The 144179-nt window shown below is 41.0% G+C and overlaps 1 long non-coding RNA gene across 1 annotated transcript; it reads right to left on the bottom strand.

The window, feature by feature from the left end:
- Window positions 1–37465: 37465 nt before the first annotated feature.
- Window positions 37466–106524, bottom strand: LOC139179427 (uncharacterized). Its single transcript, XR_011563795.1, has 3 exons — window positions 106445–106524; window positions 59380–59596; window positions 37466–39126 (listed from the first exon to the last, which is right to left on the bottom strand). It is a non-coding gene; the product is annotated as an uncharacterized lncRNA (long non-coding RNA).
- Window positions 106525–144179: the final 37655 nt, after the last annotated feature.

Here is a 144179-nt window from a genome sequence, read left to right as displayed (position 1 = left end):
TGGGAAAGCCCCAAGATGATTATCTTAGTTTATCTTTTTTTAACCCTTTTTGATTACTTTGGAATATCTGCTTCTCTTAAAAAGATAGAAACATATTTAAGACTCTCCTCACATGTTATTACTGGGCTTCCCTGGTGGCTCAGATGGTATAACGTCTGCCTGCAATGCAGGAGACCCGGGTTCGATCCCTGGGTCGGGAAGATCCCCTGGAGAAGGAAATGGCAACCCACTCCAGTGTTCTTGCTTAGAAAATTCCATAGACTGAGAAGACTGTAGGCTACAGTCCATGGGGTCGCAAAGAGTTGGACACGACTGAGCGATTTCACTTTCACTTTAAATATTACCATATTGCTTTCCAGAAAGCTTTTATCCACTGTTACCTGTCCCTCCCCAAAGGATTTGAGTATGCCTGGATAACTGGGGTTCTCAACATCTCCTCATCCTCTGGGTCCTGGTTTAAATGTCACCTTTAGGGGACACGTCATGGTCATCTACACTGGTTCTCTCCCTTGTCATGCTTCTATATCGCATCTCTCCTAAGACTGCTTAGTTATCTGGATCCTCCTTCAGAGGAACAAAAAAATCTCTATTTGAAAAGGCCACCATTTGTGAAACCAGAAGCTCTGTGAAACTGATTGATGGCTTTTTGTATTATGCTGATTTTCATGAGATTTTAGCACAAAATTTCTGGTTCTTTTAATTTTTGCCAACAGGATACACATTAAGATAAACTATTACCATATGTACATTAAATATTGCCATTACTATAAAACAAGTGAAAATTTACCCAGAAGTGAATATTTTGAAAATTCTTATTTTGAAATAAAATAACCCAAATAATCAATATTAGGTGAGTGGTTAAGTAAGTGAGGCAAATCTAAATAATAGTACAGTCTGTAGATGTTAAAAATAATATTCACAAAGACTTAAAACAACATGGGGAAAATACTTGTTAAATATGGATATTTAATTGTTATGGGTAAAATAACCATTAGAAAATCCAAATGCTGAATGTAGCACAAAAAGACCAGTAAGATATAGTTAATGATGCAGCTATGGGTGATCAAAATTTATTTTCTTAAAAATTTTCTTTATTTCTGACCACAACACAACAATGAAAGAAGGAGCTTTGGAAAAAACATTATTTAAGCATCTATCATTCCTATTTACCAAAGCTTTAAAGAGGAAGGGAGTTTTCAATCATGGTAACTTCTAAACTTTCCCATCTAAATTTTGCAGCATGAATTTAATGTTAATACTACTTCCATATCTAAAGAATCTAGCAAAAAGAAGTCAATCAGCTAACCAACAAATAAATATTTGGGATTCTCCATTTCTTTCTGAAGATTTTCAGCCATATTCTATTACAACAGTATTTATAATTATTCCATATTTTTAAAACCTGTAGTCTCTTTGACTAAAGTTATCAACACCTCCACTCAAACTGATGAAATGTGCCTCAGTAGGCAAATACATAATAAATGCCAGGTTATTTCATTGTCTTCATCTTGAGCAGTAATTAAAGAGCATTTGCTAAGCATTACTTGAAGCTATTATACTTGGTGTTATATAAAGAGGCTTACACGGTAGACTTGGCCTTGAGTTCTAGAACCTTAAAGCTAATGATCTGTGTTGAATTCCATGACAACCCCCCTGGACCTAAAGCCAAAGGAATTTACAGCTTTCCAGGGGAACGTGATATTTTCTTTGACAGTTTCACATAGCTTTATCCTGGAGCCAGACAAAGAGCTGAGGTTTCATCTTCACTCGCCTTTCCAGGGATCAAGCTCTTTGATGGGAGGAGATCACTGGGAATCCACCCCTAGGCCTGGAGGTGTTAGAGGCAGAAACCAGACATACAAATCCTGCTCACTTTGGGCCGCTGGGAAAATACCTACCCATCATTACCCTGATCTACCAATCTCATGTTGCCCGTCCGGCTCCAGTGGCAGCACAAATGCTGACTCCTCACCCTCTGTGTGTCTGGGAGATGCAAGGAGAGGAATGGGAAGATGAGAGGTATGGAGAAAAGCCAGCTAGCCAGTGACGCCTGCCCAGCACGCTAGCAGACCTTGTTAGGCTCTGGACTGGTTTTCAAAGGTTCTATTGCTGCTCCTGCCTGGCATCCAGACACCTACCATTTGTAAGCATTCCCCTCTTAGCCTCAATTTTACAAGGTAGAATCTTTGTTTTTCTTACAGCTCCAACATCAATGCTCCTTTGAGCAAAACTTTCACAAGCCATAGACAGTCCTAGCGCCAATGTATCATGGCTAGTTTCTATAGTCAAAGGGAAACAAAGGAAACTTTATAAAAATTGGTGCTGTGGAAAGGAAACAGACACAATAAATGATAGTCAGTGTGCAGGTTAAGTGACCTAAAGGCTTAGCACCCTAAAAGATTTCTTGAGGTGTCATGTGTAGATTTTTGAGAAGAGGGGGCATTTTCTAATTGGGAGTCCAGAACAGAGGGACTCTCTGAAATAGAGTCAAATAGAGCAGTCAGGTTGGCACATGGCAAAACAGGATGAAATTTCTAGCCATGTATGTAAAATACCTTCTCAGAACGGAGACATGACTTGTAGAATATACATGAATATGAAGCAACCAGGCACAGCCCACATGTGTTGGAGCTCCTCCATCAGGGAATACGGTGCGTTGTTGTTTCTGTTAAGTCACTCAGTCTTTGCGACGCCATGGACTGCAGCTTGCCACGCTCCTCCGTCCGTGGGATTTCCCAGGCAATGATACTGGACCAGGTTGCCATTTCCTACTGTAGGAGATCGTCTCAACCCAGAGATCAAACTCGTCTCCCGCAATGCTCCTGTATTGCAGGCAGATTCTTTACCACTGAGCCACTTGGGAAGCCAAAGAACTGAAAGATGTTCAGGGTGGCTAGAATGGGGAGGTGGAGGTGGTAAAGGTTATTCAGTTCAGTTCAGTTCAGTTGCTCAGTCGTGTCTAACTCTTTGCGACCCCATGAAACGCAGCACGCCAGGCCTCTCTGTCCATCGCCAACTCCCGGAGTTCACTCAGACTCACGTCCATTGAGTCAGTGATGCCATCCAGCCATCTCATCCTCTGTCGTCCCCTTCTCCTCCTGCCCCCAATCCCTCCCAGCATCAGAGTCTTTTCCAATAAGTCGACTCTTTGCATGAGGTGGCCAAAGTACTGGAGTTTCAGCTTTAGCATCATTCCTTCCAAAGAACACCCAGGGCTGATCTCCTTCAGAATGGACTGGTTGGATCTCCTTGCAGTCCAAGGGACTCTCAAGAGTCTTTTCCAACACCACAGTTCAAAAGCATCAATTCTTCGGCACTCAGCTTTCTTCACAGTCCAACTCTCACATCCATACGTGACCAGCATATTAATAAAAGACATATGCCAGCAAATTTGGAAAACTGCAGTGGCCACAGGATTGGAAAAGGTCAGTTTTCATTCCAATCCCAAAGAAAGGCAATGCCAAAGAATGTTCAAACTACTAGACAATTGCACTCATTTCACACGCTAGTAAAGTAATGCTCAAAATTCTCCAAGCCAGGCTTCAGCAATACGTGAACCGTGAACTTTGAGATATTCAAGCTGGATTTAGAAAAGGCAGAGGAACCAGAGATCAAATTGCCAACATCCTTTGGATCATCAAAAAAACAAGACAGTTCCAGAAAAACATCTACTTCTGCTTTATTGACTACACCAAAGCCTTTGACTGTGGGGATCACAACAAACTGTGGAAAATTCTTCAAGAGATGGGAGTACCAGACCACCTGACTTGCCTCTTAAGAAATCTATATGCAGGTCAGGAAGCAACAGTTAGAACTGGACATGGAACAACAGACCAGTTTCAAATAGGGAAAGGAGTACGTCAAGACTGCATATTGTCACTCTGCTTATTTAACTTATATGCAGAGTACATCATGAGAAATGCTGGGCGGGATGAAGCACAAGCTGAAATCAAGATTGCTGGGAGAAATATCAATAACCTCAGATATGTCAATGACACCACCCTTATGGCAGAAAGTGAAGAGGAACTAAAGAGCCTCTTGATGAAAGAGGGTGAGTGAAAAAATTGGCTTAAAACTCAACATTCAGAAAACTAAGATCATGGTATCTGGTCCCATCACTTAATGGCAAATAGATGGGGAAACAATGGAAACAGTGACAGACTTTATTTTTTGGTGGGGGGCGGGGCTCCAAAATCACTGCAGATGGTGACTACAGTCATGAGATTAAAATATACTTACTCCTTGGAAGAAAAGCTATGACCAACCTAGACAGCTTATTAAAAAGCAGAGACATTACTTTGCCAACAAAGGTCCATCTAGTCAAACTATGGTTTTTCTAGTAGTCATGTATGGATGTGAGAGTTGGACTATAAAGAAAGCTGAGCACTGAAGAATTGATGCTTTTGAACTGTGGTGTTGGAGAAGACTCTAAGAGTCCCTTGGACTGCCAGGAGATCCAACCAGTCCATCCTAAAGGAAATCAGTCCTGAATATTCATTGGGAGGACTGATGCTGAAGCTGAAACTCCAATACTCTGGCCACCTGATGCAAAAAACTGACTCATTTGAAAAGACCCTGATGCTAGGAAAGATTCAAGGTGGGAGGAGAAGGGGACAACAGAGGATGAGATTGTTGGATGGCATCACCGACTCACTGGACATGAGCTTGAGTAAACTCCGGGAGTTGGTGATGGACAGGAAGGCCTGGCATGCTGCAATCCGTGGGGTTGAAAAGAGTTGGACGCGACTGAGCGACTGAACTAAACTGAACTGAAAAAGAGGTAAGCAGGACAAGTTTGTGAAGGGCCTCATAGGTCCATTTGACAAGTTCAAAGTCGTTTAAGGGTTTAAGCAGAGCTATTGGACAATCAGGGGTCTTCCCTGGTAGCCCAGATGGTTAAAAGAAAAATCTGCCTGTAATGCAAGAGACCCAGGTTTGATCCCCGGATCAGGAAGATCCCCTGGAGAAGGACATGGCAATCCACTCCAGTATTCTTGCCTGGAGAATTCCATGGACAGAGGAGCCTGGTGGGCTACAGTCCATGGGGTCACAAAGAGTCGGACACTACTGAGCAACTAATACTTCACTTTATTGAACAATCAGATTCACCTCTAGGAAAATCATTCTCATTGAAATGCTGAAAATGGATTAAAAGCAGACAAAAGTAGAGGCAGAAAGACCAGTTACAGTATCCAAGTGAAGGATGACGGTGGCCTTGAAGACTCGGAGACATATATGGATTGGGGAGCTATTTAGGAGGGAAAATCGGTAGGTCTTGGTGACTGACTAAGGATCTGGGGTGAGGGGAACGATGGAGAGAGAAAAGCTTAGGATGGCTGTCAGATTTTTGGCTGAGGCATCAGGCATGAATGGATGACAGCACCACGCCAACAGGAGAGCCCAGGAGAGTCACTTTAGGGATGATAATAACGAATTCAGGTCTTGGTGGGTTGAGTTAAAAATGTGTTTGGAAAATCTCAGTCAATCCTTTCCTAGGTAGTTGGATATACAGCTCTGAAGATCTGTGTTTTACTTACAGAGTTGGGAGTGATTCATACATGAATGATAAATGAAGCTGTAGGTACACCAGGGGTGAGGGAATGTTGTCTAGTAAGGAGAGACAGGAGGGCGCATGCATCTTTGAATACTCTGGTCATTTTTGGCAGCTTAGCATAAATTCATTTAACAACCTTTCCCTAAGAGCTGGAGGGAAGCAGTACGTCACATGGGGCTTAAGGATGACAGAGGGGCAATTGCTGAAGTGGGGAAGAGAAATAACCCTCAGAGTGGCCTTCATTACGAAGCACTTTCCATGTACCGGGCCCTGTGCTGAGAGCTTTATACACATTGCTCTTCCGAATTTAATTCTTACAAAAATCTTACGTTAGAATAATCTCCATTTCATGATAATAACAGAAGCAAAACTTGGAGAGGTTAAGTAACTATATCTGGTGTTGAATATGGTAACTGCTAACTGCACTGGCTATTAAGAACTTGAAATGTGTGATTGAGAGTTTTAAAGTTAATTTAAATTCAATTTTATTTAATTCAAATTAATTTAAAGTCAAAAATCTAATACTGAATTCAGTTATTGGGAAACATTTTAGTATGTTAGAAACAACTTGAGTATGTGAATCCACTTTTCCCACTGCAAGTTTTATGAACTCTGAATACAGATCAAGTATTTCCAATGGAAAACTAGTGTCTAAACTGAGATGTGCTGTTAGCATAAAGCACAAACTGGATTTCAAAGACTTAGGGTAACCAAAAGAACATAAAATACCTCATTAATAATTTTTTATATTGGTTATGTGTGGAAAGCATATTTTGGATATACTGAGTTAAATAATAGTATTAAAGTTAATTCCCCGGGTTTCTATCTTTTTACTTTTTCTTGCCTTCCCTATTCCAAAGCCGTAAATCACCTAAGAGGCTCGCACGAGATTTCCCCTAAAAGTGACATGGGTTATATGCCCGGGAAGCAAGGTCACAAGGACTTGATGTTTTAAGGAGCTGAGCTGCAACAGAAGTGGACGCGCACGTGCGTCCCGCCTCAGTTGCACCGAACCTCACCCTGTGCCTGCGACCAGCCGGCTTTCCTGTTTGCCTTTCTGCACTATTTTCTCTTAGCCTCGAAGCGCCAGGGGCTGTGATGTCACTGAATAAACACAGGGAAGGGTGGGGGCGCAAGTTGCCCTGGAGAGGACCGGGCCGAGGAGGAGGATGGGGGCGGGGATGGGAGGCTTTCAAAGGTGGCCGGGGATCTGGAGCGCGTGGGAGCCGCAGGGGGACCGCAGGGAAGATAAAGAAACCCAATGGGACCGCCAGTCGCTAAACCCAGGCGAGGACGAGGGGACGGGGCTGCGAGACAAGGGGGGCTGGGAAAAATATGGGACGCCTCGAGCTAATTCCCCTGATTAAAAATGCATTCGTTTGGAGGTGTCAGGGACACGCAGCTGTTTTCAAGGAAAAGTCTGGCTCCGAAAGGTCCTCCCCGGCCGGGCCGCCTGGCGGCTCCATCTCTCGGAGTGGATGTCAGCAACCCCCGCCCCCCGCCCCCCGCCCGGGCCCCGCCGCCGACGCTTGTCCTCTGCCTGACAGGGCCCTGGCCAGTGTCCTGCTGCCGAGGGTCGTGGTAATTTACATCCTCTCTGTGTACATTAACTTATCTGCAGCCGCACTGGCTGCGCTCCTTCAGTCAGCCTGTCTCCTGTGCAGCCTGGGAGACTTCCCCCACCGACGGCTCGGGGCTGCCTGTCCTGGGGCGGGGGGTGGGGAGCCGGGCCCGCCGGGTTCCTGCGCCCTCCGGAGCAACAACAAACGCCTCTGGAGGGGGCGCCCCCGCCGCCTGGTCCCCGACCTGGAACGCCGGGGCGCGAGGGGCCGGGGTGGAAGCGCAACACTTCGTGGCTAATTCAGGCCTCATGACTCACGCGCAGGCTCCTCTTCAGTGACAGCCGGGACAGTTCCTGGTTATTTGTAGCCCCCCACCCCCACCCCGCGGCTTTCCTTTGGATGTAATTAAGCAGTCATTTGAGGGTCATTTCATACCCGTTATAGGTTTCCCTGTTTTAATAATGTTTTCAATTCCAGGAGAGAGGGGGGAGGGGGCGCAACAGGGAGTGGAAAGGGAGGTTGGGAAGGAGGCGCGGAGGCCAAGAGGGTAATCGTCTCTGAGAACGTGTGCACTTTCCATAACTCTTTCCATGACAGGCCCCAGTGTGGAGGTTCCTCTCATGCCGCCCCCAGAGTTCTGTTTCGCGGCGGCGCGGCCAGATCCTCCTTCCTCCAGGACACGAATGGTCTGCCCCCGAGAAGAGGTCTGGCCGGGCTGGAGTCAGATGTTGGATTTTCTCCTTTCCCCTCTGGCACCACACTAATCATTCTCTTTAATCACTGTAGCTTTTTAATGAGGCCAAGTAGGTATTTATGGAGCCGTCTACTCTAAACGCTAATGCTTGATAAGTCATTTATAACTTATCGGTGGGCTTTGCATGGGCCAAACCCAGAAGAGAGGAAGTGAGAGTGAAATAGAGTCTCCAGTTCACTAGGAAAAAATTGCAACAGTATCTTCAGGTCCTAGATGGTACCAAGCCCTTGGGGGGAAATGTTCAATCCATCAGGCTGTAGGAATAAGGAACAACCAGTCTGTCCCAATTTGGGGGAAACTTCCCTGGCTGTCATTCTTGATTTTCTTCACTTTCTCCTTTGGCTGGTTCGTGTATATTATTTTGAAGCTTCCATTCTAAGGCCAATTCTACAAAGTTCTTCAGAGGATCCTGACGCCATTACATTTGGAGGGTGCACAGATGCAAAATGAGAGGACTGGGAAGAAATAAAGGACAGAAACCAGATTTCCTGTCATTGCAAAAGTAGGTGCCACATGCTCCAAATTTCCGTACATGTTAAAGTTAAAGCTGGAATATGTAGCAGCAGCAGGAATGTAGTCGCCTTCAAAAGAGATTAGGAGAGAAAGCCCTTTCTAGGGCGGGGGAGAGGAGTGTGAGGGAGAAAGCAAGACAGGACCCTGTAGATGCGGAGAAAAAACTGCATCAGTCCATCTACTTATTAGTATTTAATATGCATTAAGGAGGCTTTGTAAAAGTTCTCAGCCATAAAAAAAGGACTAAGTACTGATATATGCTACAACGTGGATGAACCTTGGAAACGTTATGCTAAGTGATAGAAGCCAGCTACAAAACAAACACACATTGTATGATTCCATTTATGTAAAATGTCCAGAATAAGAAAATCGATAGAGATGGGAAATAAATTCAGTTCAGTTCAGTTCAGTTGCTCAGTCGTGTCCGACTCTTTGTGACCCCATGAATTGCAGCACGCCAGGCCTCACTGTCCATCACCAACTCCCGGAGTTCACTCAAACTCACGTCCATCGAGTCAGTGATGCCATCCAGCCATCTCATCCTCTGTCATCCCCTTTTCCTCCTGCCCCCAATCCCTCCCAGCATCAGAGTCTTTTCCAATGAGTCAACTCTTTGCATGAGGTGGCCAAAGTACTGGAGTTTCAGCTTCAGCATCATTCCTTCCAAAGAAATCCCAGGGCTGATCTCCTTTAGAATTAATGGTTGCCTTAAAGGGGGGTGGGGTAGAAAGAAGGGAGGAATAAGTATTGATACTTAAAAGAGTATAGAGTTTCTCTTTGGGGTGCTGAAAATGTTGTAGAATTGATTGTAGTGGTGGATGAACAACTCTGACTATATTAAAAATCATTGAATTATAAGCTTTAAATAGGTGAATTATATCCCAATAAAGCTATTCTTTTTTTTTTTAAAAAAAGGTGCAATTAAAAATTCTCTTTCTGGAGCTTCCCTAGTGGCTCAGTGACAAAGAATCTGCTTGCCAATGCAGGAGACATGGGTTCGATCCCTGATCCAGGATGATCTCATATGCTGCAGAGCAACTAAGTCCGTGTGCCACAACTATTGAGCCTGTGCTGTAGAGCCCAGGAGCCGCAACTGTTCGATCCATGTGCCACTCACTGAAGCCTGCACTCCCTAGTGCCTGTGCTGCAGAACAAGAGAAGCCACTGCAATGAGAAGCCCACACCCTGCAACTGAAGGTAGCCTCTGCTTAACCGCAACTAGATAAAAAGCCCACGCAGCAGTGAAGACTCAGCACAACCAAAAAAAAAAAAAAGATTATTTTACTAAGTGCACTGCTGGTCTCTCGATAACAATGAAGCCAGCAGGTAATGTCCATCAGAGCAGGAACTTTGTCTTATTTTCCACTCGGCCCCTAATGCCTGAAACAGTGCTCCTTATTGAAAGTACTGGACAAATATTTGCTGAAAGAGAATTTGCAAAATAACCAGACTGGCCTAACTCAGATGTGTGCCACGCTTATCCTACCATCTTGTCTCTGCATCTTCTATGTAGCTTTCCAATATACCTATTATTATTATCATTCTAATACAGCTAGAAACAATAGCAAATACACAAAATTTATCTGTCTGTGCCAGGCACTATACATATATTTGTCTTTAATCTTTATAAAACCCAGCAATGTAAACCCACTGAACCTAGGTCTGTCTGGCTGTAGTCTACGATAAACACTGCTTCCTAAAAACACTAACCACAAAGGCAAGGAGGAGCATTGATGAACAGGCATAGATACTCCACCAAAGTCCCAGATAATAGGAAACCAATTTGGTTTCTGTTTAAACTGAAGGAAGTGTCAAGGAGCATCATAAACACATCATTTAATTGATGATGGATTTTCTTGTTTAAAATTATTGTGGATTATGTAACCAACATATGTACTTATCATGTACATAGCCCTGAGTGAAGCACTGGGAAGAGCTATAAAAGCAGTTAACACAGGAGCTTATACTCAGGCCTGCTATAAAGGCCACCGTTCTTTCTCCTTTTTTAAAGAGTACTCAGTCGTTTGTCTGAGTAGTATACAGAAGACTTAGACACACATAATCTGAAAAGTCCTAGAAACATTTTTGTGGGATGTGAAGGACAAGGCCCTGAGCTCTGTGAAGAACTGCTTAAATGCTCCCTGAGCATGGCTAGAGAGGAAGACAAGTAAGAATATATCTGAACACAAGTATTCGAAAGTGTCTGTGGTATCTGCCATGGGCTTGAGACTGCTGCCTGGGTGTCCATTGAATGGTTACTGTTTCTCAAATCGGTAATCCAGAATTCCACTCCCACATACCACTAAGACTCCGACTGGCTAACTTATCTCACACATTGTAGTATAGTATGATACCAGCTAGAAAAGGACAAAACCTTCTAATCAAAGAAGGTTTTACTTTAAGAATTTTTAGGCAAAATACTCTCCGACATACATCTCAGCAGGATCCTCTATGACCCACCTCCCAGAATATTGGAAATAAAAGCAAAAATAAACAAATGGGACCTAATTAAACTTAAAAGCTTCTGTACAACGAAACTATAAGCAAGGTGAAAAGACAGCCTTCAGAATGGGATAAAATAATAGCAAATGAAGCAACTGACAAACAACTAATCTCAAAAATACACAAGCAACTCCTACAGCTCAATTCCAGAAAAATAAATGACCCAATCAAAAAATGGGCCAAAGAACTAAATAGACATTTCTCCAAAGAAGACATACAGATGGCTAACAAACACATGAAAAGATGCTCAACATCACTCATTATCAGAGAAATGCAAATCTAAACCACTATGAGGTACCATTTCATGCCAGTCAGAATGGCTGCGATCCAAAAGTCTACAAGCAATAAATGCTGGAGAGGGTGTGGAGAAAAGGGAACCCTCTTACACTGTTGGTGGGAATGCAAACTAGTACAGCCACTATGGAGAACAGTGTGGAGATTCCTTACTGGAAATAGAACTGCCTTATGACCCAGCAATCTCACTGCTGGCATACACACCGAGGAAACCAGAATTGAAAGAGACACGTGTACCCCAATGTTCATCGCAGCACTGTTTATAATAGCCAGGACATGGAAGCAACCTAGATGTTCATCAGCAGATGAATGGATAAGAAAACTGTGGTACATATACACAATGGAATATCACTCAGCCGTTAAAAAGAATACATTTGAATCAGTTCTAATGAGGTGGATGAAACTGGAGCCTATTATACAGAGTGAAAGCCAGAAAGAAAAACACCAATACAGTATACTAACACACATATATGGAATTTAGAAAGATGGTAACAATAACCCTGTATACGAGACAGCAAAAGAGACACTGATGTATAGAACAGCCTTTTGGACTCTGTGGGAGAGGGAGAGGGTGGGGAGATTTGAGAGAATGGCATTGAAACATATATAATATCATATATGGAATGAGTCGCCAGTCCAGGTTCGATGCACGATACTGGATGCTTGGGGCTGGTGCACTGGGACAACCCAGAGGGATGGTATGGGGAGGGAGGAGGGAGGACGGTTCAGGATGGGGAACACATGTATACCTGTGGCAGATTCATTTTGATATATGGCAAAACCAATACAATATTGTAAATTTAAAAAATAAAATAAAATAAAAAAATAAAAAAGCAACCCAATTTTAAAAACAAAACAAAACAAAAAAAGAATTTTTACTTTAAAGTTTATAGTATGTAGCCCACATTTTACAGTTGAAAAAACCAAATAACCTCTGAAACTACTTACTGAAACTGTCACAAAGATCCACAACACTATCCAGAGAAGATCACCAGTAATGGCCAGCAGGAGCTCCTCCCAACTGTTAGGGACCGCTCCCATCTAAGTTGATGAGAGGTGATCCTGCTTAAAAACAAACAAAACAAAAAACTATTCTTTTTTTTTTTAAGCTAAGTCTGAAAAAAAAAATCTATCAAATTTTCTTTGCTAAGTCCAACCCAGCTCATAAATGTGAGGGAAAAAACACAGTTTCTCTGCTCTCCTCCATTCTAGAGAGATGGAGGTTCTAGAAGTGAAAGTGCAACCACTTAGGCTGATGCCCTTCAAGACACTACTCAGGACTTTGGAATGTGCCTAGGTACCAGGTCGACGGAATAGCCGTCCATCCCTAAGCATATGTGGTTGTCACCCTCTAGTGGATGATCTATGATAACAGTTGGCAGCCTCCTGTGGGGCATGAGAGCAAATGTCATCCACGACCAGTCTATCTCCAAGAGGTAGATGACCCATAAGCTTGCAGCAGGACTATTCCATCTTGGATGTGTATCTCCCAGGAACCTGGATGGTCACGGACTGCTTGTTTAGTCTGAAGTTCCTTGCTTCTGAGTCCACTGTTTGTTTCCTACTGGTATTGTGGCATTTTTGAGAACAATACGTATTCCCTTAAGACAGACTTCTCCTACAATTGAGATAGTTTCAGGCAATTCATTCCTGGATGTTGTTTGCCTCCAGACTGGCCTTGAAAGCTCTCTTGGTGTGCAGGCCTACTGAGGATGCCCAACTATTTAGCTGGTAACATGGAGCTTGCCAATTAAATGCCGCTCCTGAGCTGAAATATCTGATCTGCTTAGGGAGCTGTGGACCAATAAATATTGCCTCGATATTTACTTTTGTATAAGGAGCCTAAATGTAGGGGTCTGGATATAACACTCTAAAAATGAAGTATGAGATGCAGACATAAAGAACAGACTTATGGACATGGGCCGGGGGAGGAAGGAGAGGGTGAGACGAATGGAGAGAGGAGCATGGACGCACATACACTAGTGTAAGTAAACTAGATAGCCAATGGAAATTTGCACTATGACTCTGGGGACTCTGAGGCTCTGTAACAACCCGGAAGGGTTGGAAAAGGGTGGGACATGGGAGGGAGGTTCAACAGGAAGGCGACGTGTGTATACGTATGGCTAATTCATGTTAATGTATGGCAGAAATGAAACCAATGTTGTAAAGCAATTATCCTTCAACTAAAATTTTAAAAAATGAAGTACAGCTTGGAATGTATTCATATAAAATATAATAGCATGATTTTCTTGCTTCCATCTTATCAGGTACCTGAAGAATTGCACTTTTAAATCTGGAGGGGAATTGGGTTTCTATGTCGTGGACAGTTTCTAGGAGGGAAGGGATGACGGGTACAGGAAATACTCTACATTCTCAAAACCCTCCATTGTTGGTACTTGCATTTGCTTGCAAAGGAGAGGAGTAGAATATTTCAAGTTGAGGATAACTTTGGTTCTCAATCTGAGGTCAAATAACAAGTATTGTAGAAATTATGCCCCTCCTCTCACCTTACTCACTTGATAGATGAGGAAACAGGTTTGGCCAGGCTAGGTAATGTTAGCTAATTACAAAGCTGATAGCCCACAAGAGAGCCCTCTGCACCATCCAGGCTCCTGCTCTTCCCCTTACATCACTGTCATCTCTCAGGTAGAATTTTCTTACTGCTTGTGAGGAAATCGGTTTCTTAGCCTTGTTCATAGTAGTATTGTTTGGTAAGAAAGTGTTTTTTATGGTAGCAAAATATACACAGTGCAAAATTTACCATTTTAACCATTTTTAAGCACACAGCTTAGTGGTATTAAATGCATTCACTGATTCAAATGTATTCTTTTTAATGGCTGAGTAATACTCCATTGTGTATATGTACCACAGCTTTCTTATCCATTCATCTGCTGATGGGCATCTAGGTTGCTTCCATAAGCCAGAAAGAAAAACACCAATACAGTATACTAACGCATATATATGGAATTTAGAAAGATGGTAACAATAACCCGGAGACAGCAAAAGAGACACTGATGTATAGATCAGTCTTATGGGCTCTGAGAGAGAAGGAGAGGGTGGGATGATTTGGGAGAATGGCATTGAAACATGTATAATATCATGTATGAAACGAGTCACCAGTCCAGGTTCAATGCACGATACTGGATGCTTGGGGCTGGTGCACTGGGACGACCCAGAAGGAGGGTATGGGGAGGGAGGAGGGAAGAGGGTTCAGGATGGGGAACATAGGTATACCTGTGGCAGATTCATTTCGATATTTGGCAAAACTAATACAATATTGTAAAGTTTAAAAATAAAATAAAATTTAATAAATAAATCTATTTGGAAATAAAAAAAATAAAAATAAAACAAAAAAAAACAAAAACAAAAAAAATAAATGCATTCACATCTTTGTGCAACCATCACGACCATCCATCTCCAGAACTTTTCTATCTTTGCAAACAGAAACTCTGCACCCATTAAACAATGGCTCCCCATTCCTCTCTCCCCTCGGCCCCTGGTAGCCACCATTTTGCTTTCTATCCCCACGAGTCTGACTGCTCCAGGTCTCTCACGTAAATGGAATCATGCAGTATTTGTCTTTTCTGACAGGCTTGTTTCACGTAGCATAATATATTCAAGGTTCATCCATGCTGGAGCATCTGTCAGAATTTCCCTCTTTCTCAAGGTGGAATAATATTCCATTGTAAGTATATAATACATTTTGCTTATCTGTCAGTGAGCATTCATGGGAAATATATTTCAAATGAACAAGAGAAACAAATACAAGTCTTCTTTAAGAAGTGAAAGCAAGAAGCTTCTTTTGCAAGAAGCTTGAAACTACATATTTTTTAAAGACTCCCGGAGATTGTTAGAGTAATTAAAAGCAGTTTAATAATTCCATGTACACTTGTTTTAAATTAGAAGTATAGGATTTGATTTTCTTATCCTTATAGTCTCTGACATCACCTCCCATGTTATTCCAATATTTCATAGGGTCACGTGTAAATACTCAATAATTGTGTTAAATTTCCAAGTCAAGAATGGGGAATATTGAACATGGTCTATGTTATCTTGGTTTTTCTTTAATGTTTCTGTTGCTAATACCACCGGAGGATGCAAAGTTTCCTGGCAGAAATCTAGTAAAACTTCTATTTCTATTATTCATATTTTGTTAATTGACTCCTTTTCCCTCAACCAAATATCACCAGATAAAACAGATATATGCCTGGAAGGAAGTCACTCCTGAAGGGCCGACAGTGCTGGCTCTGACCTACTGGAGACGCAAACACAAAGGCAGTCACATGTATCAGCACAGAAAAAAAGCTTGGAGTAAAATGTCAAAGAAGAATCTAGTTACATCTGACAGTGGGTTTTCTCCCCAAATTACCTCAAATGGGTCAGTCCCTAAGTATCACAACTTGTCATGATTTACCAAAAAAAAAACTTCTGTGAAATCCTATACATCTGAATACCTTCAAGTAACTCCCTTCATAATAAAGTTACACAGATCAAGGAAATCTACCCACTGAGAGACATGTGCTGCTGCTGCTGCTGCTGCTAAGTCGCTTCAGTCGTGTCCGACTCTGTGCGACCCCATGGACTGCAGCCCACCAGGCTCCGCCATCCCTGGGATTCTCCAGGCAAGAACACTGGAGTGGGTTGCCATGTCCTTCTCCAATGCATGAAAATGAAAAGTAAAAGTGAAGTTGCTCGGTCATGTCTGACTCTTTGCGACCCCACGGACTGCAGCCCACCAGGCTCCTCCGTCCATGGGATTTTCCAGGCAAGAGTACTGGAGTGGGGATGCCATTGCCTTCTCCTGAGAGACATGTGCAGTAACAATCATTTCCCCCTTAGTATTAGTCCTTGGATTCTTCAATAATGTATGATCTATGTCCACGAAAAATGGTTCATTAAGTATACGAAAGTTGATGGAGGAAAAAAAAGTTTAATCTATATTTCAAACACCCCTGGTGTAGTGTTACATAATTAACTACTTTGGTTCATTAAAATGTTATTTATATATAAATAAAGCAGAATTCTCCTTCCTTTAAATGGCTACAGGCACTCTATAAATTTTTGCCTTTAAAAAGATCTTATGTAACCTAATAAATGCACTATTTTTTATATATTTATTTTTTTAATTTTATTTTTTAACTTTACAATATGGTATTGGTTTTGCCATATATCAACATGAATCCGCCACAGGTATACATGTGTTCCCCATCCTAAACCCTCCTCCCTCCTCCCTCCCTGTACCATCCCTCTGGGTCATCCCAGTGCACCAGCCCCAAGCATCCAGTATTGTGCATCGAACCTGGACTGGCGACTCGTTCCATATATATTATACATGTTTCAATGCCATTCTCCCAAGTCATCCCACCCTCTCCCTCTCCCACAGAGTCCATAAGACTGATCTATACATCAGTGTCTCTTTTGCTGTCTCGTATACAAGGTTATTGTAACCATCTTTCTAAATTCATATACATGCGTTAGTATACTGTATTGATGTTTTTCTTTCTGGCTTACTTCACTCTGTATAATAGGCTCCAGTTTCATCCACCTAAATGCACTATTTTGCAAAGAAAAGCCCGGAGTCCAAAGTAGAAAATTAAAATCCTAAACTAGAATGAAATAATGTTAAATCTGAAATAAATTTTCCAGATTGTCTAAACTAGGGTTGACAAATATATGGGGGTAAGGATACACATTTTCTTAGTTTCTGTTCAAGGCAGGCATAACTAATCAAACTCAGCAATTTCTAGCTGAGCCCAGACATACCTAGTCTTATTATTCTTCTTCCAGAGCTCTCCAGCCTCTATAATTCACTCAAAGTTGGCTTATGTAAAGAAACTATTTGCCATCCTTGGTAGAATACCCAAGGAGCTCTTCAATTTACGTATAGTGCAGGCTGAAAAGCACAAAATGATCAAAGTCTTGACCAATGTCACCGAGCTGAGAAATGAAAGTCAGCATTATAAGACTGATGATCTGTGCATGACTTGGATCAGATTCATAGAGTACATAGCACTCACCTGATTGCAATCAAATCCTTGAATTCCCAAGTTTAGTAATTATGATGCTCTTGAAAGAGTTTATATTACCAACTTTATAATTTCCATTGTGAAAGAAGTGAAATTGGGGGAAAAAAAGGAATCTTGTGGCTTATGACTATGTATGCTGCTGCTGCTGCTGCTAAGTTGCTTCAGTCGTGTCCGACTCTGTGCGACCCCATGGACTGCAGCCCACCAGAAGTTCCTTTATTTTTCACAAAATGGAATTTTTTCCTTCTTTACTCATAATTTAAAGGATAATGTTAAAGCTTTTACTGCACATGAAATTATGATTAGGCTATGGCTGCAAAGTAAATTCAATGCCCTTATAAACAGAGCATAGACTCTACAGAGACTGTGACAAAAGAGTTCTTTTGAATGAAATTTTTTGCAACAACAAAATTCACAATATACCACAACACCTGCAGCTTAAACAGATATTTACCTTCATATTAAAATGATGATGATCAGCAGTGTCTTTCAGACATGATAGAAATGAACTTATTTACAAAGCAGAAACAGACCCACAGACTTAGAGAATGAACTTAGGGTTGTGGGGTGGTGGGGGAGGATGGGAGGAGGAGATAGTTAAGGGTTTCAGATGGACATGTACACACTGCTATATGTAAAATGGATAACCAACAAGGACCTACTGTATAGCACAGGGAGCTCTGTTCAATATCATGTGGAAGGCTGGATGGGAGGGGAGTTTGGGGGAGAATGGATACATGTATATGCAAGGCTGAGTCCCTTTGCTGTCCCCCGGAAACTATCACAACATTGTTAATTGGCTATACTTCAATACAAAATAAAAAATTTAATACAAAAAAATAAAGCCTGCATCTTAAAAAAAGAAGTGTCTTTTGGATTCAATAATGTCTTACCCTACCCTACCCATTAAGACAGCATGGTTATCGAGTGTTAAGTTTGATACAGAGTATCCATTACTCTGCTCAACTCCTGAGAGAAAACAAAACACAGAAATTATAAGCTTGGAAGTAAAAATCTCCAGAAAGAAGAAAAAAGAGAAATCAGTGTTTTTTGTTTGTTTGTTTACAGGGCAGTGGTAACTTTAATTGTTATTATTATTTTTTAAATTTATTTATTTTTAATTGGAGGATAATTGCTTTACAATGTTGTGTTGGTTTCTGCCACACATCAACATGAATCAGTCATAGGTATACATATGTCCCCTCCCTCTTGAACCTCCCTTCCGACTCCCACCCCAACCCATCACTCTAGGTCTTCACAGAGCAGCAGGTGAGCTCCCTGTGTGATACAGCTGCTTCCCACTAGCCAGCTATTTTACACACGATAATGTATATATCTCAACGCTACTCTCTCAGTTCATCCCACCCTCTCCTTTCCCTGGTGTGTCCATAATGTCTGTTCTCTCTGTCTGAGTCTCTATTCCTGCCCTGCAAACAGATTCATCAGTGCCATTTTTATAGATTCCGTATATATGTATTATAAAACACTCATGTTTGATAATCACTCACCTAAAATCAAAGTCTACATACTGACACATGTTCTTTCTAAATTTTTTTCCTCAAACATACTTTTGTTGTTTTCCTCTTTGGATACTTTTATTAATATAACATACACATATTCTTCTAAAAATCAAATTGTGCTTAAAAAAGAAAAAAAGTGAAACAGTTTTACATTGCTAACAGCAAACAAAATTCTAACAGCTCAGGAAAATTGGTAACTCAGTACTCCTAGGGTTCATAGAGGCTCTGAATTTGGCCCAATAAACTGCTTTGAAGCCATTTTTGTTATGGGATCAGGGACAGCTCAGGTTTTTTTCACAGTAATCATCTGTGCTCTTGTCAACAGTACAGGTTGGTCTTTAAATGATCCAGCAGTTGCTGGACTATGAGGGAGATAGGATCTTATTAAAAATACAAAAGTTGGAGCTAATATTCCAGAATATGGAGCTGTATTGACAAGGGGATGTGCATTATATATAAACAGTCCTTTCTCATTTGACCTCATAAGGAATAGACCCTGTTCAGTGAAAATCAATATAGATCAACGCTGATCTTCCTTAATTAGCTCTTACACAGAATATCCACAAACAGAAAAGGTAGAGAGTGAAAAGCAAATACAGACAGCCCCCACTGAAGTGTGTTCTGTGCCTTTGTCCAAAAACATCAACCCATTACTGAGGGTGCTTGGGTGAGTGCTTAGTCACGTCCAACTTTTCGAGACCCCATAAACTATATAGCCCACCAGGCTCCTCTGTCCACGGGACTTCCCAGAGAGAATATTGGAGTCAGTTGCCATTTCCTCCTTCAGGGGATCTTCCCAACCCAGGGACAGAACCCGTGTCTCCTACATCTTCTGCATTAGCAAGTGGATTCTTTACCACGGATCCACCCAGGAAGCCAACTAAGGGTATATCTTGGTTAAAAAATATGTTTCCCTTGAGAAGGTAAAAACTGTTGCATTCTTTTCTAATTATAAAATACATCCTCTTTTTACGAAAATTAGAAATCTATAACATATGGAAAACAAAAATCACCTATAATTCTCCCACCCTGAGATTTTTTAAACAACTGAGATTGTGCTGAATTTACTTTTATAACTTGCTTATTTTTATCAATTCAAAGCATTATATCATGAACCTTATCCTGTGTCACAAAAATGGTTCACAAACATGACATTCAGTGAATGTTTATTAGTCTATGATATGAATTAACCATATTTTACATACTATTTCCATATTAGGGAAGGATGTTTTTAATAGCCCTAATTTTTCAATATCATAAATAATGCAGTGATGAGCATCTTATAAATTTTTATTCATATTTCATATTATTTTATTAAAATACATTTAGTTCAGTTCAGTCGCTCAGCCATATCCAACTGTTTGCAACCCCAAGGACTGCAGCGCGCCAGGCTTTCCTGTCCATCACCAACACCTGGAGCCTGCTCAAACTCAAGTCCACTGTGTCAGTGATGCCATCCAATCGTCTCATCCTCTGTTGTCCCCTTCTCCTCCTGCCATCAATATTTCCCAACATCAGGGTCTTTTCCAATGAGTCAGTTCTTCTCATCAGGTGGGCAAAGTACTGGCATTTCAGCTTCAGCCTCAGTCCTCCCAATGAATATTCAGGACTGATTTCCTTTAGGATGGATGGGTTGGATCTCCTTGCAGTCCAAGGGACTCTGAAGAGTCTTCTCCAACACCACAGTTCAAAAACGTCAATTCTTCAGGGCTCAGCTTTCTTTATAGTGCAACTCTCACATCCATACATGACTACTGGAAAAACCATAGTTTTGACTAGATGGACCTTTGTTGGCAAAGTAAAGTCTTTGCTCTTTAATATGCTGTCTAGGTTGGTCATACCTTTTCTTCCAAGGAGCAAGCGTCTTTCAATTTCATGGCTGCAGTCACCATCTGCAGTGATTTTGGAGCCCCCCAAAATAAAGTCTCTCTCTGTTTCCATTGTTTCCCTATATATTTGCCATGAAGTGATGGGACCAGACGCCATGATCTTAGTTTTTTGAATGTTGAGTTTTAAGCCAACTTTTTCACTTTCATCAAGAGGCTCTTTAGTTCTTCTTCACTTTCTGCCATAAGGGTGGTGTCATCTGCGTATCTGAGGTTATTGATATTTCTCCCAGCAATCTTGCTTCCAGCCTGCGCTTCATCCAGTAATGAAATACATTACTAGAATTGAAATTATTAGGGAAAAGGTAATGAACATTTTTAAGGTGCTTCCACTTTAAACAGCTTCTTCAGAAGTTCTTTCTACTCTTACTTGTTTACATTCCCAGATGCGCTTTATTGAAATTTTTCACATTCTAGGAAAAAGCTCTTTAGAATTTTTATTGGGATAATGTTAAAACCATAAATTCAAATGGGAAGAATCAACATTTTTACAATTTTCAGAGAATTGTCCATTTACTCAAATCTTTTATATCTCAAAAACCTTTTATAGTTTTTTCATATTGTTTCCATGCATTTCTTGTACTTTAAAGTTTTGTTGCTGTTATAAATATAATTTTGTCATTGTGTTATTTAACTAGAGGTTACTGGGATACAAAATGTAGTTACTAACTTTAGAAATATTTATCTTCTAATCAGTTTATTTAACTCTTATTATTACAAGCCTACAGCTGGTGTGTGTATGTTAACATGTAGTCATTCCAACTGGAATGATTACATTTTGACTTTTTTTCTTACCAGTAGTTCTACCCTTTTTTGAGTTCTTATCTCTTCCATTGGCCACAAAAGTTAAGTAGTAATGGTGACGTGTGTGCTGTGACTAAAGCTCAGTTGCTTCAGTCGTGTCTGACTCTTTGAGACCCCGTGGACTGTAGGCTGCCAGGTTCCTCTGTCCATGGGATTCTCCAGGTAAGATGACATATTTCATGTATTCCTAAGAAGAATGACAATAACTTCGTAGATTATAATGCCAAGTGCGATTTTTGTTGTTAAGTTTAATGCTGGAATAGAGAGCTTTGTGGAAACCATGACAAACAGGAGAAGGCTCCTTCTGAATGGAACATTCAGGAGATGCTCAAGCTTAACAGTGAAAATGTGGACCTACCACTAACAGAGCTGCCATTTTTTTCACACTGAAAATCCTAACCTTGATCCTAAATTTTTTTTTCACATAAGGGAAAACATATGATTTTTATATGAAATCTCTCAATTATAAAATGCTTATAACTAAAATCATTTCCCCAAATTACAGCGGCCAAAACAAAAACATTTACAACAACGGCCCATATTCAGCTTATTTGCAAACTCAGGTTTCAGATAAATATTCTTAACCATATTAAGGAAGTATCAGTTTAATCCAGATCTTCCAGAGTTTTGGTTTTTAGAAGTAGATGTTATATTTCATCATATGTCACATTTTTACATTTGTATTTTACTCACTGAATCCATCATCTTCCTAATATTAATAAAGTTGCATGTTGGAGTGTAGTATACAATGGTATAGAGTTGAGTTTTGTTGGGGGATTTTTACGTTTATAATCAAATGCAATTCTTTTTAAACTTTTTTTTTTAGATTTGGTTTTGGCATATATAAGTTTCATAAAGTGATTTGAAGATTTATAATATTCTGAAATAAAATAGCACTGAAATTTTCTGTTCCTTGACAGTTTGAAGAAGCTTCACCAGAAAAACTGTCTAGCATAAAGCCTTCTGAATTATTTCTTTAATACATTTCTCATTTCCCCCACAGTTATTAGTCTGCTTATTACTGAGTTAATTTTGGCTGCTTTTACTTTCCTTGAAATGTGTGTTATTCAAATTTAATATCAAAGAATTTTACATAAAGCTCTGTTACAATTTTATCACCTTTTCTGTATTTGTTGTTATATATTCCATCTTTATTTTAGTGCCTTTCGGGTAGTTGTTCTTTGAATCAATTTTTTAGGGTTTTTTTCCCCCATAGTGCTATTTTCTTTACAGAATCATCTTCTATATTTATTCTATTGAGGTTTTTTTTTTTTTTTAAATTCAGTAGTTCCTGATCTCAGCATCATTGCTCTATACTTCCTTCTTTCTTAAGGTGAGAAAAGTGTTAGTCACTCAATTGCATCTGACTCTTTGTGACTCCATGGACTGTAGCCCCCCAGGCCCCTCTGTCCAGGGAATTCTCCAGGCAAGAATACTGGAGCGGGTAGCCATTCCCTTCTTCAGGGGATTAATCTCCAGAGATCAAACTTGGGTCTCTTTCTTTGCAGGCAGATTCTTTACCGTCTGAACCACCAGGGAAGCCCAAGATTTGGCTATACATTGCCAAATTGCCCTTCAGAGGTGCTGGAATAAGTTCCCATCAGCAAAACACAAGCTTGTTCATTCCTTCTCACCTTATTAACATTGAGTATTAATTTCTACCATTTCAGTGGGGAGAACATTTTCATTTACACTTCTTTGATTACAAGTAAAGTTGAAATAAGTATTTTTATATATTTAGGGGCTATATTTCTTCCTTTGTGAATTATTTACCTACATTTTTTGCCAGTTTTTCTGGTAAGCTGTACATCTTTTTTCTGATTTGTACTTTATTTTTGTTAAGGATATTATATCTGGTAGTCATATATGTTTCACATATTTATTTTCAGTTATTCTTTGCTTTTATCAATGTTAATTTATTTAATGTATAAATTCAACCTGTCATAAAGTTAAATGTTTTCCAGCATTTGGTTCTTTTCTCTTTGTGTTTAGGAAAGCCATTCTCTTTCCAATATCAGATAAGAAAGTGCCTTATGTATTTTCTGCTTCTTTTAAGATTTTTTAAAATTTAATAAGTCAGCTGAATATGTGTGATGGGATAAAAGTACTAGGTTGGCCAAAAAAGTTCATTTGGGGTTTTCCACATGCTGTTACAGAAAACCAAAAAGAACTTTTTTGCCAACCCAATAGGTATATAATTTTGATTTTGTTTTATTTTTCCCCAAGCATTTAACAGTTGTCCCAGATTCATTTTCACATACTATTGTCATTTCCTTCATACACATTTTGGAGGCATTTTTTAAAAAAGATATCAAATGCTAAGACTTGTAAATACTAGGATCTGTTTCAAGGCTTTTAAGACTCACTAGTTTCAATCCATCATGATATGATTCAAATGATTAGATCCATATAATGTGTTTTTATTTTGTAGAAATGTGAATCCTTGCTATTTAGCTTTGAACGTTTCCTGACCTATCAATAACTTGGTAAAGGCACAAATCAACTTTGTGTCTTGCTTTACTTGTAAAATAGTGTTCAGGCACTCAGATCAGATCAGATCAGTCGCTCAGTCGTGTCCGACTCTTGGCGACCCCATGAATCGCAGGCCTCCCTATCCATCACCAGCTCCTGGAGTTCACTCAGACTCATGTCCATCGAGTCAGTGATGCCATCCAGCCATCTCATCCTCTGTCGTCCCCTTCTCCTCTTTCCCCTAATCCCTCCCAGAATCAGAGTCTTTTCCAATGAGTCAACTCTTCACATGAGGTGGCCAAAGCACTGGAGTTTCAGCTTTAGCATCATTCCTTCCAAAGAAATCCCAGGGCTGATCTCCTTCAGAATGGACTGGATGGATCTCCTTGCAGTCCGAGGGACTCTCAAGAGTCTTCTCCAACATCACAGTTCAAAAGCATCAATTCTTCGGCGCTCAGCCTTCTTCACAGTCCAACTCTCACATCCATCCATGACCACAGGAAAAACCATAGCCTTGACTAGACGGACCTTTGTTGGCAAAGTAATGTCTCTGCTTTTGAATATGCTATCACTACTAAAGCCTATAGACATAGGCTTTAATTGGCAACAAAGTTAATTCCTCTGTACGGTGTACCCCCTCTTCCTAGACTTAATTATTTATTAGAAAAATTAACCATCTTAGGCAAGGGACACTGGTAATGCTCCGTTTTAACACCTGGTTGTTGGTGAACGAAACTGTATTCATTTATGAGCCAAAACCCCAAAGACTTGTGCACTTTGCTGCAGGTATTTTATTTTTCAAGATAAAGTTTATCCCTCTTTAAAAAAAAAAAAAGAGAGAGAGAACCCTCGAACCCCTGGTGCTCTGGATAAGACCACCCCTTTCCTCCTTGGTGCCTGTCCCCATACCACCACCACTACCACCACCAGAGGCGGCGGGCAAGAAGGTCCAGAACTGGCTGCTGGTGGCAAGGCTCTCAGCCCTCTCTGCCCACGCTCCCTACTACTCTAAGAGCCTTGCCAACACCATGTGACAAGGGACCAATAGGAATCATTTTATTATGCTTTCATCTGTTTTTGCATTCATCACAAGAGACACAGGACGCCTGAACCACCACTCATATGCCTTCCCCCCGCCACCCCCACCCTCCCCACCCCGATGGCTTAGACGGTAAAGCGTCTGCCCGCAATGAGGGAGACACGGGTTCGATTCCTGGGTCAGGAAGATCCCCTGGTGAAGGAAAGGGCAATCCACTCCAGCACTCTTGGCTGGAAAATCCAGTGGACGAAGGAGCCTGATAGGCTACAGTCCATGGGGTCACAAAGAGTTGGACACGACTGAGCAACGTCACTTTCATGCCTTTTTTGCACCCCCTCCCACCCCGATACCATATCTCATCCCTCTCCAGATTTTGAAACCTTTTCACTGTTGCCCTTTGGACTGAAATGGAAAGCCAGTTTTCCAGCAAAATCCTCAAGTTTGTAGCCTCATGTCCGAAAGTACTTGCAGCTTCTGGGTCTCACAGAACTGGCTCTTCTCCCGAGGACGCACTGTGCCTGCAGCCCCTTGGGAGGGCAGGCTTCCCCTGCCACCTTCTGCTGTGAGGCCTGTGGTGGGGGAAAAGGATTCCCCGGCTCTGAGCACCATTTCCTAAGCACCTTTCACCGGTCTTTCTTAAAACTCCCAGGCTCGACTTTCAGTTTTCAGGCTCAGACCCCCACCCTCCTCGCTGTTGCCTTCGCCTGCCACTCCCAGTTCGGTCCTCTCAGTTCCTGATGGTTTTGTTTTGCCCACTGTCACTTTCTCCAGTGCTCCTGTCGTAATTCTTAATGTTTCACGATCCACAAGGGTGATTCTTCTGGTATCTTGGCCAATTTGTTCTTCCACCTCTTCTCATCCAGGAAACACTTCCTCCTGTCCTTAGCCCCTCACCCTCAAGCCAACACCCCGGGCTTTACAATTGCCCCAATCACACCACCTCTCTGGCCACCACCCCCAAACTTTCTGGCTCGCTCTCTTCTTTTGATTTCAATACTTTTTCATTCTTTCCCACTGAGACCTGCACAATACTGTCAATGTCGTGACTGTTCATCTCTCTCATTTTTTCTTCCCAGCTTCAGTGAGATTTAGCTGACATATAGCATTGTCAGACACGACTGAGGGACTGGACTGAACTGAACTGAACGGAACTGAAGTTGAAGGTATACAATGTTGCAACATTTATATATTGCACAATGATTCCCACCATAGCATTAGCCAACACCTGCATCCCATCATCTCCCTCATCTTCCTTCCTGTGCTGTGCTGTGTTCAGTCGCTTCAGTCATGTCTGACTCTTTGCGACGCTGTGGATTGCACACCATCAAGCTCTGCTGTCCATGAAATTTTTCTGGCAAGAATACTGGAGTGGGTTGCCCTTTCCTCCTCCAGAGGATCGTCCCAACCCAGGGATAGAACTCACATCTTCTGAGTCTCCTGCAATGCAGGTGGATTCTTTCCCCCTGAGCCACCGGGGAAGACCTCTTCCTAACCTAGCTCAAATTCTGTGCAGTAATTATAAACACTCTTTTACATGCACCTAGACTCTTGTCCTTCTCTCGTTTTGTGGTATTAAGCTCCCTACTGAAATCAGAATATTTAGCAAGGAAGAAAGGAGATATAGATTTAATATCAGTGAGGTTGAGTATAAGCCCTGTAGACCTGAGTTTGAGCTGGAAGTACTTATATAAACTCATGATAAAGTTAATCTTTGAAACACCCACATGCACACATTTCCCAGCTCTATCTACCAAAAAGGGCTACAAATGATGGCCACACAATAGCAGTAAGCACCCTTAATGTCCAGACTGTAGTCTCTAAAAATAATTTCCCACTAAAAGTAACCAGAGATTCTTGGGAAAATGTCCATTTTTGGATCTGGGGCAGGAAATGCACAAGATAAGCCTGGAGCATCTTTTTGTACAAGAAAGTAAAAAGTTATCAGTGATTTTTATCATGTCTAAAGAGTGCAAGAGCCAAAGTCCATGGATTGCCAATGGCTAAAGATAGAATGATTTGAACCTCAATAAAGATAATAACTTCAATGGACTAAAGCACATCAAACATGTTTAAAAACCATGTATTCATCATGATACAAAATGAAACAGAACATTTCTCGCTGGTCGCCCTTGACAGATGCTAAGATATTAGTGTTTTGAAAACTAATAAATGGAGAGAATGACATATATATTCTGCCTTTCTCATAAGAATGCACCTCAAGTTATTGTACCTCAGTATACATACAAATAGTTGATGAGGGAAGTACCTCTGTTTAGAAGTCACCCAATCTAATAAATGGAGAAAACTGATCTAAGTAGAATATCACCATTTGCAAGCCTTAATGAAACAATAGACACAGAAGATAACTATCAGTGTCTTCTAAAACCACAAAAAGAAAACCAGATGTTATACAGTCTTCCTTCTCAAAAATCCAACTTGAATTTAATCACATCTCTAGCACTAATCACCAATCTATAGGAAATGCAGAGGAATAAAGGAATATGATAACTCCACCGGGAGCCAACCAGCAAAATCCAAATTATGGGAATCTCAACAAGAAAAATGGTTCAATTACTTCAACAAAAGATGTGCAAGGTAAAAAACAGCTAGAGGACAACCCTATACATTAAAATAAACTTGAAACATTTCAGACAATAGTGATATACAGATTTTATTTGGAATCTAACTCAAATGACCCAGAAAAGACTTTAAAGACAAAGAAATATCTTGACGATATTAAATTATTGTAAAATATTTGAGATACAAAATTTTTATGGTAGGATATTTTTTCAAGTTACTATCTTTTAGAGATACATACTTAAATATTTACAGGTGAAATGGCATGAAATCTGGATTTACTTCACAATAATCCGAGTAGGGGAGGATGGAAGGAGGGGGTTGGATGGAATAAAACTGGCCATAAGTTGAAAATTACTGAAATGAGGTGATGAGCACAAGGAGCGTCACAATCCTATTTTCTCTAATTTTGATGTGTTTGAAATTTTCTATCATAAAATGTCTTAAATAGTCATAATGGAAGAAAAGATTCTCTTTACAGTAGAAACAAAAATATAAAACATCTAGAAAAATAGGTAATAAGTATATGAGAATAAAACTTTAAAACATTACTGAAAGACAGAAGAAGAATTTAACAAATGAAAAAGTGTACCGTTGGGAGGTAAGCCTCATTACATATAGATGATTTTCCTAATCCTTCTCCAAAACATAGGCTGATAATAAAAGGTAATCCCAATAAAATACAGAAGTGTTCTTTTAAGCCAATAAGCTTCATACGGAAACAAGTAAATATACATGAGAATCCAAAAGAAATCAGGGAAGGAGGGATAATAGTGAGGGGATAAGCTTTAGTGGATATTAAATCATGTGATACTAGTGCAAGGACAGATCAGTGAAAGGAAAAACCAAAATTCAAAAATAAACATAAAAATCCAAGGTAAATCACATAACTTGGGTAGCAGGTTAAATCCGTAAAGAAAAGGTAGATTATTTAATAATGGCATTGAGTTACTGAGTAATCATCTGAAAAGAAAATTAAACTTGGACACATACCACTAAAATTCTAAAGCATGATACAAAACCCAAAAGCCATGAAAGAAAAGATTCATAAATTAGACATATAAAATAACAAACACAACAACAAAGCAAAAGCAAAATCTTTTTTAAAAATAATCCAAAGTCAAAATATCACATCTCCCCTCATAATTTCCTTGAAATTTAGAGAGCTCTTTTAATTAAAAAGAAAATAATAACAATTCAATAGGAACACAGTATAGGATACAGACACAAATGGTTAAGCTTCAGAAAAATTAATGCAAATGACACTTGAACATGTGAAAAGATGCCCGAACTCACCAACGCAAGTTCACAGCACACTGAGTTTTCACAGCATGAAGATATAAGTGCTTACATGTCGAGTGTGAGTGAAAGTCATTAAACCTTTTTTAAGGGAAGTTTAGAAATATTTCACCCCAATTTTCAAATGTACATATACTTTGACCCAGAAATGTTGGTATACTGTAGTTATATTCAATGGTGAAATGAGGCATGCACAAGTTTATTGACTACGATGTCATTAATACTTGTCATTAATACTTGTCATAGCCAAAGACTGAAAACACCCTGAATGCTCCTTAGTAGGACTAGTTATTAAAGCATTACAGATCCAGACCATGGAATACAGACACTGGAAACCACAGCTACAAAGAATAAGGCAAACCTTCCAAATTATACACAAGGATCTCTTTGTATAATAATATACTAAACACATTGTCAAAAAATCAAGTGCAGAATACAGCACTTAGTATATATCTCTTTAGTAAAAAGGAAAAGAAAAAGTTACAAGAAACTGGTAAATGTGGGTGCCTTTTGGGTTTTGTAGCTTCAGCATAAATTTTCAAAAATAAATGATATTATGGATGACAAACTCTAGACTTGTAGTTCTCTTCAAATGACCCAATTTAATTCCTTTTGGTGATTCGCTTCATTGCATAGCAGAGACTAACCCAACATTGTAATGCAACTATACGCCAAAAAAAATCATAAATAAATGAAATTAAACTACCTCCAGATGGATTTGTGGAGATTAATTTTTGTGAGATGATTTATGGGAAAATAAAGTCTAGGCAAATACAGTTTTCAAGAAGCAATTTGTTACTGGGTATCGGAACTTCAAGTCCTGTATTCAAGGATGAATTCTTTCACTTTCGTACAGTTCTCTGTATGTTACCCAATGTCTTATAGTCTTGGTAACTGTGTGTGGTTTCTTTACCTTTTCTCTGAAATGGTAACAAAAATTCATTCCATCCTCACAGGCACTGCTCTGAAGGCCACTGAAGACAGTATATTGAAAGTGTTTTGTAAACCAGTCTTCAAAACTGTAAGGCGTCATGTCTATAGAGTTAAAAGATGGGCTGAACCTGACTGACTAGACCTGCAGTCAAGCACAATGGCTACTTGCTATATGTGGCTATTAGCACTTGCAATGTGGTAAGGCCAAATTGAAATGTACTTTGTAAGTATAAAATAGACACTGGATTTTCAAGATTTAGTCAAAAAACCCACAGTGTAGAATATCTCATTGATCATAAGTTGAAATAGTATTTTTGATATATTGAATTATATAAAAAATCTCTGAAATCAATTATGCTCGATTTTTAGATATGCCTACCAGAAAGTTTAAAGTTATGTATGCAATTTGCAGTATAGGACAGCACTGGACAAAGTTCAGGAGTGACAAGGACTTAGAAAAATAGAGAAGAGGAGTGAGGCATTTCAGGCATTACCAGCAACAGATGCAAACACTCAGAAAGATCTCATGCAATGCTCACGTTCATGCGACAGAAAAGATTGCCTGCCTTGTTGAAAGGGATCCATGAGAAGAGACAGCACTGGATAAGCAGTGTGAGTCTAAATGATGGCAAACTCTGGGGCTCGACCTGAAGTTTGCCTCCCATTGGGAGTCTTTATAAGACAAGTTTGAGTGTAAAGCAAACTGAGGCAGAGTGTGATGCGCACTGAGAACCGATCTGGTCACAGCTGACTTACTGCTCAGTTGCAGGGTATGTGTTTACTGTGTTTGCTCTAATCTAAGATTGCCCGGATTTGAGACGCTTCACTACTGATGCAGAGGAAGTAAATGGAGAAGAGAAGGTGGGCTGGGAAGGAGCTCGTATTTATTGAAAGTCTAGAGCACTATGTTAGGCAAAAGACATATCCCCACCCACCTTGCTCTTGTTCAGTCTTATAAGAACCTGATTATCGTCCCCATTTTACATAAGGTAGGGTGATTCAGAAATATGTTGCCACAGATCATTCCAACCAGTCCATGCAGGACCAGCAGGGGAAGCCAGTACAGTTGACCAATTCTTACTATACAATGCTACCTATTAAGAAGAAAAAGAAACTGCAAACCATGCCTTCAAATCTGTTTGTTTTTTTTTTTTTTTTCACTTATGAGCATACACAGTAAAAAAAAAAAAAACTGAAGAGGAGAAAGATCCATGTATCTAACAAAATATTGGTGGATTTGAATAATGAACATTCTATTTGTTGCTCCATAACTATAAACAAGGAAGACTTATATGGACTCATGCATTACTACATCTGGGATGAAGGGCAAATTTCAAATACTGGCTTTTAACTAGAATGAAGGATTTGCTGTGTTTTTTAACTGGCCACACCTTTGGTGAGAAAGTTAGAGTGATATGACATCACAGAGGTTCAGATTTTGAATCTCTGCAGGAGAAATGGGGGAGGATGAGAGAAGATGACATCAAGAAACAGTAGGAGGCGGGGAAGTGGTTTCTCTCGAGTTCTTTGGGAGCCTGTAAGAAAGTGGGGGGTTTAATATGTAAAAAAGAAATAAAGTACAGATGAAGACTAGAGCCTGAGGTAGTGGAGGTGACATGAGGAACTCCATCTACCTGCTATTTCTTTCCCCTTTTTGGAGGGGGGGAAATTTACATCTTCATGAATTTTTAATCTGGAAGATATTCATACACAGAGATCATACGCTCATAAAACAATATAGTCTCTTCAAGGAAGGCATGTGTCTGGTCCAGCTGTCAGAAACCACCAAAAGTCTCTCAGCATGTGCCCCTTCGCTGTTCTGGAAGCTGTGTCAGTTCTTTGAAGCAAAATGTATTTTTCTGGGCACCACACCAAAGAGTGATGTAAACCTCAGAGCCTGACAAATTGGATCCCAGTTCTAGCTTTTTCTCAGAAAACTTTGTCTGTTAGAACAACTTTAAGAAGATGCAGAGGAAGAGACTTTTATTGGCTGGGATAATGATCAACAGCGTTAGGATGTTAGAGAAAAACCAAGTTGAGGAGAGTTAATTTGATGTTTGAAACGCTTTGATGACAAAAATTTTCCTCCATTTTTTTATGATTCTGAATCATAAATACCTAGAAATAGATCCTGCAGGACTGAAGTGCAAAGAATTTTGGGAAAAACAGATTTTATGGGAAATTGCTGGTGTTTTCAACTGCATCTGTACATGAAAATGGTGATTTTTCAAGTGTTTACTCTGTCCCTGGCACTAATGCTGGGGGTAGTGGTTTATAAAGAAAAATGAAACAAATCTCTGCTCGTAAAGAACATATAATGCTGTAAAATACATATAACCAAATAACACTACAAGATAATATAAAATACATGAATAGTGTAAATAAGTAGATTACCATAGTATGTAAATCCACGTGCCACTTGGAGCAAAGAGAGAAGAGAAACATGAGTCATTATGTCATTCCATGTAAAATTCTACCTTGAACCAATGGAAATTAGGGAGAGAGGGTCAGTTCTTGTTGCTTCTTCTGATGCCTTTGATGTTGGGAGCAAGATATATCATAGAAAACAGATTTCTATAGCTTTTCCAGAAATACTCTCCTAATAATATGGAAGATGTCACAGAATACAGTAAACTCAGAGGATAGGCCCCACATCAGAAAAATAAATCTATTAAAACTAATGAATGAATGATAGTTTCTTTTTCTTAAATTTACAAGAGAAAAAATAAATAAAATGAACTAAAACTTTGAGGATTAAAGACAGAAGGCCCAAATAGAGTCTTGTCTGCCTCTTTGCGACACCATAGACTGCAGCATGCCAGGCCTCCCTGTCCTTCACCATCTCCCAGAGTTCTCTCAAACTCATGTCCATTGAGTCGATGATGTCATCCAGCCATCTCATCCTCTATCACCCACTTCTCATCCTGCCCTTAATCTTTTCCAGCATCAGGGTCTCTTCCAGTTAGTCGGCTCTTTGTATCAGGTGGCTAAAGTATTGGAGCTTCAATTTCAGCATCAGTCCTTCCAGTGAATATTCAGGGTTGATTTCCTTTAGGACTGACTAGTTTGATCTCCTAGCAGCCTAAGGGACTCTCAAGAGTTCTCCAGCACCACAGTTTGAAAGCATCAATTCTTCAGTGCTCAGCCTTCTTTATGGTCCAACTCTCACTTGTGTACATGACTACTTTGACTATATGGACCTTTGTTGGCAAAGAGACGTCTTTGCGTTTTAATGTGCTGTCTAGGTTTGTCATACTTTCCTTCCAAGGAGCAAGCATTTTTTAATTTTATGGCTGCAGTCACCATCCGCAGTGATTTTGGAGCCCAAGAAAATAAAATCCTTCATCACTGGGTCCTTCAGAGCTCATTATAATCATCAATAAAGATCACTTCTTATTTTCTGAATAAATTATCTCTCCATCCTCACCAAATATTCAAGAAACCTTCTTTCTACTCTAAAATAATATAAAAATATTTTAATATTTTTGAAATATTAGATGTGTTCACTCAGATGAAAGGAAGAGTACAAGATTCTTCCATTTTCAGACATCTTTCAAATCCATCCACTTTTCGTCACCTTTGGGTTGTCTACTTATTGAATTTTAAGTTTTTTATGTAGTCTGGATACAATTCCTTTGGCAGCTAAATATACACATAGTGAATATTTTCTCACAGTCTTTAAACTTTTATATTCTTGACAATGTTTCCAAAAAGTAGAAGTTTTAATTTTCTCTAATGATTCATGCTTTTTGAAATCTTTGGCCACCTGAAGATTATAAAGATTTTAATCTATTTTTTTCCAAAAGTTTTCTAATTTTTATATGCAAAAACTATAGTTTTTATTAATTGGGACTGCATTAATCGGATCATATTGTGGAGAAGATATCCTAAAAATACCAAGCCTTCCTACTCACAAACATGGTTTATCTGTTAACTTATTTAGATTTTCTCTATTTTCTCCACCTGCAATGTGGGAGCCCTGAGTTCAGTCCCTGGGTTGGGAAGATCCCCTGGAGAAGGGAAAAGCTATCCATGGTCCAGTATTCTGTCCTGGAGAATTCCATGGACTACAGTCCGTGGGGTCGCAAAGAGTTGGACAGGACTGAGTAGCTTTCATTTTCACTTTCTATCTTCTCCCAGCAATGTTTTATGTTTTTCATTGTAAAGATTCTGTACTTATTTTGTAAAGTTTATTCCTAAGTATTTCATACTTTTTGATACTCTTTCACATGATACTTTGAATTTCTATTTACAGTTGTTCATTGCTGGTGTGTAAAAGTACAGTTGATTTTTGAATATTGACTTTGCATTCCACAAACTTGATAAATTCATTTATTGGTTCTGTAATTTTTTGTAGACTCTATTGTTTCCAACATAATCATATTATTTGCAAATAAAAAGAGAATTCTTTCTTTCTTTATGTGCCTTCTGTTTCTTTTTTTGCCTTTTTGCAGTGACTAGACTCTCTAGCATAATCTTGAGTATAAATAGTAAGAGTGGGCATCCTTGCCCAAAACTACCAAAAGATCATTTTGTTTTTCCAAATTAATCATGATGTCAGTTGTAGGTTCTTCGTAGATATTCTATCAGTTTCAGGCTAAGAGAGTTCCCTTCTATTCCTAGCTTGCTGAGATTTTTATGCCAAATGGGCATGGCATCATTTTATACGTTATTGGATTCTATATTGCTAATATATTTTAAGTATTTTTATAATCATGTCTGTGTGGTATATGGGTCTTTAGTTTTCCCATTTCTGTAATATCTTAATCTGATTTTGGTAGAAGAGTAAATCTGTTCTCAAAAATTATTTTCATAGTGTTTCCTTCTTTTTTCTGAATTAGTTTGTATAGAATTGGTGTTTCTTCTTTAAATTTGAATATAATACACTAGGAGAAACATTTGGGTTGAGATTGTGTGTGTTTGTTTGAAAGTTTTCTATTATTAATTCTGTTTTGTTAATACATATAGGGCTCTTCAAATTTCTATTTCTTCTTGAGTCAATTTTTATAAACTGTCTTTAAAGAATTTTTTATTTTCATCCAAGTTTTTCAGTTTATTGACAGATTTTTCAAAATATATACTTATTATTTTTAATACCTATAAGATCTGTAGAGATGTCTGTTTTTCTTTGTAGTCAGTCTACTTAGCATTTTAATTTTATTGGTTTTTCAAATTACCAGCTTTTAGCTTCATTCTTTTTTTCTCTACTATTTTCCTATTTTTTAATTCTATTGCTTCTATTTCCTTTCTTCTACTTACTTCATGTTTAATTGCTTTTGTTCTTCTAAGTTCTAAAGACAGAAGCATGTGCATTGGTATACTCTTTTTCATAATTTATAACATTTTATAACATTATATCTTATATTTTCCTTTATACTCTATACTTTATAAGTATTTATAATACTTATTTTAATATCTTTGCTAAATCTATTTTACTTGTTATTTCTATGTCTGTCTCTATTTACTTCTTTTTCCTGGCTATGGGTCACATTTTTCACTTCTTTATAAGTCTAGCAATTGCTGAATAGTTGCTGGACATTTTGAATATGTACTGAGTGCTAGATTTTGCATTGTTTTTAGGATTGTTTGACTTTTTCTGGTAGAGGGTTATTTATAATGTGGTTTAGTTTTTTGAGGCTTATTTTTAAATTCTTTTATGGTAGATGTAAGTAAAGTACTTTATCTGGAGTGAATTTAGCCCCACTTCCAAGGTACCACTATTCTGGGGTCTCCATTAAATGCTTCAAGAATTTAATACATTCTCTCCTCTTGGTTGAAGGGAATTAGAATAATTCATAACACTGTTTGAGCTGTAGAAATTACTTGTACCACAGTTCTCCAGTAATAATGCTTTCCTTGAGATTTACCCTGTCTTGACCTCATGGATTTTACCCCATATATGTGTGTTCTGATGTTCAGCCAAAGTTCAAGGAATTTCTATGCCTATTTCTGGGACTCTTCTGAATAACTCTGTCTTATTGCATACTCTGCCCTCAAAATTCTAAATGCTTCAGCTTGCTGGAATTTTGAAAGATTGCTGAGCTCTATTTGAGTTCATGCTTCCTACACCTAAGACTGGAAATTACCTCCAGACAGAATACTTTAATGATGACAGGCCTTACATCATCTGTTTTCCTTTTCTCAATGATTGCAATCCTGTGCTGCCTGTTGTGAAACATCTGAAAATAGTTGTTTCCTATATTTTTTCCATTTTTCTTATTGTTTACAGGGAAAGGATAAGTCTAGACTCTATTCATTCCTTATGGCTGAAACATAAGTCTTTTCCCTCCACTTTTGACATTTGCCTCTCATTCTTTACACTGTCACCAGAGTGATTCTCTCAACACAAATCTGATCATATTAGCCCCCAGATGCAATGAGGGCTGCTGGCTCTACACAGTCTTATCCTTCCCACTCCTCCAGCACCATTTCTCACTATTCCTCAATTTCCGCTTTATGTTCCAGCATTATTAAAATACTTTCAGTGTTCTTCAAACGTGCTGTGATCTCTCTCTCACACATGTGGACCATTGCAAATATTCTTCTCTCAATTTAGGATATTTGCCTTGCATTCACGTATTCATTAGGAGCTTCCCTGGTGGTTCAAATGGTAAAGAATTTGCCTGCAATATAGGAGACCCGGATTTGATACCTGGATTGGGAAGATTCCCTGGAGAAGGGAATGGCTACCCACTTCAGTATTCTTGCCTGGAGAAACCCATGGACAGAGGAGCCTGGCAAGCTACAGTCCATGGGGTTGCAAAGAGTCATACACGATTGAGTGACTGACACTTTCACATATTCATTATCCCTTCATAAATAATTTATATGTCCCTTTTCCAGAGAGATCTCCCATAAAACTTAAGAGTTTGTTTTATAGCTGCCTGACACTCTCATCATACCTTGTATTTGTCTTAAAAATAACCCTCATCATTATAATTATTTAATATCTGTCTTCTTCATTAGACTAAATCCAAATGAAAGCTCAGCATTGCTCTCATCAAACCTGCTAAAACTCCCGTGCCTTGCACAGCAGCTGGAAGAGTAGATCTCAACAAATACTTGATGAAGAAATTAATGAAAACTTAAGGTAATTAATCAAAGAACTGACAGAGGGAGGTAGAGAGGCAAAGGGAGGAAGGAAACAAACAAACAAACCCTAATGTTCAAAAAGGCAGAAGGATCTAACGGACAGCACGTTTCCATTTCGTTGACACCACAGGTCAAATTTTCCAGATGTCATTTAATTCCTCACTTTTGTTTTGCCTTTGTTGACAGAGGCACTAAAAATAAAAATGGTACATTTGATACCTTTCTTTTTGCAAACCAAGGAGACTCAGAGGAAATGTTTTTCCATAATGGAGTTTTCGGAAGCAATCATGATGAACAAAGTTTCACAATAATGAGTGCAGTGTCTGATGATTCTATTACTCTGTCTTGGGTAATTCCATGGTAGAAGAGATCCATTATGGCTCGACCTGTTCTTTGTCACCACTGTTGATTTAATGTCAAGGTAAAAGAATGTCTACAGACCTGATATGATATTTATCATCTTAATTAAGTGTCATGTGAACAAACAAAATTAGGCTGTGGCAATCAAAAATCTGGGAAAGAATGTTTAGAAGGATTGAAAGATTGTATGTTTCATACAAGGCAATGATGCAAAGGTTGTAACATTTTCATTCAAAAGTCGTGGATCTGTTGCCTAAAATGAAGAAGTGGCTTGCTAATTTGTCATCACTCAGTCTTTATTATTTATCACTTTTTCAAAAAATAAAAGGAAATAACATAAGATGTTTCCTCACAAAGTGATATGCTTTAGTGACCTGCTTAGAATCTTCAAAAAAGAGAGGCATTTCCAAACTAAAGCTTAGATCTCCTTGTGAAACTTTCTTTAGGTGGTAAGGAAGTCGTATATTCACCAAAAGTTCAGTGGCATCATAAAATATTAGGTAGAGATAGAAGAATTTGTACAGACCATTTGGTAAAATCTCCCATGTTAGAATCAGAAAGTGGTTTTTCAAGAGCATCCACTATTTCTTTGGATATCATTTCTCCTCTGCAGTTTGACCTCCTTTGACTTCCAGCCCATTCACACTTTTATTCTTTCTCCTTCCATCAATCCCTCTGTATCTCATTTGTTCTCACCGGGAACCCGAGCTCTCTGAGCAGGCATTTCAGCATAAGTTTAACCAGCAAACCGGGTCACCTTTATACTCCTGACTTGCCCACCATTCCAACACCCCAGCTTTGAGCTGGCCTCATGTCCTCAAAGTGCTTTTGGACTTTTCTCCAGCAATCATCTCCTCTCCAGCTAACTTCTTCATGTAGACCCTTTCACTGATTCACAGCAGCAAGTCACCCAACTCTGAGGACTCAGCGTGCTCTCTGCCTTCCGGGGGCTCCCAGTGCTGCTTCTTGATTCTTAAACTCATCTCATACTGATGCTCTGTTACACTCCACACTCACAGCATCTTCAAATCTTGGGGTTTTGTAAATACTTAGAACTCTAGGGTCCGGATAATCCAAATCCTTTATTTTACAAACAAGGAAAAGGAAAAAAGTCTAAGATAGGAAGTTTCACAGTTAATGATAAAGGTCTGACTGTAATTCATAAAAGGGGAAACCCAAATTCCTTACTCTGATTCGCCTGTGCCCTGACCTTTCAAGTCATGGGTTTTAATTTCAACACCTATTGCGCCAACAATAAAAAACCATCCAGTAAAAACTCCCTTAACTTTCCCAATCTCTACCCCAATATCATTGAGTGCAAAGACTATGGGCCTTGGTACCAGAAAGATCAGGAGTCAGTCTCAGCTCCCTCATTTGCTATCTGTGTGACAGCAGGAAAGTTACTAACCCCATTTTGGCCAGACTGTCTTCACAGCAACAACAGACTGGAAATCTACCCTTTAGGGTTTTTGTGATGGTTAGGCTTCCTGTGTGTAAAACTATAAGCCTAATGGCTGACAAGGAATTGGTCAACAATGACAGTTACTTTCACTTTGCTTTTTAGCATACTCTTCTCTCTGCTTCCAAAGCTGTCCTTATTTTCACCCACTTGCTTCCAATCTTCTCAGAAGATGCAGGTTTCATCTTCCTTTTCAAAATCAATCCCTCTTCCTTAGATTGTGAATCTGTTTTTGTCCCCTTGCTCTGGGCTCTGAGCCATTAGCTGGCTGTTCTCTCCAACATCTTATACTCCTCTTCCTCTGGGGACTCCCTTGCAGCTGGCTTTTCACCTGCACACAACTCCCCTGGCCTTGAACACACCTTCAGGGGAAGGTTGCAGGAGTGTGGGGGTCAGCGAGGTGATAAGCAGCAGGTTCTGAGCATGACGGGTATTTGACAACTCTTCAGGGGAATTTTGATGTGCTTCCTTCCAGCCACACTGGAGAAAAGAAAAAAAAGAAAGTGAAGTCGCTAAGTTGTGTCCGAATCTTTGCAACCCCATGGACTGTAGCCTACCAGGCTCCTTTGTCCATGGAATTTTCCAGGCAAGAGTACTGGAGTGGGTTGCCATTTCCTTCTTCAGAGGCTCTTCCCGACCCAGGGATCAAACCCGCGTCTCCCACATTGCAGGCAGACACTTTACCATCTGAGCCACCAGGGAAGCCCTACACTGGAGAAATTTCACCTTACAGATAGAAGAGTTCTAGCTTCCTTATTCCAGTTACCACCAATTTCAGGGAGGTGGGGAGTAGGGGTGGGTAACAGACCTTCCTATGCCATTGTCTGATTACTCATTCACTCTTTAACACTGAGATGGTTTGTTAAAACAGATTTCTGAGTCTCAACTCTAAATTTCTGATTAAGTTTGGATTAGGGATAAGAATGTTATTTCCAACAACTTCTCAGGTGATATTTATGTCTTTGTCCAGAGACACATAAGAACTACTGCTCCAGAGGTGAGTGGTCTGTGAACCAGCAGCATCTCACCTGGGAAGTGTCACCAATGCAAGATCCAGTCTCCACCCCAGATCTACTAATCCAGAATCTGCATTTTAATAAGACCCATATGACTCACATGTACATTACAGTCTGAGAAACCCTGCTCCAGATCAGTGGTCCTCAATACAGTATAAATGTTAAAATCACTGGGAAGTAATTTTTAAATACTGCAACCTGGACCCCACCTTTAAGAGTCTGATTTAGTTGGACTAGGGTAGGCCCTCAAACATCAGTATTTTCTTATACCTGGGAATCTTGTTAAACTGCAGATTTGGACTAAGTAAGTAGTTCTGAGGTCATGCATTTCTAGAAAGCACTGAGGTGATGCTGCTGTTATGGTCTGGGGGTCACATGTTAAGTAGCAATCCACTCCGGAAAGAACTGTTAATGCTCTCCTCAGCTCCAGATTTAACCATTCTTTTTCACCCTCATCCATCTTCATCTCTCTGCAGCTATTATCCATTCTTCCTGCTTTAAAACACTAGTTCTCAGCATTGACCACAAATCGCCATCATCTGGAGAGCTTTTAAAACTACTGATTCTTGGGTCCCACCCCCAGGGATTCTGATGTAACTAGCATGGGGTGTAGCCTGGAGACTGGAATGTCTACATCTCCCCAGATGATTCTAGCGGGAGCAAAGTTTAAGAAGCTCTGGTTTAAAAGCAGTTTGCCATACTCCTGAGATACAGCAGTATTCTATATTCTCTCCTACTTCTCAGACACTTCTTAGTATCCATCACTTGCTACTTTTTCTATCACTCTGGTAGTTTTATCCATCACGACTATAAATATATGTCTGTATCTGAAAACTTGACAAATTCCCCAAACATGCCTCTCTTGACTTTCACATCTGGAGGAAAAGTCCATTCATTCTCATAGTCACCAGGACACATAGGAAAGTCTAGACACTTAACAGCTTGATTCTTTTTTCTGCTGCTCTGTCCTGTCCAGCCAGGGCCAGGCTATTTCCTCTCCTCCCCTTCAGTGTCTCTGCTGCATGGCTTTTCAATTCCATTTTTACTCACAGCTGATTTCAGATTTCATAAGTTTTTTTGTAGCTACTAAAATAGCCTCCAAAATGTCTCTGCTTCTCACCTCTCTCCCTGACTCAGTTTACACACCTACACCATGGAGCCAACTCCTTACCCCATCTCCATGGCATTTATTAATATCCCACTGAAGTATTAATAGCATTCTCAGGGTTCCACCAAGGGAATATTGCAATGAATCATTTTCCAAAGTAATATTCACACACACACACACACACACACACACGCCCAGCCCACTTTATCTGGTGCATTTCTTTTCTTCATAGCATTTGTCATCTTCTAACTATATGATTTGTTTGTTATGTTCATTGTTAAGTATCTGTGTCCCACTATTAGAGTTTAAGCTACATGAAGATATTTTTGCGTCTTTTGTTCTTCGATTTGTCTCAGGAACGTAGAAGAGCACCCGCCACTCAATCACTATTGGTTGAATGAATTAATACATTTTAACCATAGTTAGCAATGCAAATATCAGTTACTTACTCATAAACTAGGTAACTCCTGCTACCCAAGTTAGGAGCTCCCTGGCAGGATTCTGCCAAGACCGTCTCCTCCTTGGGGTCAATTCGGGCTTTCAGGAGGTGGGAGGGTGCAGAGAAGAAGAGCAGAAAAGGTCAGGGAGGAAAGGAGAAGAGAGGGGGTAAAGAACAGGCATCACACAAAACGGTTCCTGTATTGATTTCTGCAGTTCTTTATGTGGCTTGTCCCATCTGAACGTGTTTGTAAGATGTGCAAATGCCTTGTCTGGTCACTCCTCAGCCCTGCCACAAGGGCAGAGAGTTACAGGAGACAAGGTAGACAAGTAACCTTGTGACTAGGTGGTGGGGGGCGGGGGGAGGCGCCACAGGGAAAAGTGACTTCCCCAGGCCCTCCCAGCACCAAGGACTCGCGGCACGCAATCTCTCTTCTCTGAGATTAACCTGGCCGAGAGCCACAGTAAACACTCAATCTCCCTTACAGGGAGGAAAGATTAAATATCTGATTAAAAATTTTGGCTGCTAATTTATTGAACTTGGATGGATGAACCGTTTGGGAGTCACATGACTTTCCCTGTGTGTCTGCTGTTGTTGTTCCACAGAAAGGGGTCAGGGCTCCGCGTGGGCGTGCGGGGGCGCTAGGCCGAGGGGCCATCTTTGAACACTCGGGGGCCAGTTCTTTCCCAGTTAGGTCGGGAATGTCCACGTCAACCGTGGCAGTTTCTGTTTCGACCTTTCTCTCTCTTTCTCTCTCTCTGTTCTGGGCAGCTTTGTGGATTTGGTTCATCTCAGCTCTCCCCCGCCTATTGTTCTGAGCCGCCCAGAGAAATGATGTCATGGGTGGCTTAAAAGTATACAGGAAGTCTTCAAAGCCGAATGACTTCAATATACTTTATTCCGTGGGCTCTGGCTGCTGTTCTGTCCATGGAAAGCACACCCCACAGACCTGGGGGAGGCAGCCATAGGATTAGAGCCTCTCCCCTCTCCCGCCCGCCAGTCCATTCTCTCCTTGACCCACGCGGCCAGGGTGCCCGCCCCTCACCTCCACCGCAGGGCCTTGGACAGAAGCCAGCACCAGAGGAGGCAAGGGAAGCCAGAGGAATAGGAGGTCAGAGGGAGTTTCCTCAGAAAAACAGGGGCACAGGACTCTCAGGAGAACCCAAGTCACCTTCACCGGCCCTGGGGTGCTCCAGTCAGTCAGTTTAGCAGAGCCGCCAGCCACCACAAGGTCCCCAGAGAGGGCAAAGTGACAACCACAGGGGACTTGTCTCCGCTTGCAAATGGCAGTGAGAGCACCGCATTGAGACCACCGCCCAGTGATTTGGAGTAGAGTTAACAGGATAAAAACAAAAATGTATTCAGGCTTTATGGTTTCCCCAGCAGGCCTTCCCATATATGCCTGTGTGAAAGTGAAAAGTGAAAGTGTTAAGCACTCAGTCCTGTCTGACTCTTTGAGATCCCATGGAATGGAGCCTGTCAGGCTCCTCTGTCCATGGAATTCTCCAGGCAAGAATACTGGAGTGGGCTGCCATTTCTTTCTCCAGGGGAGACCAGGAGACCCAGGTCTCCTGCATTGCAGGTAGATTCTTTACCATCTGAGCTACCAGAGAAGCTGTTTCCTGTATGAGTTCATCACAGAAACCTTGTGAGGTATTCAGTTCCGTTCAGTTCAGTCGCCCAGTCATGTCTGACTCTTTGCAACCCATGGACTGCAGCACGCCAGGCTTCCCTGTCCATCACCAACTCCCAGAGCCTGCTCAAACTCATGTCCAGCGAGTTAGTGATGCCATCCAACCATCTCATCCCCTATTGTCCCCTTCTCCTCCTGCCTTCAGTCTTTCCCAGCATTAGGGTCTTTTCCAATGAGTCACTTCTTCGTATCAGGTGGCCAAATGTATTAGTCCCATTTTAACAGTGGGGATTAGTAATAAAAAGTGGAGGACTTTTTTTTTTACTTATTCAAGGTCACCAGCTGTCAAGGGTGGAACTGGGACTCTAGTCCCAAGGCCATGTACTTCCCAGCCCTCTACTCTGTGCTCAAATTGGGGTCATTGCTTTCTTTCCTCATTGCTAGTCTTCATAGCAATTGCCCGAAAGTAGTCTTGTTCAGCTATCTAGTTTGTGGTATGGCTCCATTTTAAAGAACTACTACAGCTTTCCTTTGCCCCCCATAAATGGCACAGAATTTGTGCCTGGCCCTGGCGCCTTTCCCCATCTGCATCTGCTCAACCCTCCACGACTTTGGAGATAACTAATTTCACGTGTCCACAGACTGGCTCTGCAATGGGGCTGGGCATTGCCTTGTCATTATTACATAAACTGGGGACACTGTAGCTCGGCGATATTGGTGTTCCCAACACCAGGCACATGACTTCCTAAAGGCATTTTCCATTTTCCAAACACATAACGTATGGGGTCTTAACTGAGGTCCATAGACAGAATTTAGGTGGTCTATTGAAAACTACGTATTTGTTTTCATTCCCTTTCATTGAAATTTAGTGTTTCTCCCAATTATGAATGTAGGCAACATACTCTATTAGTATTACAGTGTCTGTGACTTTGTCACCAATAGAAATCACAAATTTTTCAAATTACATTGTAACAAACATCTCAAATGCCCTTTATGCTCATCATTATTTGGAATTATGGTAATTATTAAGCCTGCTATTAAGTCTTGTTATTTATTATATTATTAATGAAGCATATACATTTTAATATCACAAATTTAACTTTTTGGCATTTTGATTGTGCAGGCTCCTACCTGCAGAGAAAAAAACCTAGCCCTCATTCAAAATCCTTACCTCCACCTGGCCCTAATTATTTTTTGAAATCCCTACAAATATTTCAGACTATATTTCCAGGTAATTGGCTTCCTTTGTAACCCTGAGTATAATATTCTATTCATTTAAAAACATGATTCTGGGGCTTCCCTGCTGGCTCAGTGGTAAAGAATCCACCTGCCAGTGCAGGAGCATGGGGAAGAAGATGCCACATGCCGTGGAGCAACTATGCCCGTGTGCCACAACTATTGAGCCTGTGCTCTAGAGCCTGGGAGTCACAACTGCTGAAGCCCATATGACCTAGATCCCATGCTCCACAACCAGAGAAGCCACCACAATAAGAGGTCCACGCACTGCAACCAGAGAGCAGCCCCCACTCTCCACAACTAGAGAAAAAAGCCCACGCAGCAATGAAGCCCCAGCGTAGCCAATAAACAAATAAATAAAACTATTAAAAAAACCAACATGATTCTGATAAGGAGTCCCTAGGCTTCACCAGGCCATTGAAAGGGTTCATGCACCAGCCATTTTGCTGGAGTTGAAGAGCTGAGGGGATAAAGGCTTGGTCAGCTGACATGGGTCTTCCCACCACCTGCTGGGACTTCAGTCTAGGCAGGCAGAGCATGAAGGTCAACAAGCCAAGGGCATTTCTGGGGAGGAACTGAGGAGACCTGGGAAGCTGGGCTCAGGGACACCTGGCAGGGCTGGTGTCTAGGTTGATTCACCCTGGCACACTTTCCTCAGGAACCGCACACCCCATCAGCACATGTACTAGTGCCTCTTCTCACTAGCTTCACAACACTCCCCAGGGCTGCTTCATGGCTCCATAGCTACACTACTCACCTCCAAGGCTTTGTCTCTGGCTATCTCGTCAACCTGAGAGAGAAAGCAGGGTCAGGACAAGCTGCTCGATGGATAGTCATCGAGCCTGACTTCACAGCACATTTAAGTGACAACTGTCTACCACTCTACACAACTGGCAGCTGACTTGAGCACCTCTCCATGAACCTTAACTGGGAAATAGTCAAGCCAGGTGTGGAGGGATCTGGGTAGGCACAGCTATTAGGGACTTTTGCCCAACCTACCTGGCTAAAGTAGTGTGATTCTACAAGATCTAACATTTACTTGCTATACACCAGCCATGCTATACTAGATTCTCATTACCCATCTACAAAAGTAACTCTAGGGCTCCCTGGTTGATACAGACATAACATTAATGACCAACTCTATGGGCTCATGGCCCCCATCTGCATAGAAGGAATCCATCCCCTTTACAAGATCCTTGTCTCTATTCAGCCCTATTTGTTGAAGTCCCTGGGGATGTTTCAGACATTGTTGTGAATCAATGTAGACTGAGTCTTGACTGCCACCCCTACAGCTGGACACAAGGATCCAGGCCTCCCCTGATCTAGAACCAACTCTTGGGTATGCATCTCAATCATCAGGCCACTTGGCTACTCAGTGAAATTGAAAGTGTTAGTCACTCAGTCATGTCTGACTGTGACCCCAAGGACTGTAGCCCACCAGGCTGTTCTGTCCACAGGATTCTCTAGGCAAGAATACTGGAGTGGGTTGCCATTACCTTTTGCAGAGGATCTTCCCAACCCAGGGCTACTCATTACTTGGCTGTAAAACGAGAAGAGCAGTATCTCCACCCCCAGGCTCCCCTGCTAGAGGGCAGCATGTCAGGGGAGCCTGGGCTGAGAGGCACTGGAAGGCTGGCTCAAATAGTATTCCTTGAGCATCATCTGATCCTTCAGGATGTCTGAAGCTGGGATGACTCTTCAGAGACTTCCTGAATTGAGGCAAAGTGCCTTGACTATCTATAAACTTTATGTTATAGGAGAGCTTAGTTGGCCTTCTTGTTGGAACATGGCTGTTTTCCTTAAAGTGTCAATTCTGAAGTGATTCAACCAACCGAGGATCCTTCGTTATTGAATCCAAGTATCTGAAATAGATATCTCACACAGATAGCCCTTCCAACTCCAGAATGTACAGAACCCTCCAGAGCAGTGGGGTCAGGACAGTTTCTAGAAAAACCAAGATGGTCATGGTCATGGTTACAACTGCACCTTCTTTCCAACTGTAGCTTAATTTGCCTTTGCTGAATCAGATTCACCGTGCCTGACACCCCTTCCCTTCTGCTGAATCCTCTCTTAGATGCATTCAAAGATACTCCCTTGCAATCTTACCTCAACTGTCCTGCCCTGCCCTCCCCATTTTGTTCCCCAGACAAACTTGCAAACATCAAGACCCCCTTTAAGGACCTATTTCAACTTCTATTATTGGGAATGTCCTATCCCCCAGAAAAATCCAAGGCACAGTTGTCTGGAGGGTGAAGAAAATCAACCCTGAATATTCACTGGAAGGACTGGTACTGAAGCTGAAGCTCCAATACTTTGGCTACCTGATGCGAAGAGCTGACTCATTGGAAAAGACCCTGATGCTGGGAAAGATTGAGGGCAGAAGGAGAAGGAGGCAACAGAGGATGAGATGGTTGGATGGCATCACTGACTTAATGGACATGAGCTTGCTCCTCGAGCAAGTTCCAGGAGGTAGTGAAGGACAGGGAAGCCTGGCGTGCTGCAGTCCATGGGGTTGCAGAGAGTGGGACGTGACTTAGCAACTAAACAACAACAGGGGGCAAAAGATTACCTAACTCCACAACCCAGATCTATCTACATTTGTTAAAATTGGTTTCTTTCTGCAGATGCTCTTGAGAAAGCTAAGTTGTGTAAGCTAGTGAGAGGTCTCTTGCTCTAGCTTTCAGGACTTCCAGTACAATCCTGGCATGATGATAAGGGGAAAGAATTAGGACTTTGAAATTAGAGTGAGCTCAGCTCCAGCAGCAGCTTTGACACTTACTAACTATAAGACTTGGGTAAGATCTCCCTGAACCCACTTTTTTTTAAATTTTATTTTATTGAACCCACTTTCTTATATGCATGTGGGAAATAGTCAGCTTTGAGGGTTGTTTTGAGGATTGAATGGAATATCTAATATATAGCACCCAATACAATGCCTTGCACATAGTTGGCAGTTGATATATCTTAATTCTTACTTCAGATATTACAGTTTTTCACTTGTGCTTAGGTGTACCAGTTGGATGTATGACACATTGAGGGGAGGTTTCTGGAATTGTGCAACAAGTTTATTCGTTAGAAAAATATTTCTTTGCTATTCACTAAATCCTAAGAAAAAGAAATATAAGCAATATGAAATTGTTTACATTATGCAATAATAAAAGATATATTACTGACTAATCTGCAGAGTAAAATTAAATCTTTTGATAGAAGTATGAAATAAAAAGAATTTTTTAATAAGAAATAAAAATAACAAAAAATCAGGGTAGAAAATTTACATTATTTATGTAACTGCATTTGCCATGAAATATACCAATTGTTTTTTTTTTTTCCTGTATTCTCTAGTGGTCATGTTATAATGAAAACACTGAGGCTCTCTAGATTAGATCACTAGAAAATAATAGCTGTCATTCTTTCCTCTTCTTTCACCTTCCTGTGTGTGTCTAAAACTCCAGTTTAATTATCCACTTTCTACATAAATCTAATCCCATGCCCCCATGGTTCTGCGCCTCACAGTCATTATTTCAGACTTAAAGCACCCTGGCTTACTTGGAGATATGAGTATGGGCTGTTCTTCCTTGGGTTCCCTCCTGAGACTAGCAGAGTTCCCCAGCCTGTGTACCAGGCGAATTCCCAAGGCTACACACTGAAGGTTTCAAGAGCTGCTTTACTTATCACTATTGCTTCTCGTCTAGTAATTTCCAGGACGCCTTTCATTGTGACCTGCTTTGATTGGAAACCGCTGGAAATTCTGAGCGATGTTCTACTTAAATCCAGCACAACCTCACTTCTAACAGAAATGGGGAGAAAAAGTGGGTGGGAAGACCGATGGAAAGGTGGAATCTCCCTCCTGTGGCTCCACATGATTTGATTCTGTGACCTTCAAAGTCTGAAAAAAAAAACAAACAGATTGATTCAAAAACAACTGGGGACCAAAATACTTCTGGTTTCCTTTTATTGTACTTCTGGGAACCAACCAATTATGTTCAGAACTCCAAGTTATTGGTAGGTTGGGTGTTTTTTTTGTTTGTTTGTTTGTTTGTTTGTTTTCATAACGATCCAGGAAACTTGATGAGCTTTCTGGGTTGTTCATTTTGGCATTTTGGTCTAATTTTTGTCACCCAATCATAAAGGAATAGAAAAGATTCATCTTAAAAAAAAAAAGGAAGCCAGTCAGTGACCACAGCTGCCAAATAAAAAAGCAAAACAAATAAACACAAAGGAATAAACTCTCACACATCACTGCTGGGCCCATTTCTAGAACAGAACCTGAAAGGTGAGAGGCAGGGGGAGGCTGGAGACCCTGCTCTGCACTGGGTTTAGTATTTAACCTCAAGTGGCTAAAGTATGTCTGTGCTTGACTCAACTGGAAGGATGTTGAGGTATTAAACAAGGTCTGTGTAACCCTTAAATAAATAGAGAAAGGAGCCAAGAATTGGTGTAATCATAATACCTTACATTTCTACAGCATTCAATAGTGTTCAAAGCATCTTATAAACATTCTGTATTTTGCTTGATTCACATAGGATTAGATCCATTGCTCACAATTTTGTGGCTGAAAAGCTGCTGAAAAGGTAGTCTAAAAACTATTAGAGACATACTTTGGAGACCACCCCTCCTGCAAAAGAGAAACTCTCCCGCTAGTCTTACAGGTTCAGAAAAATCTACCTTCATCCTTCTAAAATACATGCAGGAGACTTCCCTAGCAGCCCAGGGTTAACACTTTGCCTTCCAATGCAGGGAGTGCGGGTTTCATCCCTGGTCAGGGAACTAAGGGCTTCCCAGGTGGCACTGGTGATAAAGAACCCTGCTGCCAATGCAGGAGACATGAGACTAGGGTTTGATCCCTGAGCCAGAAAGATCCCCTGGAGGAGGGCATAGCAACCCACTCCAGTATTCTTGCCTGGAGAATCCCATGGACAGAGGAGCCTGGCAGGCTATACTCCATAGGGTGGTGAAGAGTCAGACATGACTGAAGCGACTGAGCACGCACGGGGAGCTAAGATCCCATATGCCTGGGGCCAAAAATTTAAAACAGAAAGCAGAAACAACATAGTAAAAAAATTCAATAAAGACTCTTTTTTGGAAAAAAAAAAAAAGTTATCCACATCAAAAAAAAATCTTAAAAAAAATAAAACACATCCACAAAAGTATTGAAAACTAATTATTCTTCTATCTTTTTTTTATTCTAATACTTTAGGTAAGTCAAAACTTGAAGAATACTCCCCAAGATCTACTAAAAAGCACTTCTCCTTTCTTGTGTTCTATGAAATTTGGGAACCTCACATAAAACTAACAGGTAAGATAAGGGGAATAACACAGACCCACATGTTTATAATGTATCTCATTTACCAGCAAACTGAAAACTGAATTTCATCTTCTGGAATACTTAGTGTTTACCACCGAGATGCCTGCTAACTATTTCTGTGATTTAGGGAAAAACAAAAAGGTGTTTTATTCTGTAATGTGTATACAACACTAGCGCCCAGGTGGCACTGGTGATAAAGAACCCGCCGGCCAGCGCAGGAGACATGAGATCCCTGGGTTGGGAAGATCCTCTGGAGAAGGAAACGGCAACCCACTCCGGTGGGAGAATCCCATGGACAGAGGAGCCTGGCAGGCTACTGTCCTTGGGGTCACAAAGATTTGGACACAACTAAAGAGACTTAGCGTGTGCATACAGTTGCAACAAACTTTTTAAATTTTTTGGAAATTGATGTGATATAAATCTTAAATAAACAGTGATAACAGAGAGCAACAAAGGTTTCCAAAACAGTACTATTTTATAAATAAAGGTATAAATTGATAGGCACAAAAATACAAACAAAAATGAGAGTTTTCTACCAACTCACAGTAATTTTGCGGTTTTCTTTTCTCATCTACGAGAGGTGGTAAGGTGGAAGAGCTCTCTTGAGAGTCTAAGGACAGGAACCTAGACTTCCTGTGCTTGCAACTTTAGGTAATACATATAACCTCTGGATAATGCTCCTCAACTAAGGAATAAAAAAAACACATTATATATTTGAAAGCAAGGAATTGGATCAATTAGCTTATAGTCCTTTTATTTCTTAAGATCCACAGCATTTGCATCAAAACAGTTAACTCTAAAAGCAATTGTGTAGATTAATTCAAACCCAAACCACAAAAATGTGTCTAAAATTTTTTTTTAACAGTCCAACCTCGTCTTGCAGTCATGTTTGGGAGAGAAGTGAAATCAGTCCCACTGTTTCTGTCTGGCTCTCATAAGCTTCTGCTCATCCTAAAAATGTAACCCAAGCGCCCACTGTGGCGGAGAAGAGAAGATGAAAGCTTGCTGCTTTGTGACTAATATAAAAAGAAGACTGGTCACTGATCTTAGAGGAATTTTCATTTCTAAGTGCATATTTTTTTTAACTTCTCCTTTGTCTTTATGGCATTTATGTTTCCTAGGTTACCATAAACTGAACCCACACAAACATTTTTATGTGCATCTTCTTCACATGTTGGGCTGAAGTGCTGTGCCATCTTAGGTTCCTAACTAGCCTCCCAGCTCCCTGAGGTAAACATCTGTTCCTTCCCCATCCTTCTGTCCGCCGTGATGCTCAACTCAGTGCCTCGCCTGCAGCTGAGACATAAAGAAGGCTGAACTGAATTGACCTGACTTCATTATTCAGCTGACTGTCTAGCTTTTGCTCCATATTTCTTAGTTCTAGTTGGGAGCCAAAGCATTGAAAAGATTTTACTAACAACTAAAAATAATACTAAAACTATCTTCTAGCCTAGAAGAGATTATGTCTATCTCAAATTAAGAACAGATGAAAAACATTAAAATGTCCATTAGAATACTGTAAAATGCTCTGATTCTTTACTTCCAGCATGAGTCAGGGATCCCATTTGGAGATCCTCTGCGTCTTCAAATTTATATAAGAAGGGCTTCCATAGCAAAGCATCAGAGTCCTTTTGCAAATTCAAAATATCCAGGAAAGTTGTTCATTCATATTTGTATTTATAAATTTTTTTTTCCAAAGTCACTTTTAATAACATAGGCTCATTCTTAATAAAGCTCTGACTTGGGAATTTTGGATACTTTCTGAAGTAGAAGGTGGAGGAAAAATATGGAAGGTGTAATTTTCCCTGAAAATAAGGAAAGTGATGCCCACAGAAGATACACTGCTTGTTCTGTATTTCCTGGTTGCCTCTGAGGAGCCTTAACTCAGTATATTGACTGTAGGGTTCTAGTGGCTGGTTTTTCATCTAATTACATTCTCAGTAAAGGGATGCTGGTCAATTTGCCATAACCTCTCCCTCAACTTTGATAGGATCTCCAGTACCTTATGGATGCTTCAGAGGAAAACTGATTTGCTTTTTTACAGAATCACTCTCCTGGGATTCATGCACTGCGGTGAGAAAGCCCAAGTTCTGCATATAAAACACGAGAGCTCCCTCTACGTGGTTACCCGCAAAAGTGCCCTCCAGCTGGTAGCCCTGTGCTGGGACCCAGATGGAAGCCCACAGACAAGAGCAAAACAAAAGGAAGCTCTGTTGACTTCTTTTCATGAGTACAAAACGGTGGGAATGAGAAGGTTGAACTCCTCCGTTTGCCCAGCAGAGGAGAAGAGTGATGAAAGAGAAGGGATTGTGTAAGAGAATGCAATGTGTATAAGCAGATTATCGCTTGCATTCGGTGTGAAGTTCTCCGGTAATAACAATGACCAATTTAGTTTACTTCAAGCTATTCATATCCTTGGGGATTTGCTTTGTCTCGTTTTGTTTTTTTGTTTTAAGATGGGAAAGGAGGGGGTGCCATGAAGAGGAGGGAGGAATTATAACACAGTACAGAGCCAGCCGGGCTTCCAGCTCCACGGCAGAGGCCCATCCCACCACATTCCTCCAGGCGGGATCGACTGGCCAGATGAAGAGCTTCAAGGTCATCAAAGGAAGTAGAAATGAGGAGTTGCCTGAATGTGTGTTGATTGGTGCGTTGCACAGAGCAAGGATGAAACATAAAACTCAAAGGGAAAGGGCAGAGCAGATGAGGAATTATATTCCTGAAGAAACCGTGCGCTTTGAGAACTGTGAAATGTCATTGGCAGGTAGCCCATTCCTTTCAAGAAAATGTGAAGTATGTGCACTGCAGACAAAGGGGACCCACTGTAAACATGGCTCAATAACTCTTTCAAACGAGAGAGAGGCTTCGTATTTACCTTTCAGAGACGCTGGGTCACCCTGCCTCACACTGAAAGAAGGAAATGTCTCTAACACCTTAAAATTTTGAGTGCATACCACATACCACAAAACTTGAATATGGCTGATAATGGGCACGGCGGTCACTGAAAGGTAACCAGCTCAGCAAAGGCATTCGTGTGGTGATGATGTGTTCTGGTGACTTGAATCGATGCCCCGTCCCCAGACATCAGAGTGTATTCCTCTATCTAAAAGGTAAATTTACTAATAGAATCAGACTCTTTTTTTTTTTAAACCTTCAAATCCAAAATGAAAAGTGGGTGAGAACTTTCTGGGATGCCCCACACCTGCTTCCCACCTACACAGAGACAACCTGATGTGCTAACAGTTCTTAAAGACTTCAGTCAGATTCTCCTAGAAAAATAACAGGTGGGATTCTAAAATAAGAGACGGGATTCTAAAATGGTTGATGCCGTAATCTTCTATTGCACTCTGTATTGGGAGGAGGGAGAAAGAAAATGAAGATTACTAAGTGAATAGATGGGCAAATAGCTGAATAAAATCTGGGATAGCCAGAGTTGGATGTTATTCAGCAATCTAAACAGCAATAAAATACTAATACACACTACAGCTCCAGGAGATAGTGAAGGAAGGGAAGCCCGGTATGCTGCAGTCTATGGCATCACAAAGAGTCAGACATGACTTAGCGGCTGAACAACAACAACAAATGCCAAGTGAGAGAGGCCAATGAAAAAGAAAGAAAGAAACATATTGTGTGATTCTGCTGCTGCTGCTGCTAAGTCTCTTCAGTCGTGTCCGACTCTGTGCGACCCCATAGACGGCAGCCCACCAGGCTCTCCCATCCCTGGGATTCTCCAGGCAAGAACACTGGAGTGGGTTGCCATTTCCTTCTCCAATGCATGAAAGTGAAAAGTGAAAGTGAAGTCGCTCAGTCGTGTTTGACTCTTAGCGACCCTATGGACTGCAGCCCACCAGGCTCCTCCATCCATGCGATTTTTCCAGGCAAGAGTACTGGAGTGGGGTGCCATTGCCTTCTCCATTGTATACTTTAGATGGGTAAATTTTATGATATGTAAATGATAACAGTTGTTTGTTTTTTGAGTTAATGGATAATTTGGTAGAAGCAGTGACTAATTTGATTCTATAAGATTTTAAGAAAAGAAAGAAGATTTTAAAAAATGAACATATATGACTACCGCCTATACTTCCTTGGATAGGTCTACACCTAATGTAACTAATAATAACACTTTTCTTCTTAACTAAGATACTTCACCCACTCCACCCAGAGTTATCTGTGCATGTATTTCTCATCCCCCTGACTGTGAGGTCTTAGAAGAGAGTATACCTTTTGTATTTATTTTCTGCCATCCTCAGTGTCATGCACAGTAGCTTTCAGAGACACTTAATGAATATTTTCTGATTCAGAAACATAATCTTTAGAAGAAAGAGCTTGAATGGGACAGGAGGAAAGATGAAGCATTCAAAGAAGTTAGATGGTGTATAGACAGACTTTGCTTTTTAGAAAACCAACTTCCAAATAAAGGTTTATTCAAGAGAAAGCAGCTTTAGAGAGAACCAAAGTCCTTGAGGGATGGAAGAGAAGTCTAGGTAAAAATGAAATACCAGAAACAAAAATTTTTCAGTTAATACATCACAATATTTCATTTATGTATGCATTTTTCCTGTGTACCACTACCACTCTTAACACACACACACACACACACACACACACACATCCACACATACATTCATGTGGGGAACCACACACAAGAGCAGAAGGCAATGGTGAGTGGAGGGACACACCTTTAACTGATCAATATTTATCGATATATAAAACTCAGTCCTCTGGGCCTGCAATGACACACGTCACTGCAAGGACAGCTCAGCTGGAACATGCTCTTCTGTGTCATAAAGTATACTTCTGGAACCAAAACCACCAACTAGAATGGTCAACCAAGTGTTTCCGCTAGTCACATTTTTTGTCTGATGTCTCGGACAAAGCTGTGTTAAGACCTTAAGATTCAGTTACTCCAAGGAGTAGAGTCCATGCAGCTACTCATGTTGGCAGCAGTGTTAAGAACAAAGGCTCACTTATCAAAATAACCAAGTAAATATGTTATATTTAAATTTGAAAAGGAAAGAAAGGAAGGCTTTGACATTTTTTTTCCTAGTCTGCAAAAAGGGAGGAAGGAAGAAAGGAAGGAAAGGAAAAAGGAAGGAAGACAACAACCCTTGAAAACAGTAAAAACACTAATTAAATGGGTAGAAAAACAGCATCAATCCAATTTTACAGTTAATTTGTATGGGAAGCTGGAAAAGCTAAGGGATAGCAACTATTGCCACATTTTAAAAAATTATTATGAAGAAACACTGAATAATTATTCTGACTCTTCAGAGAACAGAGAAACAAAGAAAATGCACTTAAGTTGCGAGAAAAAGAAACTTCAATTAGCCACAAAGTAAACTTGTCAACAAGGATAACTCACACGTTCCTAAGAGAGCTCACACACCATTCATCCCCATGGATGTCTGAGAAGGCAATTACTATTGTTCTTAGCTGGAGTAAATATAGACCTGTCCAAGGCAAGAGGCTGAACCAGGAACCACTTCTGCTCCCTTCCTGATCTCTGATTTTATTCGATTTTCCTATTGCTTATCTTCTAAATGTGCTTGTAATAACCTGCCCTCTTGCTAGTACCTTCTTGTAAATGAGATGCCTATCTGGGTTTATCCCAGCTAAATAAACTGAATTCAATAAAACCCATCCTGGGTTATCCTCCAAGAGAGTTATTACTTCACTAACATGCTACTGTTGCTACCGTTACCTAATGCTTTAACTTCTCCTTTAGGCTTGAGTTATGCTACGTCGTTGTATATCTAAGATAAGAGGCTGTCTGGAGTCTGTTCAATGTTATCGCATAATACACAGTGACTTTTTTATTGAAGGCACTCCGAGAGTACCTCTGCACTGATGCAGATTTCACTGAAACTAATTCAGAGACTCTGAGTGTGTGTACATGCATGTGTATACAAATTCACATATACATATATGTTAAAGAATATACATGTATTTTTAAAAGATAAATGTTGAACTGAAACAAGTCATGATGTTACTCTTAGTGCATGCTCAGTTGCTCAGTCGTGTCCGACTCTTTATGATCTCATGGACTACAGCCCATCAGGCTTCGCTGTCCATGGGATAGCCCAAGCAAGAATACTGGAGTGGGTTGCCATTTCCTCCTCCAGGGAATCTTCCCAACCCAGGGACTGAACCCACATCTCTAGTATCTCCTGCACTGGCAGGCGGATTCTTTACTACTAGCACCACCTGGTAAGCTCATTACTCTTCACAGTTAGCTAATCATCTGCATTGATCTGTCAGATCAGTACATCCCGTGTTTAATCTAATTTAAAGCTTAAAGTGGTGACCCTAGTCTCTTAAGTACATGCCAGCACACTGGGAGTTTGCTGTCTCGCCATGCTGATCAACCCAACCTCTGCCCAGTTTCTGCCACCTCAGATCTCTGAAGGTACAGCAATCCCTGGCCATAAGGTCCCTAGACTGCTAGGCCTTCTTGAGTTAAAAATGGGCTGTTGTGATAGACTGTCCATGTTTCTAAAGTCCTAATGGCAATTTTTACATCTCCTACAAGGTTACAATTAGCAAACAATCTGCTTTCTTTGACTTTGAGTTTTACTAAGTCCTTATATAATCCTGATTGCTTCATACCTATCGAAACCTCTGGTTAGCATGGGACATGATTTTTATGAGTCAATTACTGGGGGAAATTAATTAGTCCTTAAAATTGTAGTTTGATAGGAAAATATTTGAAAACATAGGACTCTGAAAAATTATGTAATTCCCCTGATGACAATAGAGGCATACCCAGACATCCAATGAAATAGAAGTCCAACTAAAAATAAAAAAGAGTAAAAATACATGCCAAACTCCTTCCACTTCCTGCCCTATGATTCAGGGCCCAAATTCAACATGAATTTGAAAAATTCTATAACAATTTCTTTGTTACATAGACCAATATTTCTGAGGCAGCTAGAGAAATATTCTACATCTTTTTCTGTTGCCCATCTCCTTTCATGCATTCAGAGACCACAGCTTCCGGGGGAAAAATGTGCAATAAGTAGGTAGAAGGTTAGCACTGGCACTTTCGTGCTTCCAACCGGGGACAAAGATAGGAAAAATTTCTCTTTTTGCTGCGTGGAACCTATGAGTTTTTGTGTACTCCATTACTCCCGAGTAATGAGGAAACAGGTATACACATACAGATAGATCGATCTATCTATGAAGAGCTGACTCATTGGAAAAGACTCTGATGCTGGGGGCGGATAGGGGGCAGGAGGAGAAGAGGATGACAGAGGATGAGATGGCTGGATGGCATCACTGACTCGATGGACATGAGTCTGAGTGAACTCCGGGAGTTGGTGATGGACAGGGAGGCCTGGCGTGCTGCGATTCATGGGGTCTCAAAGAGTCGGACACGACTGAGTGACTGATCTGATCTGAACTGAACTGATACATATGATATATATCACATTTTCTTATCTTTCATCAGTTGAAGACACTAAGTTCTTTCCACATCTTGACTATTGTAAGATATGAATATATTAGCCATAGAAATGAAATCCTGCTGTTTCCTTCAATGTGAATGTACCTAGAGAGTATTATGCCTAGTGAAATAAGTCTGACAGAGAAATATAAATACTGTATATCATTTACACATGGATTCATTAAAAACTATGTATATAGCAAAACAGAAACAGACTCACAGATATAGAAAATGAACTAGTGGTTATTAGTGGAAAGAAGGAAGAGGGGAGCAGCAAGATAGGGGTATGGAATGAAGAGATACCAACTACTAGTATAAAATAGATAAGCAAAAAGGATACGTTGTACGGCACAGGGAATTATAGCCATTATTTTATAATAATTTTTAATGGAGTACAATCTATACAAATACTGAATCATCTGAAACTAATATAATATTGTAAATAAACTATACTTCAACTTAAAAAACCCAAGACTATGTATACCTACAATAGTCTACCTTTCTCCTCATGAGCTTTAGAAATCATTTTTGATGACTGGAAAGAAAAATCATAACACTATATGACATTTAAGATATTTAAACGTGGGCAAAGTAAAGAAACCTAAATGAAAATAAGATTTCCACACTTCCTTTGAAGTTGCAAAATGTTGACACTAGAATGTGATGTCACATATGCATATGGTAATACGCAGAGCAACCACTAAGAAAATTAAACTAAGAGATATACTCAAAAACATTAAAAATAATTTCAAATGGTGTTCTGAAAATATGTTCAAGTAATACATAGAAAGGCAAACAGAGAGGAGAGGATTAAGAAACAAGGAAACAAACAGAAAACAGGTAACAAATGGCAGACTTCAGTCTTAACATACCAATAATTACCTTAGGTATAAATGATCTCATTATACCAATTAAAAGGTAAAGATCGAATATAATTAAACATGCAGTTACCATAGGACCCAGCACTTGGGCAGGACTACACACTTGGGCATTTATCCCAGAAAAGTGAAAACTTGTGTTCATACAAACCTGTACACAAATGTTCATCATAGCTTTATTTAAATAGCCAAAAACTAAAAACAACCCAGATGATCTTCAATGGGTGAATGGTCCAAGAAACTGTGGTATATCCATACTGTGGAATACTACTTAGCTAATAAAAGAAACAAACTATTGTCACACATGACAGCCTAGATGAATAGCAAGGAAATTATGCTAAGTTAAAAAAGCCAATCCCCCCAAATTGTACACTGTATGATTTCATTCATATAACATGCTCAAATTGAAAAACTATAGAAATGGCAAAGAATACACGACTTTTATGAAATAACCAAAAATGTAAATACTGAGTGATAGAGAAAATTAAGGTATTAATTTTTCAGTTTTGATAATGTCTCTATGGTTATTGTTAAAGTTCTGACATTTAAGGATACATATTGAAATTTTTATGAATGAAATATGATATCTTGGATTTGTTTCAAAATAATATAGGGAGTGGATGGGAGAGTGAAAAGTCTAGAATTCACCGTGGATTCATGGCTGTTGGGGCAAGATATGGGTATGTGTTCATTATATTGTTCTGCCTACTTTTGTACGTGTTCAAGCCACCATTAAATAATTATTAAATAGTAAAAACACTTGGAAAATAGTTATTAAAAACTGAATGTGGAGACTTCCCTGGTGGTCCCGGGGTAAAACTCTGTGCTCCCAATGCAGGGGCCCCGGTTCGATCCCGGTCAAGGAATATGTCCCACGTGCCACAACTAAGAGTTTGCATGCTGAGACTAAAGATCTGCATGCTGCAACTAAGACCCAATGCAGCCAGATAAGTAAATAAATATTTTTAAAACAAAACAATGTAGATTTATATTATTTTAAATAAACATACAACGTATAAACGTAATAAATAAGTAAGTGTTAGTCGCCCAGTCGTGCCCGAGTCTTTGCAACCCCATGGACTGCAGCCCACCAGACTCTTCTGTTGATGAGATTTTCCAGGCAAGGATACTAGAGTGGGTTGCTATTTCCTTCTCCAGGGGATCTTCCCGACCCAGGGATCAAACCCAGGTCTTCTGCACTGCAGGCAGATTCTTTACCGACTGAGCTACAAGGGAAGCCTTATAAACGTAATATGTTTTATCTGAAACCTATGGAAATAATAATAAAGACCAAGAACCATGGAGTGGTAAGGAGGAAGTTAAATTGCATTAAAGAATTTGTTTTAAATAGGGATAACTCAAAAGATACCTCTTAATTCTGACTCTGTCAGAACATACTATTACAACTAATAAACCAAGAAAAATTGGTAAACCTTACTACTCTAAAACTAAAATCACAAGAAAGCACCACAGTAAGAAGTTTTCATAGGAAATTAGAACCAGAGCTTTAAAAAACAGGTAACTCTTGTATTACTTAAACTTACTCAGAATATATAAAAAGAAGGTGCATGAGTTATCCATTGTTGCTTAAGACACTGCCTCAAAACTTAGTAATTGCAAACAACAAACTTTATTATCTCACAGTTTCTGATGGTTAGAAACCTAGGAGTAGCTTACCTGGATGGTTCTGGGTCAGGATATCTCACCAGGCTATACTCAAGATGTTGGCAAGGGCTGTAGTCACCTTGAGGTTCAGCTGGAGGGGCGTCTATTACCAAGCTCATTCACACGGCTTTTGGTGGACCCCAGAAGATCTACTTCCAAGTTCACTCATGATGGCTTCTCCATGGGATTGTCTCATGACATAGCAGCTGAATTCTCCCAATAGGAGAACCTGAGAGAGTGTACAACATGGAAGATAAATTATTTTAAGAACCTAATCTTGGAAATAACTTTCCATGGCTACTTCCATGTCTGATTCAATAGAAATAAGTCTATAAATTCAATCCACATTCAAGAAATGGAGATTGCACAGGAGCAAGAATACCAGAAGTGTGGTCATCTTATAATTTGCCTACCATGGAAGGCAATCCATTCAATTCAATTTATTAGACTGACACCAAAACTGAAAAGAACAATACAAGAAAATTTTGGATTTGCAAATATCCAAAATATTTCAGACAGAATCCATAGCATATTAAAAGAATAATATACCATGGCCAACTGAGGAGTATTCTAGAAATTCAAGATTTCATATTAGAAAGTATATCAATAACAACCACCATATGAATACAACAAAAAATAATTTGATAATTTTACATGTGCTGAAAAAAAATTTGATATAATTAAACACCTGTTGTTGATGAAAACAAACTGCCCAATAGCATAGTAATGTAAGGTTATAATTAGGGTAGGCTAAATTGCTGTAACAAATGTATCCAAATGATAATGCCTATATTACAATAAAAACGTATAATTTATGTAAGTCATAGCATATGATGGATGTTCTTGATCTGCTTCTCCACACCATTACTAATTCAGAGGAAAAGTAAGTTATGAGCAGTTATTAGTTGCTGTTAGAAAAATAGAGAAATTAAGTAAAGTTGCAATTTACAAAATTAATATGCAAACATGGGTCATGTTTTTATATACTAATAACAAACTATCAGAAAGAGACATTTTAAAAAAAATCTCATTTACAATCCCCTCAAAAAGAATAAACTATCTGTAAATAAATTTAACCAAGGATCTGAAAGACCTGTACACTGGAAATCAGACATTAATGAAAAATATTGAAGACACTAACAAATGGAAAGATATTCCATGCTCATGGATTGGAAGGATTACTATTAACAAAATGCCCAAACTCCTCAAAGCTATGTAAAGATTCAATACAATTCCTATGAAAATTTCAATGGCATTTTTCATTAAAATAGAACAATCCTAAAATTTGTGTAAAACCACTGAAGACCCCAAATATTCCAAGCAATCTTAAAAAAGAACACAGGTGGAAGCATCACGCTCCCTGGTTTCTAACTATAATCATCAAAACAGTATGGCATTGGTGTAAAAACAGACAAACAGATCAGTGAAACATACAAACACAGTGGAATATTATTGCCATAAAAATGAAGGCAATGTTGCCATTTGTGACAAAAGATGGACTTCAAGGGCATTTTGTTAAGTGAAGTAAGTCAGACTGAGAAAAACAAATACGTATCATCTCACTTCTGCTGCTGCTGCTACTGCTAAGTCGCTTCAGTCGTGTCCGACTCTGTGCGACCCCATAGACGGAAGCCCACCAGGCTCCCCCGTCCCTGGGATTCTCCAGGCAAGAACACTGGAGTGGGTTACCATTTCCTTCTCCAATACTTCTACTTCTAACCAAAAATAAAACAAACTCACAGGTACACGGAAGCTATTGGTAGCTCCCAGAATGAGGAGAAGTGGGGTGGGGGTGGGGGACAAAAATGGATGAAGGAGTCAAAAGGTACAAACTTTCAGTTTCAAAATAAGTAAGTCATAGGGATATAATGTACAGCATGGTGACTATAGTTAATAATACTATATTGTGTTTGAAAGTGGCTAAAGAGCAACTCTTAAAAGTTGTCCTCACAAGAAAAAAAATTGTAACTAATTTATGGTGACAGATGTTGACTAGACAAAATTTTTTTTTAAGCTATGGGCGCAGGGTTAAACTAGTTCTGCCTGATACTAAAACATTAAAATTGCACATGTATTCATTTCCTATTGCTTCTATAAAGAATTATCACAAACTCAAACAACACAGATTTGTTTTATCTCTGGAGGTCAGAAGTCTGAAGTGGACCTTCCTGGGTTAAAATCAAGGTGGGGGCAGATCTGTGTTCCTCTCTAGAGGTTCTAGGGAGAATTCATTTCCTTAGCTTTTCCACCTTCTAAAGGCCATCACTTTCCTTGGCTCCTGGTCCCCTGCTTCTATCTTCAAAGCCAACAATGTTGCATTTCTCTAATCATTTTTCTGTAGTCACATTTATCTCTTACTCTGAACACAGATGGAAGAGTTTCTCTAATTTTAAGGACATTTGGGGTTGGATTTTGCCCATTCAGATGATCTAAGAAAAATCTCAAGGTCCTTACCATTTTTATGTTGGCAAAATCCCTTTTATGGTGACATACTCATAGGTACCAGAGAAGGCAATGGCACCCCACTCCAATACTCTTGCCTGGAAAATCCCATGGACAGAGGAGCCTGGTAGGCTGTAGTCCATGGGGTCGCTAAGAGTCGGACACAACTGAGCGACTTCACTTTCACTTTTCACTTTTCACTTTTATGCATTGGAGGAGGAAATGGCAACCCAGTCCAGTGTTCTTGCCTGGAGAATCCCAGGGACGGGGGAGCCTGGTGGGCTGCCGTATGGGGTCGCACAGAGTCGGACACGACTGACGCGACTTAGCAGCAGCAGCAGCACTCATAGGTACCAGGGGACAGGATGTGGCCATCTGGGAGACAGCATTACTTTGCCTACCATAGCATAATTCTAGGGCTTCCCTGGTGGATCAGAGGTAAAAGATTCTGCCTGCAATGCAGGAGACACAGGTTCAGTCCCTGGGAGGAAGATCCCCTGGAGGAGGGCACAGCAACCCACTCTGGTATCCCTGCCTGAAAATTCCCATGGATAGAGGAGCCTGGTGGGTTACCGTCCATGGGGTCACAAAGAGTCAGACACGACTGAAGTGACTAAGCATGAGTTTAATTCTAATTCATGTATAAACAGAGAAATAAAGTGTGATAGAAAATATCACAGTAATATTCTAGAAAGGCTGATAGTAGACTACAATAGACATAAGGGGTTATTTTGTTATTATAAATGTCAGTTTGAATCAGTGGGGAAATGATTGCTTATTTAATAGTTATTATTGAGATAACTGAATTACAGTTGGAAATTAGTTAAATTGGATACCAACCTCATATACTACAACAAAATTAATTCCAGATGGATCAAAGATTTAAATGTAAAAAGAGTTAAACCATAAAAACTAATACAAACTATGGAGGAAATCTTTATATTCTTATATTTTTATCATCAAAAGTTGATTCCAACTGCACATCTGATACTAACTGTTATTGTTATAACTCATCCTTTAGGCATATCAAGTGTAAGCCAGCAAAATTTGTGTGGGTAGATCCCTCTCTTCTTTCCACCTTTCCCTAGCAAATATTCTGGGAACTGAGGCATTTTTTTCCTGAATTAAGTTTGCTTCACTGTGACATCATTCCTTCTTCCTTTACCCGATACTCCCAACTTGACCCATAACCCAAACTACATTCTTTTCCCATTGGAACTTAGTTTTCCCCCAAAATGGTATTTTAACCACACAAAAGGAGCCTTCAAACTAAAGACTAATTTTTAAAATTCCTTAAACGTTATTGCAAAATCACTTGGCAAAGTGTCTGAGAATGATTGCAGACTGTTACCCTACCTGCCTTAGTTTTCAGAGATGCTGTATAGTATGAATGATTGGAAAGTGAGACTTCCTGCCGTAGGCACGTTTGTTTTCAAAACCTATTTTCTAGAATGATTGTTGACGCCTTGGTATCTATTCTTTTCCTTTGCTTATTAGATACCCTGCTTTAGAATATGACTCAGCAAAGTAGTACAGCTGCCATCTGCCTTTCACCCTTGATCTGGTTCATCCTCGAATCTTCATCTACCAGGAAATGTAATCGTTAAAATCAAAGTCCTGGAACTCAGGTCAAGAAAAACACATTTCCTGCAGGTTGTAGGCTTTATACCAGGGCAACCCATACATTTTGGTTTTTGGCTTTATTTTTTGTATCATTCACATTAGACATTTTTTTTTTTTTTTGGTAACTGTCAAGCAAGTGACACTTGTTGCCTATCACCAGGAGTAGGAGTCCAAACACTTCTGCCAACTGCATCTTGGTATCAGAGTCACTATGGAACACCTCATTACTCACACAGAGAAGAGCAGAACAAGGTAGGTCAGCTTTGGTAATGGGCACTTGTCCCCCACGGCCAGAGGACCCCTGCAGGCAACCACCATAGAGTGACCAACCTACAGGCACTTCTCCAGTGCCTAGAATGAAGGATTCTGCCCCCTCCCCACAGAGACAAATATAGTAGTGGTGCCCTCTGATACATGCTTAAACATGGCATCACCAACTCAATGGACATGAGTTTGAGCAAGATTCAGGAGGTAGTAATGGACAAGGAAGCCTGGTGTGCTGCAGTCCATGGGGTCGCAAAGACTCAGGCACAACTGAGCAACTGAACTGAACTGAACTAAACAGAATAAAGGTCCAAAACAGGGAAAGATATTCCGACACAAGGTGACAAGCCCAGCACAGGCTGTGAGGATTCCTCATGTCTTGGTAAAGAAGAGTTCCGGCCCTAAGGCTCATTTTTATGTGGCCAAGTAGGAGTCAGAAGACTGCATGCATGAGGCTATCTTTCCAGAAGTGGCCCTGTAACCAGTGATGACTTCCTCCTTCTCTGGGAATGGACCCATCCACAGACCATGTCTATTCATAAGGCCCCAATTTTCTCGCTATAGGCATAAGTTGATAGCTGATCTAAGATGCATAAGTAGTACATACAGTAAGAAGAAAACCTGACTGCAGTATTGAGAGAGAATTTCATGCAGAAGGTAGATTTTAGCTGCATCTGTACTTAGGGAAGGAGGTAGACAGAGGGAGGGGTGGGATAAGAGAGACTAGAGTGACCAAAGATCTAGTGACGAAAAAGTTCAATGAGCTATTTAGAGAAACAATGAGTAAATCAGTACGGGTAATCATACAGGAGAATTTGTATGATGAAGTAAGGGAATTAAAGTAAAAAAAAAAAAAAAGGCCCATCTTGTCCTGTTGAGAAACGAGAGTTAAGTGCTCATACTTTACTTACACTGGAGAAGAGCTAAGAGGGTATCTGTGTATATGGAGAATTGTCAATTAAAAGACCTCAAGCTTCCAAAAAACAAAACAAAACAAAAAAAGAATAAGGAAAGAAAAAGAGAAAAATAGGCCCACCTTATATATAATTTTGACTATTAGGCTAATGAACTCACCTATTATAGAGAATAGAAAATTATTTTAACAATTCAGATTGGCAAAGAATAAGTATTGTAGGACTATTTATCAGTAGCCTTGAACTGGGTAAATTGAAAGGAAAATAAGTTAAAAGTAAGAAATCATGTATGTGTAGTAGGTCTTTATTGTGATAATAGTAGAAGTTAGAAGCTCTACATGAGAACTTGCCTGGGGATATCTCATTGACCCTCACTGTCTCTTTGATTTTAGTGAACAAACAGAAGGATTTCTCTTATCACATTGAAGAAACTATGCATTTGATTTCAGACTGAAAAGAGAATTAGAAGTAACAATACAGGTAACCTTTAGCATATGTCTTAGTGCTTTTCTCATTTTCTCTTTTTCGGGGGGAAAGCCCTTGCTGGTATTTTGGGTGTTATTTCTGTTGTTTCAACACATTAGGTGGGGAACTGTTGCAGTTTTCACTCTGTCAATTCCATTGACCAAGAAACTATGTATTGCATTTCAGCTGATGCCTTCCATATTTGTATAGATCCCAAACCCCATAGTTCAGCAATGAGCCAAAAATATGCCATATGTGCATGCTAAAGGTCATTCCCCTGAAATGCCTCATACTAAACGGAATTTTATTTCTTGCCAAAAATATTGTGGGCGTCTGTCACAGTGTTTATCTTCTTTCCATCAACAGCAGCAGCGGCAGCAGCATCATAATACTTCACTTTCAACCTTGGATGACATCAGCAACTCTCTAGCATGCTTCTATGGATTTTCACCATATGCCTGGAAACTCAAGGCCACTGTTTCCACATTCCCCACCTCTTCGTCATCACAGATCAAGATTCACTTTCTTTGGAAACTCTGCCTGGTTAACCCTGCCTGCTAGCAAAAACACTGACTTAACCTTCATTGACTTAACAATAAAATTTTGTACTTGCAAATGTCTATTTCTTTTGCATTGGTTGGTTTCTGTCTTCTCCATTAGGTCACAAACTCTTTATGAGCTGTGAGTGTTCAAAAATGTCTCCTGACTGACCAGCTCCTATTTTTTGATAATATATGAACTTATCTTATTCTCATAACTTTTTTTTCTTGCATTGCTTTCATGGATTAATGTAATCAGAACACCTTCTGGCATTTTGAAAACACTAACAATGCTGAGGAAATGATTACTTTTTAAACATTTATTTTCTCTGTTCTCATGCTATAGTCCCCAAAGCAGACATAATTTTTCTTACTGCTGATGTTGTCAATCATGAAAACACTGGTATACCACAATATTGCTTCTCTTTTTAAGTTTCGATTTTTGGCCATGAGGCATGTAGGATCTTAGCTCTTCGACCAGGGATCAAGCCCATATCCTCTGCTTTGGAAGGCGAAGCTTTAACCATTAGACCAGCAGAGAAGTCCCCACATGCCCGTGTGAAAAGGAGTTCATCAAGGCTGTATATTGTCACCCTGTTTATTTAACTTATATGCAGAGTACATCATGAGAAACGCTGGACTGGAAGAAACACAAACTGGAATCAAGATTGCCGGGAGAAATATCAATAACCTCAGATATGCAGATGACACCACCCTTATGGCAGAAAGTGAAGAGGAACTCAAAAGCCTCTTGATGAAAGTGAAAGTGGAGAGTGAAAAAGTTGGCTTAAAGCTCAACATTCAGAAAACGAAGATCATGGCATCCGGTCCCATCACTTCATGGGAAATAGGTGGGGAAACAGTGGAAACAGTGTCAGACTTTATTTTTCTGGGCTCCAAAATCACTACAGATGGTGACTGCAGCCATGAAATTAAAAGATGCTTACTCCTTGGAAGAAAAGTTATGACCAACCTAGATAGCATATTCAAAAGCAGAGACATTACTTTGCCAACAAAGGTTCATCTAGTCAAGGCTATGGTTTTTCCTGTGGTCATGGATGGATGTGAGAGTTGGACTGTGAAGAAGGCTGAGTGCTGAAGAATTGATGCTTTTGAACTGTGGTGTTGGAGAAGACTCTTGAGAGTCCCTTGGACTGCAAGGAGATCAACCAGTCCATTCTGAAGGAGATCAGCCCTGGGTGTTCTTTGGCAGGAATGATGCTAAAGCTGAAACTCCAGTACTTTGGCCACCTCATGCGAAGAGTTGACTCATTGGAAAAGACTCTGATGCTGGGAGGGATTGGGGGCAGGAGGAGAAGGGGACGACAGAGGATGAGATAGCTGGATGACATCACTGACTCGATGGACGTAAGTCTGGGTGAACTCTGGGAGTTGGTGATGGACAGGGAGGCCTGGTGTGCTGCGATTCATGGGGTCGCAAAGAGTCGGACACGACTGAGCGGCTGATCTGATCTGATCTGATGCCAAGAGAACTTATTAGAAGGAAGAAATACATCCTCCCCACTTCTCTCATTGCTTTGAGGAAAGATTTTTTTTCCAAGTACTTCTGGTTTGTTGGCATACCCCTTACTTTTCATGGTGGATATACAGTGAGTTACACAATTTGATGAGTCTGGGAGAGGAATTAGACATGTAGAAATCAGCGTCTTTTTTTTTTTTTTTCATTCTCTTCCTCTGGGAGCCAGCAATGCTTCTCTATGCCAGATGATTTAGAGGACAGCCTACAGAGGAGCAGCAGTGGCCTGGGGCTGGCTAGATCAGTCTTTCCAAGTATTAAGTATTAGCATTAAGCCGCCCTTTTAAGGCTCAGTGGTAAAGAATCCGCCTGCAATGCAGGAAATGCAGGTTTGATCTCTGGGTCAGGAAGATTCCCCAAAGAAGGAAATGGCTACCCACTCCAGTATTCTTGCCTGAAAAACCCCATGGACAGAGGAACCTGGTGGGCTACAGTCCAAAGTATTGCAAAGAATTGGACACAAATGAACAACTAACAAGCAAGTTTCTGACTGACATCTAGACTCTCAGTTTCCATCTTACTTATTCTTCGTCATAGAGTAGTCAAGAGTAGTCAGAAAAGGAGTGTGTGTGTTTATATATACACCCTCCAACCTCAAAGTGCTATCAGACATTTGGCTGGGATTTGCAGACATTAGTAAGTTCTCCAGGCAATGCTGCTCTTTGATTGTGGGCATGGCAGACATCCATTTCCTCTCTGAAAGCCTATGCTAGGGTTCACATTCACCATGGCCACTGTAATCCCCTACACTTCTGTCTCTGATAAACTTCCAAGTTCCTCTCGTTCCTCTCATTCAACTTCCATGTGGCTTAAAGCCGCAAACCAATCTCAAGGAACACATGGCATCCCATAATGATCCATCAATGCCTTCCTTCATCAAGGCCGAGCCATTTCCCAGCCCATCAGATTCCATGTCCCTTTTCAAATAACAACCCAGCACACAATGTGATCTTACCGTGATACTTATCTCCTGCTTTCACTAAGAACAGTCTAATTTATGTCCATTAAATTACATTTTTTATAGCCTTTTTTTTTTTTAAGGAGCTCCCAGCAAGTGGGATTATCACAGTGGAGTGGTTTTTATGCCTCAAAGGAAAGGAGTCTTCTAGTCTAACTCTAAGAGGACACTTTGGAACTTCTTTGTATATTGACAGTATCTCTACCAATCCAGAGATCAGAAATGTAAAGACTCTTTTCTAATAAACTAGTTTGATCCCTGGGTTGGGAAGATTCCCTGGAGCAGAAATGGCAATCCACTCCAGTATTCTTGCCTGGAAAATTCTATGGACAACAGAGCCTGGTGGGCTGCAGGCCATGGGGTCGTAAAGAGTTGGACAATACTGAGCACGCACAGCAGAGCCTAATTTAAATCATATACGAGTATGACCAACAGCAGTCTCAGTATGGAACATTACAAGCTCAATACCCTATTTCCGAGTGACCTAAACAGTTTTAAAAACAAGTGGGAAAAGCAGACAGACATGAAAGCCTCCTTTCACTAGTTCTCTCCTTGCATTTCCCACCCATACCCACCTAGTGTCCAGACCTTTTTTATTCTATGCCCAGATCTGGCTGATGTATATGGAAATAAAATCTCCCAACTTTTACTCACTAAGACCAATTGAGCTTATTATATGATCTCAGCTCTTGTTCCAAGAAAACCAAGATCAATCTCAAAAAGCAGTCTTCTCAACTTGGCAGACACTTGTGTGGGAAAGTCTTTAAACAAAAACAAATTTGTTGATGTACTGGGACAAGAAACTCAGAGGACAGATAAAATGTTCCATGAGCCAACTCTGCCCTCAGCTTCAGCATTCATACTTTTCTCAGCCAACAGTCCCTGTTCCACTCTATAGATGAAGCCAACTCATCAGCTTATCATGATTAGGTCAAATGCCTTTACCAAAAGACCAAAGGAACACCAAGACTATCAGAAAGAGAATCTCCAACTGCAGAAATCCTGGGCTGTAGTACATAAAGAAAACATCTAATCAACAAAAGGAATGAAGAAAGGTATTGACAACAAATGATACAGTGAGATGGTTTCTGTGCTTCCAGTCTATGTCAAACAATTAATTTCCCCTGGCCACACTTCCCTCTCCCCAAAGGTACGTAGAGAGTGTTCCTTCTTCTGTCTTTGTTACAGTGAGTGACAACGTAACAAAACTTACTCAGTTCTGATTCAAAATAGAAATACAAATAAAGATTAGGGTTCCCCAAGGAAGGAAATTGCTTTTCCTTTCCCAAGCAACAAGTGAAGGAGACAGGGAGACAAGAGTTCTGGAGAATATCAAAATAGCTGCAGTTTCCTGGGCAAAGGAAAACTGTATTGTTTAGGGATAGCCCCATGCTAAGGAAAGAGATACTGTTAAGAAAACTGATCTTATAAAGGACCAAGGCAGTCAGAAACCAGAGTAAACCCTTTTACACCCAGTGGAAAACACTGGAGGCTCTTGGCAACCTAGTGGATTAATTTATTCTTCAGAACATAATGAGACTTCTAGAATTTGTACCTGTGTGCCTCTTTTCCCTCTGTGGTTTCTTGGAGAATGGGAGCTTAAAAATGGCACATGGGAGCCAGAACAGAAGATGAAAGTAGGTCATTAATCCCAAGCACAGTGCTATATATTTTCTGTGCCTTGAGTTTTCTTGGGTGGTTTTTCTCAAGAGTTAATAAGAGTAGAACCCAACAAATAGCCACTAAGATGCTCAGACTTGCTTACCTACCTGCCCTACATTCTAAGCAAGACAGTTCTTTTCTTCCTCAGAAGTCCCTGTTTCTATTGATGGAAATCAGTAATAAAAATTAATATCAAGTCCAAAGTCACTCTATCCAAGTAGAAAACTTTATTTCCTAGGGGGCTCAAGTGCTTCCTAACGACCAGTTCTAAGATTCACAATTCTGATCAGTATGTAGCTAATAGGATAGATTTGTCTTCTAAATGGGCTTCTCTGGTAGCTCAGCTGATAAAGAATCTGCCTGCAATGCAGGAGACCCTGGTTCAATTCCTGGGTAGGGAAGATCCCCTGGAGAAGGGATAGGCTACCCATGCCAGTATTCTTGGGCTTCCCTGGTGGCTCAGATGGTAAAGAAATCTGCCTGCAATGCAGGCGACCTGGGTTCGATCCCCGGGTTGGGAAGATCCCCTGGAGGAGGGCATGGCCACACATTCCAGTATTCTTGCCTGGAGAATCCCTATGGACAGAGGAGCCTGACGGGGTGCAATCCATGGGGCTGCAAATTGTTAAATACGACTCAATAACTAAGCACAGCAGAGCACAGAAACTAACCCACCAGCCACTCCTGGTGGCTCAGAAGGTAAAGAATTTGCCTGCAGTGCAGGAGACCTGGGTTCAAACCCTGGGTCGGGAAGATCCCCTGGAGAAGGGATCTTCTAAAGATCAATGTCTGTGTTTAAATCAAGAATAGGTCCAGAACCTTCCCTGGTGGTCCAGTGACTAGGACTCTGTGCTCCCAATACAGAGGGGCTAGGGTCCAGCCTTGGTCAGGGAACTAGATCCCACATCCTGCAGTGAAGATCTTCATGTGCCACAACTAAGCCAAATAAATAAATATTTTTAAAAATGGGATTTCACATTAAAAAAATAAAGAATAGGTCCAACCAATAGTGGAAGGATTAGAACATGCAATTTAATGTCCCATCAATATAAGCCAGGGTCATTATGTCAGTGCTACAAAGAAATGATGTTTACTATTTAGGTGATCACCGTTAATGCAGGTCCTGATGTGATGACAGGCATCATTGTTGTCCTAATGATTCATGCCATTCCTCTGAGTCAAGACACAAAGCTATTGTCCATTCATGCCTGACAAAAGTAGGAGAACCCAAAAGATTGGTATTATTTCCCCGGTTCTCAGATAACAGTAATACTCTTTGTTTTCTGTGAATAAATGAGTCTCTCCAAAGAGAAACTCATCTAGCGTAATTTGTTCCCTTGTGTCTTTTCACGAAATAGGGTCTAAATGCACCCTGTGGAGCTTGCAGCCCAGAACTTGCATTTTCATAATAATAGCATGCTTCAGCTCATTGACAACAACAAATTGTTAATTGTGGGATAATTTCTCTTGTATTTTATAGAATTCAAACATTATAATTAATAATAATGTGTCAATATTGGTTCATAATGTAACAAATGTACCTCACTAATGCAACATACTAAAATAGAGAAAGACAGAATTGATGGGGGAGGAGAGGGCATTTATAGGAACCCTCTCTACTTTGTATCTACATATTTCTATAAATCTAAAACTATTCTAAAAATTTAAGCTTATTTTTTAAATAGGCAATTTTCTGAACAGATGACTCATTAAAAAAGATATACAGATAGTAAGTAAGTATATCAACAGATGTTCAACATCATTTGTCATTGGAGAGTTGCAAATTAAAACAATAAATATTTACCACACATGTACCTATTAAAATGGTTAAAATCCAGATAGTTGAAAATGCCAATTCTAGAGAAAATGTAGAGCAACACGAACACTCACACATTCATTGCTAGTAGAAATGTCAAATGGCATAACCAGTTAGGAAGACAATTTGGTTATTGATTATGAAGTATTATCTTATCATTCAGAGATCTTGCTCCTTGGTTTTTACTGAACTTATTTAAAAACTTTTGTCCACACAAAAACCTGCATCTGAATGCTTATAGTAACTTGATTCATAGTTGCCCAAACCGGAAATTACCAAGATATCCTTCAATGGGTGAATGAGTTAATAAGCTAGTACACCCACACACTGTAATATTATTCATTGATAAAAAGGGATGAGATACCAAGTTGCCAAAGGTATTGATGAACTTTATATATTCCTAAGTGGAAGAAGGCATTTTGAAAAAGGTTATATATTTTATAAATCCAATTATATGACATTCTGAAAAGGTAAAACTATGAAAACAGTAAAAAAAAAAAAAAAATCCCTTGTTGCTGCCAGGTCACAACATCAGGCGTTTCCTGGATAAAATCTGAAACTGGCTGTAGCATGACTAGAGAGCAGATGAATAGTACATCTGACCAGAGAACAGCTCATATCTCTCTCCTGGTCATTCCCCTGTTGCAGGAATTTTATGACAAAATTATATACAATATACAATAGAATAAACATTAATTACTCATACATTAAGTTGAAGTTTTCTGGATCACAATTAGAAACTTGGCAGAAGAACATGTCTTACAACTTTTCTGCTTCTAGATTTGATTCTTTATACTAGAACTGAAATACTCAGAGCTGAAATAACTAAAAATGAAGAAAAGTAATTTAAAAGAAAATATATAAAGGATATTGTCAGTTTAGCACCATAAAATATAAATTATACAGGAAATACTGTATGGTTTAAGATTAATATCAGGGCTTTGGGCTTTAACTCTTAAGGCTAACAATTTTTTTGCTAGATATTTCCAAAATATAAATTAGACAGATAATGTATAATGATTGTATTTATATTCTAGGAGAGTGAGAGTATTCATGGATATGGAAAAAATCTCTTCCCTTTCCAAGAAGATAATTTTATGTGTTTAAAGAAAAGTTTCAGGTAATGGACAAAGTTCCAGAGTTAAAATGTAAATATGGAGAACTTCCGATTTAAAATGGTACATAGCACCTAATTAGGTCTTTCCCAGTTTCTCATAAAAATAACTTTGAAGACAATCCTAGTTTAAGGAAATATACTTTGGAAGTACAAAATTACTCAAAGATAAATGTATAAAGATATTCACTGGTGTGTTCTTTGTTTAAAAATAATTAGAAGTCACCTAAATGTTCATCAAAAACTACATATTAAAATAAGCTATGACCCATGGACTGCAGCCTACCAGGCTCTTCCGTCCATGGGATTTTCCAGGCAAGAGTACTGGAGTGGGGTGCCATTGCCTTCTCCGATGTAATACCAATGAATGGATTAATTTGTGACTTTTATAAATGTTGAAATCAGTATATATTGACCTGAGAAAAATGCTCATTACATAACAGAATTTTCTAAATGTTGGAATAGAATCTATAGTATGTTCCCTTTTAAAAATTAATAATCACAAAATATGTATATACTGTGATAAAGCAAAGAAAAATTCTAAATATTTGCCAAAATTATAGTGTACTTTCACTTTATTTTTTACTTATTCATTTACTTTTAACAGCTTTATTAGATAAAACTTCCATGCCATAAAACCTACCCATCCAAAGTGCATCATCCAATGACTTTCTATATTTGTGAAGTTGAGTAAAAATCACCTTAATCTAATTTTAGAACATTTTGTCATCCCCTCAAAAAAAGCCTCATACCCATTAGCAGTCACTCCCTGTTTCCCCTCTCCCAACTGACCTACACAAACACTAATACACGTTCCATCTCTATGGATTTCTGTATTCTGGACATTTCATAAATATGGAATCATACAATACATTTTTTTGTATCTGTTCCTTTCACTTTGAATAATGTTTTCAAGGTTCATCCATGTTGTCGCATGTATCAGTACTTTATTCCTCTTCCATTGTATGGATACATCATGTTTTGCTTACCCATTTGTGCGTTAATGACCATTTCAGTTGTTTCTACGTTTTGGTCTTTATGAATAATGCTGTTATGAACATTTGAGCTCATTTTTGTATAGATTTCATTACTCTGGGGGTAGATAACCAGGAATGGAATTGCTGGGTCATATAGTTGGGACGGGGGAGCCTGGTGGGCTGCTGTCTATGGGATCGCACAGAGTTGGACACGACTGAAGTGACTTAGCAGCAGCAGCAGCATAGTTACTCTATGCTTAAATTTTGAGGAATGCCCAAGTTGTTAACCATGGCAGCCACTACGAGAATTTTACAGCAGTGTATGAGGATTCCAATTCCGCTATTACTTGTCTACACTGTTATTGTTCTTTTTTTTTTTTTTTTATCATAACCATCCTAGTGAATATAAAGTGGTATCTCACACTTTTATTTCCATGTCTCTGGTGACCAGTTATACTAAGTATTTTTTCATGTGCCTATTGGCCATTTGTGTACCACTGGAGAAATGTATGTTAAATAATTTGCCCATGTTTAATTAGGTTGCCCTTTATTGATAATTTGTGATCAGATCAGATCAGATCAGTCGCTCAGTCGTGTCCGACTCTTTGCGACCCCATGAATCGCAGCACACAAGGCCTCCCTGTCCATCACCAACTCCCGGAGTTCACTCAGACTCACGTCCATCGAGTCAATGATGCCATCCAGCCATCTCATCCTCTGTCGTCCCCTTTTCCTCTTGCCCCCAATCCCTCCCAGCATCAGAGTCTTTTCCAATGAGTCAACTCTTCGCATGAGGTGGCCAAAGTACTGGAGTTTCAGCTTTAGCATCATTCCTGCCAAAGAACACCCAGGGCTGATCTCCTTCAGAATGGACTGGTTGATCTCCTTGCAGTCCAAGGGACTCTCAAGAGTCTTCTCCAACACCACAGTTCAAAAGCATCAATTCTTCAGCACTCAGCCTTCTTCACAGTCCAACTCTCACATCCATCCATGACCACAGGAAAAACCACAGCCTTGACTAGACGAACCTTTGTTGGCAAAGTAATGTCTCTGCTTTTGAATATGCTATCTAGGTTGGTCATAACTTTCCTTCCAAGGAGTAAGCGTCTTTTAATTTCATGGCTGCAGTCACCATCTGTAGTGATTTTGGAACCCAGAAAAATAAAGTCTGACACTGTTTCCACTGTTTCCCCATCTATTTCCCATGAAGTGGTGGGACCGGATGCCATGATCTTTGTTTTCTGAATGTTGAGCTTTAAGCCAACTTTTTCACTCTCCACTTTCACTTTCATCAAGAGGCTTTTGAGTTCCTCTTCACTTTCTGCCATAAGGGTGGTGTCATCTGCATAGCTTTTTTTATATATTCCGGATACGGAATATATATGATTTGCAGATATTTTCTCCAGTTCTGTGCATTCTTTTCACTTTTTTTTGATGGTGTTCCTCTGCAGTACAAATATTTTTAAATTCTATTAAGGTCCAATTAAGCTTTACTTTTCTTTTCCCACTTGTGCTTTTAGTGTCATAACTAAGAAATCATTGCATAATCCAAAGTTATGAAGACTTCCTAATGTGTTTTCCTCTAAAAGCGTTGTGATTTTACCTTATACCTTTAGGTGTCTAATTCAGTTAATTGTTGTTTGCAGTGTAAGATGGGAGTCCAACATTCTTCTTTCACATGTGAATATCCAGTTGTTGCAGCACCACTTGTTAAAAAGACTACTCTTCGCAGTGAATAGTCGGCACTCTTGTCAAAAATCAGTTGATCACATGTTTAAAGCTTTATTCCTGGATTCTATATTTCTATCTTCATGCCAGTACTATACTGTTTTGATTCTGTAGCTTTGTAAAAAGTTTTAAAGTCAGGAAGAGTGAGTCTTCCCATTTTGCTATTCATTTTTAAGATTGTTTTGGCTATTCAAGTTCCGTTGCATTTCCATATGCATTTTAAGATCAGCTTGTCAATTTCTGCCCCCCTCAAAAAGGACTGGAATTTTGATGAGGATTGCATTTAAATTATAAATTAAAATGTTGTGATTTAGAAAGCGAATTCTACCAAGCCAACTATGTGAAGATATTATTTAGTATTTCAACAGGAAAATGTATGTTCTGATCTAAACCAAGATAGATAAAACTCAGAAACCTCAGCTTCAACCTTGACAATTGCCCAAGCTCTTGACTCTAGGCACTCCTGCTTTTTGAACTTGAACTTCGTTTTAGTTTCACTGGGTCGACCTACTCTCAACAGATGACTTGCCTCACTTCTTTAGTTCTTCTTGTTCCTGTTTTACTGTGTTTATCTCCGCACCTCTGCACCTAGCTTAAGGAGGAATTGAATTGATGCTGATTTAAGGAGAGATACTTTGGCTACCTCATGAGAAGAGTTGATTCATTGGAAAAGACTCTGATGCTGGGAGGGATTGGGGGCAGGAGGAGAAGGGGACGACAGAGGATGAGATGGCTGGATGGCATCACTGACTCGATGGACATGAGTCTGAGTGAACTCCGGGAGTTGGTTGATGGACAGGGAGGCCTGGCGTGCTGCAATTCATGGGGTTACAAAGAGTCGGACACGACTGAGAGACTGAACTGAACTGAACTGAAGGATGGGAAGGAGATCTCAGTGAAGGAAGAAATCCTGGCCACCTGCTCCAGGGCTGCCCTCACCAAAGTAACAGTTTTCCTTTCAACTTTTTAGTGTATTTTTCTCTTTAGGAAAATACTGATACAACAGCTTCTCATCTGCAGGATCACTTGAACAGTCTTGGGGATGCAAGCAAGCCAGGGAGGCCCCTTCATCAGAGAGAATCATACTTTAGCTCTAATAACCCCCAAGCAGCATAAGAACTCAGATAGAAAATGCCTTCCTGGTGCCATTAAGAGATTTTTAAGAAACAACCTAAATGTCTATCAATGGCTGAATGGATAAGGAAGATGTGATGTGTATATACAATGGAACATCATTCAGTCATTAAAAACAAAAAAAAAGGTGACAACATGGATGGAACTTGAGGACACAATGCTAAGTGAAATAAACCAGACAGAGAAAACTAAACACTTTGTGGTATCGCTTAAATATGGTTCTTCTTTTTCAGCCCAACTTTTTAATAGAAAAGTTGTTGCCAGGTGTTGTGAGGAAGGGAAAAACAGGGGAAAAACAGATTTTCAGCTATAAGATGAAAAGGTTCTGAGGATCTGATGTACAACATGGTGACTACTGTTCGTAACATTGCCTCATATAATTGAAATTTACTAAGAAAGTAGAACTTAAATGTTCTCACCAAAATATGTGTGGTGACGAATGTGTTAGCTGGATGGACGGAATCCTTTCACAATGCGTGTCTATATCAAATCATCGCAAAATACACCTTAAATATCTCACAATTTTATTTGTCAATATAAAAAGCTGGCCAAAAAAAAAAAACAACTTTCTATTAGTGTGGAAGGAAGCAATGGGGTGAGACAAGCACACTCTCGCCCTGGAGTGTTTGCTTGAAAAGCACCCATTGTGCCCAAACCAGGGGATACTCTATGACTGTAGGAGACTATTTTTTAAAGGGCTGTCTTCTACATGAGAGAAAATCCAGATGCCAGACAGCCCCCTGACACCAGAAGGTCTGTGTCACCATCGCTACTTGGATGGGCGCAGCCAAGCCCTGGAAGATGGCCTGGTTGGAGTCAGGTACCGGCCAGAGAAAGGCACTTCAGCATGTACATCGCGGCTTCTGTGAGGACCTGCCCATGTGAACCCAGGCCACTGACCTCAGAACTCTCCTGGGAAAAGCAGGAATTGCAGGGACCCAAGCACAAAGATCACGTGAGTACAGCTGCAGCCCTGTTGAGAAGGTGCTGGAGACTAAAAGGCTTCATTCCTTTAGAGCAATGAGCCTCTCCTCTAATCTTATCTGTGTCCCCAAAGTGTGATCACTGGGTCCTTGATTCATACAAGTAAGGGGAACAGTTTTGGAGAGCAAGCCGCCTTGGCCCTGAGAATCATTTCTTACTTGTGCAGTTGAGGACGGTTTATTATGGGTCTGTTTAGTGTCACAGTCAAGGGAGGGGAGGCATAAAATGCTGATCCAAGAAGCCATCTTGCTCTGTGGAGTGATGAAGTACATTTTTGTGTGCTGAGGCACTCTTATGGGTTAGCTTTCTGTGCAGAGCAAGCCCAAGGAGGCAGGTACAGGAATAGAAGGGTTCGCTGAGAGATTATTAGCGAAACCAGAGGCTTATCTGGCTCTGTGTCTCGGGGGAGACACACAAAGAGAGAGAATCAATCCACTTCAAGAAGAAGAAAGGGATGGCGCCTTATCCCTAATTTGATATATCACTCATATGGTGGGTGGGAAAGTTCTTTCAAGTCCTTTTGGCCTGGGCAGTAAATTATTCAAGTTTCTGTTTTGTAGCGGTCATTGAGCTGTGAGTCATGCAGTGACTCACAGAGTCATCATCGATGTATATTTTGGGGTGCTCCCTGGGTTCTTGGGTTCACGCTGATAAGGAGAGCCAGCCTTTGTTGTGACTGAATCTTTTTCCGAATTACGTGTCTTCTGTGTTTTCTTAGCTGTCACGGCCATCCTGATGGTGTCATGGCACCCAGAATGACAGAAATGTAAAACACTCTCTGAAACTACGCAGACAAGGACGTTATGCCTTTGGGGAATTTTAAAATGTACACCCACATGTCGGGCTCACTAACTGTATTTGTAAAATCATTTTTATTTTTATCTTGCTTTAGCAAAAGGAAGTACGCTGACATTTTCTTTATGAAAAGTCCACTAATTCTGCTGCTCAGTAGCTACATGATCCCAGACATACCTCTTAGCTCCAAGGGCCTCGGTTTCCCCCATTGACTGTCTTTTTCTTTGATTCTATAGTAACATGGCATTGGCTTTCAAATGACATACAGAAAGTACCAGAAGACACATATCTCTTTTAAAGGGCCATGGCTTCCTCAACCCAGGTTATGCCCACTGAGGGTTTCTCTATGCACAGCTGACTATTTAAGTTGGGTTTATAGGAGATTCACACAATATGCTGGCACTAGCAAGAAATGGACAACTGGAAACATACAGCCCCACTCAAATACAATCATCCATTCAACAAACATTTATCCGACACCGACTACTGACTTTCTTCCAACAAATTTCTTTTTCTTACATTTAGGAAAATTGGTTAATATTGCCCATTGAAAAATCCCTGTCTGGCACACCTACCCAACGTCAATTCCCCTATTATCTTATCCATGGTTTCCCTGGTGGCTCAGCAGTGGAGAATCTACCTCCCCATGTAGGAAACACAAGTTCAATCCCTGGGTTGGGAAGATCCCCTGGAGAAGAAAATGGCAACCAACTCCAGGATTATTTCCCAGGAAATCACATGGACAGAGGAGTCTGGCAAGCTACAGTCCATGGGGTCACAAAGGTTTGGACACAACTTAGCGACTAAACAACAACATCCTTTTTACTTAAATCCAGATTTTTGAAGAGTCAGCCATGTGCTCAGCTCCAGGGAAGCTACTCATATTCCGACGCATTTAGTGTGTCCACATGACACAGATCTGGCTAGTAAATTATAATCAGAAGCCTGCTAATGTCTTGTCTTAGATAATTTTGTGTGTTTCCTCATATTCTTCCAGTGTCACCTGTGACCCCCACCGCAGACCCTCAGCCACACCATACTGTGTGACATTCTACTGTCTGAATCCTGCACCCAGTCTCTGGCTCCTCCTCTACTTTCAAGCTTGGAGGAAGGATGTTTTAGGGTATGATGCTAGTTCCCCTAATAGCTGTTGAAAAGACCAGTTAACAAAACCCAGAAATGTGAAGAAGTTAACACCAAGGAGAGAGCTTAAACCCATAAGAGACAGGAAATGGGAGAAAACCAGAAGATAAATTCCCTTTCCATTCCTTCATCTACTGAACTATCCTAGGGCATGGATTTTCTATATTGCCTCTCTGGCACCATCTTCCATGGCCAAGAGGGGAGAGTCGTTCAAACAACAGTTGTGTCTCTCAATGCTCTGTGCAGACACTGACAGGCCTCCATCTTTTACAAAATAAAATGGAGGTCAGGTTGGACATCACTTTCAGAGAAACACCAAAAGTCTATACCTTTATTCCATACAAATTTAACAGGTATACTCTTTGATACTTGAGATATTTCTTTATTGCTCAATGTTCTTTCAGAATTAGCTCAAAGTCCCCCACATACCTACCAGATTGACAAGAAGTCTATGATCACATTCTCAGGGCTTCCTCATCTCACCTGAACTGTCCCAGAGCCATGTCCTGAGAAGTCTGCCATTTTCCATAAATCATCAACCAGGTCCACGAGGACCTTAACTTTCCCCATTGTCCTACTCCTTTGTAGTATGTATAAAACTTTTTGCTGTGTTCTGAAAAGAGGTAAACGCTAAGACTGTCTCCATCTATTTGCTGTTCTAGTTTAGTAAAGGCATATTTCCCACAAGAAGGTAAAATGTTGTCAGTTACTTCATTATGTAGGACAAGGATTGGCCAACTAGAGCTACGAACCAAATCCATCCTGCTACCTTCCTTGGTAAATAACAATTTTTTTGGAAATGGTCATACCCATTTATATATTGTTTATGGTTACTTTAGGGGCTTCAGATGGTGAAGACTCTGTCTGCAATGCAGGAGACCCAAGTTTGATCCTTGGATTCAGAAAATCCCCTGGAGAAGCAAATGGCAACCCACACAGAGGAGCCTGGCAAGCTACAGTTCATGGGGTCACAAAGAGTCAGGCACAACTGAGCAGCTAACACTTTCACTTTCATGGTTACTTTAACTGTTCAACAATTTAAACAGTTGTAACAGAGACTATACACCCCACAAAGTCTAAGATATTTATTACCTGGTCCTTTACAGAAGAAGCAAAAGTCATGCCCTGATCTAGGATATAAGTTATCCCAAGGAAGTTAATCCCTTCTTCCTAACCAATTACAGGTCATTCAAAATTTTACTAGGCCAGAGATGCTTGGCAAGATTCTTCCATCTCACTGACTCAAGTGTAATGGAGTCTTAACTTTTCTAATTTCCCCTCCATTACAGAACTTGACCACATTCTCAGTAACCAAACCTCCTCCCTTGGAATCTAAACAAGACTGCTGCTGCTGCTGCTGCTGCTGCTAAGTTGCTTCAGTCATGTCCGACTCAGCAACCCCATGGTCTGCAGCCTACCAGGCTCCTCTGTCCGTGGGATTTTCCAGGCAAAAGTACTGGAGTGGGATGCCATTGCCTTCTCCACTAAACAGGACTGGATCTACTTAAAATGAGTTCTCCAACAGCCTCCCATTCTGGGCCAATATAATTGTCATAAACCTTCTTACTTATCTGGGCAGGCTCTTGGCATTCTGACTCAACTCTATGGAAATTATGGGAGATCAATAGCTTACTAACCTCCCCTTCTTGACCCAGGGGCATAGGCCTACCTATCTTCTCAATAATCACAGCAGCTAGACCAGTAGAGACATCTACCAACTTGGTTTTAGGGTATGCTTTAAATGTGATGGTCCTTCATGCTGCACATGCTTTCTCCTTACTGAAATACACACTTCTTAGCAAATGGGCCTACTGCATATGAAATCCTATTTTCTCCCTCATATATTTCTAGGTGTCATTGCAGCACTGTAAAATTCTGTTATTTTTCTTCCACTACCAAAAACAGAAAATCCATGACTGTTTAACATCTGTTCATAAACTGTCTATGCCATACACAGATTTATTAGATACGCCTTTAGAAAACCCAGATTCAAGATTGTTTGCTAATTGGTCATATCTTAACACTGATACAGCAAAATATTAGGTGAAACTATCAGTCCTTACCAGAAGCAAAGTCTCCTCAGATGGAAAAGCATGGTGCACTCACTAGAGCTTGACAGCTGCTGCTGCTGCTGCTGCTAAGTTACATCAGTCCTGTCCAACTCTGTGCGACCCCATAGACGGCAGCCCACCAGGCTTCCCCGTCCCTGGGATTCTCCAGGCAAGAACACTGGAGTGAATTGCCATTTCCTTCTCCAATGCATGAAAGTGAAAAGTGAAAGTGAAGTCACTCAGTCATGTCCGACTCTTAGTGACCCCATGGACTGCAGCCCACCAGGACCCTCCGTCCATGGGATTTTCCAGGCAAGAGTACTGGAGTGGGGTGCCATTGCCTTCTCCGTGAAAGCTAGCTAGAAACAAAAGGAAAGTTTCCACTGCCAGTAGCTATGCTTTCAGATAGTGCATGACTCTGGAAAACTTTATAAATAAGAGCTCTTAACCCTCAACCGGAACCCCAATTCAGAATGATTAACAAATTAAAGAGCTTCTGTGTGCTCTAATGCTTCTGAAGGAGATGGCTATATAAAGGTAGGGGCTCATAGAAAAAGAGATTACACGGAGACCAAGGTAAATCCCTGCTACTTTTTATACCAGACAACCGCACCACTAAGATTCCAGCCTTAATGCGGAACTGAGAGACTAAATCTTGGGGAGGAGGGTGTTCAAAGAGGCTTTGTATAGAACATCAGTCATTGCGTCCAGAGTCAGAAGAGGATACTGGGAGAAATCCAGTAATGAACTGCACAAAGATAATCTCTGGCACTCTGAGAGTGGCTGCATGGAAGTACCAGGCCACCTCAAATGGAAACTTGCAAAAATGTTACCTGTTGTAGTTCAGAAAATGCAGGAGAGAATTCAACAATATCAATCCACAGAATTCCTTGCCTGGAAGGTTCATGAAATCTGGCAGGTGCTGGATCAGAATAGAGCCGCTTTAGATATAACATTGGCCTCGTGAAGGTAAACATGTACTATTTTAGGGGGAAAAATGTTAGATCTCTATAGACCTCTCTAGAATCTGTATATTTCAAAAAAATTAGAAAGCAAATAATCATGAAGGTAGCTAATCTGGCTAATTATCTAGTTTCCTGGGCCCTTCAGATTGGGGCTAGGCTCCCTTCTCTTTGTTGAAGTTGGGTGCCCTTGGCTCCTGGCTGAGAAGTGCTCCATATTGCAATGTTTAGAGGTGTGATTGTCATTTCTTAAATGCTGCTATATAACTATTATCAAATGATTATTCTATGTGTCTTGTGACGTCCGTTACATGATCCATCAAAAAGAACAAGGAAACTCACAGCCATGATGAGTAAAACAACAATTCCCAGACTGGTCCAATGCCTTGATACTAATGGTCTACCTTGTAGATTAGACTGAACAATGACCACAAAGTGAGACACTGAGAAGCAACACAATTTACAGCCACACAGCTTACTACCTATATCAACATAATTTCACTGTTCCCCAATATTCATTAGGGCTTCCCAGGTAGCTCAGTGGTAAAGAATCCGCCTGCCAATGCAGGAGACACAGGTGGGTTCAATCTCTAGGTTGGGAAGATCCCCTGGAGAAGGAAATGGTTACTTGTTCCAGTATTCTTGCCTGGAAAATCCCATGGACAGAGGAGCCTGGTGGGCTATTGTCCATGGGGTCGCAAAAGAGTCAGACACGACTTAGCGACTAAACAACAGTAGTCATTAACATGGCTTTAATGTTTTGAGAGACTCTTGCTTAGGAACATAAATGTTGCAAATAAACTGTATTGTTCATTTTAAGAATACCCCTGTTGTTGTTCAGTCGATAAGTTGCATCCGACTCTTTGAGACCCCATGGACTGTAGCATGCCAGGCTTCCCTGTCCTTCACCATTTCCCGGAGTTTGCTCAAACTCATGGACATTGATTTGGTGATGCCATCCAACCATCTCATTCTCTGTTGCCCCTTTCTCCTCATGCCCTCAATCTTTCCCAGCATCAGGGTCTTTTCCAATAAGTCAGCTGAAATCACTTAAATTAATATCAGATGGTTCAATTCTTCAATAGGTAGCATCAAGCAGTAGTTTATCTCTAAGACTCATTGAATCTCCAGCTATAAAATCCTTGCTTTATTACATTTTCTGGTTCTAGATTATTATATCATGATCCTTACCACACCCTACTCAAGCCCTGAGACTAAAAGACCTGCCTTAAACTAGACTCCAAAACCTCATAAATATCCCCACTTTGCCCTCTGAGGGCAGTCTACTCTGAGCTGCCACTTAAGACTCTCTCAAGGTTGTGTTCTCCCTTACTGCAACAGGAATAAACTCAGCTTTGTTTTGGTGCTATTTTTGAGAAGTCATGGTTTAACAAGGGTCGCTTAGGGAAGGTGCTTGGTTTTAGTATATAGAAATGACAGCAAACAGTATAAGAACCACCCACAATGCAATGTAGACCAATGGAAATAAGAATGCCCTCTTATTTGCTTTCATCAAAATCCTAACTGCAGTGACAGATTCTATTTTCTTCCCTTCTGACTCAGGTGGTAAAGAATCTGCCTGTAATGGAGACCCAGGTTCAGTCCCTGGATTGGGAAGATCCCCTGGAGAAGGGAATGGCTACCCATTCCAGTATTCTTACCTGGAGAATTCCATGGACAGAGGAGCCTAGCAAGCTACAGTCCACAGAGTCTCAAAGAGTCAGACATGACTGAGCAATTGACACTTTTACTTTAATCAAAATCCAAACTGAAGTGACAGATTTTATTTTCTTGGGCTCCAAAATCATTGCAGACAGTGACCACAGCCATGAAATTAAAAGACACTGGCTCTTTGGAAGGAAATCTATGACAAACCTAGATAACATATTAAAAAGCAGAGACATCACTTTGCCAACAAAGGTCCGTTATAGTCAAAGCTATGTTTTTTCCAGTAGTCATGTACGGATGTGAGACTCAGATCATAAAAAAGGCTGAGTGCTAAAGAACTGATGCTTTCAAACTGTGGTGCTGGAGAAGACTCTTCAGAGCCCCTGGGCCTGCAAGGAGATTGAACAAGTCAATCCTAAAGAAAATCAACCCTGAATATTCATTGGAAGGACTGATGCTGAAGCTCCAATACTTTGGCCACCTGATGTGAAGAGCCAACTCATTGGAAAAGACCCTGATGCTGGGAAAGATTGAAGGCAGGAGGAGAAGGGGACAACAGAGGATGAGATGGTTGGATGGCATCACCAACTCAGTGGATATGAATTTGAGCAAACACCAGGAGATAGTGGAGGACAGAGGACCTGTCATGCAGACCCATGGGATCGCAAAGAATTGGACATGACTTAGCGACTGAACCACAGCAACAAACTATTTTAAACATCTGGAATGGCGCTGAGCCCAAGGAACAGGCTAAGTATTTCTACCTACAGACCACGGGGGAACCAGGCTTCAGAAGCAATGAAGTAGATGGTCATTAAAACGTATGCCTTTCTAGAAGGATAAGGACCAGAATGTTCGCTGGAATTTTAAACCTTATCCTGTGCTCATTTAAATGCTGGAAACTTGGAATCTTGTTTTGAAGCTAGGTTTAGGGCAATTCAGGAAGAGGCCCAAGAGAACTCTCACTGGTAAATCATTCATAGGGTAAATTCTTTCATCTCTCTGTGCCTAGGTTTTCCCTTGGGAAACCAAAGTATAAATGCTGGTTACTTGCTCTCGTCTCTTCATTTTAATGCACTTGCTTCTTTGGCTTTGCCCTCCTGTGCTTTTATTTCCCCTTGTTTTCTCTCCCCTCACTTTGTTTTTTCTAATCTGTCATATTTTCTTCATCTTTTATTACAGAAACATGTCTTTAGGGAAACCTAAAGATATTAAGATCAAAGAATTGAAAATTGAAACAGAAATTTTAATATTCTAATACGAACTTGTTTGATCTAACATGAATAAGTCATTTGCTCTCTGCCTTTGTTGCAATAGATGTAAACTCAGGTAAAGAAATCAGCATTATCTCTAAGTGTTTCACATTCTCCAGCTGACTTTCAAGTATTAAGAGGTTGATTATCCAACTTTTTTTTGCTTTGACCCCTGAGGGAAAAACCGGTCTAAGGTAAGAAAAAGAATACTGGCCAAGCTCGATAAATCCTGGTTTTCAGTTATTACCTTTCTGCCCTTGGGCAAGCCACAAACCCACTGTGAAGCCCAGTTTCCTCGATGCTCATGAAAGGCTGTCTGCCCCACCGTGTGGTTGTGAAGGCCAGCAAGACAAGGCCTGTAAAGACTTGGATGCACAAATGGTAGCCGCTGCTATAATCACAATGTAATAAATATTTATGGATTGGTGTTGGCTTCCTCATTGTAAAAAAAGAAAGGAGACTGGGAAATCATAAACTGGACTGCCAGAACCATTGCAAAGTTTAAGAAAGTGTTTTGTAAACTAACAACTTACGATTTCAAACTAGGCTTGGTATTCCTTCTCTTCTATGTATCTAAAGATTTTTTTATAGTTTATTAGCAGCTTCAACGGAGAAGGCAATGGCAACCCCCTCCAGTACTCTCGCCTGGAGAATCCCATGGACATGGACGGAGGAGCCTGATAGGCTGCAGTCCATGGGGTCGCAAAGAGTCGGACACGACTGAGCGACTTCACTTTCACTCTTCACTTTCACGCATTGGAGAAGGAAATGGAGACTCACTCCAGTGTTCTTGCCTGGAGAATCCCAGGGACAGGGGAGCCTGGTGGGCTGCCGTCTATGGCGTGGCATAGAGTGGGACACGACTGACATGACGCAGCAGCAATAGCAGCAGCTTCAGACAGTGAACCTCAAATCAAGCGGCATTTCTCATAAGTAATCATGAGAAAGAGTTTCATCAGCCGCTTAAAATGAGTTTTGAGCTGTCTACAAATGTGCCTCCTCATGGCGTGCATCACTCCACCATTTTAAGTGAAAATGGCTATTCCTTTGCATTCCTTTCATAACACCTTGCCTCCCAGTAAGGTGTTATGTGCTTAATCCCTCAGTCATGTCTGACTCTTTGAGACACTTTGGACTGTAGCGCGCCAGGCTTCTCTGTCCATGGGATTTTCTCGCCAAGAATACTGGAGTGGGTTGCCACTTTCCTCCTCCAGGGGATAAAAACAGGGAGGTTTTGGGTTCAGGCAAACCTAAATTCAATTTGTGACACTACCTTAAAACACAAAAATTAGTATCTACTCTATTAGAGGGAAAAATGAATTAATAATTTTTGTAAAGTGCTCAGTAGCTGAAAGAGTGACTTCTTTCCATCCAAAGGACCTACAACTTAAAGTAACCTTAGGAACACCACTGTTTCGTGAATCTTGATACCACACACCTCAAGTTTTAATCACATTTAACAGATCTACTTTCATTCTTCCACTATACAGTAAATTATTCAACCTCTTCTATAAAATGGAGGTAATAATAGAACCTAGCTCACAGGGTAAGCAGAACAGATGAGAAAGTGCATGTACATGCTTAACCTGATGTCTAGCACATAATACATTTTAGCTAATAAAACTATAATAATAGTAATAGCAATAACATGTCAGATATAGTCTAATTCTCACCTTAACAAACTCATAAATAGGTCAGTGGCAAAGCTATATGGCTAGTTTGCCTTTTTTTCCTTCTTAGGTTTCCTTGGCCCTATTTCTCTGCCTCCCTTCCCAGGGCAGGTCTGTTTCAGTTCAGCCGCTGGCTGGAACATCTGGCAGGGTGCCCACCCTTGACGTTTGCTTTTTGTAGAGCCAACAGGGTGGGGAGCTAGGGGTTTGATCATCTTCACCGCTGAGACGTTGGAATCTGTTGAGTTAAACATTGCCCTACTGTTACCATCCCCTCCCTCGCCTTCTCCCTCCCCATGAATGAATCTGGAAGGAATGAACCTGAAGTCTATCTGAACAGCTATAAAACCTTTATGGTACGTGGGCTGCTCCTCGGGGAGGAGGGCATGCGCCTCCCTGTTCGTTCCTGGAGTAAACATAACGCGTCAGCATTTTCCCTAACACGGGGTCAATGTCTGAGGGAGTGGTGCTCTCCGTGCCTGGCACCTGCTGGTGCGGAGGGGCCTGCTGGCAGCAACGCACCGCAATCAGCTTTGATGGCAGCACTAAGCACAGAGCTCAGTGCCTTTGAACTCGCCAAGTAATATTTATCCTCTGATAGTACATCTGCGAGGCTCCACTTGTTCTCCATCTTCTAAACTTACAGAATTCTGTAAGAATATATTCTATATTCTCATGTAAGGCCATAATATATAATAGAATATGTACATGTGTATTACAACGTATTTTATGGTACCCATGTAGCCAACATTAAATTTGCACTGATTTTTTTAAAGCTTTTTTTTTTTTTTTGACATGGACCATTTTTAAAGTCTTTGTTACAATATTGCTTCTGTTCTATGGTTTGGTTTTTCGGCAAATCAGGTATATGGTATCTTAACTCCCCAGCCAGGGATTGAACCTACACCCTCTACATTGGAAAGCAAAGTCTTAACCACTGGACCACCAGGGAAGTCCCCATACTGATTTTTCTAAGTGATCTTTGCGAGAATAAAAAACAAGAGGAACTTATCTCTCTTGGAGGTGCATGCTAATTATTGATTCAGGCTTTGGAGTTGCCCTGCTATCCTGTTTGATGTCATCCATGAAATGCTGGCTCCATGATGGCAACAATCAGTCTATGATTTATTACAGGTGCCATCTTTGAAGGATCTATGGCACCATACCATAACCGCTGACTGTTGACCTGAAACTTTTCCATGTCCAATAGCAGGTCTCTCACCCTTTCTGAATCTACAGAAGGGACAAAGAGGAGCACAACTCATTTTACTGGAGGTTGCCATTATTTTTCCTTCTCTGTGACTCTATCCTGTGCCAATCAGTCATGTTTTATAGTACTTTTTCTCCAGTCAGTTCTCCAAAGACCTTTCTGTCCACGTAGACAACTATTCTCACCTCTATGGCATGTTCTTGTAACTTATTTGGATTCTGTTGTAGAATATCAATTAGACCATATCCTGGGTAGAAGGACTGTTCATTGCTTACAAGCATCAGGCCACCAAAAGCTGGTGACATCCAGCAACCAGCTGGTCATCATGATTGACACATTACAATGATGTAAACTTGGGAGCTCAGTTTGGAGTGCTGGCACCATTTTACTACCAAAGATTATGGCATTGAGAAGTTCTGCCTCTTAATTGTGGGCACCTAACTACTCTATTTCCCATCACTTCATGGGAAATAGATGGGGGAACAGTGGAAACAGTGTCAGACTTTATTTTGGGGGGCTCCAAAATCACTGCAGATGGTGACTGCAGCCATGAAATTAAAAGACGCTTACTCCTTGGAAGAAAAGTTATGACCAACCTAGATAGCATATTGAAAAGCAGAGACATTACTTTGCCAAAAAGGTCCGTCTAGTCAAGGCTATGGTTTTTCCAGTAGTCATGTATGGATGTGAGAGTTGGACTGTGAAGAAAGCTGAGTGCTGAAGAATTGATGCTTTTGAACTGTGGTGTTGGAGAAGACTCTTGAGAGTCCCTTGGACTGCAAGGAGATCCAACCAGTCCATTCTGAAGGAGATCAGCCCTGGGTGTTCTTTGGAAGGAATGATGCTAAAGCTGAAACTCCAGTACTTTGGCCACCTCATGTGAAGAGTTGACTCATTGGAAAAGACTCTGATGCTGGGAGGGACTGGGGGCAGGAGGAGAAGGGGATGACAGAGGATGAGATGGCTGGATGGCATCACCGACTTGATGGATGTGAGTCTGAGTGAACCCCAGGAGCTGGTGATGGACAGGGAGGCCTGGAGTGCTGCGATTCATGGGGTTGCAAAGAGTCAAATGTGACTAAGTAACTGAACTGAACTGAACTACTCTAGAAGTAGTGCCACAGTCTGAACAAAAATGAGGACACAAGAGAGGATCTCAGAAAAGCATCATAACTGTAGGAAGAGGAGGAAATAGAAACACCCTTGGTTGGCAAAGGTAACAATTACTCTGAACATTTTTTATCAACAAACAAAAATTTTAAAGAATTCAATGCTCCATTACAATCTAGAGTTTGATTTATGATAGATTTGATTACAATTCCTTTCTGAGATGCAAGATAACTGATCTGGGTACTAATTTAGTCATGAAAATATTTTCAGTGAATAATCCAAACCAGCACCTATGAGTATATTTCCTGTGAGGTGTGACTTCATTGTAAACCTTAATCCAATCTGTAGAGTCAAATTTTAAACATTTATACTTCCGTTGTGAACAACAACTGTGAAGTGGAAAAAAACAGTCCTATTTTTGTATCTTGTATTTTTTTAAATTTTCATTTTGAGTACATTGTGCTTTGTATTATTTGTTTTTTCTAAACATGTAATCTTCATATGAAGTTAATAATATATTGAAAAATACAAATAAAATTTACCCATAATCCCACCATCCAGATAGAACTGATGAAGTTTTGCTATCTTTTTCCTTGTATAAATACACATAAGTATTCTTTTAAATTTGGAGCATACTATTCATACTCTGGGGAAACACGCCTTTTTCATTTAACACTATGTTAAAGACATTTCCCACTTTATGAACATTCTTCTAAAACATAATTTTAAATATCTGTAAGATATTTGATTATATTAACATAGTGTCTTGTTACATTCTGTTTCTCTACCATGCTATTTGTGTGCCTCTAAAGGCTACAAGTTTGCAGATTGTCAGACTATGTAGTTTACTAATCTATGCTATGCTAAATTGCTTCAGTGGTGTCCAACTCTTGCGACCCTATGGACTGTAGCCCGCCAGGCTCCTCTGTCCATGAGATGCTCCAGGCAAGAATCCTGGAGTGGGTTGCCATGACCTCCTCCAAGACTTTACCAATCTAGTATGTTCCAAATCTCCAAAAGTTCCAACACCGAGAATAAAACTACCTTCTACACACTCCCACTTCCAAAGTCTGCCAGGGCATCCTCACGGGTATACATGTACTCTGCCTTCTTTGCGCACACACGGAGTGAACTAGGACTGGAGCCCCACCCCTTGTGCCATGTACCCCACCCTCTCGGGACTTCTCAGGGACTTCACTCTTACAGCCATCACGTCTCTCTCTAGCATCAACAGTTTTTCTCCCTCCTATAATCACCTTCAAATATGTTGTAATGCGTCTTTTTTTTTTGGCTGCACAGCAAGGGGGATCTTATTTATCCAACAAGGGATCAAACCCAAGCCCCTGCTGTTGGAAGGGCACAGTCTTAACCACCGGGAAAATCGCATATCTCTCAAAACTCTGTCCCTTGAGCCTTCAGTCCCAGTCCCAGCTTCCACCTCACTCCTCTCTACCCCATTCACTGCTTCAACTCCACTCCCCTCGTGTGCTCTAGAACAAGAGAATCAGGCTTCAGTCCCACCGCATCAAAATGCCCCTGTCAGTCACCAGTGACCTCCTCGTTACCTAGTCCAGTGATCCTTGCTCATTCTTTACCTTAATCTCTGAGCAGCACATTCCACAGTTGATCACTGTCTCCTTCCGGAATCAGTTTCTTCATTTAACTTCCAGGACACAGCATTCTCCTTACCTCCCTGTCAGCTCCGACTCAGTCTCCTTTGCTGGTTCCTCCCGACTTCCTGATCTCTAAACACTGAAGGGCAGCAGGAAGCAGGTCTCTTCCTTTCTCCATCTACACTCACTCTCAAGGTCAGTGATTTTCAACCCTGGTTTATGTTAGAATACCTTGGAGAGCTTTTAAAAATTCCCAGTGCTGGGGCTGAGCCCCAGCCTTATAATCTAAGACCACAGTTGATCTAGGATGAGGCCCAGTCATCCACACATGCTTCAAGCTCTCACAGTGATTCTCATGGACTGTCAAGGTTAAGAACTATTGGCCTGGGCCCTACGTGATCTCATCCAGCCTCATGGTTTTAAATAATATCAATACAATGGAAATTCCAAAATAGTCATTAATCATATCCATATGATATATAAATATATACACACAGAGACTTATACATAAAAGATGCTTTCTGCTTGGAAGGAAAGCTATGACAAGCCTAGACAGTGTATTAAAAATCAAAGACAAAAACCTTTGTCACTCTGATGACAAAGATCCATAGAGTCAAAGCTATGGCTTTTCCAGTAGCCATGTATGAAGCTGAGAGTCAGACCATAAAAAAGGCTGAGTGCCAAAGGATTGATGCGTTTGAATTGTGGTCCTGAAGAAGACTCAAGAGTCCCTCGGACTGCAAGGAGATCAAATAAGTCAGGCAATGGCAACCCACTCCAGTACTGTTGCCTGGAAAATCCCATGGATGGAGGAGCCTGGTAGCCCGCAGTCCATGGGGTCGCTAAGAGTCGGACACGACTGAAGCGACTTAGCAGCAGCAGCAGCAAAGGACATCAACTCTGAATATTCATTAGAAAGACTGACAGTGAAGCTGAAGCCCCAATACTTTGACCACCTGATGCAAAAAGCCAACTCATTGGAAAAGACACTGATGCAGGAAAAGATTGAGGGCAGAAGGAGAAACGGGCAACAGAGGATGAGATGGTTGGATGGCATCACTGACTCAATGGACATGAGTTTGCACAAACTCCAGGAGATAATGAAGGACAGTGAAGCCTGGTGTGATGCAGTCCACGGGGTCACAAAGAGATGGACACGACTGAGCTACTGAACAATCAAAGGAATATATGCATCAAAGTCTGATGAAAAGAAGAATTTCAAAGACAGTAAAACCAATAGCTGAGCCTAGAATCAAATGAAAAATGGGAAGCACCTTTCCCCATAATTAACCCACATCCTAACTTCCATGTCACACTAATATCTTCATTATATTATATTCTTAATACTCCCTTAAGAGCCTTTTATTGTTCCCATTAACAGATAGGAAAATCAAGGCAGAGACCAAGTGGAGAGAACTGTGCAGAAACATTAACAAAGATGTACAATTTTGAGGTGGCTCACGGCCATGATTACACAGATGATACAAGAAGGGGAGCCCCTTCCAGGGCCCCAAAACAACCTCTTGTCTAACACTCGGAAATGAATTGTCCAAGGAGACACATGCTGACAAAGCAAGAGACTTGACTGGGAAGGGGCTTCCTTTGTGGCTCAGCTGGTAAAGAATCGCCTGCAATGCAGGAGACCTGGGTTTGATCCCTGGGTTTGGAAGATCCCCTGGAATAGGGAAAGGCTACCCACAGTATTCTGGCCTGGAGAATTCCATGGACTGTATAGTCCATGGGATCGCAAAGCGTCAGACATGACCGAGCGACTTTCACTTGCTCTGGTAGAAAGCAGGAGGGTAAGGGAACCCAGGAGGACTGCTTTGCCATGGGGCTCACAGTCTCGGGTTTTATGGTGATGGGATTAGTTTCCAGGTTTTCTCTGGCCAATCATTTGACTCAGGGTCCTTCCTGGTGGCACACACATTGTTCAGCTGAGATGGATGGCAGCAAGAAGGATTCTGGGAGGTGGTAGGACACGTGGCATCTCCTTTTTACCTTTCCTGAACTCTTCCGGCTGGTGGTGGCTTGTTAGGTCTGTGTTCCTTGCTAGGACCTCCTGTCATAAAATAACTCATGCAAATGGTTACTATGATGCCTGGCCAGGGTGGGCGGTTTCAGTCAGTGTGCTTCTCCTAACACAGAGACAGTTACTGAAGGAGAGAAAAGGAGGAGGATTATCGTATCTAATAATCTGACATTCATCTCCAGTTGCTTTAGGTATTTAATATGTGTGAAGGAGAAGGACGATGCTAGAAAACATATTAAGCTGGCCTATAGAAACAGATCTGAGAATTGGGGGGATTTTTTTTTTTAACCATTCCCATTCTGTTCATTTGCTATAAGCAGCAAATCTGGCTCCCAGCCCGACCTCTATAATGGAAGATTAACATGATAACCGGTTGCACTGCTTCCTCTCCCCAAAGACTCGTCCTTAACTTCCTTTGGCTAAATCACAAAGTATGTTTTCCATTTTCAGTTAAAATAAAAGGGGGTGGGAGGTGGCAGAGAAAGAAAAAGAGAAAGAAAAAGATGTAGTTTCTTTTAATCATCCTCTCCCCACCACAACTAAAAGAAAAAAGAAGCACTCGACTTAAGAAAACAAACTTAAGCAATAGTCATTTTTCAGTTTGTCTATAAAAGTAGAATAATTTACTTTTTATTCCAGAAAAAAAGTTTTTGTTTCTTTAAACAGGACTTGAAATAGTTTCAAAGTGTTGGGAAATCAGTGCATGAATCAAAGACATATCCAAGGAATCCTGTAAATTTCAGCGAAATCTTGTTTGCCACAGATTTGGAGCGTGTTTCCTCTGTCCTTTTGAACTTGTTTCTGTTCTGCTGCTCTTGCAAAATATCCTTATACATACTTTCAAACCTCTAACAGGGCAGGTCTCTTCATAGCTCACTTGCAAATCATTTGGTCACTAGGTGGGGACTTGCATGTGAGTGATGAAGGGAGCTGAATAATCTTCATAGCATACTCATTCCTTTTTTTCCCCTAAATCCTGTAAAAAGCCTTGCAGACATAGAGACAGTGGCCTAATTATAAGGAGATCCGAATCTAACATAAGCTCCTGGAATCGCTCGTGCCAAAATACAGAATATAGGTGGGCACAGATCTCAGTGGCCTTCAAATCTCACTGGTCTTTATGATTTAAGTAGCACTAGTGACTGAGTGCAATGGAAATAGGTAAGCAGGAGACTGAAGAAGGGAATGGGACTATAGGAAATAGATCCTGTTTTGACTTTGATTTCTGTTTTAACATGAAAGCCTTGGAGTTTGTAATTATACAGGCCCAGGCTGATGGCTAATATTCTGGCCACCCAAGAAGACATCTTAAAAACATAACAAAATATTATCGTTACCAAAAGGCCTCGTAAGATTTGGTAGTGAGTGCACACACTTGTGAGGCTAGACTGCTCAGCCCCTAATATCAGGAATACCCTTAACTCATCCGGAGACCTGTCAGCACTACTTAAGAAGGTCCTCAGGGCCTCATCCTGAATTCAAGATCCTTTTCTGTCTTTGAAATCCAAAAGGGGAGCTAATGTCACTTATCTAGAAAATATATGGCTAACAGTTAAACCTGGGCATGATGTCAACTCAAGTATTCGGTTTGAGGCACAGAAAGTCATTGGAGAGGAGAAGACAGCTGGAAGCCCTTCTGTTCGGCCTCTATTCAATCCATCAGGTGTCTGTTGAGTTGAACAATACACAGTTCCAAGTGTATGGACTTCTCCACACCACAAGCTAATGCTGACAAAGGACCTTTCAGGCAAAACGTAGGTAAGCACCTCTTGCTGAAGTGAAATATGGGGAGCTCCAAATGGCCCTCAAAGTTCTGAGCTCTTAGTACCATAGTCCAAGCATCCTAACGACTTCTGGCCTCCTGCTACTGCTGTGTCCATTAAGTCATCATGAGCAGGCCTTTTCAGGAATGAGGATTCTTCCTGTAGTGAATTTAGGTTTGCCAGAACTGTCTACACATAGGATTTAGTAGGTCACAAATCACCACGGAGCCCAGGCAAGGGCAAAACCCAATCAACTGAAGGACATCACTGAGGGACACTAACGTGAGACTCCCTCCCCAGGGCTGTGGACCAGGCGATTTCCTGAGCATTAAACTTATGAAAGTTCCACACACAGACACCTTAGGCAAACTGTAAGCATATTTGAAGTTTACCCTCCCCTGACTGTCATCCTTCTTTTGACTTTATGGCTCCTCAGCAAAAATGACACCAGGTTTATTGCTGTCTACATGCTCTCCAATCCCTGAGCAGGTTTGTTATACCTTCTCTACGGATGGGGACTGTGTCATCATTTCCTCCTAAAAAGAACCACCTGGGGACAGGTTGCGTCTAGAGCAGGTATTTAAACATTCTTTCTGGGCACGAGAAGGAAGGAATGAATGATGAGGTGAGTGGGACAGTGGATGACTTTCTTTTCCTACCTTCTTGTCCTCTCTAACAGTAAGTCTTATCTGATTGTCTGCTATGGAGTTCCCTGACTTAAAGGCTTATCACACATCTTTTTCTCTTTAGGGAGTCAAAGCAAATTCTACAGCTTCTTTGTCCTCATATTCTTTCTGTTCACCTCACCTTCCCAATCTTACTTAGTAGTCAGGGTTCATGGTGTTTCCCCTCACCATGTTGTCACCCCACGTGGGAACAGCGTGACCTGTCTTTCCCAGGGACCCTGAGCCACACTCACAGAGAACCCCCTTCCACAGCTCCTCTCTTCATGGCAGCCTCCTCTCCCTGTGTTCGGGATGCACTGTGAGTCTCCCACACCTGAGTTAACTTGCCCTGGATATCTGCACATATCATTATGTTAACGTGACCCTTAAAACTCCACCCGAACCAACAAAGATAATCTCCCAGTCACTGCTATACAAAAACACCTCCCAAGAGTGTAAAGCTGGATTTCAAACCAGGATAGAATTGCACACAGTCGAAAAAGGAAAGGAATGCTCAAAGACATTGAGACGATAATAGAGCTTGGGTCCAGAAAAGAACATCACTTATATTGTTACCTGTCTTAGAGGTTTCTATGTCGTTTTTAAAATTTTTAGTAATAAAAAAACTTCTATGACAGAAAAGAAATGTAATTAAATGCTGCTCAAAATATCAACTAACCAAAAGGATTCATTTTCTCTAAATTCTCATATGTGCCACAAATGATCAAGTACCTGGGTTGAAGGAATTTATAAAAGTCTTAGTAATACTCTCAGATCATAGATCTGCTCATGGAAGCTGAAAAAAAGAGATGATAGAAACTAGAGTCTTCTCCATTTAACTTTACTCATCCTTTGCAAAGGATCTTCTCGTTCTTTAGTAGGCTCATCATACTGCTTGATACCCTTCCCCCATGGTCTACTTTCTTAAAAATAACTACAGCTGATGACGAGCTTCTGTGACTGGGACACACAGTGGTCACAGCTAGAGAACTAGCCGAGCTGGGTGTAAGATCCGGCTGTGACACTGGACTGGTATGTGACCGGGGCAAATGATAAGCTCCCTGAGTGTTAGTTTCTTCATTTGTGAAGAGAAGCTCTATGAGGTTATTGGGAGGAGTGGGTGAAGTATGTGAAACACTTTGTAAGCTATTTGTAAAGCTAATATTGAATATTTATTGAGTGCTTAATATGTGACAGTCTCTGTGCTAAGAACTTCACATGCCTCATCTAATGTCAGCTAATCTAATGTCAACACCGCTACTTGGGAAAGTCCTTGACGCTCATCCCAAAATCAAGATCCTTTGTCCTCTGAAATCTGAATGGGAAGCTATTGTGCTTACCTCAAAAATATCTGCGTTATAGTTAAGCCTCCATTTTGCAGAAAAAGAAACTGGGCCTGAGATAAGTTATTTATTTTCCAAGGTCATACAGTTAGCATGTTGCAAAACCCTGGATTAAACCAGGTCTATCTGATCTCAAACTTTTAACCACCATCTGATTTTTTTCTTATCAAATTCCTTTAACATCTACGAAGTACTAATGTCATGAAAACTGTTCCTTTTTCAGAGTAATTGTGAGGAATAGAAATGGTAATGTACATTAAAACACTTTGTAAACTATAAAGAGCCAAACAACAGTAGGTTACTTCAGTCAAACACCATTCTCCAGCAATAAAGGGCGGCTATGTTGTTTATAGGATTTATTATTAAAGCAAGTATATTGAGTCAATAGCATTCATTCCTGTTTATAAAAAGCATAAAAGCTACCAGGGAAACTGCCTATTAAGATGTGAGCCATGGATTACTTCATGCTTTGTATAATAAAGTTACTTTTTTTTTTAATCTAGAATTTCCTGCAACTGGCAATTACAGTGTTGCAAGGCCTAAAATGCCTCAGTCCCCAGGAGGACTTGAGTATCCTTAAAACCACTCTCTCCATGTGCTCTCCTGGCTCCAAGCACCGGCTACCTTTGAACTAAGTCCTAAGTACTCCCCCTGCCCAGGCTTCCCCCGTTGCTCAGCCGGTAAAGAGCCTGCCTGCCAATTCAGGAGACCCAGCAGACGTGGGTTCAATCCCTGGGTCTGGAAGATCCCTGGAGTAGGAAATGGCAACCCATTCCAGTACTCTTGCCTGGAGAATTCCATGGACAGAGGAGCCTGATGGGCTACAGTCCATAGGGTCACAAGAGTTGAATGCAGCTGAGCACAAGTACTCCCCAAAACAAACAAACAAAAAGTAATGTAACTTTATCCATTAATTTTACATTTCAAAGTCCTTTATCATTTAATACTCATAGGAATACTGAGTTTATTAGGGAAAGGAGCTTTGGCTTCATTTTATAAGAAGGAAATGACCATTCAGAGAGGGTAAAGCATCCATCCACAGTCTTAGAGGTGGAAGGTCCTACAGCTGAGACTTGAATTCACCGTGTTACACACCCAGGTATTTATCCACTCTGGTGTGATTCCATCTTGGTTGCTATGGTACTTCTCCCAGAAGTATCTGCGTCTATTTGGTGCCATTCAATTCAACAGAAAACTTATTGGGTATCAATTTTGTGCCATTTTGTAGGTGCTGGAAACCAATGAGAAAAAGACACAGTTTCTACACCCAAATAACTTCAGGTCTAAAGAGGGACAGACCCACCTAGCTCTGAGGCAACTGACTTTAGTGTAGTAAACTAGAGGACTGCTTTAAAACTTTTCTAATTGTGGAATAAAAGGCTTTATGGCAGCTAAAGGAGTTTTGGATATGAGCTGGCAGCTGAGGAGTTCTTTGGTGACAGAGTGGTCACCAAAGGGGAGCCCCCTGGTTGTGTAAGGGTGCCTGGCAGGGATCAAGATAGATGGACTGACATCCCCATCTCCGTTTGCCCATATTCCATCTGGAAGGACAAGCCCACCCTCTGTGACTGTTGGTGGCCTGATTCTGGCAAATGCTCCATCTGCCCCTTCCAACCACAACTCTCTCCCAACATGACTCTGAGTCTACCAAATCCCTCCCTCTAATCCAGGACTCCAGCGTGCTCTCTCAGCCCTTCTCCCCTTTCCGCACACTGGAGAAACCAGACCCTTGTCCTAAAAATCCCAACAGAACCAGCACATCAGGGGCTTTCTTTTTCCCCAGAGAATCCACAGCCCAGGACCAAGTCTGGTGGGAAAACCCTAAATGGTGACTGAAAGCATCTCAATGTGAGAATTTGGCAAGGGATATGGCAACAGGGGACCCCAGGAATGGACCACAGTTGACACACACATCTGTGATTTTTTTGCTGGTATTTTTGACCCGCTCTTTGTGGCTTGCAGGATCCTAGTCTCCCAACCAGGGATCGAACCAGTGACCATGCCATTGAAAGTGCTGAGTCCTAACCATTGGGCAATCAGGGAATTCCTGTACGTTTTTATATGCATAAGTGTATATGGTGTGAACACAGGAAAGTGTCTGGCTCAGCTCTCCTGCTGCAGAGAGAATAGCTTACTGATTGACACTTGGACCCACTGCCACGGTCAAACCTAGACCACGCTTCCAGCAGGCTGCTCCCAGTCGATGGCCAAGAAGCAGGGCACTAGTGCCGGCCTGTTCCTGTGAGAGTCAGGACCCCTCTAATAGGTACCTTGGGCTTTACAACCCCACCCCAACCCTGCCAGCCTGGCAAAAACTTTCTTGAAACTGCTGTGCAGTCAGGGATTCTTCCCATTCGATCTTCTGTCTTCACAGCTAGAAAGATGAACTTGATTTACAGTGTCAACCTTCTTGCAGTATTACAGGTACTGGGTGCTAAGTGACATTCACGTACATGACTTATCTCCATAGAGCACCCAAGTGGTAACAAAACTCAAAATAACTGAGAAGGAAGTAAGCTATAGATTTGTCTATCACTACATTTACTAATCTAGATCATTACTAGACAGAGTCCACTAGCTTTTGATGGAAATAGTACAAGCTACAAGCTATTACATGCTATAGTAGGTCATGTACGGATAGGAGAGTTGGATCATAAAGTAGGCTGAACGCCAAAGAATTGATGCTTTTGAATTGTGGTGCTGGAGAAGACTCTTGAGAGCCCCTTAGACTGCAAGGAGATCAAACCAGTCAATCCTAAAGGAAATCAATCCTGAATATTCATTAGAAAAACTGATGCGAAGCTGAAGCTCCAATATTTTGGCCACCTGATTTGAAGAGCTGACTCACTGGAAAAGACCCTGATGCTGGAAAAGATTGAGGGCAAGAGAAGGGGATGACAGAGGATGAGATGGTTGAATGGTATCATCAACTCACTGGACATAAGTTTGAGCAAACTCCCAGAGGTAGGGAAGGACAGGGAAGCCTGGCATGCTGCAGTCCATGGGGTCACAAAGAGTCAGACATGACTTAGCAACTAAGCAATGCCAACAGCATAAGTTATATGCAATTCCAGAGTGCCGATTGCTACCCTGTTCCTTTTTCTCCTTATTAAAAAAGCATGGTGGAATAAAAGTGAGGAAGTAATGAAGAACTACAAGAATAACCTTAAACCTTGAATTTGATTTAATTAACTTTAAAAAGTAATTATAGTGACTTCCCTGGTGGTCCAGTGGTTAAGACTTCACTTCCAGTGCAAGAGATGCGGGTTCCATCCCTGGTCAGGGCGCTAAGATCCTACATGCCTCATGGCCAAAAAAACAACACATAAAACAGAATCAATACTATAATAAATTCAATAAAGACTTTAAAATGGTACACATCAAAAAAAGCTTTTTAAAATAGTAATTGTTATTTGTATGGACAATTAACATAAATATATAAACATGTGTATAAATATTTAATCATTACAAACATTGATACTTTATTATTAGAAGAAAGTTACTTAATAAGGTCAGGACATTTGATACAAAGCAGAAATGGGGAGGCCTGGGCTGCCTTCTAAGACCTTTTGTTTTCTACCTGACATCATCTTTTTTTATGTCTGCTCTGAACAAACTGTAAAAGTAGATGAAACATAATTTTGATGTCTCCCACGTCTTATATTTGGAGTCCCCCCCCAACCTTTGAACCTTGACTCCTGACTCCCAGGACCTCGACAGTACAACCCTGCAGCACTGCCTCCTCCTCAGAGCTTTTCTTTCCCCAACAGAATTTACCGAGGACTCTTTTGCTTCCTAGCAAAAGTAGTAGCAAATGTAGTGAATATGATCACTACTGGATCAATGGATTATTTCTCCTCTGGCCACAAAATGCATTTTAACAGGCACTTTCCAGAGTGTGTCTGAGTTCACGGGAAGAAGCAGATGTCTTTGGTTGGGTCCAGCCTGAAATCCCACGCTATAGTACTTTTCCTATCAGTAGAGTTGGCTTTGTAGCACTTTGTCCCTTCCCTTATTATGCCTTTAATACCATAATGGTCTAGTCCCTGAGAAATGTTTAACTTCAAACACGCACATACTCAGAATCCGGTAGAATCCACATTTGTGTTCTTTACTCCTGACTCAGGACACCCACCGTAACCCACACAGAATTTCATTAGCATGTGGAGTAGTTCCTCTGTCTTATTCAGCTCATTCTACCAGCTGCTCAAACTTCTTTAATTTGCCGGGGGCAATCACTCTGTCACCATGTCATCCTCCTTTAGGGAGCTCTCCCTTCTCCAGAATCTCTCTTCTTTTATCTTCCACTATGGGAGCCTCTAGGTCTCTTAAAATTCTTCCCCACCCTGGGAATCCTTTCTTCACTGTGATCTTCAGAATGGGGTTGTCAGTCATTTCCTTCCATCTGATTTTACTTTTTTCTAGATAGTTCCAGGTAAGACTACCTCTCGCAGTAAAGAATCTGCCTGCTAATGCAGGAAATCCAGGTTCAACCCCTGGGTTAGGAAGATCCCCTGGAGAAGGGCACGGCAACCCACTCCAGTATTCTTGCCTGGAGAATTCCAAGACAGAGGAGTCTGGTGGACTACAGTCCATGGGGTCACAAAGAGTTGGATATAACTGAGTGACTAACACATACACACACACGACAACAGAGGAAGAAATGGAAAACCAATCCAATTAGAGGCAAATACCTTCAAGGCAATCACACTTACATCACCAAGAAAGACAGAATAATTCCCCCCTGTGTTTTTATGCTAAACGAAGTCTTTGTCTCCTTTCCCTAGCTGAAGTTGCTCTAATTTGATATGTCCCTAACTTCAGAAGAGCGGTGGACATAGCCCTTGCTTTCTAGGAGAAAGAGGGAAAAACCTATCTTGCCACAATTCTTTCATTGATTTTGAAAATGTTATTGGTCACTTACACCAAGCAGTAGAGCTAAAGAGTAAGTAAGTCAGACTTGGTTCCACCCTTCTGGAGCTTCTGATTCAGCTTCTAGAGCTGGACAGGTTTTAAAAGACTTCCTAAGTCACTGCTTCCCAAACTATTTATCAAAGATCATTAATATTCGATGTGATGTTAACTGCTGTGTCTTGAGTGCAGTGAAGGGAAAAAAAGTGTTCAATGGTTAAATTATAATAACTTTGAAATGACAGGTTAGACAAAGCTAAGCCAGTTTCCTCACTCCAGACTTTCAATATGCTAACATACATGTGACTATCTGAAGGGCACGGGGAGAGGATGAGATGCAAAATAATAATTTGCATCCTCTAACTTATTTCAACACATATTCTTTTTGAAGTGTATCGCTAACATCAACTGTTAGCGACAAAACAAATTCCTGTAAAGCTTCCCAGACCCAAGTCCCAATTCTTCCTTCTACACATGGGGAAACTGAGGTGGCCAAGAACAGGGAAGGGCAGAGCCAAGACAAGACTGGGTCTCCTTCTTATTATTCCCATGATCTTTTGACCAGACCATTTCATACTGCTGTTTCTACTATCTTCTCTCTTCTTTACTTCCCTCCTTGCTCTCAGATAATGGTTATGGTACTTACCTTTTCACCTACTCGCTGCTTTTTTTTTTCTCTGTTATTCATATAACATTGAATCCTAAGCTCTTACATGGCAAGGACCAACTGTTGAGACAATGAAATAATGGACAATTTGTGCTCAGTAGATATTTATAACCAAAAGATGATGACAGCTTCCCGATGCACCTTTCCTCCAGCCTCATACAGACCTTCCTTCTATAGCAACCATCCCTGTTCCAGCCGAGAATCATGACACATCTTGTTTGTAATAACAATAATAATACCTCTGAAATGGATTAGTTTTGGTATACTGCTTTAGACGTTTCATTTAATTGATTTTGCCTACTTACACAAGAGGTTGCATAATTATTGATACACATGATTTGCACATGATTAAGTGCTGGATGGAATATACAGAATATCCAGCCTCTCAGTATGGGAAAGACTTGAATGTGAGAATATGGGAGAGGGTGTATGTGAGAATATTTGTGCAAGTACTTGGACTTATGTGAATATGTGTTTAATTATAAAATCTGCCTAACTAAAAGCTAGGTCATATGGATATACTTTTAGGTTTTGGAAACTTAAGGTGGGAGGACTCTCACTATCTCAGTTTAAAAGAGATACATCAAAAAAAAAAAAGAGAGAGAGAGATACGTCACCCTAATGAGCAAGTAAGGGCTGCTATGCTGCCACCTTGTGGTAAGTATGCATAAGTGAAAGTGAAAATGTCATTCGCTCAGTCCTGTCTGACTCTGCCACTTAATAGACTATAGCCTGCCAGGCCCCTCTGCGCATTGAATTCTCCAGGCGAGAATTCAGGAATGGGTTGCCATTCCCTTCTCCAGGGATCTGCCTGACCCAGGTATCGAACCCACATCTCTTGCTTCTTCTGCTTTGGCAGGCAGATTCTTCACTGTCTGAGCCACCGGATAAGCTCATGTACGCGTCCATGAGCCAACTAAATCAATACAGCTGACCCTTTTTCTGAGTACATTGTTACATAACGACCCAAGGAAGAAAATACTTGTATGAAAGCGTTACTCAGGAAAAGGAAATATTTTACCATTAAGTGGTAATTAATTAATTACCATTAATTAATATTATCATTAATAATATTGCTATATCATTTGGGCCTTTAAAGCAAGTTTTGCTTAATAGTCAAACAGCAAATCATCACCCCTGAGCATTTACTGTATGTGTGACCCACCCACTCTGTGGAGGAATTTCCAAACTTCTAGTGGATAAACATGGAGAAAGCAATGGCACCCAACTCCAGTCCTCTTGCCTGGAAAATCCGCTGGGCGGAGGAGCCTGGTAGGCTGCAGTCCATGGGTTCGCTAAGAGTCGGACACGACTGAGCGACTTTGCTTTCACTTTTCACTTTTCTGCATTGGAGAAGGAAATGGCAACCCACTCCAGTGTTCTTGCCTGGAGAATCCCAGGGACCGGGGAGCCTGGTGGGCTGCCGTCTGTGGGGTCGCACAGAGTCGAACACGACTGAATCGACTTAGCAGCAGCAGCAGCAGTGGATAAACATAGGAGCACATGTCAGTGAGGTATGAAGCAAGCTCTAGTGGGTTATATAAGGAGGTGTAGCCTCAGAAAGCTACTTTAGTTGTTGGATCTCTGTACATTACCAGCTTCGAGAACAGTGCTAATCTGGTCCATGGGGATCTGGTAGGTTGGCATCTGCCAGCTAACATTCTGCTTGCATGTGGTCTGATGGGCCTCATGTGAGAGCAAAATACTTAGGGCTGAGCTGTTCTTAGAGGAAAGACAGCTAAGCTCTCCCACTCAGTGACAATCAGTCCCATTCCCATGGCTTCCCCAATGGCTCAGCAGGTAGAAAACCTGCCTGACAATGCAGGAGACATGAGTTCAATCCCTGGCTCAGGAAGATCCCCTGGAGAAGGAAATGCCAACCCACTCCAGTATTCTTCCCTGGGAAATCCTACGGACAGAGGAGCCTGGAGGGCTACAGTCCACAGGGTGGCAAAAAGAGTCGGACATGACTGAATGACTGAGCACTTCCCTTCCCGTAAGGCAAGCAAGTGACCCAAAACCAGATCAAGATAACATTCACTCCTTCATTCTTTCCTTTAACCAATAATTATTAACTCCATCAATAATTATTAAGCATCTACTATGTGCCGGGCACTTGCTAGCTGGAGGAAATACGATGGTGAGAAATGGTCCAGTGATGACCCACAGCCTCTGCTTTCATGGATTTCACGGAACACTGACTAGACTTGGACAAGGTGAGGGTCGACGTTTCCACGGGGTCATTTCTCATGTGCTGTCACTCATGCCTTCCAACCTACGCTTGGGAGAACTAGTGTCACGTTCTGAGAGAGAAAGGAACAACGACAATTCAAAGGAGCTGGCTAAATAGGAGTTCTGACACTCAAGAGGCCGTGAGAAACTCGAAGAGACCGTCCATGTTAGAGGATCATAGCTGTGGGTTTATCCCACCTGACAGGTGTTTGCTGAGTTTGTACTATAAGCAGAGCAGTGTGCTGGTTGACACAGATCAAACCCGGACAACGCCTCCAAGTAGCTCAATTTTCATTGCAGAACAAGATACACATGAAAAATTAATTAACCTGAGGATCATAAAGCAGCTTAAAATAAAATGTTAAACGACAGGTACAGGCAGTAAGGGACTAAAGGGAGAAAGTGCCACGAAGGAGGCAGCAAATCTGCCATGAGGTGGACCTTAAAGAGGGACAAGGGTTGGCCAAGTGGAGAGGAAGGGATGGAAGTAAAGGAGAGCCATGCTAGGTGACAGAAACTGCAGGGAGCAGGGAGCATGGGATGTGGCTGGAAATGTACACTGAAGACCACGGAAGGAATTGGAGACTCGTGGCACCTGAGAATAAGTCCATTTTCTGAGTATAAACAGAAATGTACAACATTCAAAGAGTGAGTTCTAGCCTGAGAGTTTCTCCTTTGTACCCTCCTAGCCTTATTAGCAGATCTAGCCAGTCAGGTGGGCAGACAAGTGGATCTATCCACTTTTAAAGTCACCAAACAATAAGGTCACCCAACTAGAGCCAGAAGTGGGTAGACAAAAGGCAAAGACCTTTTGCTATTAAGTCACCCAGCTCCTCTCCCCATCAAGGCATCTGGCTTTGACCTCAGAGAAGAGCCTGTATTTTGGCTCCAGGAAGCAAATTCCAGGATATGTGTCATATCAGAAAGGGGAGTGACAGCTTCTGGGAGAAGTGCTTGGAGTAGAAAATGTAGGCGTACCCAGGAGAGAGCTGAGGAGAGAACCATGAGGTTCCCATGGCACTCCCACTGCAGAGGCACCTAGAAAATCAGCTCGTTGGCATCTCTCACCTTCCCTATCTGCTGTGGGCATCTCCTGAGTTCCTGTCGCCTCACTATCCAGTGACCTGCCCATTGACTAGCTTCCCCGGGTTCTTTCCTTGTTGAATCACTTGAGGTGAAGTCATATTCCTTTATACTCTATTACTTACTATCTGCATTTTGAGAATTCAGACTTAAGAAAGTGTTTAGTAGTCTATGAACCCTCACCCTTGACATATGGTCAGTTACAACTTTATGACGTAGAACAAGGATCTGCCAACTACAGCCCATGGGCAAAATCTGACCTCCTGTCTGTTTTTGTTAATAAGGCTCAGCAGGAACACAGCTGCGCGCATTATGTTGTGTGTTGTCTATGGATGTTTACAGAGGCTTCTGTGCTACAACAGCAGGGTTGAGCGGTTGTGACAGAGACCCTGTGGCCCGCAAAGCCTAAAATATTTTAACCTGGGCCTTTACCAAAGAAATTACTCACCCCTGGCATAAAATAAACATAATTTATGATTGTAAGACAGGTTCAGACTTACTGGTCAAGGTCTTATAATCGCTCAGAATCTCAGTTTATCACCTCAAAAATGCTTAACGCCTGCCTTGTCCATTTGGCAACACTTCAGTGAGGAGCGAATGAAATAACACATATTTATAAACATTAAATGTAGGGCTCTGGAGTCCCAGACTCCCTCACCTTTCCATTGCAGCTGTGCTGCTGTTCTAAGACACCTTCCTCCCTCCCCAGGTAGACTGAGCTCCCTCTTGCTGCTGGCTGGATTTCTTACCTTGGTTGGACTCTCCTCCCCTCTCCCACTGCTGCCTCCAAAGGGCCTCCAAATACGCCTTTACACTCTGCCAACCTCTCCTGCCCTTTGGTATTTCTGTCGCCAAAACAAATTCAAAGGAAGGAAACTCAGACATTCATCAGTGGGTGACTAAGCTTTAGAAGGGAGAAACCCAAATGAAGATAGTGAAGACTGCTGTGGCTAAATCCAAGAATGATTAGGAGATATGTACAGATGTTTAAAGCATAATGAGAAGACTTTGAAGACAGTGGGCAGAAGTTTCTACCTGATTCAATAAATGGGCGGGGGAAGTCCCCAGATGACTGAGTAACAGAGCTAAAGCAGCAGGTGCAGGGCAGGCTCTCAGCTATGGTGGGAAGGCTCCCCAGGGGCTGTCATTCTGTAGGGTCTTCTTCCCAGGCTCCCTTTGACACTGGGACCAGGCCTCAAGGTACCATTCACGGACTCCCCACCCCTCACCTTCTGGTTCCCTCGATGATTAAGAGCCTGGCTCTGGGCCTGACAGTAAGCTGTAACCTCCAACTCAAAGGAAGCTCAGCAAGAGCGACCTTGGTAAATTCACTCTGCAAAGCACCGGGGATGTCGGCAAGCATCCCTCAGAGATTTATGGCCCTGAACCTAGTCTCCTGTTACTTAGCAATTCTGCTGAATTTTCCACTGAGCAATAAGAGCGGGATAACAGCCCAGCCGCCCAAGGTTAGCAGCCTTCTGAAGTCCACCCAGCGCCACACAACTTCTTCCTAATGGTATACAGGGGAGATTTATTGGGATGTTTTTGCAGACCAGGAAATTGCTCCATGATTTTGTCATTGACAAAGGGGCAAACGTCACTGCCCAGTTTCTGTTGGACTTTCTCCACCTCATTAACTCTTAAACCGGAAATGATGAAAATAGGCTGATTTCTTGTTCAGTTATCAGGTTGGAGGGAAACCCAAACAATATTCTAATTTCATTGTTTTCACTTCAGGGATTATTGATGGCAACTTTAGCAAACAGCTTATATTTTGATTTCCACTTGGTTTCCTGTTCTTGTGGGATTCATTTGAATTGTTACTTGGTTGGACATTCAACATTTCTCTCATTGTGTTGGTTCTAAACCAGAACCAAGGGAGGGGACACTACAGTGTCAGAAGTAATTTTATTCCTACCATCTTTGCAGATACATCAAAAACACGCACGCGTGTTCAGTCATATCCGACTCTTTGCCACTCCATGAACTATAGACTGCTAGGCTCCTCTGTCCATGGAAATTTCCAGGCAAGAATACTGGAGTGGGTTGCCATTTCCTTCTCCAGGGGATCTTCCCAAGCCAGGGATCAAACCCGGGTCTTCTACATCTCCTGCATTGACAGGCAGATTCTTTACCACTGCGCCACCAGGGAAGCCCAGATATGTCAATGTGAGTGACAAAACAGGTTTTTCTTTAGAGAAGGGAAGTCTGCAGCTGTGCTATCAATTCAAATTTCCATAGAGTATCTGTCATCTACCTGCCCTTCCTTAGTCAAGGAGTGTCCAAGCCAGGCACATTTGTTCTAACACTGTTTATGTCTGCTCTGACTTTAAAAAACAGTCAAAAAGGAGTGTGAAGTAGTAACAGTAACAGATAGCCTTTACCATTTTGGTAATAATTGAACTGAATGCCCATGACAGCATTCATATCTGCAACATTCTCTCCATGACACCAGTTGGGACCCGTGATATAGGGCAAGGTAAGGCCGGGATGTAGTCAAAGATGACTTTCTGAACTGGGAAATTAGGAGAATGGTGGAGCCACCACTGGAGGAAGCTTGAGAGAGTGGAAAGATACGCCATTTTTAGTGCTCTCGGTGTTCCTTTTTGTTAGCCATCTTCCTAAATGCCATCTGAAAAATATGAACACTTTTCTGTAATAGCATTCAACATGGCATTTCCGCACCCACTGAACCCAGGGTGTACGGAGCAGAGGAAGTACTCCCAAATTTGTGAAAGAGCTCTGGGTTAGAGGAGATGGGGGGGAGTGGGGGTGGGATGGGATTCAGCTACAGATGTACAGGTCCCGGCAGCTGCTCTGAGTCACTTATTCTTACAGTGGTATTTTCTTTCTGCCAAAGAGAGGATGAATAACTACCTAGTTTCTTACCTTGGTTTAAGACTGGAAAGGAGACGGCTTTGGAAAGCCCCTTGCAAGCTCTAATGTGTAATGATACCCTTCATCCCTCCTCATTCCAATGGAAGTTAAAAAGAAAGTAAAACTGTTATAGAATATTTTGCACGGAAAGGCGAAAACAACGTCCTTTCTAACAACGACCAGTTAGTAATGGAACCAAACTATCAATATTGGGTCTCAACACAAAAGGCCTTCTCAGGAAAGCAGCCTGTCTGGCCAGAGGCTGCCTCCCGCTGTCCTCCCCCACCCCCACTGTCCTCCCCCCGCCACTGTCCTCCCCGGACCTCGGTTTCAGCACAGCCCCCCGCCTCCCTCCCTCACACACACATTCTCTGTGGTCGGAGGCTGTCTCTGAAGCTCCACTCCCTTCCTTTTCCCGAGTCGCAGTTACAGGAACTATTGCAAGATTAACTCTCTTGCATTACATTTCATTCAACAGAATAGCAACTCAAGGCTTTGGGCTCCTGGAACAAGACAGAAAGATTTTCTGCAAAATATTAAGTTCCTTGGACAGAATCTTTTAAAACAATTTCGTGTCAGTCATAAGTGTCAGATTAGCAGCCACAAAGTCTGAGTTTATGTTTATTCATCTAATAGGTAACGACTCACAATACTGTACAAATAGCCCACCGATTTTCAAGACTAGGATAAGGTAAATTTCATGTAAATTCCATGCAAAAAAAGTAATTTCTTACTCATTCTCATATTGGAATCTTCACATAATGTGGTGCTTTCTAAGTACTTTCACATGAATTATGTCATTTATTCTTGTGAATGTTGAAAATAGTAGTGATAATGATGAAGATATATAAACACCCCACTTAACCTGCTTTAGCCAGGAGTATTTATATCTTTTCTTTTTAATTAATAGACTTTACTCTGATTGATTTTAGGGTGACAGAAAAATTGAGTTGTTTGCATCCTTTTTTTAGAGCAGTTTTTCTTCTTAGAAGCTAAGGTGTATTTTACTGCGATGAAAGTAACTTCTTATCCAGAGTGAAGACAATGTGTATAAGACAGTCCTGGAGGAGGACATGGCAACCCACTCCAGTATTCTTGCCTGGAGAATCCCATGGACAGAGGAGCCTGGCCTGCAAAGAGTCCAACCCGACTGAAGCAACTTAGCACACTACACGCATGCATATAAGACAGTAAGCGTGTACCCTGTAACCAGACCCTAACTCCACCCTCATCAGCTCTATGATCTTGGGTGAGTGAATTCCTTATCCTCTCTGAGCCTCAGTTTTCTCATCTCTAACATGCAAATAACAATAAAAAGCATTATACAGAGGACTATGAGAATTAAATGAAACAGCAAAGATAAGTATTTAGCACACAGTAGAGCACAAAATAGATGCTCAAGAAAATGTTTGTTTAGTTTCAAAATCCCATTGCCCCATTGGAGGCTGAGACCTTACTGGATCAAAGCCCACTGTTAACACATCTGAGATTCTGCTCTTGTGAGTGACTTTGCCTGAGGACTTTTACATTAGACTAAAAAGGAAGAAAAGGTTCTGGTGACTTGCATCTGGCTTTCCACCCGACCTTGTTAACCTGGCTTTTTGATCTGCTCTGAAAAGAGGGGATTGGAGGGGAAAGCCAGAAGAAAATTGAGAGACAGCCCCCGGACTAGGGTAGAGCTATGCCTGGCAGAGAGAAATGGTAAAGGCAACAGCGGAGCACAGTCCAGCTGAGCATAGGAAGTGCCCAAGTCAACTGCCTAGAGCAATGGTACTCGGGCTTTTCTGCACCAGAATTGGGTTTCACAGGAGACAATTTTTCCACGGACCAGGACAGGGGTTTGGGGATAATTCAAGCTCATTACATCTATTATGCACTTTATTTCTATTTTGCGGCAGTCTTGGGATATTCCGCCTGGACTTTAGGGTTAGGGTTCATGATCCTATGAGAATCTGCTGCTGCTGCTGCTGAGTCACTTCAGTTGTGTCCGAGTCTGTGCGACCCCATAGACGGCAGCCCACCAGGATGCCCCATCCCTGGGATTCTCCAGGCAAGAACACTGGAGTGGGTCTAATGCTGCCATTAATCTGACAGGAAGCTGAGCTCAGGCGGGAATGCAAGTGATGGGGAGTGGCTGTAAATACAGATGAAGCTTCACTCACTGGTCTGCCACTCACCTCCCGCTGTGCAGCCCAGTTCCTAGTACTGGTCCTTGACCCAGAGATTGGGGACCCCTGACCTAGAGACCCCCCAGAGGGTGTCATATCCAAAGGCACTGATGCAATCTAGCAAAATACAAGACAGCCCAGGAAACTGCCAGGAATGCCTATGGAAGCCTTGCTGGGCCTAACAGGAGTCAAGTGTAAAATATTTTGAGCAGCAGAATCCAAGTGTTAATGCTATATACCTCATTTGTACTCATAGGCTATGGAACCTGAGGACATTCAGGTTGTGTCCTCAGCAATGTCATGGATAAGCAGCTGCAAGTCAGTCAGCCAACTCTGAAAGCGTTTTTCTGCTCTGGACTGGAAGAAAAGGAATAAGAACTTTGGAGGCATGCATGTGAGTGTGTGTTGAAGGGAGGATGATGAGCTAAGAATACAGAAAAGAAAATGAAAAGAGGAAAGATTTATTTGCTAACCAAGAGGGCATTCACAAATATTTCTCCCACATCTCATCCAGAAAGATTTCAAGGCCAGGAAAATAAAAGCACCTGTCAGATATCAACTGATTAAAGTCCCAGGGAAAACCAGCAAATGTCTTCATTTTCTTATTCAAGGACTCTTTTATAATCAAACATAAGAGGAGAAAGTTTTGAGTAGGTGCCTGAGTTATAAGACATATGAAATGTTTGACATGTGGCTTAGTTCTACAAAGAGAAACTTCCAAATAATTTATAATGTAATTTTTTTTTCAGATTTCCCCTTTGGAGAAGTCTAGAAATCTTATAAACAACTATAAGGACTACAATTTTTTACATGTTAAGAAGAAAAGGTTTCCCCATACACTAATTAATACAATTATGTATCTGTGACTTCAGACTTAAAAAGGCAATGACTTAAGTCAACTATTTTTGGATCTTCCAGTCTCATTCCCTGTGAATAATACTTTCGTTGAACCAACACAACTCTCTGAGCTGAAAACAAGTCTTCCGGCTTAGACATGCAGTTCAGCAGTTAACTTCCTTCTGGTTCTTTCTCTCAGAGGGCAAGTCCTAACGTATCCTTTAAAGATGGTATCTCACCAGTACCCTAGAACTTTCCCCTGATGAATCACCTTTCGTTAGATTAAAGGAGCTGTGTGTGGACAGTTTCTCACAAAGAAATGGAAAAAAAAAAAAAAGTGAAAGTTTTAGCTACAAAGTCCCTTAAAAGAATGATTTGATGGTCTTTGGAAGGGACCACCATTTTCCATGTTCCCTTCTCATTTAATATATCAAGACTGGAAGCCAACCATGTTAAAAAATAATGTTTCCATCTATCTCAAAGTTATGTAGTTCACCAGTTGGTACCAAATGACAAAAAGAAAATAACATGCCTTCAGGGAAAAATATGGGGAAACCATACTTCTGAATATGAATTTCCATCTTTACCCCTCCATCTGTGCGAACAGATTACCTTAACCCAAGGCTGGAAATGGTTTGGTTATCAGTGTGAACAGCTACCTTGAGCTCCTAAAGTGATGGTTGAAATTATGCTTAGAGTTGAATCTTCAAAAGTTGTCAGATAGTGAATGGTTCATATTATGCTCTTCTCATTTATGTGTATATACATATAAATGAGCATATATATATATATATATATATATGCTGTGTGCTCAAATGCTCAGTTGTGTCTGACTCTTTTGACCCTATGGACTGTAGCCTGCCAGGCTCCTCTGTCCATGGGATTCTCCTGACAAGAATATTGAAATGGGTTGTCATTTCATCCTCCAGGGGATCTTCCTGACCTAGGAATCAAACTTACATCTGTTATATCTCCTGCATTGGCAGATTCTTTACCACTAGCACTGTTGTATATATATATATATATATAATCTTTGTAATTCTCTCATGTAAAGTAAGCAGCAAGGTATTATTTTATTTCCGTAAATTCATTAAAATGGCAAAATTAAAGATTAAAAAATACAGATAAAGTCATTGAAATATTTGGTAACACTCTGAACTACCTGAGGCACATTGGCATTTAAGTTTAGATTTCTTCTTACTATACCTGTTGAAGTTAGTCCTCTGCAAGGAAAAAAAAAGTATTTATTGTTCTTTGCTAAAGCTATATTCATTTTTGTGTGGGTTTTAATGAGAACTGGGGAAATTCTACTTGACTGAATCATAAATAAAGCTAACAAAGTAGTCATAAGTTTCAAAAGTTAATGTAAAAATTCTGCAAAAAACATTTTGCTTAATACAAGTTTTTTAAAAGCATGTAATACTAACCCTTGCAAAATATATGTTGAATTGAAATAACAATCTGTACAAGATGATGGGATGGAAGTGATTTTTCTTTCCATGATTTCTGTTGGATCATCAACTGATATTTTACAAGCAAAACAAAGGCACACTCATGAATAGGTCCATCCTCTCGGGAGACTGGGATTGACACATCTGCACTATTGATGCTCTGTATAGAATAGATGGCTGATGAGAACTGCAGCCGTGAAATTAAAAAACACTTGCTCCTTGGAAGAAAAGCTAAGACCAACCTAGACAGCATATTAAAAAGCAGAGATATTACTTTGTCAACAAAGGTCCATCTAGTCAAAGCTATGGTTTTCCCAGTAGTCATGTATGGGTATGAGAGTTGGACTATAAAGAAAGCTGAGTGCTGAAGAATCGATGCTTTTGAACTGTGGTGTTGGAGAAGACTCTTGAGAGTCTCTTGGACTGCAAGGAGATCAAACCAGTCAATTCTAAAGGAGATCAGTCCTGAATGTTCATTGGAAGGACTGATGCTGAAGTTGAAACTCCAATACTGTGGCCACCTGATGAGAAGAACTGACTCATTTGTAAAGACCCTGATGCTGGGAAAGATTGAAGGCGGGAGGAGAAGGGGACGAGAGAGGATGAGATGGTTGGATGGCATCACCAACTCAATGGACATGAGTTTGAGCAAGCTCCGGGGGCTGGTGATGGACAAGGAAGCCTGGTGTGCTGCAGACCATGGGGTTACAAAGAGTTGGACACGAATGAGCGACCGGACTGAATTGAACTGAATGAGAACCTACTGTGTAACACAGGAAACTCTACTCAAAGCTCTGTGGTGACTTCAGTGGGAAGGAAGTCCCAAAAGGAGGGGATATATGTATACGTATGGCTGATTCATTTTGCTGTACTGTAGAAACAAACACAATATTGCAAAGCAACTATACTCCAATGAAAATTAATTTTTTTAGAAAATGGAATAGGGCCATCCTCTTGGGCTCTTGGGACTCAGTTGAGCATCTGCTGTCGGTCACGTGGAGGTCAGTAGCCTCAATAGCTGCCACCTGCTCCCTGTGCTTGACTCCCCTAAGGACACGTCACCTCTTGAATTGGCAACAATTCTGCGTGCGGGTAAAATACTACCAGGCCTCCCATTCTAACGAAGTACCAGCACTCTTCCAGTCCTCCGTTAGTCCTTCGAGGACCACTCCCTCCATCTAAGTCTAGTCCCTCCACTTGCTTTGCCCCCATCTCATGCTCCTCTGCCTGCCTTCCTGAGAATCCCATGTCATCTGTCACTCCCTCACTCTGGGGTTTAAACTTCCCTGTCTTCACCAGTATCTTCTTTTTTAATTAACATTTAAATCGTACTTGAGTCTCTTCCACCTTACAAAATCCCTCTCTTCAACTGCTACACTCTCTTCTACTTCTTTCCAAAGCTGTGGAATAAATAAATGAATGAATCTCCAACCCCGTCACTCCCCAAACCTGCAACTCATCATGTACGTAAATGGCACTCCCATTTACCCAGCTGCACAGTGTACCCAGAATCCCAGGGCTGGCTTGGACTTCACACAATTATTCTCACCTCACATTAAAGCATCACTCAGCCTTCCAGTTATCCCCTGAAAATCATCTTCCTCTCCTACCTCCTGTCACACAATTATTTCCTACTCATCCTCAGGTTCCAGCCTAAACATCATTTTTACAGGCTATGTCTGTTATGTTTCCTTTTAAATTTCCAGCTAGGCCTAATATGTGTCTGGCCCATACTAAGGGTTCATCAGACTTATTTGTTGAATCAATAAATGGCATTTCTCAGAAATGCCACATTAGGTTCCCCTGCTGCCTGTCGTTATGGCACCCCATAAATTCCACATAGCACTCATCTCACTTTTTGATAATTACTTCTTTTAATGTCCTTCTTCACCACTAGATTATAAGCTTCCTGAAAACAGAGACCTGCATAAAGGTGGGAATAAGCAAAGGAAGGTCCTAAAACACAGAGACGACCAGCCTGACTATGGGAGTAGTCGTGCTGGTAAAACAGCAAGTCGGTTGAATGAGTTGGGGGCAGGAACTTAAATACAGATGGATGGATCCAGAGAAGGGGACTTCGACTTCATTCCACTCTTAAATACCAAAGGGAAAGAGAGAATATAATAAAATAAGCTGGGTATATTTGGTCTCATACTTCTATATAGAACATTACCACACCAGTTAATTTCTAGTTGGGCTTGGTTATTAAATCACTAAAATTCAGCAAACACATTACTGACTTTTTAACTTACCAATTTCAAACACTTCTAGTTTCAAGCTTGTATATTCTCATAGATGCCAGATTTCAGTCTAATAGCTCTAATAATCACTTGATTCATTTACACATGGCTTAGTTACTAATTCAGAAAAATATCTACCTAATCTATATAGACAGATAGTCTATATATGCCTAGACAGAAAAACATCTATTTTATAAAAGAAGAAACTGATATAGCAAAATTTTTTAACTCATGATCATATAATTCATGAATGGTGGAGCCAGGATTTGAGGTCTATGTGACTTCAAAATCCATAAAAGATATAAATTCAGAGTGAAAAATATTTGTATGAAGAATTGTGATACAAATGAACACAAATTAAGATTATTTTAGCCCAATAATAAGTACTTATAGTAGCTCATGGCAACAATGGAAATGTCTACCACGATGATCTATCAAATACTCTTTGACCCTTTGCTATACATAAATGACAGCCATTATCTTCAGCTTAAACTCATATCCTCCTTTCATCAACAATAACCCCCACCCAAGCCCAGCCAGCTTTATTATACTCTGAATATTTATCTCTCTAGCTTGAAGATAAACTTAAAAATAAGATTGTGCCTTCATGTTTTTACTGTGACCCACAGCAGTCTTTGGTTGTTGAATGAAGAAATAATGACTCAGGATGGTGGCTCAGAGGGTAAAGCATCTGACTGCAATGCGGGAGACCTGGGTTCGATCCCAGAGTCAGGAAGACCCCCTGGAGAAGGAAATGGCAACCCACTCCAGTACTCTTGCCTGGAAAATCCCATGGACAGAGATGCCTGGTGGGCTACAGTCCATGGGATCACAAAGAGTTGGACACGACTGAGCAACTTCACTTTCTTTTCTTTCTTTCAGGATGAAGAGAAAACAGAAACAATCTCTATCTTTAAAACAGCAATTGTACATCTAGGTAATTAACACTGCAGGAAGACTCGAAGAAGGTACACGATGACAACCTACATAGCAAGATGTAGGAGAAAGAACTATTAATATTAACAAGCTAAATATTTATCCATCAATAATTGATTGGCTACATAAACTACAATGGACTATATGGCTTTGAGAAAAGAATGATGTACTCACATAGGAAAACATTACAAAATGTTGAATGAAAAAAAGTTGTAATAGAAAAAAAAAATTAAAGAAACAAGCTCTTCTACCCACTTCCATTTCCAGCACTGGCAATCAATAACCAATCATAGCCTTGGATATTCCTGAATTCCAGAAATATATCATCAAAGCAGTATACATACACATTGAGAACCCTGATTCTGCATAGTATTATAATTTTGGTGAATATTAAGTACAAATGTATCGATCAGTTCGATTCAACTCTCAAGTAGATCATAGTAATTAACTATGATGCATAATCACATAAAACTGAGATTATCAACAGCTAGGACCTATCCCAATAAACGAAGAATATCAGATTTCTGCTGTTGCTGCTAAGTCGCTTCAGTCATGTCCGATTCTGTGCGACCCCATCAACTATATCCAACCAGGCTGCTCTGTCCCTGGGATTCTCCAGGCAAGAACACTGGAGTGGGTTGCCATTTCCTTCTTCAATGCATGAAAGGGAAAAGTGAAAGTGAAGTGGCTCAGTAGTGTCCGACTCTTCACGACCCCATGGGCTGTAGCCTACCAGGCTCCTCCATCCATGGGATTTCCCAGGCAAGAGTACTGGAGTGGGGTGCCATTGCCTTCTCCATTGGATTTCTAGGACTACTCAAGGTCCTGATGCTACATCACTGTGGAGACATGACAGTACTATTATCAAATATGATACAAATGCTCAAGTCTGATAAGATATTTGACTTTCTAAGGTGAAAGCTTTGATGGACTCAAAGCAATAAATGGGAGTTTTGATGTTCTAACAAACTGAAATTAAAACAGCAGCCACCATATAAAGAAGATAGAAACTGAAGAATATTAGTAATTATCTTGTACCTACTATTCTCTCAGCCTCCTGCCCTCCCCTTCACTGGACAACTCCTTCTCTATCTAGACTCAGCATAAACAGCCCTTTCTCCTCCCTCTCTGAGTTTCTCCTGAATTAGTCCCCCTGGTTATATGCTCCCTCGACTTTCCCATCATAAGATTCATCATGCTTTGTTGTAATTACATTTTTAAAATCTGACTTTGCTGCTAGCTTAGGACCCTTGAGGACAGGGTTCACGCCTGTCTTGTTTACCACTCTGTACCGAACACCCAGCACAGTGCCTGACCCATGGGAGGCGTGTGATACATGTCTGTTAAATAAAAATGAAGCTGATTTCATTGCTACGAATCATCGCATGATCCGTAGTTTGGATCTTAGTGAAACCTGTTAGATTTACTTCCTATTACTTGCAGGAAATTCATGTCTATGGGCAAGGAATCACATACAAAGATTTTTCAGAACAGCAATATCATAGGCAAAAATAAGAAAATAGATAATTAAATTATTATAGGTATACTCATACTAGAGATATTTCAGAGTCTCCATAAGATTATATTTCTGAAGTGTTTCTGAATGACATGGGGAAATCCTCATGATGTTAAATAATAATAAAACTGATATTTATCTAGTGTTATGAGCCAGCCATTCTAATAATTTTATATACATTAACTAATTTAATCCTCACAATAAAACTACAAGACCCCAAGTGATTTATATATTCATGAAAGTTTGAGAAGTCCTGACCATTCTCCTCATTGAAGAAAAAATGAGGATTAGAAGAGTTAACATCCTTTTCACAAGATCACACTGCTGGGAGGGTGGGAGGGTCGGGGAGGAGGGACAAGAACAGAGGAGTTGGATTCAAACCCAAGACGCTTGAAACTCAGACCAGTGTTCTTTCTGTTATAATGACTGTAAAGCTTTGAACTTGATGGATCTTTCTTTTTCCTCCCTTCTCCCACCTCCAAATGGTTTTCACCCCACGGAGTACCTAAAGCTTGATAATGCAGAAACGTTGTGTCATTCCCTAAGGAAATTTAAAGTTGGCAGAGGGAGGCTTAGAAATTAAGTGCCTGAAAGCCAGTAACTGGCCCCAGAGATCTCCAAGGACTGCTGTCCAGTCCAAGATTCCATGACATTTGCACCACAGCCTTGAATGGAAACCAGAATGCTGGGATCCGACGCAGTGAGAATTTATTTCGTAGTTATCAAAGCAAACCAAAGGTTATCAGCGGGTTGGACATTTAAAGATTAAGTACAGCTGATCGCACTCAGCTCTTATGCAGGTAGCTTAACTTCAGTGGGTCTGGTCTCTCTCTGAAGGGAAAATGGAGGTGTTTATGAGCCTGTATCATAATGGGTTCCAGGTGACCCAGGCTAGGCGGCTGAGTCAGGCCCTCTCTTCTTTGATTTACATGGCAGGATCCAGGCCATCCCTAAATTGAAAAGATAGAGTAATGAGCAAATGCAGAAAAAGAAAAGAGGGGGAAAAAAAAAGAGCTGAGGGAAAACGTGGAGTGCTTTTCCAAGTCCAAAGTGAGCTATGGCTGCCCTCTCTGCCTCAGAAGGTATGATCATAAATTACTAGCTAATGTTTAGCACTGGGCTCTTGCTCGTGATATATTACAGAAGACAAGATGCCTCCAAGCAGAAAACACTGTAATTGGGGAGCAATAACATCTGTGTCAGTCATGGGACTGCAGTTAAAGTGAACTGAGAAGTTACAGGCTGGGCTGCACACGCAAAGTAATAATATGCACATTTTTTAGCTAAAAAGATATGTCATCAAGATATGGGCCTCTTTAAATTCCTTGGTGTCATGAGAGCCTGAAGAGTATCAGGAAGACCCTCAAGTTTCTGTTTTAACATTAGCACTATGTTAGCCAACACCTCCAGGGAATTACAGTTTAGAAGGCAAAGGAGCCGAGGAAGTCAGAGTCTGGGCTCCGTTTTCTGGGGAGTGGATTTGAGATGCTTTGCTGCCTTGAGCAGCTCGCCTAATCTCTCTGAGCTGCCTAATATGGCAAGGTCAAAGGATGGAGGTGGGTCTCAAGCTCAGATCTTCTGGCTATAAATTCTGTCATCTTCCCAGTGCATCTCTGTTTGTTATGACATTGATGTCCTCGCATATCAGTTACACATGACATCCACACCACAGCCTTGAATAGAAATCAGAATGCCAGGATCCCACACAGTAAGAATTTTTTTCGTAGTAATCAAATTTATTACATATTATGAAATTACAGTTATCACATTAATTACAGAAATCTGGGGGTCCTACTGAGACTCTTCAGGCTCTCAAGACACCAAGGAATTTAAAGAGGCCCATCTCTTGACCAGGGCTTTCCTGGTGGCTTAGCTGGTAAAGAATCCACCTGCAATGCCAGAGACCTGGGTTCGATCCCTAGATTGGGAAGATCACCTGGAGAAGGGAAAGGCTACCCACTCCAGTATTCTGGCCTGGAGAATTCCACGAACTGTATAGTCCATGGGGTAGCAAAGAGTCGGCCACAACCGAGCAACTTTCACTTTTCATCTCTTGATGACATATCTCTGTAGCTAAAAAATGTGCATATTATTACTTTGTGTGTGCACCCCAGCCCAGTAATTGCACATTGTAATTAAACAATTACGATACCATGAGTAGATGCTTATTTATTCTGGGACCAAAATGTGTGGTTTTATTCCTGGATAGATCAAATAAAAGAGAATTGCTTCCTGTAACCTTCCATTTAAAAATTTTTCCAGTTCCATGATAATTGCTAAAAAGTCAAACCATCCAGAAGGGTTCGGAAAGAGATGGCCAGTTGGGAATAGTCTAGAGAAATCTAAATTGTGTTAAAATTTTTGCCTAGTTGGCCAGACTCTGAGGTCCCCTTAACTCTGATAATGGATGATCCAGGGGCTCACTACTGAGCCCAGTCCCCCTATGACTTCAAAACCCTCTTTCTTCATAAGGTGGCCAGGACTGTCCCAGTTTGACACTTAAATTCCCATATCCTGAGACTGAGTCCCAGGCAAAGGAGAACCACTCTACTTCTGACCACCTTGCTCTGTCTCTCTGGCCCTTGTCCAAACCAGCACAGTGTTCATAACTGCATCTCTCCACCCACAGGAAAGACAATCCACACTGTGAAAAGTCCTTGTCACCTACAGTGAGTCTTGAGTCAACCCCTAGAAGCTTTCATCTCACTTTCATTCCCACCTGAATGCTCAGGTACCTGACAAACACCTGGGTTTGTTTCTCTCTCTGGCCCTCTTAGAGAAATGCCTCAGGTGGACCATCTGCTGGGATTCACCACCAGACATTGCTTTTCAGGTCTACCAGCTCTGCTGTCCTAATCAGGGCCAGTTTTGTTACTGAAAGAAAAGGGGAAAGTGTCAGTCGCTCAATCGTGTCTGACTCTTTGTGACCCCATGGACTGTAGCCCACCAGGCTCCTCTGTCTATGGATTCTCCAGGCAAGAATACTGGAGCGGGTTGTCATGCCCTCCTTCAAGGGATCTTGCTGACCCAGGGATTGAATCTAGGTCTCCTGCGTTGCAGGCAGAGTCTTTACTGTCTGCGCCACCAGGGAAGCCCATTTATCAAGGTGGGGTGCTGCTGAGTTACCTTTACCTTTGCTGCTGCCTGAAAAGCAAAAGTGTTAGTTGCTCAGTCGTGTCCGCCTCTTTGTGACTCCATGGTCTGTAGCCCACCAGGCCCCTCTGACCATGGCATTCTCCAGGCAAAAATACCAGAATGGGTAGCCATTCCCGTCTCCAGAGGATCTTGTCAACCTGGGGCTTGAACCCAGGTCTCCTGCACTGCAGGCAGATTCTTTACCCTTTGAGCCACCAGAGAAGCCCATTACTGCTGCCTAGTCCCAGCCAATGTATGGCATGATCCAGCATCAAAGCTACAATGTGGATTTCTCACCACCAGATGAGTATATCAGCTTGGTGTCTACACCAGAATTCTTTAAAATCTGGTTGAGGTAGACATGAGCTTTTCAAAGGCTCCATTACACTATGTTTTAAAACTTATTTGTTTTATTATTTGCTGACAAGTGTTGCCTTTGTCCGTATTGAATATCTGCCTCATGTGATATCTAAAAATTCCTTTACTTTTTAACAACAAATAATTTTTATTATGAAAAAAACTTTTAGTATAAATTGACTTATTTCAAGAGCCAAGAGATTATAAAGTACGGTAGATTGGAAAGTCCAATTTTTGTTTCTCATTGGACTGAAGTTTGGTGGTTTAAACTATTCTAAGGTTATGTTTTACACTTTTTATCTAAGGTAATGCTGTAAATGGGTGGATTGATATAGAATGGATGGATCTATACTTAGCACAGAACTCTAAACACTATGTTCAAAATAGGGTTTGTTTTTTTTTTTTCTTTCACTCCCCAAAGTTAGGAACAGTCCTGACAATTCTTAATGTGTTTTTTGTTTTAAAACAAAATTAATTAATTAATTAACTTATATCTTTTCCTATACAAAAAGGACCTGAAGCAGCCTTTTGGAAAGATGGACAACGTCCTCAGGCTCTTTCTTGGAGCATCTAACAATGCTAGCCTTGTAGAGAAGTTGAAGAGAAATATGTTAAGCTGTCCCCAATCAAGAAAGTGTTTAAAATGCTCTGAGGGACTTCCCTGGTGGTCCTGTGGCTAAGACTCCCACTCCCAGCACTGGAGGCCTGGGTTTGATCACTGATCACAAAACTAGACCTCACATACCACAACTAACACCTGGGCAACCAAATAAATAAATAATTTGTTTTAATAAAATGTTTTGAAATTCTGATACCTACAAGCATAGCCTGCCAAAAGCACTGGAATAAATTTCCAACAATGGCAGAAGCTTTTGGTTCTCTGCTCTAAATGTATTCTCCCCTTCTCCCTTTCTAACAGAATGTCAGCTTTCTTCTAGGCAGTCTTTCATTTTCTCTTGCTATTCAGTTCAGTTCAGTCACTCAATCGTCTGACTCTTTGCAACCCCGTGAATTGCAGCACGCCAGGCCTCCCTGTCCATCACCAACTCCTGGAGTCCACCCAAATTCATGTCCATTGAATCAGTGATGCAATCCAGCCATCTCATCCTCTGTCGTCCCCTTCTCCTCCTGCCCCCAATCCCTCCCAGCATCAGGGTCTTTTCCAATGAGTCAGCTCTTCGCATGAGGTGGCCAAAGTGTTGGAGTTTCAGCCTCAGCATCTCTTGCTGTTTAGGGGTGACCAATGAGATGAAAGAGGAAGTTTATATAAGGAACTTATTCAGCTGAGAGAAACAACCCTGGACCCCTCCCTCCTTTCTCCACACAACAAGGATGAAAGAGAGGAAATGTGAACCAGTGCAGAAGACCAGAAAGAAACCACAGTAACCCCGGACCACCTCTCTCAGAACTTTTCCTAAATGATACAAATAGAGCTTTATCTTGTTTAAGCCATTATTTGGAATTGGTGACAAGTAGCCAAACTCAGTCCTAACTGGGAAGCTATTTCCACCTTCTTTTTCCCCTCCACCCTCTTTTATGCTGCTTTTTGTCTCCCCAGTGCCCATCATTTTAGGTTAATTTTATTCATCTACAAGGATAAGTGAATGGGTAGAGTAAATCCCACACGATTATTTGTACCATTCCTACATCTCACAAAACAGGTTTAACTAAGGAGGAAAATACAGAAATTTGACTCAAAGTCCTTCAGGAAAAAAAAAAATGTCTGAGGGACTCCCTAAAGACCACGGAGCAACAAAGACTTCCTTCTAAGGACCACTGTGAACATGTATTTGGAGAGGTTTATTTCAGGGAAGGTGTGAAATCATGCAGAGATAGGAAACACCAATGAAATTCTAAAGAGAAGGGAATATGCTAGAAAATGTTGAACACTGTTCCAGCTCTGCTTCTATGGCACTGCACATTGCATTCATCATTATTAATATGTGTGTGGGTGCACTCTGTCACATCCGACTCTTTGCTACTCCACGGACTGTAGCCTGCCCAGCTCCTCTGTCCATGGAATTTTCTAGTCAAGACTATTGGAGTGGGTTGCCATTTCCTTCTCCAGGAGATCTTCCCGACCCAGGGATCGAACCCACAGCTCTTGCATCTCCTGCATTGGCAGGTGGATTCTTTACCACTAGCACCGCCTGGGAAGCCCATAATTGTTAATGATAATTATAGCTAATACTAATTAAACACTTAGAATGACACTAAGCATTTTATTCATGTCCATATATATTAATACCCATGCTGACCCCATGAGGCTGATATTATTAGTAACTTTATTTTCCGTATAAAGAAACCAAGGCTCGGAAAGGAAAAGGAAAATCTTTCAAATCAAAAAGCACGTGAGACGTGCAACAGGAGTTGGAATCCAGGCCTTTCTGGCTCCCAAGCCCAGATTCCACACTCTTAATCATAATACTGTCCTGTTTCCACTTTATCTGATGATTTGACAAAGATACTTCATTCAGTTCTTTCACGCATGCATACACACAGACAAGCATACACACACCAAATATATATGCATATACATATATCTAACTCCTGAAGTAGGAAAAGAGAGTATCTAACTTCACAGACAAAAAAGATTGAACACATGTTAACTGAATTGGAACCCCACTTCCCAATATCCTGCACTTAAGCTCTGCAGATGAAAGGATTCTCTGCCTGGATTCAGCTCCCTTATGAAAACTGCTAAAAGCACAATACAAAACACCAGGTTTTTATCAGGCTCGTTGTTACTCTGAGCTCTGCTTTCTGATGTCCAGAAAGCAGGGCATCCTAGGAGAGTGTTAGAAATGATGGGGGGTGAGGGAGAAGAATTCAAGTTTAACCTCGAGCGACCTGAGCATTGCATGTTTAACTTCTCCACCAATTTGCTCTTACCATGAGAACCTTTCTGTTTTTAAGTCTCTTAAAACCACAGATGGATCTGGCAAACCTACCCACACAGGTTCACCTTGCGTCGTCACTTAGCTGTAGCATCTCCTGAGAACATCCACAAAATTTGGATGGCACTTAGCCTCTGTGGACCCGTGGACACGAGCTGCAACGGTATAACATGGTGAAGAGCTCCCTCTGAAGATTGCTGAATCACAGGAAAAGCACAATCCAAGCAGGAAAAACATGCCTTGCACTTTTCCACAGAATTCACCTATTGCGACTGGGGGTGGTTAGGTTTCTATGAATAGGGCACCCAAGGAGAATAGCTAATAACAGACTGATCCAGAATTGAGAAAGAATAGCATGGCATCTTGCCCCAGTCATGAATAGATGACATAACAAAGAGGGAGGAAAAAGAAACAAGGAACTCAGGAGTAATGGGGAGACCGGGGCACACCAGCCAGGCGTCTGGTGAGCACAGAGTGTGGGAACTTTTCCTTGCCTCTGAGACACATATTGTTGTCCAACAATGGCACTGCGGCTGACGTTGCAAAGCCTCCATTTCAGAGGAGAAACCAGCAGAGGTGTTCTGCTCCTCCTCTCCCCTTTGGGAAATCCTGGGAATTGCCAGCCAGCTTGCCGTATTGTTAAAGATGTGAAATAACAACATCCAGCAGACTCTGTGTTTATAACGGGCAGAGAATGGGATCAGTAGAGTTCTCAGGGCCTCGTGACAACGTCATGCAGTAAAACTTGCTCTGAACTAGGACACTAGAGGAACGCAAATGGAGCCCCAGCTCAGATACCAACTTCACAAGAGACTTTGGCGAATAACCCCACCTCTCGGACCCAAATGTCCTCACCTGCAAGGCAAGAAGGTTATATTGCCAGATTAATGCATCTTGTCATTCAACAATATTTGTTGAGCTAGAGATGCCTAAGAACTATGAAGGAAAAAAAATCATCATAAAAGGAAAGAGAGCAGTAAAGAAGTTGGCACACTAAAATAAGGTCATCAGAAGGCTGCTCTCAGAGGAGAGATTGAGCAGAAAATAGTAAAATGAGAAGGAGTCAGGTGAAGATCTGGGGGGAAAAGGTCCCTGGCAGAAGGAACAGCCGTGTGTAGCCATAAAATAGGACATGCTTTGCATAGATGAGGCACATCAAGGTGACCAAGAGGATGGAGTAGAGAGAAAAAAAGAAAAGGCAGTTGCAGAGGACTTTGGGAGATAAGTAGGAGCCAGATGGCATAAGTTTTAGAATCTGATTTTAAGTTTAATGTGTGATACAAAATCCCTGTATGTGTGCAAAGTCGCTTCAGTTGTGTCTGACTCTTTGCGACCCTATGGACCATAGCCCAACAGGCTCCTCTGTCCATGGGATTCTCCAGGCAAGAATATTGGAGTGGGTGGCCATTTCCTCCTCCAGGGGATCTTCCTGACCCAAGAATCAAACCCACGTCTCTCACGTCTCCTGCACTGGTTTCAGTTTCAGTTCAGTCGCTCAGTCGTGTTTGACTCTTTGCGACCCCATGGACTGCAGCACTCCAGGCCTCCATGTCCATCACCAACTCCCAGAGTTTACTCAAACTCATGTCCATTGGATCGGTGATACCATCCAACCATCTCATCCTCTCTTGTCCCCTTCTCCTCTTGCCTTCAATCTTTCCCAGCATCAGGGTCTTTTCCAATGAATCAGTTCTTCTCATCAGGTGGCCAAAGTATTGGAGTTTCAGTTTCAGTATTAGTCCTTCCAAATGAATATTCAGAACTGATTTCCTTTAGGATGGACTGGTTAGATCTCCTTGCTGTCCAAGGGACTCTCAAGAGTCTTCTCCAACACCTAGCTCAAAAGCATAAATTCTTTGGTGCTCAGCTTTCTTTATAGTCCAACTTTCACATCCATACATGACTACTGGAAAAACCATAGCTTTGACTAGACAGACCTTTGTTGGCAAAGTAATGCCTCTGCTTTTTAATATGCTGTCTAGGTTGGTCATAGTTTTTCTTCCAACGAGCAAGCGTCTTTTAATTTCATGGCTGCAGTCACCATCTGCAGTGATTTTGGAGCCCCCCAAAAAAGTCTGTCACTGTGTCAACTGTTTCCCCATCTATTTCCCATGAAGTGATGGGACCAGATGCCATGATCTTAGTTTTCTGAATGTTGAATTTTAAGTCAACTTTTTCACTCTCTTCTTTCACTTTCATCAAGAGATTCTTTAGTTCTTCTTTGCTTTCTACCATAATGGTGGTGTCATCGGCATATCTGAGGTTATTGATATTTCTTCCCTGCATTGGTAGGTGGGTTCTTTACCACTAGAGCCACCTGGAAAGCCAAAATCCCTGGAGGGTATTTATTGAGCAGAGAGGTATCCTGAACTTTGCTAAAAGATCACTCTGGCTGATGAAAGTAGGTCAATCACTTATTCATTCAATAATAATTTACTGAGCATCAATATCCACCAGGCTTTGTTGCAAGTGCAGGGGGTACATCAATGAATTTCTTCTGATAGAGATTACATTCCAAGAGAAGACCACTTGGAAAATGATATTGTGGTCTACTGAAAATCGCAGTGACTTGGAAAAAGGCAGTAGTAATGGGAGAAGTAAAGACTAGTCAGGGACTTCTCTGGCAGTCCAGTGGTTAAGACTCCGAGCTTCTACTGAAGGGGGTGCAGGTTTGATTCCTGGTCAGGGAACTAAGATCCCACATATCTCATGGCCAAAAAACAAACAAACAAACAAAAAGGGCTAATCGGATTCCATATTTGTTTTGAAGGCAGGGTCAAAATGATTTGTTGATAAATGGATGTGTAGTCTAAGAAAATAATTAATAGACAGATAATTACCCCTCTGTCTGCCTCTCTTTCCCATTTTTTGTTGTTTTTAATCCAAGCTGACTCCTGATGCCTCCTTCTCATCATTCTAATTTCTGCTCAGATTTCACCTCTTTGGAGAGGCCTTCTGGGACAACTTTAGCTTAAAATGTGAAGTTAACTCCTTGCTCTCTTCCCTTTTACAATTGCTATGCAATTTACTTAAATGAGGAAGGTTTGGGAGGAGTGTAGTTTTATTTGGAGTCCTGATTTGGAGGTGTTAAGATGCCTATTTAATACCCAGGGGAAGGTACATGTTGAGCTGGTTAGACATATAGCTTGGAGGTCAGGGGAAAGGTTGGGAGTGAACATATGAATTTGTGATAACAAAGAAAGACAAGCATATGCTTAAGAGGACACAGTACTTTCTAGAGTATCCCAAAACTAAGATATCAAGAAGCGGAAGAGTAGCTAGTGAGACTGACAAAGAAGGTGAGCATGATGTCCCAGAAACCAGGTGAAGAAAGCGTTCCAGAAAGAGGAAAATATCAGCTGTCTCAGTTGCTTGGGAGTTGAGTAAATATTAGAAAAGAATGTATTGAATTTGACAACATGGAGGCCCCTGTTGATGTTGATTGGTTTCAGTTGATTTATAGGGGATCCTGATCGAAATAGGTTAAAGAGAAAATGGGAGCTAAGGGACTAGAGATAGCTAGGTGGCATAGTGGTAAAGAATCTGCCTGCTAATGCAGGAGACCCAGATTTGATCCCTGGGTCAGGAAGATCCCCAGGAGAAGAAAATGGCAACACACTCCAGTATTCTTGCCTGGGAAATCCCATAGACAGAGGAGGCTGGCAGGCTACAGTCCATGTGGTCACAAAGAGTCAGACACGCCTGAGCACCCATGCACGCACCTGTAAATTTACAGAACTGGATCATAAAGGGGAGTAGAAAAATGGGCAGCAACTAATAAGAGGGAAGTGCATATGTTAGTTTTTATAGTGGAAGCTGAAATTTGAAAAACCAACTGTAAAAAAGATTTTTTGACACAGTCATGAAAATTTGAATGTAGATTGATATAAAATGATACTAAGGAATTGTTATTAATTTTACTAAATGTGATAATGGAATTGAGATTGTGTTTTTTTAATTTCATGTGAAGGATGTATTAATAAAATAATATCTGGGATTTGCTATAAAATATGTAAGCAAGAAAAAGAAAGTCTGAGGAAGATAGATAAAACTAGACTAGCAAAATAAAATTGCTGGATTTGGATGATGGGTATATGGAGTTCATTATACTCTTCTCTGTGGACTTCCCCAGTGGCTCAGCAGTAAAAAATGCACCGGCAGTGTAGGAGACACCGGTTCAATCTTTGAGTTGGGAAGATCCCCTGGAGAAGGTAATGGCAACTCACTCCAGTATTCTCGCCTGGAGAATCCCATGGGCAGAGGAGTCTGGCAGGCTACAGTCCATGGATCACAAAGGTCAGACACAAGTGAAGCAGCTGAGCACACACGCATAATACTCTTCTGTCTACTTTGTGGATGGGTCAAAAGATTTTAAAGTGGAGAAAGATATGAGAACTATATTATGGCAGTCTGCTACTGCCAGAATGGTCCAGGCACCTGCTAGGGTGGTGTCAGAGGCGACTGAGTGGGAAGCCAGGACTTCCAACACCACCAGGGGACTCTCCTTCATGTGTCAGTGGAGAGCATGCATATAGCAGTAACTAGACGCCCTCTCCTTTCCAGCCAGTGTGATGTCAGCAAGATCTTGGGAAGCCCAAGGCCATCTACGTCCAGCTATAACAGAGTGCCACCACATTCTCAAGTGTCAGCAGAGGCTGAGTGGGGAATTGGGCTTCCACCCAACTGGACAGAATCAAGGTACAAGGCCCTTCCCTTCCTATTATGGAGTCAGAAGAGTCTTGCTCAAACAGAAGATTTAAATAAGACCCACAGTCTCATAACATAGTATCCAAAGTGTCCCAGACACAAATGAAAGTACTTCATCATACCAAGAATCAGGGAAATCTCAGGTTGAATGAGAAAAGACAACCAATGGAGTTCAACACCAAGATGACAGAGATGTTGGAATTCTGACAAGAATTTTAAAGCATCCATTATAAAAATGCTTCAGTAAGCAATTATGAGCACAGCTAAAACAAATGAAAAAAATTTAAAGTCTCAAATAGTATATACACACACAGCAGGTTGGAAAAGGAGCTTGCAGAAAATTATTATCTTCCACATTGTTCATATTGAAAAACTGAGTCTTCCAGAGTCAGCAGACTTGAATAAGTTTTTGGTCCACAGCTGGCCCAGTGCATCACCATCCCTGGAGTCCCAGCTGTTTAACACGTCACCTATTTCCCAAAACTCAAGCCACATTTCAGTAACTTCATTGCTGAAATTGCATCACTGAATGTTTTCCCAGCCTACTCCCTGGACAGAGGGTTTAAGATTTCAGAGTGTCACTTCACTAAGAATGTTGTATCCAAAGTAATACTAGGTCCCCAAAATTAAAATCTCAGAGATTTCAAGATTTCTTCTGAAGTTTCATCCTGTTTCCTGGAGTTTTAACTTAAAAACATGTATTAACACATTCCGGAAAGGTCAGTTAGAACACACTCCACGGAGACCATCAGAAACGAATTGTGGTGTTCATGCTCTAATCATCTCAGAAAACGTTTGTATGCTTGCTATCAGCACGACATCCATGAGAAAGGGGGTAGAGAAAAAAGGAATAGAAAGAGCATAACATACAAATCCTCAAAACTTGGTGTTTGTGTTGTTTGGTCTACTTTCTAGCCATGGCTCACAGTTCACAGTGGATATGACATCTTACATTCAAGGTACAAAGAAGTTTATGTCTAAAATAAAGGGACACCAAAGCCTTGACTGTGTGAATCACAACAAACTGTGGGAAATTCTTAAAGACAAGGGAATACCAGACCACCTGACCTGCCTCCTGAGATGTCTGTATGCAGGTCAAGAAGCAACAGTTAGAACTGGACATGGAACAACAGACTGGTTCCAAATTGGGAAAGGAGTACATCAAGGCTGTATATTGTCACCCTACCTATTTAACTGATATACAGAGTACATCATGAGAAATACTGGGCTGGAGGAAGCACAAGCTGGAATCAAGATTGCCAGGAGAAATATCAATAAACTCAGATACAAAAATGACGCCACCCTTATGGCAGAAAGTGAAGAGGAGCTAAAAAGCCTCTTGATGAAAGTGAAAGAGGAGAGTGAAAAAGTTGGCTTAAAGCTCAACATTCAGAAAACGAAGATCATGGCATCTGGTCCCATCACTTCATGGTAAATAGATAGGGAAACAATGGAAACAGTGAGAGACTTTATTCTCTTGGGCTCCAAAATTACTACAGATGGTTACTGCAACCAAAAAACTAAAAGACACTTACTCCTTGGAAGAAAAGCTATGACTAACCTAGACAGCATATTAAGAAGCAGAGACATTACTTTGCCAACAAAGGATGCATCTCCCAAAGCTATGGTTTTTCCAGTAGTCATGTATGGATGTGAGAGTTGGACTATAAAGAAAGCTGAGCAGTGAAGAATTGATGCTTTTGAACTGTGGTGTTGGAGAAGACTTGAGAGTCCCTTGGACAGCAAGAAGATCCACCAGTCTATCCTAAAGGAGATCAGCCCTGAATATTCATTGGAAGGACTGATGTCAAAGCTGAAACTCCAATACTTTGGCCACCTGATGAGAAGAACTGCCTCATTTGAAAAGACCCTGATGCTGGGAAAGACTGAAGGCAGGAGGAGAAGGGGATGACAGAGGAAGAGATGATGGGATGGCATTACCAACTAGATGGACTTGAGTTTGAGTAAGCTCTAGGAGTTGGTGATGGACAGGGAAGCCTGGCATTTTGCAGTTTATGGGGTTGCAAAGAGTCAGACACGACGGAGCAACTGAACTGAACTGAACTGAAAATAAAGGGAAAAGGAATTAATATGTATTGAATACTTAGATACTTACTATATGCCAGACTCTATACCATACACCTTACATGTTATCTTTTTATTCCTCAAAATAAAGCCATGAGGTAATATTATTATCACCATGTTATAAATGAGAAGACTGAAATTCAAATAATCAAATAGCTTAATACTTCACACTGCAAAGTTATCGGAGAAGGCAATGGCACCCCACTGCAGTACTCTTGCCTGGAAAATCCCATGGACGGAGGAGCCTGGTAGGCTTCAGTCCATGGGGTCGCTAGGAGTCGGACACGACTGAGCAACGTCACTTTCCCTTTTCACTTTCATGCATTGGAGAAAGAAATGGCAACCCACTCCAGTGTTCTTGCCTGGAGAATCCCAGAGACGGGGGAGTCCGGTGGGCTGCCATCTCTGGGGTCGCACTGAGTCAGACACGACTGAAGAAACTTAGCAGCAGTAGCAGCAGCAGCAGCAAAGTTATGGAACTGGATTTTGAATGCAGAACTGATGAACCCCTAAGCCACTATGCCTCTACTATATCATGTAGTTTACAAATAGGTATTAGGTTCACAGAAGGACATTCCAACCTTGGGCAACTCCAGGCCTCTCTTCCTCTCTTCCACTTAAGGAAGATTTTTGTTTGGTTTTTTCCTTAAGTATCCATTCAAACCCCAATTTTAATGATTCTATCTGTAGAGAAAATGGGTTTGACTGAATATTCAGTAGGTAGACTATTCTAGGGTGTGTGCGCGTGTGTGTGTCCTAAATCACGTCAGTTGTCTCCAGCTTTTTGTGACCTTATGGACCACAACCTTCCAGGCTTCTCTGCCCATGGAATTTTCCAGGTGAGAATACTGGAATCAGGGTGCCATTTCCTACTTCAGGGGATCTTCCCAACCCAGAGATAGAACCTGCGTCTCTTGAGTCTCCTGCATTGGCAGCTGGATTCTTTACCACTTGGGAAGCCCTGAATCTTAATCATAACAAAAGTTCCACTCCTGAATCTTGACAATTCAGTTCCACTATGAGTTCAATGGTCTTATATGGAACAGCCAACATATGGTTATGGCACTGCCTAAGCCACCATGCGTAACATCATTCCTATGGTAGAATGCACTCAGAGGTCTAAACAACCAACCTGCATATCTATAAATGAAGAAGAGGGTGGTCAGGGAGAAGGCTGTCGGTATGGGACTGAGTGTTAAATGAGTCATCTGGGCAAGTGGACTGGTCGGTGATAGCTTCAGAAAAGACTGGATTTTACCTGGGCTCTGGAAGACAGGATTCCCATTGGCAGATGTTGGATAGTTTTTGCAGGTAGGGGTGATTATAAGCAAGGCTTCAAATTTGAGAAAGGGAAAAATCACCTAGGGGTCCATGGAAAGAGTAGATTTTTCTCCTTGGAGCTGAGGGTCTACTTTGGGGAACAGTGGTTTGGTGCCTGTATCAGTGAGGCTTCCATCAGCTGACAGAAACCACACCAGTTATTTCAACAGAGAGAATTTAATACAAAGAACTGTTAACTAAGTACAAAGTTGTTAACTAAGGAACTAAGAGAACTCTAGGGTACCACTGAGGTAGTAACTGTGGGAAACAGCCTAGGCATGGGGGACAAACAGAAGAGAGACAATTAAAATGTAGAAACTTAGAAGAAGGGACCCACATGCCAGGACCCGAGTCTGAAGGGGCTCAAGGAGGCTGATTCTCCAAGCGTGAGGAAAATGCCAAACTGGATTCGGTTGCTTCGATAAGGCACTGTGGCAGCAGAAGTGAAAAATAAGGCTGAAACTACACTCATAGGCGCCATGCACAGACAGGAAGCAAGAAAGGCAGCAGCAAGTCCCTTCTCCCCTCCAGCACTCCAGTCTCCCTCTAGTGCCCCCTACTGGCAGGGCCAACAGGAACCCAACTGGCTAAGCAGAAATGTCGCCCTCAGAGTCTCCCAGCCTCAAAGAGCTGAGTGCAGCAGGGGCACGAGCCGAGAGACAACTTCTTAAAAATCTCCAGGGCTGACCAACAGTGACTTAAAGGTGAGGCTTGGAAATTTTAACTGTCTCCTGTAATAAAAGGGGGTTTCCCAGGTGGCAGTGGTGGTAAAGAATCTGCCTGCCAACGCAAGAGACGCAGGTTCAAACCCTAGGTTGGGTAGATTCCCTGAAAGAGGGCATGCCAATCCATTCCAGTATTCTTGCCTGAAGAATCCCATGGACATAGGAGCCTGGCAAGCTACGGTCTATAGGGTCGCAAAGAGTCAGACATGACTGAAGCAACTTAGCACAGCACAAATGGTATAAATAACCAGTAAAAGTTGTCTTTAGGAAAGAAAAATGCAGGGTTAAGGAATCGAAGTAAGAGAAAGACTTTGCACTGAATATATTTTCTACTTATCTTTTAACTATTCATATATTGCCTAAGTAAATTAATAAGAATTAAAAGGAATTTTTTAAGGAATTAGACTTCCATCAAGAAAATGTTGCCATTTTAATACTAGAATGTACCAAGAGAAATAAGTACCCTGATTCAATTCAATTTTCTTCCATTATACTATGGCCCTGCAGATGCATGCCTCAGGAGAGGGCTGGCTGGCTAACAGTGTATAATTTGTCTGCAGTTGTTTATAGATAAGGCAATACTCAAAAGACCAGATCACTGATGTTGAATTTTTAGGCACCAAAGTGAGTTTGGGGGAGTTATTTGGTGGAGAGGAACCTGTCTATGTCAGGAAAGGAAAACTCTATTCTGCAGCTCTCCCAAACTATTGTAAGAGCTTTAAATTTAACTTAGATTTAAACCATTGCAAAAGCCTTAAATTTAAGCTGAATCTGGTATCTTCCACCAGGTGGATCTAACCACAGTTAAACTGCCATTGCTCTCAACCTTCCTGAGTACTCAGTTGTAAACACTAGGGGCTTAGCCTCAGCTCCTGCACCTCCTGCATAAAATACTTATCAACACTTCTGGATGTCTCTCCCCAGCTCTATTCCCATCGTCATCACTGAATTATTCCAAGAAATGAAGTGAAAGTCACTCAGTCATGTCCGACTCTTTGCAACCCCATGGACTATACAGCCCATGGAATTCTCCAGGCCAGAATACTGGAGTGGGTAGCCATTCCCTTCTCCACAGGATCTTCCCAACCCAGGGATTGAACCCAGGTCTCCCGCATTGCAGGAGGATTCTTTACCAGCTGAACCACGAGAGAAACCCCAATTATTCTATGGGGGACAGACAAATACCACCCAATCGGTGGTGTAGATGAATAGGACAGGTCAGAAAGATTGCTCACAGGTGATCCCTCCAAAGGTGAGGATTAGACTCAGCTACCTGCCATGAGTTGAACATTCTAATGCTTACCAGCCTGCTGAGAGGGCACATTGAAGACATTGTCAATCTGTGTCCCCTGCTGATGTAGGTCCCACTTGGGGACACTAATAACTATAAACAATACTCTTTCCAGAGCCTCCTGTGTATCCCCAGGACTGTGCCCATGATGACACTAGACATTCATCTGTATGCTCCCCAAGACCACAGCAACATCACCCTAGGCTTGGTCATATGCACCTTCAAGGGTTTGAGGAACAACCAGTAGAACCACCAGATCACGTAGTCTTTAGACATCTGTGAGATTTCTCTGAAACACAGTCACCCTCAGTTACTTGGGGAAAGTCTTCTGAAGGACAACTGACTCATTGTTTATTCTGCGGGTGTTTATCCCTCCATATGGAGTCATTCAATTAGAAAAGTTCTTAAGAAATTTGTTCCTGACTTTAGCTGAAGAGATCTGTGACACCAGGCGTTCAAGTCAGCCTCGTCTTGGCCACAGGCCAAGGCAGAGCCGGGGCAATCCGAGTACACCCAGGCTGCTCCTGGATTAACACCTTGGGCCAAGTAGAAAGGTCAGCACAGAGACTTCAGGAGAACACTGCCTGCCTTTCTGAAGTAGACCCTGATGGTTTGTAGAACTTGATCAGTTAAGTCCAGGGCCCTGGGGAGCAGTCTGTTACTGTAGGTTGGCTCCATCCAGCTGCTTGATAGTTAGAAGTCTTAATTAAATGCTGTATGAAATTATTAAGGGCTTCTCAAGTGGCTCAGTGGGTAAAGAATCTGCCTGCAATGCAGAAGACCCGGGTTTGATACCTGGTTCAGAAAGATCCCCTGGAGAAGGAAGTTGCAACCCATTCCAGTATCCTTGCCTGGAGAATCCCACAGACAGGGGAGCCTGGCAGGCTACAGTCCATAGGGTTGCAAAGCATTGGACAAAACTGAGTAACTGAGCACGCATGCACAAAATTATTAAGTGGAATCGGTTTCAGCCTTTGTTGGTCCTATTTATCAAGCCTCAGCCCTGACAATTACCTATTTCCTCCTACACTGTGGCCTCCCTTATGTCACTGAGGGGTAAGACATCAAGGGACTTGATTAATGCCACACACACCTAAGCTATAAAATCAGGGACATTAACACGCCTGGGAGCAAAACTTGACCAATGGGGGATGAGAGCTGGCAGAGAAATTCTTCTCAAATCCTCCTTAAGAAAACTTTAGGACATCTATTCATTATAATATTTATCTATTAAAAAAGTAATTAAACTTTACTCATGTTGCCTGTTCAGATTAGCACTGGCTCCCACATATGGCGTGACTGGTCACATGTCACATACATACACCACAGGAGACATCCCAGGGGATGAATGGGAACTTCACAAAGGAAGGAAGCTTTCAGGGGTCTCTCACTTGTTTGTTTGTCTTCCCTATATGGCCACGTCAGCTTTGGGCAGGTCAGATTTGGGCTGTGATTCATGGGGTCGCAAAGAGTAGGACACGACTGAGCGACTGAACTGAACTGAAGTGGAATAGCATAATGAAAATAGGCTTTGGCTAGAACCAGGTTCAAATCCCAGCTCTTCCACTTACCAGCTGTGTGACTTCAGACAAGAGGTTTAACCTGTGAAGTTCACTGTCCTCACTTACAAAAGGCGGACAATCTTGCCTACCTCAGTGTTGCTTTGAGGGAATAAATAAAATAATGATGTAGAACATTTGGTACAGTGCTTCTCTCCACATGGGTCTTCAGTCACAATGGCTGTGAGTAAAGAAAACAGCAACATTTGAGCTATTCGAGGACCCAGACATGGGCAGTGTTAGATTTACATAAAAAATGACTCGTGTTTATCGCTGGGCCCTCATGGAGAACGTATGCATAAAAGAGCACAGAGGGGATCAAATGCGGACGGTTGTAGGTTGGCTATGGTTTTTTGTTTTTTTTTTTTTTAAATGTTTGCTCTGTTTTCAGTTTTTCCCATGGAGAATTCCCTGTGTTAGTCACTTGTGTTTGCCTGTCGCACACACAAAACTGTCACAGATGAAATGGCATCTTCTTTAGCTGGGAAGAGAACCTCACCAAATGCCAAGGCTTCCTGGGGAAGCTGTAATCTCATTGCCCACAGACTGACCAGGAGAGGTAGCAAAGAGTCACTAAGGGTGTCCTAACCTATGTGGGCAGAGGTCTTGTGATATCACTTTACTTATGCTAAGTCAGTTTTACACCAGTCGCAGGCTGTAAGGGAAAAAAAAGACTTTTCCAAGGCAACACTACCCAGTCATGGGACTAATTTCAAAGGTCTAAAAAAGTTTTTAAAATCTTTCTTGGAATACTAACAGACTCCCACACATTCACCCTTGAGGCCTTTAAAAACTACCAATGAAATGATTTTTCACTGATGAGTGCATTCCAAAGGATGGACTGAGACCTGTTTTGTTTCTCCTTTTTGAAATGATTTTTAAATACATAAACACATCAGTGACCTATGCAAAATGAATTGGTGTCTGGATCTTTCTTGGAAGAGCCTTGGGTTGAAAATCCAAAGCACGTGTGCTCTGAGGCAAAGATCTCAGAGTATTTATACATATGTCCTTGGCTACATTTAGCAGAGGGCAATGACATGGGAAGGGAGAAGGGGTCCCTGTTCCAGGCTTCCTGAGACACCATCTCAAACCAGCCCCACAGTCATGTTCTTGATTCTGAATAAAGGGAACCTCCTCAGGGTTCAAGGAAGAAGCCCTCTCTGTCTGAATCACATGGTGACGAGAGGTGGTGGAAGAGACTACAGAAACAAGCTCTACTGACAACTAGCCCAACAGAGAATTCTCATCCTCAGCAATGGCATCGAGTGGCGTCTAGCCTGGGTCTGATTACATCCAGAAACTGGATGCTCATTGCCACTTAGGATGGACCATTTCCGTATTTAAACAGTGACATGTTCCTGGAACCACTTTTGAAACTTGAGCCAAAGCCAGGCACTGAGCTATAACCCCAGCTTTCTAGGAAGCAAAGTTTTCCTCTACCATGAGGGTGCGGAGAAACACACTATGAAATCAGAGTGACCAGTAATTCTGGTTTGCCTGGGACTGTTCTAGTTGTAGCACTGAAAATCCTATATCCTAGGAAACTCTGGGTGAAATATGACATAGGGCTATAAACCTCAGGCTTTCTAGTCATAAGGGACTTGAGTTAGTCCCAGCTTCACTGTTTAACATGTTGCAGAGCTTTAGGCAAATGAGTTCTTCATTCTAAGCCTCAGTTTCATCACCTATAAAATGGGGATAATAATATCACCTCACAGAGTCTAAGAATTAAACAAGAACTATATAAGAAGTAATATATCAGAAAAGCTTAGTAGAGTGCCTTGCACATGGTGAGGGTTTATAAATGATAGCAAGTGTGGCTACAGTGAGTGTACTTTGACATATGTTGACCAAAATTTTCCTTCCTTCCAATTTCCAATCATATTTCTTTCATCTTGTAAAACATTGCAGAGCAAGTCTATTCCTCGTCCAAATGAAAGCCCTTCAGATATCTGACGGCTGCAGCCTGCTCCATGCCACTCACTCTCTACCCCCAACCCTGTACCATTCCAGTCTCTTCTTTTCCAGACTAAACATCCCCTTCGCCTTTGCCGTTGCTCGCGTGACATGATTTCCAGGGCTTTGGCCCTCTTGTTAACCTTCTTCTAGATCTATCTCTTTTAGAGCTCAGGCCAAGAACTGAGCACAGTTCCTTGATGTTGTCCGCCCAGCGTGAGGACGCTTGGACGATCACCTCGTTTCTTCTGGATGCTCTGTTTCCATCACATGGCCTCAGATCACATTAGCTTTTTGGCAGCCTTAACCCAGTTGGCTTATGTTAATCTGACAGTCAGCTAACACCCTTGGGCCTTTCTCTTGTAAGCTCTTAAGTGAGGTCTCCCTTGTTCTGGTTTCAGCTGATTCTTTAAGCACAAAAGCAAGAGGCTAAATTTGTCCCTATTAATTTTATCATGTTGATTTCAGCCTGTCCTTCCCAATTATTAAAATGTTTATGGCTCCTTTGTCTGTCAGCCAACAAACTAGCTGTTTTTGTCAGTTTTGTGTCATCTTTAAATTTGGTAAGAATGCTTCAAATCATTTATTAAAAATGCTGAATTTGAGGCCAAGGACAGAATCATTCAGAAGTTCTGTAAAGGTTAAGTCTGGTTAATATTAAAATTTCTACCATTTGTACAGTAATTGCTATGAGTCAGGTACTGAGTTAGGTGATTATAAACATAATCTCATTTCACAACACACAATTCTTCAAGGTAAATATGAGTGTCCTCTTCTTACAAATGAGAAAACTGAGTCTCAGAAATGTCAAATGCCTTAGTCAGTCAAATAGCTAGTAACTGTTGACACTGCATTCTGCAACTATATTTGTCCAATAACAAAGTTGAAATTCTTTCTATAATGTCATGCTGCCTATGGAATGGAGTTGTTAAGACTATTAAAAAAGTCTTTAAACCAAAGCCCTATTTGCAACCCCCAGGTTAGGTGAAGCCCCATCACCATCCCACCTGCTTCACACTTCCCTGTAGTCTTCATCTCAGTGACCCAGCCACAGCCACGACTTATGGTGTAAACCCCTTCTCCTCACACTACTCTGCTTTTACTAGGTCCCTGTCTTTCCTCACTCCATCCTCACCTTTGCTTCCTTCTTCCCATCCTGCCTTTTAGTATTCCAGTTAGTTTTCAAGAAACCCTAATACATTTTTACTCTTTTTACATGTTTACATTACTTTTTACATTTTTACTGTTTTCCTAGTACATTCCCCCTTAGCAACACCTGATATTAAATGAAAACCTAAGGGCAAGGCTTCCCCCATCGATGTCTCTCTTAGAGATCTACTCATTAAATCAATGGTTCACTTAACAAGAACTTACTGAGAACATGCCCTGTGCTGAGACAGGGCGGGAAAGTGGAAACAGTGGGAAAAAAAGTGGTCCCTGTCCTTCTTGAGCTTATAATCTAGGGGAGGAATAGATATTAAACAACTACACAAGTAAGTAAGTACTTATTTACAAATATGTCTTGCAAAGCAGAGGTTCAGTGTTTTATGAGAATATACAGTACCACCACATTTTCTAGTCAGGGCGATAAGAAAGGCCCCCTCTTTTTCACCCCTGGCTGTGCTACGCAGCTTGTGGGATCTTAATTCCCTGACCAAGGGCTGAACCCAGGCCCCTGACATTGAAATCACAGAGTCCTAACCTCTGGACTGCCAGGGAATTCCTGAAAGTTCTCCTCTTTTAAAAGAAATATTTATTTTATTTGTTGAACATCTATTATGTCTCAGATAGTAGTAGCATGTATTATATATGGCATAATCTATAGGTAAACAGTGTTTAGAAGAGACAGTGGAAGAAAAGTAACCTTTATAATACAGTTTGATACCTGAAGTGTAGAAGATAAGCATGAGGGCATTTGAATAAGTGCCAGGAATTGGAGAGAAGTTCTCAGCCTCATTTTGATGCATAAAAATTACTAAGCCAGAAAAAGGGACATTCCAGTCAATGGGAAGATTGTAGGCAAAGCTTTGGAAGCAGTTATATCCTAACACATTTGGAGATCTGCAAGGAGTTCACCGTTGTTAAAGCAGAGAATATGTTTCAGGGTAAGGATGATTTTGACCCATCTCACAGGCAATCCAAGCCTTATAATTAAAAAGCATCTTCAAGGATAGACAGTGCTTCACAAATATAATGTTCAGTTACAGAGAAATTATAATTATAATATTTGTGCCAGAAAAAGCTATTTGTGACTATCTGAAAGAGATAGATGGTGCACACACACAAATGTCTCTGTGTGTGTGTGTGTGTGTATACATGCAGAGGTAGATTGTAAGTTAAAACACACTAGATTCCAAAATTATTTTATAAGCCACACACAACAATTTGACTAGGAATTTGTTTGCTGTCCAGGTTATAATATCATAAAATATGGCCAAAAATGTAGCTATGACACTGCATAAACAAAAGGAAAATAAAGTACAATGATCCCATTACTGATCACCCATACTGGCATGCATCTCATTAATTAGACTAAGTTAAAGTGTGTTTAAATATTCAACTGATGAAAGGAGTTGTTTTTTTTTTTTTAAAGTTGGACTGTCGGGCAGCAATTTGTCCTGCATGTGTTGCCTACAGTCATTAATCAGAAAGGAACTATTACTTCCCTATGGAATTCAGCTTCAGTTATTTTCCTCGTGAACTTATCTGGGAATCTCTGACATGGAGAGTCATGCTACACCCATTTTTAATTGGAAGATTCAGCTCATCCTTCAAATGTATCTCCTGAAGCTGAAATCTTTCTCTTTATTAGTCAGAAAGTACCAACTGAAGTTGAGTTTTCTCCCATCTTTCACATACATCTTTCTGTCACTGTTAAGGACTATGGAAATTAATTTTAGGGGAGGGTTGAAAGCCTGCATGTGGGGCTGTTTAAACAAAACCACATCTTTAGCCACAAATTAACTGAACCAGATGATCTAGAAACTCAACTTTGAAAAGCTTACTCTGCACTAAGGTTTTTGTTTGGTTTTGATTTTATTTCTTAAATAAAATAACAATTGAGGTTTGGAGAAAGTGACCAGAGCCTCAAAGAAAATCTTGGGCTATCTTTTTAAAAGTTTTATATGCCAACAAATTATTTTACTTCTGAAAGACTGCCTTTAATTTCTGATTTCTTTTTTAAATTAAGAAGCCATATCATAAGGAGTATAGGTTACTGAGACATCGATCTTTTCCCCACACCAGATTCACTATGTAATACTACTCTATTGTTTAGACCCATAACTCATTATTAGCAGAGTAAATAGAAAACTTATTTCATTACTGGACTGCAGTTTTAATTTTCACTTGCTCTCTGTCCTTAGCTCTGCTCTGCTAATACCAATGAATAAGGTGCAAATATGGAAGTGATGCTCAACAAATGTGCAGATGATAAAAATCCAGAAAGGACAGCAAATATCACTGATAAAAGAATCAAGGCTCAGAAAGAGCATGAGAGACTTAAACAATGGCCCAAATATAACAAATAGAATGAATGAGTAGAAAATCCTACACTTGGGTTCAAAAATCAACTGTGCAAGTGGCTACAAGTCTCTGTGTGGAAGAGATTTGGGAATTTTTTAATAATAAAATCAATATGTGTTGACAGTATGATATGATTCCAAAAGAAATCTAATGGTTCTTTATGGTGCACTCATAAATACAGAATATCAAGAATGAGAAAGTAGATAGCTCAGTACTGAATTCAAGTCTGAGCACATATTAGAGTATGTTTGGGATATGCTTGGTTTAAAAACAAAAACAAAAAAAGCCTGAATTCACATTCCAAGAGAATGTTTTCAGGGACTAGGTTATTTAACCTAAAGATAGGACTTGGGGAACCAGTAGCAGGTATCATCAAATAGTTAAAAAGGGATTCTATGTGTTGGTGTATGGCAGAAACCAACACAATACTGTAAAGCAATTATCCTTCAATTAAAATAAATAATTTTTAAAAAATGATTCAACTTGTTGTGCATAGACCCATAGAGGAAGAACTAAGATTAATGAGCCTACATTTTAGGAAAACAGATTTCAGTGCAAAGGCAAGGCCTTTTTTGTAGTCAGACCAATAGTAAGGCAAGGATGGAATGGGTTGCCTCTGAGTCCCCTGCTCTTCAGTGGTGGTGCTCAAGTTCAGGCTGGACAACCCCAGCTAGGAATATCAGCAAACATCACAGTGAGGACTCCAGCATTACGTGGATTATTGGACTGGACAGTCTATGATCCAGCCTTTTTGGACAAACTCAGCTATCACAAAGGGACTCTGGGCCCCTGCAAGGCACAAGATTTCTTTCAGCTGTCATAAAATATAGCCTTGAGTGTGGTAAAGCTGACAGAAAGCTAATATTTTAGTTGTTCTGCATGGGATCTTAGCCAAAAGGTCAAGAAGCAATATATTTTAGTAATGTGCAATGGCCTGAGAAAGGGACCATGATTTTATTATGTGGCCCTTCTTCCAACTGGGTGAGATCATACTCATGTTTCCAAGAACATTGCTCAGACCTTGTGGGGACTTCAGGGTAAAGTAATGCCATACTTGAGCCTTTCAGAAAAATGATGGGCTGACAATGAAAACAACTCAGGAGCCCTGAACACAAATCTAAGGACCTTTGAGTCAGAGCAGAGAATACGAAGACCCACAAAGACAGAAGTCTCAGAGACTAAATGGGGAATTTATCTACAAAGTTTTCAGACAAGGTATCTTTAATACTTGGATTTCCATCGGATGCAGTCAATAAAAGCAGCAAACCCACCATGATGTCCTGATTGACTTTATATAGTATATCCTCTAATGAGAGCTTGGGTCTGGGGTGTGCTGTAAAACCTAGAATCCTCATTTCCTTAGTTTTGTTGGAGATATTTTTCTTATTATGTGAAAATTCTTCACCACCACCCACCTTCTCTCTCTTCTCAGAAAATCCCGGCCCCAGCTACTTGACACTGTGTTCACTCTCAGAACTGCAGAACTAATAGTCAGAAGCATGAAAACTTTATCTCCCTCAAACCACAAGAGGAACAACTAGAAGAAAAGGAGAAGCAAATGGACTCTATACTTTAAAAACCCTAAGCTCTTCTACCAGAAGGTGAGAAGGAAGGGGTTGCTATCTAGCCTAGTTAAGTGAGAGCTTTCTTATAGTCAGCTGTACCCAAGAAAACAGACTCACAGAAACAAAGGGTAGCCTTGTGATAGCCAGGGACCAGAGGAAGGGAGAATGGGGAGTTACTGTATGAAAATTTCTGTCTTGCAATGTCAAAAGTTCTAGAGAGTTGCTCTACAACATTGGGACTATCATAAACAATACAGTGAGTGAGTGAGTGAAAGTTGCTTAGTCGTGTCCAACTCTTTGTGACCTCATGGACAGTAGCCCACCAGGCTCCTCTTTCCATGGGATTCTCCAGGCAAGAATACTGGAGTGGGTTGCCATTCCCTTCTCCAGGAGATCTTCTTGACCCAGGAATCAAACCTGGGTCTCCTGCATTATAGGAAGATTCTTTACTGTCTGAGCCACTGGAGAAGCCCAAACAATACTATACTGTACACTTAACAATTTTGTTAAGAGGGTGGATATCATATTATATGCTTTTTGTCACAATAAGAAAAGATCTTTTAATGTCCAAAAGATAAGTTCAGCCAGGTTGCAGATTATAAGATCAATGCAAAAATTCTTTTTTTGTGTATTTCTTTATAAACCAAAATTAAAAATAGGATGCCATTTTAAATTGTACCAAAGAAAATGAAACAAAACATGTACAGGATCTGTATGCTTTAATTATGTATATAATGAAAGACATCAAAGAAGATCAGTATAATTGGAGAGTTCATAGGTTGGAAAATTCAAAATAATAAGAGTGTCAGTTCTCCCCAAATTGATGTATAAGTTCAGCACAAGTCATATCAAAATCTCAGCAGAGTCTCTTGTAGAGACAGACAAGCTTATTCTAAAATTTATATGGATCTATATTAGCAAAGGACCTAGATTAGCCAAACACCAGGATAAAATCATCAAACATTGTGTAAGTTGCTACTTGCATCTTTTTCACTTTTATAATCACTTTTGTGTGACTACTTTACCTGCATATGAAAGGTCAGGGAACTGATAAAACAAGATGCACTCACAAACCAACCATTGAGCCCAAAAGATGTTATGACCTCGTACTACATTTTCTTTCCTTACTCTTTAGTGTAAGCTCAAGAATAAGTCTAATTATGAAAAATTCACAACTCTTCACATATTCCAGAGGTCCTCATCTTCCTCTGACTCTACTGAGGATCAAAAATAGAGTAGGTGTTTCCTTGTTCCCTCATAACCTTTGAAAATTTTTCCAGTCATCCAATCCAGTCAACTAACATTTTTATTGCTTTGAAATAAAAGGATTATTT

The sequence above is a fragment of the Bos indicus genome, chromosome 24, assembly GCF_029378745.1.
Source record: "Bos indicus isolate NIAB-ARS_2022 breed Sahiwal x Tharparkar chromosome 24, NIAB-ARS_B.indTharparkar_mat_pri_1.0, whole genome shotgun sequence".
Taxonomy (NCBI): domain Eukaryota; kingdom Metazoa; phylum Chordata; class Mammalia; order Artiodactyla; family Bovidae; genus Bos; species Bos indicus.
This window is presented reverse-complemented; position numbering and strand designations above follow the sequence as displayed.